This window comes from Bos javanicus, chromosome 5 (assembly GCF_032452875.1).
Source record: "Bos javanicus breed banteng chromosome 5, ARS-OSU_banteng_1.0, whole genome shotgun sequence".
Taxonomy (NCBI): Eukaryota; Metazoa; Chordata; class Mammalia; order Artiodactyla; family Bovidae; genus Bos; species Bos javanicus.
Genome location: NC_083872.1, coordinates 78,738,215 through 78,882,393, shown reverse-complemented (window position 1 = coordinate 78,882,393; position 144,179 = coordinate 78,738,215). Strand labels below are relative to the sequence as shown.

Below are 144,179 nucleotides of genomic sequence, written 5' to 3'. Positions count from 1 at the left end.
TTTTTAGTTCCTCTTCACTTTCTGCCATAAGGGTGGTGTCATCTGCATATCTGAGGTTATTGATATTTCTCCTGGCAATCTTGATTCCAGCTTGTGCTTCATCCAGTCCAGCATTTCTCATGATGTACACTGCATATAAGTTAAATAAGCAGGGTGACAATATGCAGCCTTGATGTACTCCTTTTTCTATTTGGAACCAGTCTGTTGTTCCATGTCCAGTTCCAACTGTAGCTTCCTGACCTGCATACAGATTTCTCAAGAGGCAGGTCAGGTGGTCTGGTATTCCCATCTCTTGAAGAATTTTCCACAGTTTATTGTGATCCACACAGTTAAAGGCTTTGGCATAGTCAATAAAGCAGAAGTAGATGTTTTTCTGGAACTCTCTTGCTTTTTCCATGACCCAGCGCATGTTGGCAATTTGATCTCTGGTTCCTCTGATTTTTCTAAAACCAGCTAGAACATCTGGAAGTTCACGGTTCACGTGTTGCTGTACCCCACGTCTGAGGTCAGGGGTGGCGGCTGAGAGGAGCTACCCCGTGTCCGAGGTCAGGGGCGGCAGCAGAGAGTGCCAGGCTGTGAAAGCGCAGGAGCAGCCAAGAGGAGCTACCCTCAACCTGAGGCCAGGGGCGGCTGCTGGGAGGAGCTACCCCATGTCCAAGGAGTGGTGGCTGAATGGGTGCAGGAGGGCCTAGAGGAGCTACTCCATGTTCAAAGTCAGGAGGGGCAGCAGTGAGGAGATACCCCATCCAAGGTAAGGAGCTGTGGCTATGAAGAGATAACCCACGTCCAAGGTAAGAGAAACCCAAGTAAGATGGTAGGTGTTGCAAGAGGGCATCAGAGGGCAGACACACTGAAAACATGCATAGAAGCAAATGAAAATGAAAACATGAAAAGCCAAAACCTATGGGATTCAGTAAAAGCAGTGCTAAGAGGGAAGTTCATAGCAACACAAGCCTACCTCAAGAATCAAGAGAAACAACAAATAAACAACCTAACTTTACATCTAAAACAACTAGAAACAGAAGAACTCCAAAGTTAGTAGAAGGAAATAAATCATAAAAATCAGAGCAGAAATAAGTGAAAAAGGAATGAAGGAGACTATAGCAAAAATCAACATAACTAAAAGCTGGTTCTTTGAGAAGATAAATAAAATAGGCCAACTGTTAGCCAGACTCATCAAGAAAAAAAGGGAGAAGAATCAATAAAATTAGAAATGAAAATGGAGAAATCACAACAGACAACACAGAAACAAAAAAGATCACAAGAGACTGCTATAAGCAATTATATGCCAATAAAGTGGACAAGTTGGAAGAAATGGACAAATTCTTAGAAAAGTATAGCCTTCCAAAACTGAACCAGGAAGAAATAGAAAATCTTAACAGAGACAGCACAAGCACAGAAATTGAAACCGTAATAAAAAATCTTCCAACAAACAAATGCCCAGGACCAGATGGCTTCACAGGTGAATTCTACCAAAAATTCAGAGAAGAGCTAACACCTTTCCTACTCAAACTCTTTCAGGAAACTGCAGAGGAAGGTAAACTCCCAACTCATTCTGTGAGGCCACCAGCACCCTAATACCAAAACCAGAAAAAGATGCCACAAAAAAAGAAAACTATAGGCCAACATCACTGATGAACATAAGTGCAAAAATCCTCAACAAAATTCTAGCAAAGACTCCAACAACATACTAAAAAGATCATACATCATGACCAAGTGTGCTTTGTTCCAGGGATGCAAGGATTCTTCAATATTCACAAATCAATCAATGTGATGCACAATATTAACAAACTGAAAGATAAAAACCATATGATTATCTCAACAGATGCAGAGAAAGCCTTTGAGAAAATTCAACACCCAGTTACAATCAAAACTCTACAGAAAGCAGGCATAGAAGGAACATACCTCAACATAATTAAAGTGATATATGACAAACCCACAGCAAACATAATCCTTAATGGTGAAAACTTGAAAGCATTTCCTTGAAAATCAGGAACAAGACAAGGGTGCCCACTCTTACCACTACTATTCAAAATAGTTTTTGAATCCCTAGCCAAAGCAATCAGAGAAGAAAAAGATATAAAAGGAATCCAGACTGGAAAAGAAGTAAAACCCTCACTGTTTGCAGATGACATGGTCCTCTACATAGAAAACTCTAAAAACACCACCAGAAAATTACTAGAGCTAATCAACGAATATAGTAAAGATGTGGGATATAAAATTAATACACAGAAATCTCTTGCATTCCTATTCACTAACAATGAGAAAACAGAAAGAGAAATTAAGGAAACAATCACATTCACCTTTGCAACGAAAAGAATAAAATGCCTAGGAATAAATTTACCTAAAGAAACAAAAGAGCTCTATATAGAAAATAATAAATCACTGATGGAAGAAATCAAAGATGACACAATTAGATGAAGAAATATACCATGTTCATGGATTGGAAGAATCAATATAGTGAAAATGAGTAGCAATCTCTAGCAATCTATAGATTCAATGCAATCCCTATCAAGCTACCAATAGTATTTTTCACAGAACTAGAACAAATAATTTCACAATTTGTTTGGAAATACAAAAAACCTCGAATAGCCAAAGCAATTTTGAGAAAGAAGAATGGAACTGGAGGAATCAACCTGCCTGATTTCAGACTATACTACAAAGCTACAGTCATCAAGACAGTATGGCCCTGGCATATAGACAGAAATATAGATCAATGGAACAAAATACAAAGCCCAGAGATAAATCCATGAACCTATAGGCACCTTATCTTTGACAAAGAAGGAAAAAATATACAATGGAGAAAAGACAATTTCTTTAACAAGTGGCGCTGGGAAAACTGGTCAACCACTTGTAAAAGAATGAAACTAGAACACTTTCTAACATCATACACAAAAGTAAACTCAAAATGGATTAAAGATCTAAATGTAAGAGCAGAAACTATATAACTCTTAGAGGAAAACATAGGCAGAACACACTCAGACATAAATCACAGCAAGATCCTCTATGATCCACCTCCCAGAGTAATGGAAATAAAAACAAAAATAAACAAATGGGACCTAATTAAACTTAAAAGCTTTTGCACAATGAAGGAAACTATAAGTAAGGTGAAAAGAACAGAAGCCTACAGAATGGGAGAAAATAATAACAGAGGAAACAACTGACAAAGAATTAATCTCCAAAATACACAAGGAGCTCATGCAGCTCCATACCAGAAAAATAAATGACCCAATCAAAAAGTGGGTTAAAGAACTAAACAGACATTTCTCCAAAGAGGACAAACAGATGGCTAACAAACACATGAAAAGATGCTCAACATCACTCATTATCAGAGAAATGCAAATCAAAACCACAATGAGGTACTATCTCATGCAGTTCAGAATGGCTGCCATCAAAATGTCTATAAACAATATATTCTGGAAAGGATGTGGAGAAAAGGGAACCCTCTTATGCTGTTGGTGGGAATACAAACTAGTACAGCCACTATTGAGAACAGTGTGAAGATTCCTTAAAAAACTGGAAATAGAAGTGCCATATGACACAGCAATCCCATTGCTGGGCATACACACTGAGGAAACCAGAATTGAAAGAGACACATGTACCCCAGTGTTCATTGCAGCACTGTTTACAACAGCTAGGACATGGAAACAACCTAGATGTCCATTGGCAGATGAATGGATAAGAAAGTTTGGTACATATACCCAATGGAATACTACTCAGCTATAAAAAAGGACACTTTTGAGTAAGTTTTAATGAGGTGGATGAAACTGGAGAATATTACACAGAGTGAAGTAAGTCAGAAAGAGAAACACCAATACAGTATGTTAATGCATATATATGGAATTTAGAAAGACAGTAACTATGACCCTATATGCATGACAGTAAAAGAGACTCTGACATAAAGAAGAGACTTTTGGACTCTGTGGGAGAAGGCAAGGGTGGGATGATTTGAGAGAATAGCATTGAAACATGTATTTTGCCATATGTAAAACAGATGACCAGTGCAAATCTGATGCATGAAGCACGGCACACAAAGCCGGTGCTCTGGGACAACCAGAAGGATGTGGTGGGGAGGGAAGATGGAGCGGGGTTCACGATGAGGGGACACATGTACACCCATGGCTGATTCATGTTGATGTATGGTGAAAACCACCACAATATTGTACAGTAATTAGCCTCCAGTTAAAAAAAAAAAAAAGACAGTTGCTCTTTGGAAGAAAAGCTATGACAAATCTAGACAATGTATTCAAAAGCAGATATTTCACTTTGCCAATAAAGGTCCGTATAGTTAAAGCTATGGTTTTTCCAGTAGTCATATGTAGATGTGAGAGTTGGAGCATAAAGAATGCTGAGTACCAAGGAATTGATTCTTTCAAACTGTGGTGGTGGAGAAGACTCTTGAAAGTCCGTTGGACAGCAAGGAGATCAAAAAGTCAATCCTAAAGGAAATCAAACCCTGAATATTCATTGGAAGAACTGGTGCTGAAGCTGAAGCACCAGTATTTTGGCCACCTGATACAAAGAACTGACTCCCTGGAAAACACCCTGATGCTGAGAAACAGTGAGGGCAAAAGGAGAAGAGGCTGGCAGAGGATGAGATGGTGGGATGGCATTGCAAACTCAATGAACATGACCTTGAGCAAACTCTGGGAGACAGTGAAGGACAGGGAGGCCCAGTGTGCTGCAGTTCATGGGGTCACAAAGAGTTGGACAGACTTAACTACTGAACAGCAATAGACACTACAGACAATAATAGTAGAATATATATCCTTCTCAAGTACACATGGAAAGTTCTCCAGGATGGACAGTATGGTGGGTGAAAAATGATATCAGTGAGCCTCAATGATATCAAAAGTATTGAAATCATACAAAGTGTGCTCTCTAATTCCAATGGAATGAAATAAAAATCAGTGACAGATGAATCTTGGGATATTCTGACACCATCCATTTGTAGTTAGCATCAGATTCCACAGGTCCAAGGGCTCAGTCCCATAAGACTGCCCTCACTGCAAACACCAGTCACCGGGACCAAGTCCTCAGGTTACCAACACTTGTCCAACTTGACTACAAAGTCAGAGCTTCCCACAACCCCTTTCTCAGTGTCAGTAAATCACTACAACCCCCAGAACTCAAGAAAGTGATTTACCTTATCGGGATTCCCAGGTGGCTCAGTGGTAAAGAATTTGCCTGCCAATGCAGGAGATGTGCAATCTATCCCTGGGTTGGAAAGTTTCCCTGGAGGAGGAAATGGCACCCCACTTCAGTATTCTTGCCTGAAAAATCCCATGGACAGAGGAGCCCAGTCGCAAATGGTCATACACAACTGAGCACAGCACAGCACTAGTTACAACTGAGGAACAGTCAAATGGAAAAATATATAGTAGAAGGTACTGAGGAGGGAGGGAGGGCAGAGCTTTTATGCCCTCTCTAGGAGTACCACCTTTCCACAATCTTGATGGGTCTTCCAACCCAGAAGTTCTCTGAAACCCCTTCATTTAGGGGCTTTTATGGAGGTTCCATTAGGTAGACAAGATAAATTAAATTATTGGCCATTGGTAATTAGCTCCATCTCGTCTGTCTCTGCTCCCTTGAGTTCTGGGAGTGGAGTTGAACGTTCCAGCCCTCCAGTCATAAGGCTTGTTCCTCTGATGAGCAGCCCTCATCCTGAAGCTGTCTAAATATTTACCAAGAGTCAGTTCATCAACTTAAACTCAGGGTTGGTTGAAAAGGGCTTGTTATGAGTAATAAAAGATGCTCCTATAACAGGAAATTCCAAGGGTTTTAGAAGCTTTTTGCCAGGAACTGGGGACAAAGACCAAATACATATTTTTAAATATGCCACAGGTCTGAGGATCCTAACAGTTAAGAGATGTGGCACATGACTAGAACCGACTGTCATTAATAATTATTCTGGACTGGAATCCTTACTGTACAAAAATGTCTCCAGGGAAAGTCACTCAAGTTTGCAAACTTCCATTTCATCTTGTCAGGTTCTAAAAGCAGGAGCACTGCCAGCGGTACCTGGCTTCATCCTTTCAGACATCTGATAAATTGAGTTAAGAGACAATGTTGTCTCTTGCTCTGAATCTCTTTTGAGTATTAATATAATATTGGGATTCCCTTATTTAATAACTCATTTATTCACTCCTATAGTGCTATTCCTCCTCTCTACTTATACCCAAACTTTTTAAATTTTTTTTATTTTTAAACTTTACATAATTGTATTAGTTTTGCCAAATATCAAAATGAATCTGCCACAGGTATACATGTGTTCCCCATCCTGAACCCTCCTCCCTCCTCCCTCCCCATACCATCCCTCTGGGTCGTCCCACTGCACTAGCCCCAAGCATCCAGTATCGTGCATCGAACCTGGGCTGGCAACTCGTTTCTTACATGATATTTTACATGTTTCAATGTCATTCACCCAAATCTTCCCACCCTCTCCCTCTCCCACAGAGTCCATAAGACTGTTCTATACATCAGTGTCTCTTTTGCTGTCTCGTACACTGGGTTATTGTTACCATCTTTCTAAATTCCATATATATGCGTTAGTATACTGTATTTATGTTTTTCCTTCTGGCTTACTTCACTCTGTATAATAGGCTCCAGTTTCATCCACCTCATTAGAACTGATTCAAATGTATTCTTTTTAATGGCTGAGTAATACTCCATTGTGTATACGTACCATAGCTTTCTTATCCATTCATCTGCTGATGGACATCTAGGTTGCTTCCATGTCCTGGCTATTATAAACAGTGCTGCGATGAACATTGGGGTACACGTGTCTCTTTCCCTTCTGCTTACCTCAGTGTGTATGCCCAGCAGTGGGATTGCTGGATCATAAGGCAGTTCTATTTCCAGTTTTTTAAGGAATCTCCACACTGTTCTCCATAGTGGCTGTACTAGTTTGCATTCCCATCAACAGTGTAAGAGGGTTCCCTTTTCTCCACACCCTCTCCAGCATTTATTATTCGTAGACTTTTGGATCGCAGCCATTCTGGCTGGTGTGAAATGGTACCTCATAGTGGCTTTGATTTGCATTTCTCTGATAATGAGTGATGTTGAGCATCTTTTCATGTGTTTGTTAGCCATCTGTATGTCTTCTTTGGAGAAATGTCTATTTAGTTCTTTGGCCCATTTTTTGATTGGGTCGTTTATTTTTCTGGAGTTGAGCTGTAGGAGTTGCTTGTATATTTTTGAGATTAGTTGTTTGTCATACCCAAACTTTTATACCTTTGGAAGAACATTGGGTTTGGCTACACTGCTGGTTTAGTCTGCAGGCAGCAAAACCAGTCTAGCAGGAACCTCCCTTCAGTGCACCCTGATTCATATAGGAAAGGGTTATAAGATTAGTGAGCTGTTTCTATCACTAGGTAATATAGCTGCCTCACTGTTAACCCAAATTTTGTCAGATAGGGTGAAGGTACAACCTGTACCAGGAACAATGACCAAATATATATATCTTACAATATCACAGTCTTTTATAAGCCTTTAGGAAATCTTCCATAAGATTTCAGAGGATATCTCTGGAATGTGATCCATCCATCCAAACCATATTCCTAGGAAATCTTTTAAAGAAGGAACATTGAAGTGAGCCAAAAACCTTTATGTCCTTTAAACCTCTACATATGGATTTAACTCAGCTTCTTTCTCATGGAATTCTATATGTGTTCTTACTACTCTGTCTCTGTTTTTTGATTGGATAGAAGCCTTCTCTTGTAAAGCAACTGCTCTGACGGTAGTAAAATTTTTTTAGTTCTTATGTTCCCACTTGGAGAAAATCCACCTAATTTGTCTAGTGATGAAGGAACCCAATTCACTGAAATAGTTAAGGAACTCTCTAGGGCTCCGTCACACATAAGCTTTGCTGCCTTATCACCATTAGTTCTCAGAGAAAATTGAATAAATGGTAATTTATGAAACTACCAAAGGAACTCCAATTACTGCAGCCAAAGGCTCTCCTGGACTTTAGGGTCACTCCAAAAAGAACTCATAGACAATCCCCATGTAAGGTACTCACTGAACTCTTCAGTATCTATGGATCTCACCCTTACCCTTGAGGCTGCTCTTGTACAGTCCAATATGGCAAAAGGTGAGGGTGAATGCAGAACTTCCCAGTTTATAAAATGGGTTCAGCAACTTTTCTAAAAGGTAAATCTCTGCATGACCTTCATCCCAGAGAGTTTGGCTTATTGAAAATCATAATAGTGTAAGACTGTCTTGAGCATCACTGGGAGGAAATTTATCAGAAACAGAAGCATCATGAAGGAAACTATTTTCACAAGAGCCTCAGACTATGCAGCAGGTGGCTAGCTGTGGGTAACTTCTACCCAAGACCTGGGAATCAGGATCCAGGTGTACCTAGAGTCAATGACTGCCACACTCTTTGTCTCTTTCTCTACTTTTGCTTGGCTATCTCTTCTCTGTGTGTTAATTTTAAGCTCTTATTGCTAAAATGAAATTCTTAAAGTTTCTTCCCTTGATGTTTATTACTTTGGGAAAATGAGAAGGATGAGCAAAGAGAGTGTTACAGAAACACATTAATATATAATCCTATTTCTCTATAGATTCAGGGGCCAGCAGGTAGGGCTCTTGATGAGGACCCTTTTCCCGTTTCCACACAGCTATCTTCTACCTACATCTTCACATGGTGCTGAGCAGAAAGAACAAGCTCTCTCCTGTCTCTTCTTATAAGGGCACTAATTCCATCATGATTGCCCTATCCATATGACATAATCACCTCCCAAAGGCCCCATCTCTAAATTCCATCACACTGGGGATTATGGTTTCAAATCTGAATTTGGGTGGGGGTGGGGGAGATGTAAATGGGCAGTCCATGACAGTTGACAGTTATTTACCATTTTCTCCTCTGGGCAACCACTCAGTCATAAGGTGACTGGAGTTACAAAGGCAAAAGTCATGGGAATCCTGAATGTCTGTGTTTCACTGAGTCTTCAGGGGCAACATAGATCTAGTGAATTGAACAAGCCAAGATGTAGTAAGACCTAGATATGAGACTCAGTATCCCCATCAACCAAAACGAGGGACTGCAAGACTAGAAAAGAAAGACTAGAAACTTTCCACTGAGAACCTGGCAGGTCTTTGTCCCAAGAGTTCTTCTGCCCAACCTTTGGACACAGGACTTAAATCTGTTCTTTCCCAGCACTGCAGCCAAACTGCAGATTGCTAAAGATATGGTTGCTAATCCTCAAGAATGATTCTTCTCTATTCCCGGAACAATCTGAACTTTGACACACTCTGCTTGCTAAAGTCCCATAAAACATTCTACTCTTTTCCCCTAAATTGACTGCTCCTCTTGAGATTTCTCATGCCAGGTATTCTCAAAAAAAAAAAAAAAAGCTTAGATTCTGCAGTTCACTTTTTCCTCCATAGATAATAATTACAATTTCTCAAATGCCTGGGAGATGCCTACAGTCCTTTCAAAATAATTACCTGAAAGTCTGATTATGGTGAAGATGAAGAAATAGAGTTTATCAAACCCTGAAAGAGCTAATTCAGAAATTAACATGAAACTATCACCAGGAAGAGACCCACACCTACACGAAACTAAACTACTTTCTCTTTTCCCACCACAATCCATTAATCTATGTCCACATCTGTGCTCACTTAACAGAAACTAAGGCAGATGCTGCTGCTGCTAAGTCACTTCAGTCGTGTCCAACTCTGTGTGACCCCATAGACGGCAGCCTACCAGGCTCCTCTGTCCCTGGGATTCTCCAGGCAAAAACACTGGAGTGGGTTGCCATTTCCTTCTGCAATGCATCAAAGTAAAAAGTGAAAGTGGAGTCGCTCAGTCGTGTCTGACTCTTAGCGACCCCATGGACTGCAGCCCACCAGGCTCCTCTGTCTATGGGATTTTCCAGGCAAGAGTACTGGAGTGGAGTGCCAGTGCCTTCTCTGAAAGCAGATGACACATAGCAAAACCACAGAACCAGCTGGAGTCAGAAAGGCCCAAGATGGGCAGAGTCAACTGCCCTGAACCAGTTTCACCTGGCCATGAATACAGTGCCTGCACAGAAGACCCAAAGTGTCTAAAAGTTGCCTTTACCCCTTACCATGCTAGAACCTCTGCCCAAAGGTGGAACTTGTATGTCACTAGGCGCCATTAGTTCTATGCAAAGGAGCCCACCCCTTCATGGATTGCAGTCTTGTCGTGGTGATGGGGCTTGCATAACTCAGTGAAGCCATGAGCCGTGTCATAAGGGCCACCCAAGACAGACAGGTCATGGTGGAGGGTTCTGACAAAAAGTGGTCCACTGGAGGAGGGAATGGCAAATCACTCCAACATTCTTGCTGTGAGATTCCAATGAACCGTATGAAAAGGCAAAAGGATATGACACCAGAAGATGAGTGCCCCCAGGTCAGAAGGTGTCCAATACGCTACTGGGTAAGAGCAGAGGTCAATTACTAATAGGTCCAGAAAGAATAAAGTGACTGGGCCAAAGTGGAAATGACACTCAGATGTGAATGTGTCTGGTGGTGAAAGTAAAGTCTGATGCTGTGAAGAACAATATAACATGAACCTGGAATGTTAGGTCCATGAATCAAGGTAAATTGGCCTTGGTCAAGCAGGAGATGGCAAGAGAGAACATTGACATCTTAGGAATCAGTGAACTAAAATAGAAGGGAATAGGAGAATTTAATTTAAATGACCATTTTATCTCTGTGGGCAAGAATCCTTTAAAAGAAATGGAGTAGCCCTCATGGTCAACAAGAGTCCAGAATGTAGTACCTGGGTGCAATCTAAAAAAATGAGAGAATGATCTTGGTTCGTTTCCAAGGCAAACCATTCAACATCACAGTAATCCAAATCTATGCCCCAACCACTAATGCTAAAGAAGCTGAAGTTGACTGAAGTTCTACGAAGACCTACAATACCTTCTAGAACTAACACCAAAAAAAGATGCCCTTTTCATCCTAGGAAGTCTAGTGATACCCGAAATAATAGGCAAGTTTGGCCATGGAATACAAAATGAAGCAGGGTAAAGGCTAACACAGATTTGTCAAGAGAGCACATTGGTCAGAGCAAATGTCCTTTTCCAACAACACAAGAGACAGCTCTACACATGGACATCATCAGATGGTCAATATCAAAATTAAATTGATTATATTCTTTGCAGCTGAAGGTGGAGAAGCTCTATACAGTCAGTAAAAACAAGATCTGGAGCTGACTCTGACTTAGGCCATGAGCTCCTTATTGCAAAATTCAGGCTTAAAACTGAAGAAAGTAGGAAAAACCACTAGTCCATTCAGATAAGACCTAAATCAAATCTCTTATGATTATATGGGGATGGCGGGGGTGATGAATAGATTCAAAGGATTAGGTCTGATAGAGTGCCTAAGGAACTATAAACAGAATTATAACATTGCACAGGAGGCAGTAACCAGTCATCCCAAAGAAAAAGAAAAGCAAGAAGGCAAAATGGTTGTTTGAGGAGGGCTTACAAAAGATGAAGAAAGAAGAGAAGAGAAAAGCAAGGGAGAAAGGAAGAGATATACCCAACTGAATGCAGAGTTCTAGAGAATAACCAGGAGAGATAAAAAGGCCTTCTTAAATGAACAGTGCTAAAATGGGAAAGACTAGAGATCTCTTCAAGACAATTAGAGATACCAAGGGAACATTTCATGCAAAGATGGGTATGATAAAGGACAGAAGCAGTAAGGACATAAAAGAAGCAGACGAGATTAAGAAGAGGTGGCAAGAATAGAAGAAATATACGAAAAAGGTCTTAATGACCCAGATAACCACGATGGAGTGGTCCCTCACCTAGAGCCCTCACACTCCCTCATCCTGGGGTGTGAAGTCGAGTGGGTCTTAAGAAGTATTACTGCAAACAAAGCTAGTGGAGGTGATGGAATTCCAGCTGAGCCATTTCAAATCCTAAAAGATAATGTTAAACTGCTGCACTCAGTGTGTCAGCAAATTTGGAAAACTCAGCAGTGGCCACAGAACTGGAAATGGTCAGTTTTCATTTCAATCCCAAAGAAAGACAATGCCAAAGAATGGTCAAACTACGGTACAATTGTGCTCACTTCATATTGCTAGCAAGGTAATGCTCAAAATTCTTCATGGTAGGCTTTAGTAGTGTGTGAACTGAGACCTTCAGAAGTACAAATTGAGTTCCAAAAAGGCAGAGGAACCAGAGAGCAAATCACCAACATTTGTTGGATCATAGAGAAAGTAGGGGAATTCCAGAAAAAAACCTGGTTTTGCTTCATTGACTACATGAAAGCTTTTGACTGTATTATTGTTCAGTTGCTCAATCATGTTCAACTCTTAGCGACCCCATGGACTGCAGCATGCCAGACACAACAACAACAAACTGTGGAAAATTCTTAAAGAGATGATAGTACCAGGCCATCTTACCTGTCTCCTGAGAAACCTGTATATTGGTCAAGAAGCAACAGTTAGAACCTTACATGGAACAAATGATTGATTCAAAATTGAGAAAAGAGTACATCAAGTCTGTATATTGTCACCCTGTTTATTTAACTTATATGCAGAGTAAATCATGCAAAATGCTGGGCTGGATGAATCACAAGCTGGAATCAAGATTGCTGGAAGAAATATCAGCAACCTCAGATATACCACTCTAATGGTAGAAAGTGAAGAGGAATTAAAGAGCCTCTTGATGAAGGTGAAAGAGGAGAGTGAAAAAGCTGGCTTAAAGGTGGGGACCTTCAAGATGGCAGAGGAATAGGATGGGGAGAACACCTTCTCCCCTACAAATGTATCAAAATATCACCTGCATGTAGAACAACCCCCAGAGAGTCTACCTCGGAGCCCAAGGGTCTTGGTTCTGCCCCACAGCCCAGAGCCAACTCCTTTGGGGAAGTACAGGACCGCCTCAGACTGTGGTGACCTCCTGCATAACCCAGCTGAGGCAAGCACTCCCCACTACCACAGCGGAATCTGCTGAACCCCTCTCTCCAGCACAACTGAGCAAGTGAGCCTGAATAAGTGGCTCCTTTCACCCCCTCCTGTTTGGGCAGTGAACAGATATTGGAGAGATTTAAAAGCAAAGGTGGGCCCCAAACCAAAGCAGAACACCAGGGTCTATGTGAGCAAAGGAGAAAAGGGGAAATCATCCCAGAAGTTATAGCTGTAGTGGTTTAAATCCCAGAATTTAGCCGGAAACTATGCTTTAGGAGCAATTGTAGACTATGAGAGCAAGTACACACTGGAGCAAGACAAGACCTAAGACTGAGCAGACCCCCACACTGCCCAAAACAGATCCAGAGACCTTCTTAGATATACTAGAAGACTTTCTGAGTAGGCAAATCAACTGGAGCAGGAAATCCTTGGACATTCCTCTGACTATATTCCTGTCACCTTTCAATATATATATTCTCCCCTCCATTTTCCCCCTTTTTATTTTTTTTCCTCATACTGTCCTAATGTCATTCTTCATTACTCCTTTAATTTTTATTTTTTATAACCTACTTTTCCCTCTTTTTTTTTTTTTAAGACCTATTTTAAAAATAAATTCCAAGTTTTCAACTTTTGTTTTAGATGTTTTATTTTTGATTTTGTATCTTTGAGAGTCTAACTTTTTCTACATTTTTGATTTGGCTTTTTTTAATCTTTTGTTTTGGATTTTTTATCTTTGAGAGTCTATTAATATTTTTTGTATCCATTTTCATTTAGGGGTTTAATTATTGGCCTGATTGCTCTCTTTTGACTCTTCTTATCTTTTTCTTCATTTCCCCTCTTTCCTTCTCTTTCCCCTCTTTTCTTCTCTGTGTGAATCTCTTTGGGTGATCTTCGCTATTTTGTCTTCTGCAGTGTGTCCTGTGAAATCTTGATGTTACAGTAAGGGGTTGGGCTTGAATCACAGAGGAGGAAGACTCAACTCCAGGACTTTGGACCACTAAATAACTCCTGACCCCACAGAACATTAATACATGAGAACCCTCCCAAAAGCCTCCTTTCAACACTAAGACAAAGCCCTACTCAAAAGCCAGCAAGCTCCAGTGCTGAATGCCCCACACCAATCCTTCAGCAAAACAGCACAACGTTGCACATTAGCAGACAGGCTGCCCAAAGCCATACGAAACCAATAGACACCCCAAAACACACTACTGGACACAGCACTGCCCTTCAGAGACACAAGATCTAGCTCCATCCACCAGAACGCAGGCACAAATCCCACAAACCAGGAAACTTAAACAAGGCATTGCACTGGTCCAACCCCACCCAGGGGAGGCAGACTCCAAAATTAAGAGGAAATGCAACCTTCCAGCCTGCAGAAAGGAGACCCCAAACACAGTAAATTAAACAAAATGAAAAGCCAGAGAAACATCCAGCTGATGAAGGAGCATGGTAAAAACTCACAAACAAATGAAGAGAAAATAGGCAGTCTACCTGAAAAAGAATCAGAGTAATGATAATAAAGATGACACAGAATCTTGAAAATAAAATGGAGGCATGGATAACTAGACTGTTTAACAAGGACCTTGAAGAATTAAAGAATAAACAATCAATAATGAAAAACACAACAACTGAGATTACAAATACACTGGAAGGAACCAACCATAAAATAACTGAGGTGGAAGAACACGTAAGTGAGCTGGAAGATAGAATGGTGGAAATAACTAAAACAGAATACAAGAAAGAAAAAAAAAAGTAAAGAAAGTAAAAAAAAAAAAAGTAAAGAAAGAAAAAAAAAAAGAGTAAAAAGTAATGATGACAAGCTCAGAGACCTATGAGACAACATTAAATGTAGTAATATTCTAATCATAGGGGTCCTAGAAGAAGAAGACAAAAGGAAAGGCCATGTGAAAATATTTGAGAAGATTATAGTTGAAGAGTTCCCTAAAATGGGAAAGGAAATAGCTACCCAAATCCAGAATGCCCAGAGAGTACCATACAGGAGAAACCCAAGGAGAAACATGCCTAGACACACATTAATCAAACTAACAAAAATTAAACACAAAGAATAAATATTAAAAGCAGCAAGGGAAAAGCAACAAACAACAAATAACATACAAAAGGATCTCCATGAGGCTAACAGCTGATCTTTCAACAGAAACTTTGCAGGTCAGAAGGGAATGGCAGGACATACTTAAAGTGATAAAAGGGAAAAACCTACAACCTTAATTACCCTATCTAGCAAGGATCTCATGAAGGAGAAAAAAGCTTTACAGACAAGCAAAAGACACAGATTGGCTGAATGGTTACAAAAATAAGACCACCTATATACGGTGTCTACAAGAAACTCACCTCAGACCTAGGGACAAATATAAAAGGAAAGTGAGGGGCTGGAAAAAGATATTCCATGCAAATGGAAATCAAATTAAAGCAGGAGTAGCAATACTCTTATCAGATAAAATAGACTTTAAAATAAAGACCATTACAAGAGACAAAGAAGGACATTACATAGTGATCAAGGGATCAATCCAAGAAGATATAGCAATTATAAATATATATACACCCAATATAGGAACACTTCAACACATAAAGCACATGCTAATGCCTATTAAAGGGGAAATTGACAATAACACAATAATAGTGGGAGACTTTAATACCCCACTCACAGCAATGAACAGATCATCCACACTGAAAATTAACAAGAAAACATAGGCTTTAAATGATACATTAGACCAGTTGGACCTGATTGAGATCTACATGGCATTTCATCCAAAAACAATAGATTTCACGTTTTTTTCTCAAGTGCACATGGAACCAGAATAGATCACATCTTGGGCCACAGATTAAGCCTTGGTAAGTTTTTAAAAATTGAAATCATTTCAAGCATCTTCTCTGATCACAATGCTGTAAGATTAGACATCAACTACAGAAAAAAAAACTATAAAAAACACAAAAACATGGAGGCTAAACAACATGCTTCTGAATAACCAACAGATCACTGAATAAATCAAACAGGAAATCAAAATATGTCTAGAAACAAATGACAATGAAAACACGACAATTCAAAACCTATAGGTTGTAGTAAAAGCAATGCTAAGATGGAATTTTATAGCACTGCAAACCTACGTTGAAACAACAGACATCAAATAAACAACCTAAACTTACAACTAAAGCAACTAGAAAAAAAGAACAAAAAACCCCCACCAAAATTAGAATGAATGAAATTGTAAAGATCAGGTTAGAAATAAATGAAAAAGAAAGGAAGGAGGCAATAACAAAGATGAATAAAACTAAAAGTTGATTCTTTGAGAAAATAAACAAAGTTGACAAACTCATCAAAAATAAAAAAAGACTCAGATCAATAAAATTAGAAATGAAAAAGGAAACATACAGCAAACAACACAGAAATACCAAGGATCATGAGAGTACTATGAGCAACTCTATGCCAATAAAATGGGCAATCTGGAAGAAATGGACAGATTCTTAGAAAAGTAAAACCTTCCAAAACTGAACCAGGAAGAAATAGAAAATATGACCGGAACAACCACAACATGGAGATCAAAATTGTAATAAAAAATCTTCCAACAAACAAAAGCCCAAGGTCAGGTGGATTCACAGGCTATTTTTATCAAAGGTTTAGAGAATAGCTAACACCTTTTGTGCTCAAACTCTTCCAGAAAATTGCAGAGGGAGGAAAACTCCTAAACTCATCCTACAAGACCACCATTACCCTGATACCAAACCAGACAAAGATACCACACACACACAAAATTATAGGCCAATATCACTGATGAACACAGATGCAGAAATCCTCAACAAAATTCTAGCAAACAGAATCCAACAACACATTAAAAAGATCATACATCATGATCAAATGGGCTTTATCCCAGGGATGCAAGGATTCTTCAAACACAAGTCAATCAATGTGATACACCATATCAACAAATTGAAAGATAAATACCATATGATCATCTCAATAGATGCAGAGAAAGCTTTTGATAAAATTCAATACCCATTTATTATAAAAACTCTCCAGAGAGTAGGCATAGAAAGAACAGACCTCAACATAATAAAGGCTGTATACAACAAACCCAGGCTTCCCAGGTGGCACTAGTGGTAAAGAACCCACCTGCCAATACAGGAGACATAAGAGATGTGGTTTCGATCCCTGGGTTGGGAAGATGCCCTGGGGGAGGAAATGGCAACCCACTCCAATATTCTTGCCTGGAAAATCCCATGAACAGAGGAACCTGGCAGGCTACAGTCCATAGGATCACAAAGAGTCAGACACAACTGAAGCAACTTAACATGCACAGCACAACGAATCCACAGCTAACATTATTCTCAATGGTGAAAAATTGAAAGCATTTCCTTTAAGAGCAGGAACAAGGCATGGGTGCCCACTCTTGCCACTATCATTCAACATAATTTTGGAAGTCTTAGCCACAGTAATCAGGGAAGAAAAAGAAATAAAAGTAATCCAGATTGGAAAAGAAGAAGTAAAACTCACACTGTTTGCACATGGCGTGTTTCTTTATACAGAAACCCTAAAGATTCCACCAGAAAATTAGTAGTGCTAACCAATGAAAATAGTAGTCACAGGATATAAAATTAATACACAGAACTCCTTTGTATTCCTATACACTAACAATGAAAAATCAGAAGAGAAATTAAGGAAACAATCCCATTCACCATTGCAGCGAAATGAATAAAATACTTAGGAGTAACACACCTAAAGAGACAAAAGACCTGTTTGCAGAAAACTGTAAGATGCTTATGAAAGGAATTAATTAACAGATGGAGAGATATACATTGTTCTTGGATTGGAAGAATCAATATTGTGAAAATGTTTATACTACTCAAAGCAATCTATAGATTCAATGCAATCCCTATCAAACTACCAATGATATTTTTCACAGAAGTAGAACAAATAATTCCACAGTTTGTATGGAAACACAAAAGACCCCGAATAGCCAAAGCAATCTTGAGAAGGAAGAATGGAGCTGGAAGAATCAACCTCCCTGACTTCAGGCTTTACTGTAAAGCTACAGTCATCAAGGCAGTATGGTACTGGCACAAAAATAGAAACATAGAAAAATGGAACAAAATAGAAAGACTGGAGACAAATCCACCCACCTATGGGCAATTTATCTTTGACAAAGTAGGCAAAAATGTACAATGGAAAAAAAGACAGTCTCTTCAAGAAGTGGTGCTGGGAAAACTGGGCAGTTCCAGTTCCAGTTCAGTTGCTCAGTCATGTCCGACTCTTTGCAACCCTATGAATCGCAGCACGCCAGGCCTCCCTGTCCATCACCAACTCCTGGAATTTACTCAAACTCATGTCCATCGAGTCAGTGATGCCATCCAGCCATCTCATCCTCTGTCGTCCCCTTCTCCTCCTGCCCCTAATCCCTCCTAGCATCAGGGTCTTTTCCAATGAGTCAACTCTTCACATGAGGTGGCCAAAGTACTGGAGTTTCAGCTTTAGTGTCAGTCCTTCCAATGAACACCCAGGACTGATCTCCTTCAGAATGGACTGGTTGGATCTCCTTGCAGTCCAAGGGACTCTCAAGAGTCTTCTCCAACACCACAGTTCAAAAGCATCAATTCTTTGGCACTCAGCTTTTTTCACAGTCTAACTCTCACATCCATACATGACTACTGGAAAAACCATAGCCTTGACTAGACGGACCTTTGTTGGCAAAGTAATGTCTCTGCTTTTTAATATGCTATCTAGGTTGGTCATAACCTTCCTTTCAAGGAGTAAGCGTCTTTTAATTTCATGGCAGCAAACACCATATGCAGTGATTTTGGAGCCCAGAAAAATAAAGTCTGACCCTGTTTCCCCATCTATTTCCCATGAAGTGATGGGACCATATGCCATGATCTTCATTTTCTGAATGCTGAGCTTTAAGCCAACTTTTTCACTCTCCTCTTTCACTTTCATCAAGAGTCTCTTTAGTTCCTCTTCACTTTTCTGCCACAAAGGTGGTATCATCTGCATATCTGAGGTTATTGATATTTCTCCCAGCAATCTTGATTCCAGCTTGTGATTCATCCAGCCTAGCATTTTGCATGATGTACTCTGCATATAAGTTAAGTAAGCAGGGTGATGATATATAGCCTTGATGTACTCCTTTCCCAATTTGGAACCAGTCTGTTCCATATCCAGTTCTAAAAGTTGCTTCTTGACCTGCATAGATTTCTCAGGAGGCAGGTCAGGTGGTCTGGTATTCCCATTTGTTTTGATCCACACAGTCACAGTATTTGGCATAGTCAATGAAGAAGAACAGTCACAGTATTTGGCATAGTCAATAAAGAAGAAGTAGATGTTTTTCTGGAATTTTCTTGCCTTTTTTATGGTCCAATGGAAGTTGGCAGTTTGATCTCTGGTTCCTCTGCCTTTTCTAAATCCAACTTGAACATCTGGATGTTCATGGTTCACGTACTGTTGAAGCCTGGCTTGGAGAATTTTGAGCATTACTTTGCTAGCGTGTGAGATGAGTACTATTGTGCAGTAGTTTGACCTTTTTTTGGTATTGCCTTTCTTTGGGATTAGAATGAAAACTGATTTATTCTAGTCTTGTGGCCACTGCTGAGTTTTCCAAATTTGCTGGCATATTGAGTGCAGCACTTTCACAGCATCATCTTTAAGGATTTGAAATAGCTCAGGTGGAATTTCATCACCTCCAGTAGCTTTGTTCATAGGATTGCTTCCTAAGGCCCACTTGACTTCACATTCCAGGATGTCTGGCTCTAGGTGAGTGATCACACCATCGTGGTTTCTTGGGTCATTAAGATCTTTTTCGTATAGTTCTTCTGTGTATTCTTGCCACCTCTTCTTAATACCTTCTTTTCTGTTAGGGCCATACCATTTCTGTCCTTTATTGAGCCCATCTTTGCATGAAATGTTCCCTTGGTATCTCTAATTTTCTTGAAGAGATCTCTAGTTTTTCCCATTCTATTGTTTTCCTCTATTTCTTTGCACTGATCACTGAGGAAGGCTTTCTCATCTCTCCTTGCTATTCTTTGGTACTCTGCATTCAAATGGGTAATCTTTCATTTTCTTTTGCCTCAGCTATTTGTAAGTCCTCCTCAGACAACCATTTTCCTTTTTGCATTTCTTTTTCTTGGGAATGGTTTTGATCACGGCCTCTAGTCCAGTGTTACAAACCTCTGCCCATAGTTCTTCAGGCACTTTATCAGATCTAATCCCTTGAATCTACTTGCCACTCCCACTGTATAATCATAAGGGATTTGATTTAGGTCATACATGAATGATCTAGTGGTTTTCCCTATTTTATTCAATTTAAGTCTGAATTTTGCAATAATTAATGATCTGAGCCACAGTCAGCTCCCAGTCTTGTTTTTGCTGACTGTATAGTGCTTCTCCATCTTCAGCTTCAAAGAATATGATCAATCTGATTTTGGTATTGACCATCTGGTGATGTCCATATGTAGAGTTGTCTCTTGGGTTGTTGGAAGAGGGTGTTTGCTATAACCAGCATGTTCTCTTGGAAAAACTCTGTTAGCTTTTGCCCTGCTTCATTTTATACTCCATGCCAAACTTGCCTGTTACCCTAGATATCCCTAGACTCCTACTTTTGCATTTCAGTCCCCTAGGATGAAAATGACATACTAATACCATACTCAAAAAATCTCAAAATGGACTAAAGATGTAAATGTAAGACCAGGAGCTATAAATGTCTTAGAGGGAAACATAGACAGAACACTCTTTGGCGTAAACCACTAGATCCTCTCTGACCCACCTCCTAAAGTATTGGAAATAATAACAGAAATAAACAAATGGATCTAATTAAACTTAAAAGCTTATGCACAGCAAAGGAAACAATAAATAAGAATAAAAGACAACCTTCAGGGAGAGGACATATGTATACCTATTGCTGATTCATGTTGATGTTTGGCAGAAACCAGCACATACTGTAAAGCAATTATTCTTCAATTAAAAATGAATAAATAAAAAAAGATACAGCCCTCAGAATGGGAGAAAATAATAGCAAAAGAAACAACTGACAACCAATCCCCATAATATACAACCAGTTCGTTCAGGTCAATACCAGAAAAACAAACAACCCTATCAAAAAGTGGGCAGAAGATTTAAGCAGGCATTTCTCCAAGGATGAGACATTTCTCCATACAGATGGCTAATAAACATATGAAACGATACTCAACATCAATCATTATTAGAGAAATGCAAATCAAAACTACAATGAGGTATCATCTCACACTGGGTCAGAATGGCCATCATCAAAAAGTCTACAAACAATAAATGCTGAAGAGAATGTGGAAAAAAGGGAAACCTCTTCCACTGTTGGTGGGAATGCAAACTGATACACCCACTACGGAGAACAGTATGGAGATTCCTTATAAAAAACTAGGAATAAAGCTACCGTAAGAGCCAGAAATCCCACTACTGGGCAAATACTCTGAGGAAATCATAACTGAAAAAGACACATGTACCCTAGTGTTCATTGCAGAACTATTCACAATAGCCAGGACATGGAAGCAACTTAGATGTCCATCGACAGATGAATGGATAAAGAAGTTGTGGTACATATACACAATGGAATATTATTCAGCTATAAAAAGGAATTAAAAAAGGTTCTAACGAACTGGACAAATCTAAAGCCTGTTATACAAAATGAAGTAAGTCAGAAAGAGAAAGACAAATATCATATATTAATGCATATACACAGAACCTAGAAAGATGGTACTGATGAACCTATCTACAGGGCAGCAATAGAGATGCAGACATAGAGAACGGATTTTTGGACACAGTGGGGGAGAGAGAAGGTGGGATTGTTTGAAAGAGTAGCAATGAAACAAATATATTATCATATGTAAATTAGATAGCCAATAGGAATTTGCTGTATGACACAGGGAACCTAAAACTGGTGCTCCAGGACAACCTAGAGGGATGGGCTGGGGAGGGAGTTGTGAGGGAGGTACAACAATACAAACAACAGTGTAGCTGAATCTCAAGAACATTATGCCCAGCAAAAGAAGCCCAGATACAAAAAACTGTGTAATTTCATTTATGTGAAACTCTAAAATAGGTGAAGTTAATCTAGACTTCCCTGGTGGTCCAGTGGTCAAGAATTCACTTGCCAGTGCAGGGAACACAGGTTCGATCCCTGGTCTGGGAAGATTCCACATGCCTCGGGGTGACTAAGCCCACGTGCTGCAACTATTGAGCCCTTGCTCTAGAGCCCACATGACACAACTGCTGAAGCCTGAGAGCTCTAGAGCCCATGCTCTGCTACAAGAGAAGCCATAGTAAAGAGGAGTCCGCACACCACAGCTAGAGAAAAGCCCACCTGCAGCAATGAACACCAGCACAGCCAAAAACCAAACAAAACACTTAAGACAATTGTTGAAGGAACACCCTGACCATCCAGTGGTTAAGATTACATGCTTTCACTGCCAAGGGATGGGGTTCAATCCGTAGTTGGGGAACTAAGATCTCACGAGCCAGGCTTCCCTGGTGGCTCGGTAGTAAAGAATCTGCCTGTGAATGCAGGAGACATGGGTTCAATCTGGGAAGATCCCACATGCCGTGGAGCGACTAAGCCCCTGTGCCACAACAGCTGAGCCTGTGCTCTAGAGTCAGTTCAGTTCAGTTCAGTCGCTCAGTCGTGTCCGACTCTTTGCGACCCCATGAATTGCAGCACACCAGGCCTCCCTGTCCATCACCAACCCCCGGAGTTCACTCAGACTCATGTCCATCGAGTCAGTGATGCCATCCAGCCATCTCATCCTCTGTCGTCCCCTTCTCCTCCTGCCCCCAATCCCTCCCAGCATCAGAGTCCTGCAACTACTGAAGCCCACATGCCCTAGAGCCCATGCTCCACAACAAGAGAAGTTACTGCAATGAGAAGCCAGCGCACCGCAACTCGAGAGTAGCTCATACAGCAACGAAGACTCAGGAAAGCCAAAAACAAATTTAAAAAGTAATGAAAAAAAAAAAAGATTTCACAAGCCACACACCACGGCCAAACAAAAAACAAAACAGTAGAAGTTGGTCGAGTGTGTATGAAAGGTCGTCAAAATGGGGGAAAGCAGTCGGAGTGGAAGTCACGCCAGGAAGGAACAATAGGGCATTGTCAGAGGGCTCCAGTGAAGTGCTGATAACTTCACTTCCTTCTCAAAGGATCACTTTAGCTCTTTTGTTGTTAATAGATCACCGGGAGAAGAGGGCAGAAATCTAGGGGCTGGTTCAGAGACTGTCACAATAATCACCTGACACTGGGTGTACTGGAGGGAAGCACTGCAGGTGGTGAAGAGAGCTCAGAGTCTAGTAAAATTTGAAGGAAAAGCCTACGGATTTCCTGATGGGTTAGTTGTGGAGTGTGTGTGCGTGTGTTTGTGTGAGACAGAGATAGAATCATGAGTGATACCCATTCTTTCATAAATTTTAGGCCTTCACTTTAATCAGCGATAAGTATTTCTGTTGCATCGTACAACTAAACATGTATACCAGTGTCTGGTCAAATTGTGGGTGAGAATCTTGTGTATTATTTTAAAATTTTTACCGTTTTTGCTCGGAGACACCTACATTACCACTAGATGGCACTATGGATTTAGTTGGTTGAGGATTTCACATCTCTGTGGGCCCACAATCTTTTTTTATAACAGACTGGTCTTAAAGGGCCAGATGTCAGGATTTTTAGGCAAGATTCAGTGACAGGTGTTCAACATTTGTCTAGAGGTTGCCCTGGTGGTCCAGTGGTTAAGACTCTGTGCCCCTATTGCAAGGGGTATAGGTTTGATCCCTGATCAAGGAAATAAGATCTCATGCACTGTGAGGTGCAGCCAAAAAAATAAAATTAAATAAATAAAAGCTTGCCAAGTGACCAACTGAAGACTGCAAATGCAGATAAGGAACTGAGAAAAGGAAGCCTAAAAAAGACATGGTGCTATAGACTTTTTGCAAGGGCAGTTTGAGGGAGAAAAGAGGAAGCCAAAGCTCTAGAAAATCCAAAACCTCAAACTTAATTTAAAGTCTGGCAAGAAACACATCACACTTTCCTAAGTACAATTTATCTGTTGTTCATATCTCAAGGCTGATTGAAGTAAATATTTTATTAGAAATATATTTACAAGCATTTACCTGATGGTCCAGTGGTTAAGAATCTACCTGCCAATGCAGGGGACACAGGTTTGATCCCTGGTCAGGGAAGATCCCACGCTGGGGAGTAACTAAATACTGAGCCTGCACTCAAGAGCCTGTGCTCCGCAACAAGAGAAGCCACAGCAATGAGAAGTCCGTGCATTGCAAACCCCACCTCACAACAACTAGAGAAAGCCCACGCACGGCAACAAAGACCCAGTGCAGCCAACACTAAGTAAATACATAAAATAATTTTAAAATAGCTATATTTACAAATTTATTTAGAATCAGTATTTATAAACATCTGCCAATTGTGTTATATTTATAAATAAATTGTCTAAAAAAGGTTATTTTTCTCTCATAATTCCAGATAATTCCACTAGCTTTATTGAACTATTCTTCCAGCACTGAGGAAAAACATAGATTAAAAAATGCCTATTTTAAATGTGCCCAAATTATGAAAGATCAGAAAAATAATGCAACAATTTGGATGCTGAGACACTGTTAGTCTTTGAGGAAATGCAAATTAAAACCATGATGAACTAGCACTTCATGCCTCCTAGGATGTCTATAATCAGAAAGAAAGAAGTGTAGATGAGGATGTGGAATGTGTTGAGAAGCCAGAGCTTGTGTACTGAGTTAAGTATATATAGAGGGCTTCCCTGTTGGCCCAGTAATAAAGAATCTGGTGCCAATATAGGAAACACAGGTTCTATCCCTGGTCCAGGAAGATTTCACATGCTACAGAGCAACTGGGTCTGTGCAACACAATTATTAAGCGTGTACACTGTTGCCTGGGAGCCACAACTACTGAGCCTGTTTGCCCTAGAGCCTGTGCTCTGCAATAAGAGAAGCCACCACTGTGAGAAGCCTGTGCACCAAAACTAGAGAATAGTGCCCACTTGCAGCAGATAGAGAAAAGTCCATACAGCAACAAAGACCAAGTGCAGCTAAAAGTAAATTATATGTATATATAAGAATGGGCTTCTATGGTGGCTCAGTCAGTAAAGAATCCACCTGCAATGCAGGAGACCTAGGCTTGATCCCTGGGTTGGGAAGATCCCCTGGAGGAGCGCATGGCAACCCACTGCAGTATTCTTGCCTGGAGAATCCCCATGGACAGAGGAGCCTGGTGGGCTGCAGTCCATTGGGTCACAAAGAGTTGGACATGACTGAGTGACTAAGCACACATGCACATATATAAGAATATGTAAATTATGACCTGAATAATGAAGGGGCAAAAGTCACTCAGGGTCAGTATGTAGCTCCCTCAGCAAATAAGCTCCCAGTTTGGGGAACTGAAGCCCATGGGTCATGTTAAGTGAAGATGCAGTTTCAGTATACCCACACAAAGGAAGTAGAATCACAAGATTTATTATTACTTCCAGATCCCAGAAGCAAGGCGGGTACGTTGAGCTGTGGAAAAGGAGAGCTAGGTAAGTAGGAAGTGGAGAGCAGGGTAGCAAGCACCTGTTACTCCAGGTGGTTGGGCAGAGGTTGCTAACTTTAATCAGGCTTTCCTCTAAGTTGTTATTTTAAAAGGTGCCCTGCAGAAAGCAAAGCAGGAACTTACTGTGGGTATCATCAACTCAAGTTTTTTCTAAATGTTCAGACTCTTGGTGTGAGTGGTGTTTTCATTTTGTAAAACGAATAGGTAGCAACATTTTGGCCACCTGATGTGAAGAGTTGACTCATTTGAAAAGACCCCGATGCTTGGAAAGATTGAAGGCGAGAGGAGAAGGGGATGACAGAGGATGAGATGGTTGGATGGCATCACTGACTCAATGGACATGAGTTTGAGTAAACTCCGGGAATTGGTGATGGACAGGGAGGCCTGGAATGCTGCAGTCATGGGGTTGCAAAGAGTTGGATATGACTGAGCGACTGAACTGAACTGAAGCAACCCAGAAAAACGAAATTATTTTTCTCATCTCTTTGAAAGACCAGGGTTTTCATTCGCTGATGATTGAAATGTAAAATGACAACCCTTTTGGAAGAGGTTTGCAGTTAATCACACCACCGTGTGACTTAGCCATTTCACTCCTAAGTATTTGCCCAATGAAAAAAAGAGCATATGTCTATAAAAGACTTGGGGCTCTGAAGGTGATGCTAGTGGTAAAGAACCCAGCTGCCAGTGCAGGAGATATAAGAGACACAAGTTTGATCCCTGGGTCAGGAAGATCCCCTGGAGAAGGAAATGGCAACCTACTCCAGTATTCTCGCCTGGAGAATCCCATGGATTCTATGGGGTTGCATGAAGTCAGACATGACTGAAGCGACTGAGCACATACAAAGACTAGTGCACAAGAGTTTGCAGCAGTTTTGTTTGTAATAGTAAATAAACAAAATCCCCCAGATTGTTCATCAACAGATAAATGAATAAACACATATTATACATACATACTGGCTTTTCCAGTAGTCATGTAGGATGTGAGAGTTGGACCATAAAGAATGCTGAGCACTGAAGTATTGATGCTTTGAATTGTGCTGGAGAAGACTCTTGAGAATTCCTTGAACTCAGTCAATCTTAAAGGAAATCAACCCTGAATCTTCATCAGAAGGATGGATGCTGAAGCTGAATCTCCAATACTTTGGCCACCTGATGGGAATAACTGACTCATTGGAAAAGACCCTGATGCTGGGAAAGATTGAGGGCAGGAGAATAAGGGGGAGACAGAGGATGAGATGGTTGAATGGCATCACCAACTCAATGGACATGAGTCTGAGCAAACTCTGGGAGATAGTCAAGGACAGGGAAGCTAAGTGTGCTGTAGTCCGTGGGGTTGAAAAGAGTTGAATACAACTTAGCAACTGAACAACACAGCAACAACAATATATACATGCAATAGAAAATTACTTTGCAATGAAAAGGAATGAATAACTGATGCATGAAATAGCATAGATGAATCTCAAAATAATTATGATGAGTGAAAAAAAAAGACCAAAAAAAAGAGTACATACTGTAAAACTGCATTTACATAAATATCTAGAAAATGCAAACTATACTGACAGAAAGCAGATCAGAGGCTACTGAGGATGGAGAGGATGTACGGAAGGGCAAGAGGGAGGGATAACAGAGGGCACTGAAGATGTTCAGTCTCTTGATTTTGGGGACAATTTCATACCAAGACATTAAAGTGTACACTTGAAATTTGTGAAATTTATTGTATGTCAATTCTACCTCAAAAAAGCTGTTAAAAATAAAATTTGGAAATGAGATACTGATATGTAATATTTGCTAATTTCCTTCTTTATTTGGTTTTTCTTTCACTTAACTGAATTTATTGAATGTCTTAACTGTGGCAGAAGATAAAAGAGGAATGAAATGGTCTTCCTCTAAGTCCAGTAGAGGAGCCAGACAATGACAGTTTGCATGGTATTCTTGCTGGATATGCCCATAGGAAGCTAATGAAATGTCAAGATCAGTGTGTGTGTTGGGAATGGTTTCTGAGGGCTTTAACTCTGAGCTGCATTCTGAAAAATGAGGAGGTGGTTAGGGACAGTGAGGAGGGGATGTATGTGTGGTAGGCCCGGTAACTTTGTTGGAAGCAAGGCATGAAGTGAGAGGACAAGGGCTTGTTACAAGAAAACAAAGTGTAGGAGAGAAAGGGTTTTCTAAAGGCAAGATGGGTAAGCAGGGACTGGTTACCAAGAGGTTAGGAAGCTGTGATCAGGAATTTGGCTCTGATATTGACTGCTTGGGAAGTCAGACAGGATTTCAAGCAGGGAAGAATGAGATCAAATAGCATGGTGATTAAGAGCCCAGGTCAAGCTGATAAAGAAAAAAATGACATCTTGCCCTTGGATTGTCTATCATTATGGTTAAGCATAGCTAGCTTAACCATGGTGGCTCTGACGGTAGAGAATCTGCCTGCAATGAGGGAGGCCTGGGTTCGATCCCTGGGTTGGGAATATCCCCTGGAGAAGGGAATGGCAACCCACTTTAGTATCTTTCCTGGAGAATCCCATGGACAGAGGAGCCTGGTGGGGTGCAGTCCATGGGGTCACAAAGTCGGACACCACTGAGTGACTAAGCACACGCACGCACATGGTTAAGCAAGCATATTTAATTGGTCTCCAAGTCCTGCCAATGGCTTTTGCTGAGTCACACTCAAATGTGTCCATTCTTCCCATGCCTTCATTAATTCTTCTTTGGGTTACCACCAGGTTCTTCAACTGATGTCTCCTTCAGTCCAACCTCTCTCTTTGATACCCACAGTTTAAAACTGTTTTCTAAAACTCAAATTTGATCCCGTCGCTCTTCACTGAAAACCCAGTCTTCATCTTCCAGTCTTGTTTCTTATTAATACCAACACTAACTCCATAGTTTCAATAATGATAATCACACTGTTCAGATATGTCAGCAACTGTGCCAAGCACTTTATTTTCTATCTCATTAAATCCTCAATACATTGTTATTATCATCATTATTTTACAGATGAGAAAACTGATACTTAGTGTAGGGGAGGTAAAGCTTTTCTTTACCTTCTTATGTTCACTGTCTGGGATTTGTAAGTTAAACTCACAAAAGACAGATTAACAGGAGGAAAAAAAAACCCAAGTTTATATATGCAACACATACCATACACACAGGAGAATTCAGTGATGACTAGCTCATAGGGAGTGGTTAAATTTTTGTGTTTATATATCTAACTCAGTTGGTGTTGATGAAAAATTAATAGTAAATCTAAAGAAGAAATAGAGGGTTTTTTTTTTTCCCCTAGCCAACCTGAAGGCTATAACACTAGAGACAGTCAGATAACTCTGCAGACTGTTCCCCTTGGTTAGAAGTCAAAAGCACATTTATATATTTTTGAGACAAAGGATCATTCATCAAACTGGTACACTGACATTTTACAGTTCAGCAGAGACATGAAGTCCAGACCTACATGTAGGAAGGGAGCAGCAGGTCACCATGACCCCTTACAGGATTAGGAAAGGAATGTTATCTTCTAAGGAGTCACATTGCTGGCGTCAGAAGAAGGGAAAAACGAACTTTATGGTTGAGCAGACATTTCTGTGTTTGAGGAGGTCTGGTTAATGTATAATGAAGAAGCACATTGCAGATTAGGGAGAGCCCTGTCCAGGAGGGCATGTGTTACGCTTAAATTTTCTTGTCCTGCCTTAAAAAACATACATTTTATTCCATCATAGGTGATAGGGAAAGAGAGCTTATAGGAATGACATTTTGGAAAGATAAGTGGTTTACTAGGAGAATAGATAAGAGATATGATAATCTTGAGACAATGTCTGTTTGGGTGTGATGTCCACTTTTCAAGTCCAAGAAGATTAAGGGTGTTTTCAAGGAGGGCTTTTATGACAATTGAGTTCTTTGGGGAGAGTCTGCTTTAGGCAGATAAGAGATTTCAGAAACTCAAATCTCTTTCACTCAAAACAATTCCTGTGCTACAGTGGCATATCCTGATCCCCATTCATTAGGAAGGTTTAATAATGTGCCCAAGGTCACACAGCTAATAAGTATACTTAAATAACTTGTTCAAAAAAAACTTTAAAGACAAATTTGAGTATGAGATTTATTTTTTTTAACTTGCAAGAGTGTCCAGTTATTAGGGAATTGGAACATGTACAGAGATGTAGGCAGATATTTAAAGGCAAAAATCACAAGGTCAGATAGATAGCTCAGTTGTTACCAAACAATTGACAGGTCTGCTTGGTTGCATTTGGGTCAGTTTTGATAAAAGAGAGACAATTCTTTCTCTCAATTAAAAAGAACACAAGGGACTTCCCTGGCTGTCCTGTGGTTAAGACTCCAGGCTTCCACTGCAGGGAGCACAGGTTCAATCCCTTATCAAGGAACTAAGATTTTTGCCCTGTGACAAAAATAAATAAATAAAAATAAAAAATCAACAGCAAACAATAGAAAAGAAAGTCCAGGTTTGCTTCTCAGGGCTTACAGTCTGTTTCTCTTGGCTTATCTGCTTAGCTTATCTTGTAGGAATCCTTTTTTTTTGGACTATGGAATGAAAGTTTCAGAAAAAAACATTTAAATTGCACAATAGTGAATGGGATATAAAAGGCAGAATTGCAGAGAAACCAGTTGCAGGAATTCAGGCAAGCAATCATAAGGCAGATCTAAGGGCAAGGCAAGAGGAATGGAAAGAAGATCAATTTGAAAACTGTCTCTATGATAGAATACATTAGCTGGTTAAACACTAAAGTCCTGAGACAAACCGATCTGGTTTTTTTTTTTTTTTTTTTTTGCCACACCGTGTGGCATGTGGGATCTTAGTTTTCTGACAAGGGATCATGCCCCCTGCATTGGGATAATGAGAGTCTTAACCACTGGATTGCCAGGGAAGTCCCTAGATCTTGAATATCTATTAGGAATTATTACTAACAATAGAATCAGTGAGCGTTAATTGAAATGACAAGTTACAATTAAAGAAACAAAAAAGATTGTACGTGTATGAAAATTATTATAATCAGGACATATTATGATTTAATCTCAGCTGAATGTGTCATTAAGGATTTCTGCTGTGTCTATTTGGCTCACCACCCTATGCCCAGTACCTAGAAGTGTGATGGGCACAAAGCAGATGCTCCACGGCTTCAGAGCGTATTTTTTAGAAATCAGTATTTGACATTCCCTTATTTTCCAAGCGAGGTCAGGGCACCCTCTGGTTTCACACTTCTGTCCCTTTAAGAAGCCCGGGTGAAGGGAGAGAGCGCTGCCGGGAAGGAAGGCGGAGCAGGAGGTCGGGGCAGGGGCGGGGCCAGGGGTGCTGTAGCAGGCGACGCCGGGAATTCTGGATCCCGAGAGCAGTTGTAAAGAAAGCGCCAAAAGAGGCGCAAAGGCAAAGTGACTGACTTGCCCTATGCTTTGCTCCCCAGGGTGGTGTTAGCACAGACAGGTAAGGAGAAAAGGAAGACTGTGCCTGCCCCTTTAAGGCTGACTCCCTTCCTCCTCGGAGGAAAATAAGGTGCTAACGCTTTTGGAGCTTGCAAAAGCTCCAAACCTGTCTTGCTGCTACCTGGGGAGCTGGCCAAGCACGCCGCGTCCGAGGGCACTAAGGCTGTCACCAAGTATACCAGCTCCAAGTAAATATAATATGCCTAGCCGCTGTTAACGGAGAAGGCAATGGCACCCCACTCCAGTACTCTTGCCTGGAAAATCCCATGGACGGAGGGCCTGGTGGGATGTAGTCCATGGGGTCGCTAAGAGTCGGACACGACTGAGCGACTTCACTCACTTTCACTTTCTTACTAATTAATCCAAATACCCAGTGTTCCCCCCTTACTCACATATTCATAACAGATGCTTCATTGGTGCTTGGCGTGGGAGGGGGCGGCATCGGTTTGGATGACACTATGTCCAAAATAGTCTCCTATTTGCTCTGCTTTCTTTTTAAACCTTAGACTCAAGGGCTGACCCAATCCTTCCTACGCAATGAGTCCAATGAGGTCAGGCTGTTAAGAGAGCCTGTGATTACAAGGGCATAAATGTGGGCTGACACCCACTTAAAATCTATCCCGAGTTCACAGACTAGTGGCCTGACAGGCATTTTGACCCTCCTTCTGTGTTGACATTTTAATTAATTCCTGCGTTTAAAAGTGGGAATTTTTTTTTTTTTTTTTCGGGTGGGGACTTGCAGCAGATGGGATCTTAGTTCCAGGAGCAGGGATTGTGCTCCCTTCATTGGGAGTCTTAGCCACTGGACTGCCGGGGAAGTCTGTGGATTATTTTGAAAAATGAAAAGATCTGGCCATATGTCCCAGGACAGGCTGCAGCTTGCTGGCTCCGTTGGACTGTTTTGAAACACCTTCTAGTTTGCCACAGCCTCTCTGTTATCAGCAACCAGCCTGCATCACTCATTTATCACCAGTCTGGCTCCAGGTAGGCATTTGAGTTTGGGGCCCCTACCCTTGGACAGCAAGATCAAACCAGTCAATCCTGAAGGAAATCAAACCTGAATATTCATTGGAAGGACTCATGCTGATGCTGAAGCTGAAGTTTCAGTACTTTGGCCACCTGATGGGGAGAGCTGACTTACTGGAAAAAACCCTGATGCTGGGAAAGATTGAGGGCAGGAGGAGAAGGGGGTGACAGAGGATGAGATGGTTGGATGGCATCACTGACTCAAGGGTCATGAATTTGAGCAAACTGTGGAGGACAGGGAAGCCTGGAAGTGCTGCAGTTCATGGTGTTGCAAGAGTCGGACTTGACTTAGCAACTGAACAACTCTAAATATTTGGGTGAATTTAAGACTATTTAAAATATTTATGCAGAACAGGCCAAAGGTTCCAAACAACTTGGTGTATAATTTGTGTTTAAACTTCTCTTCCTCATTCCTACTTATTCTTAATCAAAATGTCTTTCTATTAAGTTCAGGTTTGGTGAAAATGACTCATCAGAGGTATTTACAGAAAGTGATTTGATATTCTTTTATTACAATTAAATCCATAGTATTTTTTGTTTGTTTTAGGAAAAAACAATCTTAATTACATTGATGTTTTATGCTAGGGCTATTTATTTTTGGTTGGGCTGGGTCTTTGTTGCAGTGGGCAGACTTCTCTAGCTGTGGTGCACGGACTGTAGAGCATGAGGACTCAGTAGTTGTGACAAGCAGTCTTAGTCCCAGACCAGGGATTGAATCTGTTGCATTGAAAGGTGGATTCTTAACCACTGGACCACCAGGAAAGTCCCCATATGCTAGGCTTATCTTTATTGACCAGTCAGTATAATTTATACATCTCTAACCACAGTTACAGTTTGATAATCTGCATAACTCTTGGCTAGACTCCATAAAGGCAAGAACTGTGTTTGCCCTGATGACCTGCTCTATTCCATCACTAGAATCTAAGTTTCCTGAAGATAGGGGCTTTTGTTTATTTTGTTCACGGTTATCAAGAACAGTGTCTGCTTAAAGGAAAATGACTTATTAAATGAATGAAAGAATGTTAAGGGTATACCTTATTTTATCTAATAGGAATGTTCTGAGGATTCTATCAAAACCAAATGCTTATATATTTGGTTTTCTAAATTATTAAAAGGATTCTGTTGTTCATAAAGAATGAAAAGGCATGTTTTAAAAGATTGGATTTTCCTAAATTAACACAAAAAAACTTTCATCTAAAGTGAACTTGCACTTGTGCATCATCTGCTACAGAGGTACACTAATATTTTCTTACTATGTGATAGGATTTGGAAATGTTAGAGTTTTCATTATTATTATGTTTTTAGAGGTCTAGTGACTCCAGCTGAGATCAGTTTGGCAACCAAACTCTTTCCCCAGGAGAAGGAGCTCTTATCAAGAGCAACACCAGCATACCTGTGCTTTGGGACCAGACTGATGGCTTTGAGCCCAGGGTGGAGAGTGTTTGCATCATTTCCCATGAACCGCTATGTTGTCCTCTGGAAGGCTGTGAGAAGCAGTGGCTTCCCCTTGTTTCCCTGGGGTCACTGCCCCTGGAGAGGAACTGGAAGCCTTTTGGACCCTAAGATGAAAGCTTTCCTGGAAGAGAACACTGAAGTCACCAGCAGTGGCAGCCTCACCCCTGAAATCCGGTTGCGGCTTTTGACCCCCAGATGCAAGTTCTGGTGGGAGAGAGCTGACTTGTGGCCCCTCAGGGATCCTTACTGGGCAATCTACTGGCCAGGGGGCCAAGCCCTGTCTAGGTATGTATGGCCTTAAGTGAAGCGGGAACCTTTACGGCTCCTCACCACCTCTCTTTTCTGTCCCTTCCAACTCCACATTCTCCCTGTTCCTCAAAAAAAAAAAAAAAAAAACAAAACCCCAAATTCTTTTATTAGAGTTTAGGAACAGTTCTGGGTTGCTTTGTTGCATGGTTTTCCCTTCTATTCCAAGCTTACCAAGGTGTTTCCCCATATATAGTTCTCTCCCCAAGAGAAATCCTAGGTCAGCTGTCAAGACCCTAGGTAACTGGTAATGATCCAGAAATCTCACACTGTTCTCAGGTTCATGGTTTGTGATGCCCATGAAGATCCTTGGTGGAACTTAAAGCCCCCCACTCCTCCTGGTTTAATTCTGTAAATGTTGCTCCTCCACCACTGCCTTTTCCCAAGCACCCAAAGAATGAGGGATATGAGTGATTGGGACAGCACTCCGGTGGACTTGAATCTGCATTTTTAAGGTTCCCCCTTTCAACTCCCCATACTGCAAAGGTCTTCTTTAGGACATTTTCTCACATATACACACAATGCTTTTTATTAAAACAGTCGCTGAAACAAATGCAAGAACTTTCAGCATTTTAATCTAGTCTTTGCTCTTAGATTGGTAAATGATTTAATTTTTTAATGCCTTGATGTTTCAAGGAACATCAAGGAAATGTATAAGGAACTTCTCTTTCACAGGAATGGTATGGTCTAGCAGAACTCAGATTGTATTCAGTTTTTTAAATTTATTTATTTGCCCACGCTATGTGGCGTGTGGGGTCTTAGTTCCCTGACCAGGAATTGAACCTGCATCCCCTGTACTGGAAGCATGGAGTTTTAACCACTGGACTGCCAGGGAAGTCCAGTTTGTATATAGTTTTAAATGCAAAATGAATAAATGCAAACATAGAGTTTTTTGGAAAATCCTGAGTTCTGGAAAACTTTCCAGGTGGTATCAATTCCAATTTTCTGGTTGTTGTGTTGCCAAATTTTCCTATATTTACTTGTATCATTTAAAAAAATAAGTGATATCTTTGCAAGTGATACCTATGCAAATTGTGTGTCAACTCCAAATATAAGGGCAATCAGGTTCCTTAAGAGACTGAATCAGAGGTCACAAATTGGTGATCCACAGATGTGTTTTCTGTTTTAAAAAAATGGATATGTTTTTGTAAACTTGTTTTACTTATAAACTTTTAAACAATCAGTTGCTATCATTTAAAACTTGAAGCATGTAAAAATTTACTTCAATTGAAAAATAAGAATCTCTGGGGAGTTACTTGGCACTTTCACTGCCTGGTCCAACTTCAATCCCTATTCAGGGAACTAAGATCCTGCAAGCCAAAACACATGGCCAAAAAAAAAAAAAAAGAAAAGAAAAGAAAAGATCTCTGCTAACATCAGATTCAAATCTCTGCTAACACCTAATTTCTGTTGTGGCAACTGTTACCTCCAGATGGGTAACAGCTGTCCCTTTAGATGGGGCACTACACCCCTGCCTTGCCATTGTTCCTTAGTCTTTTTTTGGATCGCAGGATCTCAGGGATAGGCCCTTGGCAGTGAAAATGTGGAGTCCTAACCACTGGACCACCAGGGAATTTCCTCTGCTCTTTATTTTTCCAGTAGTGAGGTCAGGTGTCAGTTGACATTTATCATTTCACTGTTTGCCCATTCGTCTTCACTTGTTTGGTAACTGCTTAGCCCAGGTCCACATTCTTTGGTTGAACTGGACTTTGATGGTACCTTTCCAGAGAGGTCATTTTTATATAGTTTAAGCTGTAGGTAAAACCACTTTCTGATGAACAATGAAAAGGAGACAGTGAATTTTGGATCTAGCTTACTGAGTCCTGATTATAACAGTATTTTGTCAGTCTGTATTTTTGGTGGTTGGTGGTTTCTGGTTCATAGTAAATGCTCAATACTTTAAAAAGTTGACTTTAAAAGCATGATTAGTCAGTTGTATGGAACTGCTCTTCGCACTTGGTAAAGTAACAGACCAAAATGACTAGGTCCTCTCTCTGCCATCTCTGCCCAGCTCTTAAAACTGACATTTTTTTCTCACTCTATTCAGGCCAAACTTGCCAATGTTGGACTGAATTCTTCTGCTAAGGTTCACTATTTCCTTGTCCAATCAATCCAAAGAAAAAATATTGGACACCTCTTACTGGCCTCCCATCTGTCTTAGATTATATTTTCCCTTTTCTAATTTAGGTATCTTTTGGATAATCCTGATGTTGTCAGAGGAAAATCTGTGTTAGATATTGGGAGTGGATGTGGAGCTACAGCCATTGCTGCTAAGATGAGTGGAGCCTTAAGGATCTTGGCCAATGACATAGACCCTAGTAAGTGTCATATTTTTGAATATTTTGAGCTCATCTTTTTTTTTTTCCTCCAGGATAAATATCTACAGTTGCTCCAACACCATAAGCCATTTCCATGTTGTATTTCATAATCTAATATGGTGAACTCAGTGGGACATTGTCTGTGGAAACCCTGTAAGGCCTGAGTTAATGGTGCATTTTTGACAGGAGGACTTGTATTTGTGTCTGGCAGATATCCCAAAGTGATACCAACCTGGGAACAGTTACTGTTGGTCATCTCTGGGCTAGGGATTTCCTGAAATATGTAGGTAGTGTTTATTTGACCAAAACCCAAGTGAAGATAGACCTGGGCATTTGAGGGAGATTTTATTCCATTCGAACCCAAGTTGAGACAGGTAAGTGTTAATTTTACCTGATTTTCTCTAGTCTTCCCTTTCATTGAGGATCTAGCCCTTGAGAAGCCTTATATATAGGACTCTCAGTTCCAAGTTGTCATCCTGCTCAAACATAAGCCTTGTTTTCCTGTCTCTTATACAGCCATGACAGACCAAAAGTCTTCATTGTTGTCCAACTCTTTGTGACTCAATGGACTGCAGCCCGCCAGGCTCCCCTGTCCTTCATTGTCTCCCAGAGTTTGCTCAAAGTTATGGCCGTTGAGTCGGTGATGCTGTCTAACCATCTCATCCTCTGCTGCCCCTTCTCCTTTTGCCTTCAATCTTTCCCAGCACCAGGGTCTTTTCCAATGAGTTGGCTCTTCCTATCAGGTGGCCAAAATATTGGGGCTTCACCATCAGTACTTCCAATGAATATGCAGGGTTGATTTCCTTTAGGATGGACTGGTTTGATCTCCTTGCAGTCCAAGGGACTCTCAAGATTCTTCTCCAACACCACAGTTCAAAATCATCAATTCTTCAGTGCTCAGCCTTCTTTAAAGTCCAACTCTCAAATCCATACATGACTACTGGAAAAACCATACCTTTGACTATATGGACCTTTGTTGCTTTGTGATGTCTCTGCTTTTTAATACACTGTCTAGGTTTGTTATAGCTTTCCTTCCAAGGAGTAAGCATTTTTAAAAATTTCATGGCTGCAGTCTCCATCAGCAGTGACCTTGGAGCCCAGGAAAATAAAACCTGTCACTGCTTCCACTTTTCACCCTCTGTTTGACATGAAGTGATGGGACCAGATGCTATGATCTTTTCTGAATGTTGAGTTTTAAGCCAGTATTTTTAACTGTCTTCTTTCATCCTTATCAGGAGGCTTTTCAGTTCTTCTTTACTTTCTGCCATTAGAGTGGTCAGTCAGTCAGTTCAGTTGCTCAGTCATGTCCGACTCTTTGCAACCCCATGAATCACAGCACGCCAGGCCTCCCTGTCCATCACCAACTCCCAGAGTTTAGTCAAACTCATGTCCATCGAGTTGGTGATGCCATCTAGCCATCTCATCTAGCCATCTCATCCTGTCGTCACCTTCTCCTCCTGCCCCCACCTTCTCCTCCTGCCCCCAGTGCCTCCCAGCATCAGAGTCTTTTCCAGTGAGTCAACTCTTTGCATCAGGTGGCCAAAGTATTGGAGTTTCAGCTTTAGCATCAGTCCTTCCAATGAACACCCAGGACTGATCTCCTTTAGGATGGACTGGTTGGATCTCCTTGCAGTCCAAGGGACTCTTATGAGTCTTCTCCAACACCACAGTTTGAAAGCATCAATTCTGCGGTGCTCAGCTTTCTTCATGGTCCAACTCTCACATCCATACATGGAGAAGAACCATAGCCTTGACTAGACAGACCTTTGTTGGCAAAGTAATGTCTCTGCTTTTTAATATGCTATCTAGGTTGGTCATAACTTTCCTTCCAAAGAGTAAGCGTCTTTTAATTTCATGGCTGCAATCACCATCTGCAGTGATTCTGGAGCCCAAAAAAATAAAGTCTGACCCTGTTTCCACTGTTTCCCCATCTATTTCCCATGAAGTGATGGGACCAGACGCCATGATCTTCATTTTCTGAACGTTGAGCTTTAAGCCAACTTTTTCACTCTCATCTTTCACTTTCATCAAGAGACTTTTTAGTTCCTCTTCACTTTCTGCCATAAGGGTGGTGTCATCTGCATATCTGGTTATTGATATTTCTCCCGGCAATCTTGATTCCAGCTTGTGCTTCTTCCAGCCCAGCGTTTCTCATGATGTACTCTGCATATAAGTTAAATAAGCAGGGTGACAATATATAGCCTTGACTTACTCCTTTTCCTATTTGGAATCAGTCTGTTGTTCCGTGTCCAGTTCTAACTGTTGCTTCCTGGCCTGCATATAGGTTTCTTAAGAGGCAGGTCAGGTGGTCTGGTATTCCCATCTCTTTCAGAATTTTCCATAGTTTATTGTGATGCACACAGTCAAAGGCTTTGGCATAGTCAATAAAGTAGAAATAGATGTTTCCCTGGAACTCTCTTGCTTTTTCCATGATCCAGCAGATGTTGGCAATTGATCTCTGGTTCCTCTGCCTTTTCTAAAACCAGCTTGAACATCTGAAAGTTCATGGTTGACGTATTGCTGAAGCCTGGCTTGGAGAATTTTGAGCATTACTTTACTAGCATGTGAGATGAGTGCAATTGTGCGGTAATTTGAGCATTCTTTGGCATTGCTTTTCTTTGGGATTGGAATGAAAACTGACCTTTTCCAGTCCTGTGGCCACTGCTGAGTTTCCAAATTTGCTGGCATATTGAGTGCAGCACTTTAACAGCCTCATCTTTCAGGATTTTAAATAGCTCAACTGGAATTCCATCACCTCCACTAGCTTTGTTCTGAGGTTATTGATATTTCCCCCAGTAATCTTGATTCCAGCTTGTGCTTCATCCAGCCCAGCATTTCACAAGATGTACCCTGCATAGAAGTTACATAAGCAAGGTGATAATATACAGCTTTGGTGTACTCCTTTCCCAATTTTGAACCAGTCCATTGTTCCATGTCCAGTTGTAACTACTGCTTCTTGACCCACATACAGGTTTCTCAGGAGACAGGGAAGATGGTTTGGTATTCCCATTTCTTTAAGAATTTTCCATAGTTTGTTGTGATCCACAGAGTTTAAAGCTTTAGCATAGCCAATAAAGCAGAAGTAAATGTTTTCCTGGAATTCCCTTGCTTTCTCTGTGACCCAACGGATGTTGGAAATTTGATCTCTAATTGCCCTGCCTTTTCGAAATCCAGCTTGTACATCTAGAAGTTTTCCATTCAGTGACTGCTGAAGCCTAGCTTGAAGGATTTTGAACATAATCTTATTAGCATGTGAAATGAGTGCAATTTTACAGTAGTTTGAACGTTCTTTGACATTGCCCTTCTTTGGGATTGGAATGAAAACTGACCTTTTCCAGTCCTGAGACCACTGCTGAGTTTTTTAAATTTGCTGACACATTGAATGCAGCACTTTAACAGCATTATCTTTTAGGATTTGAAATAGCTCAGCTGGAATTGTATCACCTCCACTAGCTTTGTTTATAGTGATGTTTCCTAAGGCCCACTTGACTTCACACTCTAAGATGTCTGGCTCTAGGTGAGTGACCACACCATTGTCATTATTCGAGTCATTTGGACCTTTATTGTATAGTTCTTTGGTGTATTCTTGCCACCTCTTCTTAATCTCTTCAGCTTTTGTTAGGTCCTTACCATTTCTGTCCTTTATCATGCCGATCCTTGCATGAAATGTTCCCTTAATGTCTCAAATTTTTTGAGATCTCCAGTCTTTCTATTCTGTTGTTTCCCTCTATTTGCATTGTTCATTTAAGAAGACTTTCCTATCTCTCTTGGCTATTCTCTGGAACTCTGTGTTCAGTTGGGTTTATCATTCCCTTTCTCCCTTGCCTTTTGCTTCTCTTCTTTCCTCAACCTTTTGTAAGACCTTCTCAGACAACCACTTTGCTTTCTTGCATTTCTTTTGCTTTTGGTCACTTCCTCCTGTACAATGTTTCAAACTTCTGTCTGTAGTTCTTCAGGCACTCTGTCTACCAGATCTAATCTCTTGAATCTATTCATCACCTCCACTATATAATTATAAGGGATTTGACTTAGGTCATACCTGAATGACCCAGTGGTTTTCCCTACTTTTTCAATTTAAGCTTGAATTTTGCAATAAGGAGCTCATGGTCTGAGCCACAGTCAGATTCAGGTCTTGATTTTGCTGACTGTATAGAGCTTCTCAGTCTTCAGCTGCAAAGAATATAATCAATCTGATTTTGGTATTGGTGATGATGATGATGATTTGGTGATATCCATGTGTAGAGTTGTCTCTTGTGTTGTTGGAAAAGGGTGTTTGTTATGACCAGTGTGTTCTCTTGACAAAACTCTGTTAGCCTCTGCCTTGCTTCATTTTGTAGTCCAAGGCCATACTTGCCTGTTACTCCAGGTATTTCTTGACTTCTAGTTTTACATTTCACCCCACTAGGTTGACAAGGACATCTTTTTTTGATGTTAGTTCTAAATGGTCTTGTTGAGATAAGCAAATATTCCTTAAAACCTCTCCTTTTCCAGGTGTGTGGTATTGTTTGGTTTTCAGAATAGTCATATATTTGAGCATTATAGGAAATAGCCTATAGTTTACGCTTCTTTACCTAAAAAAAACAGCTTTCAACAGAAAAGAGAAAAAAAAACCTATTGGATATTCTCTAAAATTATTTAATCAGTAGGAAATGAAAATAACCTAGCATATACCGATTCACCATGTCCTTTTTTTAAAGTTGCAGGAATGGCTATTACACTAAATTGTGAGTTGAACCAACTGAATCCTTTTCCCATTTTAATCAAAAACATTTTGGATTTGGAACAAGATAAGTGGGACATTGTTGTCCTTGGAGATATGTTTTATGATGAAGACCTTGCAGACAGTCTGCTTCAATGGCTGAAGAACTGCTTTGAGACCCACAGAACTCAAGTACTGATTGGTGACCCTGGGCGACCCCAATTCACTGGACATAGCATTCAGCATCAACTGCACAAAGTAGCAGAATATTCACTTCCAGAGCCTACAAGGCAGGATAACAATGGACTGACAATAAGCACGGTGTGGCAGTTTCAGCCTTGAGCTGTTGAAGTTCCTCCAATAGGGGATATAGCTATGTTTGGGTTTAACCTGAAAAGACTGTCTGGTTCAATTTGTGTTAAATGGTAAATCTTGCTTCGAAATATGAGGTTAAAATTTTGTCAGCCTTTGTCATATAACTTGTTCTACAGTAAGCCAAATGCAAAAATCTCTATCTGTATTTTTTTTTTCCTAGTTTTACTGCTGTGCTTAGTTGTTCTGTCATGTTGAACTCTTTGCAATCCATGGACTGTAGCCCACCAGGCTCTTCTGTCCGTAGGGATTCTCCAGGCAAGAATACTGGAACGGGTTGCCATGCCCTCATCCTGCTATAGGAATATAATTATACAAGGCAGTCAGAAAACGAAGATCATAGCATCCGGGCACATCACTTCATGGCAAATAGATGGGGAAACAGTGGAAACAGTGTCAGACTTTATTTTTCTGGGCTCCAAAATCACTGCAGATGGTGACTGCAGCCATGAAATTAAAAGACGCTTACTCCTTGGAAGGAAAGTTATGACCAACCTAGATAGCATATTCAAAAGCAGAGACACTACTTTGCCAACAAAGGCCCGTCTGATCAAGGCTATGGTTTTTCCTGTGGTCATGTATGGATGTGAGAGTTGGACTGTGAAGAAGGCTGAGCGCTGAAGAATTGATGCTTTTGAACTGTGGTGTTGGAGAAGACTCTTGAGAATCCCTTGGACTGCAAGGAAACCCAACCAGTCCATTCTGAAGGAGATCAGCCCTGGGATTTCTTTGGAAGGAATGATGCTGAAGCTGAAACTCCAATACTTTGGCCACCTCATGCGAAGAGTTGACTCATTGGAAAAGACTCTGATGTTGGGAGGGACTTGGGGCAGGAGGAGAAGGGGACGACAGAGGATGAGATGGCTGGATGGCATCACTGACTCGATGGACATGAGTCTCAGTGAACTCTGGGAGTTGGTGATGGACAGGGAGGCCTGGCGTGCTGCGATTCATGGGGTCGCAAAGAGTCGGACACGGCTGAGCGACTGATCTGATCTGATCTGATCTGATCCAATAGTAACCACATGTAATTTAAGTAGCAGAGAGGAATTCAATTTTTTAAAGTTTTTTGGAATGAGATGTTTTAGCAGAGTCGGTTTCTATAGTTGAGAACAACTGCAGTGTATCTTTGAATTAAAATAAAAAATACAGAAGAATATTATATTAAAAAAAATTACCTGTAAATATCAGAGATGCAGTTAGTATGGTACCGAGTACATGGGCTTTAGAGTGTGACCACTCTGTCACTTTCTAGTTGGCATTTTGGGTGAGTTAAGCTTTCTGAGATTTCATTTCTTAATTTATAACATGTTAATAGTAATAAATTTGTACTGTACTTCAAAAGGTTATTGTATTAAATGAAAGTATAAAGTGCCTAGTATAGGTTAATACATAATAGGGCATCAATTAAGAAACATAGATAAAAATAAAGAGTTTAGAAGGTTTGTAACATTGTACAAGAGACAGTGATCAAAACCATCCCCAAGAAAAAGAAATGCAAAAAGGCAAAATGGTTGTCTGAGGATGTCTGACAAATACCTGAGAAAAGAAGAGAATCAAAAGGCAAAGGAGAAAAGGAAATATATACCCATTTGAAAGCAGAGTTCCAAAGAATAGCAAGGAGATATTAGAAAGCCTTCCTAAGTGAATAGTGTAAAGTAATAGAAGAAAACAATAGAATGGGAAAGACTAGAGATCTCTTCAAGAAAATTAGAGATACCAAGGGAACACTTCATGCAAAGATGGGCACAATAAAGGACAGAAACAGTATGGACCTAACAGGAGGAGAAAATATTAAGAAGAGGTGGCAAGAATACACAGAAAGTGAAAGTGAAGTCGCTCAGTTGTGTCCGACTCTTTGCGACCCCATGGACTGTAGCCTACCAGGCATCTCAGTCCATGGGGTTTTCCAGGCAAGAGTACTGGAGTGGGTTGCCATTGCCTTCTCCAGGGGATCTTCCCAACCTAGGGATCAAACCTGGGTCTCCTGCATTGTAGGCAGATGCTTTACCCTCTGAGCCACCAGGGAAACCCCAGAAGAATACACAGAAGAACTATACAAAAAAGATCTTCATGACCCAGATAACTACTATGGTGTAGTTATAGGCATCAACAGTATGTGAACCAAGAACTTCCAGATGTACAAGCTGGATTTAGAAAAGACAGAGGAACCAGAGATCAAATTGCCAACATTTACCTACAGCCAGACATCCTGGAGTGTGAAGTCAAATGGGCCTTAGGAAGCATTACTATGAATAAAGCTAGTGGAGGTGATGAAATTCCAGCTGAGCTATTTGAAATCTTAAAAGATGGTGCTGTTAAAGTGCTACACTCAAATTTAGAAAATTTGCTGCCAGCAAATTTAGAACACTCAGCAGTGGCCAGAGGACTGGAAAAGATTTGTTTTCAATCCAATCCCAAAGAAGGGCAATGCCAAAGAATGTTCAGACTACCGCACAATTGTACTCATTTCACATGTTAGTAAGCTAATGCTCAAATTCCTCCAAGCTTGGCTGGAAGAAGCACAAGCTGGAATCAAGATTGCCAGGAGAAATATCAATAACCTCAGATATGCAGATGACACCACCCTTATGGCAGAAAGTGAAGAGGAACTAAAAAGCCTTTTGATGAAAGTGAGAGGAGAGTGAAAAAGTTGGCTTAAAGCTCAACATTCAGAAAATGAAGATCATGGCATCTGGTCCCATCACTTCATGGCAAATAGATGGGGAAACAGTGGAAACAGGGTCAGACTTTGTTTTTTTGGGCTCCAAAATCACTGCAGATGGTGACTGCAGCCATGAAATTAAAAGACGCTTACTCCTTGGAAGGAAAATTACGACCAACCTAGATAGCATATTCAAAAGCAGAGACATTACTTTGTCAACAAAGGTCCGTCTAGTCAAGGCTATGGTTTTTCCAGTGGTCATGTATGGATGTGAGAGTGGGACTGTGAAGAAAGCTGAGCGCCGAAGAATTGATGCTTTTGAACTGTGATGTTGGAGAAGACTCTTGAGAGTCCCTTGGACTGCAAGGAGATCCAATCAGTCCATTCTAAAGGAGATCAGTCCTGGGTGTTCATTGGAAGGACTGATGCTGAAGCTGAAACTCCAATACTTTGGCCACCTCATGCGAAGAGTTGACTCATTGGAAAAGACTCTGATGCTGGGAGGGATTGGGGGCAGGAGGAGAAGGGGACGACAGAGGATGAGATGGCTGGATGGCATTACCGACTCGATGGACATGAGTTTTGGTGAACTCCAGGAGCTGGTGATGGACAGGGACGCCTGGCGTGCTGCAGTTCACAGGGTCGCAAAGAGTCGGACATGACTGAGGGACTGAACTGAACTGAGGCATCAATGGTATGTGAACCAAGAACTTCCAGATATACAAGCTGGATTTAGAAAAGACAGAGGAACTAGAGATCAAATTGCCAACATCCACTGAGTAATAGAAAAAGCAAGAGAATTCAAGAAAACCATCTGCTTCTGCTTTATTGACTATGCTAAAGCCTTTGTGTGTATCACAACAAACTGGAAAATTCTTCAAGAGATAGGAATACCAGATCACCTTACCTGCCTCCTGAGAAACCTGTATACAGGTCAAAAAAAGCAAGTTACAACCAGACATGGAGCAATGGACTGGTTAAAAATTGGGAAAGGAGTACCCCAAAGCTGTATATTATCACCTTGCTTATTTTAACTTCTATGCAGGGTACATCATGGGAAATGCTGGGCTGGAAGAATCAGAAGCCGGAATCAAGATTTCTGGGAGAAATATCAATAACCTCAGATATGCAGATGACACCACCCTAATGGCAGAAAGCAAAGAGGAAATAAAGAGCCTCTTGATGAAAGTGTAAGAGGAGAGTGACAAAAACTGCCTTAAAACTCAACATTCAAAAATGAATATCATGGAATCTGGTCCCATCACGTCATGGCAAATAGATGGAGAAACAAAGGAAACAGTGACAGACTTTATTTTCTTGGGCTCCAAAATCACTGCGGATGATGACTGCAGCCATGAAGTTAAAAGACAGTTGCTCCTGGAAGAAAAGTTATGACCAACCTAGACAGCATATTCAAAAGCAGAGACATTATTCTGTCGACAAAGGTCCGTGTAGTCAAAGCTATGGCTTTTCCAGTAGTAATGTACAGATGTTTTGAGAGTTGGAGCATAAAGAAGGCTGAGCGCCGAAGAACTGATGCTTTCGAGTTGTGGTGTTGGAGAAGACACTTGAGAGCCTCTTGGACTGCAAGCAGATCAAACCAGTCAATCCTAAAGAAATCAACCCTGAATATTCATTGGAAGGGCTGATACTGAAGCTGAAGCTCCAATATTTTGGTCACCTGGTGGGAAGATGTGAGTCATTAGAAAAGACCACGATGCTGGGAAAGATTGAGGGCAGGAGGAGAAGGGGACGACAGAGAGTAAGATGGTTGGATAGCATCACTGACTCAATGGACGTGAGCTTGAGCAAGCTCTGGGAATTGGTGAAGGACAGGGTAGGCTAATGTACTGCAGTTCATGGGGTCTCAAAAAGAGTCGGACAGGACTGAGTGACTCAACAACAACAACATACTCAGTACTGTGATACCTTATGATGCATTTTTATGGTTTATTAAGGTCATTTCCTGGAAAAGGAAATGGCAACCCACTCCAGTATTCTTGCCTGGAGAATCCCATGGACGGAGGAGCTCAGTGGGCTACAGTCCACGGGGTCGCAAAGAGTCGGACACGACTGAGCGACTTCATTTCAAGATCAGTAACAGTTTGTTATACCACAAATATCCCAAGTTGTCAGGATCTTATATATCAATAAGAATGTTAGGACATAAACGAGAAGCAATGTGAAGGATTATATGTACAGTATACCACTATTTATGAAAAAAAAAAAAAAGATGTGTATGTACCTACATATGAATGTATGTGTAAAGCATATATATTTATTTGCAGTAGACATATGTCTTCGGAAAGGTAAGTTAAGAAACTGGTCAGAATGGTTGTGTTCTGAAAGGGTACCAGATGGCTGATGGATGAGGGTGGGAGGGAGACCTAGTTTTTACTTTTGGGTCTTGTAATTTTGTACTGATTTTTTGTACTATATTTCCTGTTCTTCAATTTAAAACAAAACATGACCACAATACATATTACAAGTGAAGTATAAAATGCAACTCTGTATACATGTGGGGGTTAGGGTGCTGACAATCGCCAACCACCCTCTTAGAATTGAAAATCTACATATAACTTTACATTACAAATCCAAGTTTCTGCATCCGAGGATGGACTGCATAATACTGAAGTATTTATTGAAGACCAACCAAACAAAAACACATAAAGTGTAGTTCACACCCATGTTGTTCAAGGGTCAACTGTACTCTTGTTCTTACATACTACTTAGGAATTCGTTATGACACTTGCATTATATGCTTTCTAATAATACACACATGCCAATGGGATTAGGATACCAGGGAGATGTGATCATAGTTACAGTCATTCAACAGAAATGTAGAGAAAGCAGTTAGGAGAAAGTTGTTGCTTAGATAGGAAAACAGGATCATTACATGGGAGTTTTGGAGCTGAGGTCAACAGAGGATCTTCTGATTCCTGAATTTAGAAGTCAGAGATTATTATAACCCAATAAATCAATTCTTGTATCCAATTTCCATTGATCTACTGGGGGTCAATTATAAACTCAAAAGTTTGATTCCGCATTGGTAAACATTAATGGAAATTATAGGCTACAGTGGTATTGGATGGTATTTGAGGAGAAAGAGTTTTGTTGACATATTCTTGGAAAATTCAGGATATTCTGCTGGGTAATGTCTTTCTCGGCAGGATAAGAAGGAGAAAATTAAAGGGAATTATACTCTGGAGCACTGTTTGACATTGACTTGAAGAGGCCAAGAGTAGGTTTAATTTTAAATATCTACAACCCTGTTTCTGTTATCTTCTCTTAATTATTTATGAGGTGGGTACAAGAAGGTGTTTGAGATATTCAAATATTACTTAAAATATTTAAAATCTCCCATATATATATAACAGTGATCCTTGAAATGACTTAATAGCTAACAAACAGGTTGTATTAAGACTGTTCACATATGCACTTCCCTGGTGGTGCAGTTGTTGAGAATCTGAGAGTCAATTCCTAGGTAGGTTGATAAGAAGTCCAGGGTCCCCGAGAAGAAGATAGGAGTCTGGAGTTGTCAAGGAGGATAAAGGACAAATGTTTTTTCTTTAAATCAAGACCTGATGATTGCACAACAAAACAACTCATCTTGCTCAAGCATATGTTTTTCCTTAAACTCTGTACCACGACTATATAACAACAATGTATCCTGCTCAAGGACATATTTCTCCTTCCTAAGAACCTTCTGAATAATCCTTAGAAGAAATGTAGTAGCCTCATAGTCAATAAAAGAGTCCGAAATGCAGTACTTAGTTGCAATCTCAAAAATGATAGAATTATCTCTGTTTGTTTCCAAGGCAAACCATTCAGTATCACGGTTATTAAAGTCTATGCCCTGACCAGTAATATTGAAGAAGCTGAAGCTGAACGGTTCTATGAAGACCTACAAGACCTTCTAGAACTAACACCCCCCAAAGATGTCCTTTTCATCATAGGGGACTGGAATGCAAAAGCAGGAAGTCAAGAAACACCTGGAGTAACAGGCAAATTTGGCCTTGGAGTACAGAATGAAGCAGGGCAAAGGCTAATAGAGTCTTGCCAAGAGAATGCACTGGTCATAGCAAACACCCTCTTCCAACAACACAAAAGAAGACTCTACACATGGACATCACCAGATGGTCAATACCAAAATCAGATTGATTATATTCTTTGCATCCAATGATGGAGACGCTCCATATAGTCGGCAAAAACAAGACCAGGAGCTGACTGTGGCTCAGATCATGAACTCCTTATTGCCAAATTCAGACTTAAATTGAAGAAAGTGGGGAAAACCACTAGAACATTCAGGTATGACCTAAATCAAATCCCTTATGATTATACAGTGGAAGTGAGAAATAGATTTAAGGGATTAGATTTGACTGTGCCTGATGAACTATGGACGGAGGTTCGTGACACTGTACAGGAGACAGTGATCAAGATCATCCCCAAGAAAAAGAAATGCAAGAAAGCAAAATGGCTGTCTGAGGAAGCCTTATAAATAGCTGTGAAATAAAGAGAAGTGAAAAACAAAGGAGGAAAGGAAAGATATACCCATTTGAATGCAGAGTTCAAAAGAATAGCAAGGAGAGATAAGAAGGCCTTCCTCAGTGATCAGTGCAAAGAAATAGAGGAAAACAGTAGAATGGGAAAGACTGGAGATCTCTTCAAGAAAATTAGAGATACCAAGGGGACATTTCATGCAAAGATGGGCTCGATAAAGGACAGAAATGGTATGAACCTAACAGAACCAGAAGGTATTAAGAAGAGGTGGCAAGAATACACAGAAGAACTATACAAAAGAGATCTTCACAACCCAGATAATCACAATGGTATGATCACTCACCTAGAGCCAGATATCCTGGAATGCAAAGTCAAGTGGGCCTTAGGAAGCATCACTACAAACAAAGCTAGTGGAGGTGATGGAATTCCAGTTGAGCTATTTCAAATCCTAAAGGATGATGCTGTGAACATGCTGAACTCAACATGCCAGCAAATTTGGGAAACTCAGCAGTGGCCACAGGACTGGAAAAGGTCAGTTTTCATTCCAATCCTAAAGAAAGGCAATGCCAAAGAATGCTCAAACTACCACACAATTGTACTCATCTCACACGCTAGTCAAATAATGCCCAAAATTCTCCAAGCCAGGCTTCAACAGTATGTAAACCATGAACTTTCAGATGTTCAAGCTGGTTTTAGAAAAGGCAGAGGAACCAGAGATCAAATTGCCAACATCCGCTGGGTCATGGAAAAAGCAAGAGAGTTCTAGAAAAACATCTACTTCTGCTTTATTGACTATGCCAAAGCCTTTGACTGTGTGGATCACAATAAACTGTGGAAAATTCTTCAAGAGATGGGAATACTAGACCACCTGGCCTGCCTCTTGAGAAACCTGTATGCAGGTCAGGAAGCAACAGTTAGAACTGGACATGGAAAAACAGACTGGTTCCAAATAGGAAAAGGAGTATGTCAAGGCTGTATATTGTCACCCTGCTTATTTAACTTATATGCATCATGAGAAACACTGGGCTGGAAGAAGCACAAGCTGGAGTCAAGACTGCCGGGAGAAATATCAATAACCTCAGATATGCAGATGACACCACCCTTATGGCAGAAAGTGAAGAAGAACTAAAAAGCCTCTTGATGAAAGTGAAAGAGGAGAGTGAAAAAGTTGGCTTAAAGCTCAAAATTCAGAAAACTAAGATCATGGCATCCGTCCCATCACCTCATGGCAAATAGATGGGGAAACATTGGAAACAGTGGCTAACTTTATTTTTGGGGCTCCAAAATCACTGCAGATGGTGATTGCAGCCATGAAATTAAAAGATGCTTACACCTTGGATGGAAAGTTATGACCAACCTAGACAGCATATTAAAAAACCGAGACATTACTTTGTCAACAAAGGTCCATCTAGTCAAGGCTGTGATTTTTCCAGTGGTCCTGTATGGATGTGAGAGTTGGGACTATAAAGATAGCTGAGCGCCAAAGAATTGATGCTTTTGAACTGTGGTGTTGGAGAAGACTCTTGACAGTCCCTTGGACTGCAAGGAGATCCAACCAATCTATCCTAAAGGAGATCAGTCCTGGGTATTCATTGGAAGGACTGATGTTGAAGCTGAAACTCCAGTAGTTGCACCACCTGATGCGAGAGCCGACTCATTTGAAAAGACCTTGATGCTGGGAAAGATTGAGGGCACTGACTCAATGGACATGAGTTTGGGTAAACTCAGGCACTGGTGATGGACAGGGAGGCCTGGTGTGCTGCACTTCATGGGGTTGCAAAGAGTCGGACATGACTGAGTAACTGAACAGAAGTGTCATCTGAAAATGTAAATTATGGGACTGGATCTAGTAAGATCTTTGTAACCTTGAGACATTCTTTTGATTTATTGTTATACCCAATTAAAATATATAGCTCCCTTGCTAAGACTAGCAAGTGGGGTGCTATCCGTTCCCCTTGTGATGTCTATGTTAGAAGATTTCTTTGTCCCCTCTTATACTTTAATAAAACTGTGCTACACAAAAGCTCTTGAGTGATCAAGCCTAGTCCCTGGTCCCGAAGCTAAATCTTCTTCAGAGATCTTGCCAATGCAGGAGAAACTGTTTCGATCCCTGCTCTGGGAAGAACGCATATGCCGCAGAGCAACTAAATTTGTGTGATGCAACAATAAGCCTGCGCTCTAGAGTGCACTTGCTGCAACTACTGAAGCTCAAGTGACTAGAGCCTGTGCTCTGCAACATAGTAGCATGAACACTCTATCAGAGTCTCCCGCACTCAGCACAACTAGAGAAAAGCCTGCATGCAGCAACAAAGGCCCACCCCAGCCAAAACCTTAAATAAATAAATCTTTTAACAAATAGATTGTTCATATTTAAACATTTAAAGACATTATTGATATAGCTGGATTAATTTCTACCATCCTTATAGCTGTTTCCTATTCCTTGCCGTTTTTCTTTTTTGTGTTCTACTTTTTCTTCCTTATTTTATCTTTTTTTGTGGGGTTGGGGTGGGGGTGGGGCTGCATTGCAAGTCTTGTGGGATCTTAGTTCCTGGGCCAGGAATAGAACCCAGGCTCCACTCCAGTACTCTTGCCTGGAAAATCCCATGGACGGAGGAGCCTGGTAGGCTGCAGTCCATGGGGTTGCTAGGAGTCAGACACGACTGAGTGACTTCACTTTCACTTTTCACTTTCATGCATTGGAGAAGGAAATGGCAACCCACTCCAGTGTTCTTGTCTGGAGAATCCCAGGAACGGGGGAGCCTGGTGGGCTGCCGTCTCTGGGGTCGCACAGAGTCAGACACGACTGAAGCGACTTAGCAGCAGCAGCAGCTTGTCAGTGAAAGTGCAGGGTCTTTAGCCACTGGACCACTGGGGAATTCTCCTTTATCTTTTTTTGTTTTTTGGCTGTGCTGGGTCTTTGTTGCTGCTTAGGCTTTCTCTAGCTGTGGTGTGTGGGCTCCTCACTGCCATGACTTCTCTTCTTGTGGAGCATGGGCTCAAGGGTGCATCAGCTTCCATAGTTGCGGCTCTTAGACTCCTGAGCACAGACTCAATAGTCGAGGCGCACTGGCTTAGCTGCTCCACGGCATGTGAGATCTTCCCAGACCAGAGATCAAGCTCGTGTCTCCTGCATTGGCAGGTGGATTCTTTACCATTGAGCCAGCAGGGAAGCCCCCTTTTCTGGTAATTGAGCATTTTATATGGTTTCATCTCCCCTCCCTTAGGATGTCAATCATATTTATTAAAATTTATTTTACCGGTTGCCCTAGAGTTTGCAGTGTACATCTACAACTAACACAACTTTACTTTCAAACAATGCTGTACTGCTTCATGATTTTCAGTTTGTTCAGCTTTTATCTTGTGGGAGTGATGACTTCCAATCTCTGTACATGTCACAGACCAGAAACTTGAAGTATGGGTATTACTTTTATTTATTTTCTTGTCTATTTATTCAACAAATATTTGGGTGCTTATTAGATACCAGACACTGTTCTAGGTACTGGAGATACAGCAGTGAAAAAAGAGAAATAATGTCTGTCTTCATGAAGCTTATATACTAGGGTGGGCAGATAGATAATAAATAAAAAATAAGATGTCAGATGGTAAAAGATGGATAGGGGAAAAACAGAGTTCAGAATGACAGGTAAGGGTGAAGTTATAGGTAGGATAGGGATGGGAGACCAGACTTTTAAGCAGGGTGCTGAAAAATAGCTGATATAACCAGTAATATAAAAAAGATCAAGCCACAAGCTGCTTTAGGATGATAGTCCTTTATAGACCTTAAAAATCTGACACTTTAGATCTTGAAACTAGTTTCTTCAAAAGGGGAAAAAGGTAGTGACTTGGTTAGGTGTTCAATATTAAATCTTACTGAATTTGTCTTTAGAGAAATTTCACAGCTGGAACAGGCCTTACCCATTTTATACATACATGCATGTGTACCACCTTTGCAGTGGCAATACACTATACTGTACACTATACACTTTAAACATAGCACATTTATAAAGTAGTTAATAGTAAGGAGAAGAAGTAGAGTTGAATATGTAAACCTGTCCCTCTACGTATGTCCAAGTAATCTACCATACCATACTTTCCCTGTTATTCACTGTATCACAGTTTAAATAGGAAGTCTTTAAGAAGGTCCCACTGACAAAGGCTTTTGGCATAGGGAATATGGTGAATTTGGGGGTAGTTTAAACATGGTATGTTTTAGAGAATTTTGTGATTATAGATAGTAATATATTGCATTTGAAAACTAAGATCTCTGCTGTTTATTTTACAATGTGAAACCAGTAGAGCTTCAGGATACAACCTCTGTGATGCTATTTCATATTGACTCATTCTTACACATTCTTGAATGCAGTTTTTAAGGAAGAAAGTTTGTAGATGAATAGCATGTATTGGGGGAAAGTAGCCATAAAAACCAATGAAATAAGTGGCCGGGCAAAGGCCTCAGTATCACTCATATGCTAAATGGCTAAGGTATGATATCTGAGATTATGATATTAAACTATTACATTTCTTTGTTTCATTGAAATAATAATTTCTGTGAAGAATATACAGGCATGATATTCAGCTTTGCTTTTTGGCCAGTGGACATTTAAATACTTTGGAAGGCAGTAGCCAGAAAACAGCTAGGAAGGTAACTATGCTTTTAGAAATAACTTAGAATTCTCCTGTTTATCCACAGTGATAAATATCTCTTATAGCAGCTCAAATATCTAGTTAGGAGAAGGAAATTCCCAGGGGAAACAGGTAACTTAAAACGTTCTTATTTAAGAAGAAAACAGTACCCTTCCCCAATATATCAGAGGGCATGCTATAACTGCCATTTCAAGAACACTCACTCATCAGCAAACTTATATATAGAAATAAAAGCACTATTAAAATGTTTAAAAGCCAGGTTATCTTCAAAGCATAAATCATACTATTGGAAAGCCAATCTCTGAGACCATTGTTTCCAGGGCAAGTAGTATGAAGATTATAGATCTGATAAGCTTCAGTGAGCATCAATACACAGTCCACGTCACTTGCTTTAGTTTGTTCGGGCCTACTAATTGCTCCAAGACTTCTCGTGAATGATCTACAAAAGAAAACAATAACAATATGTTAATACACAGTAATCAGCGATATTGAATGTATCCTCATGTATAAACTGGGGATGATGACTGTTATACATCATAGGGTTAAAAGACTGAGATGATATACAAAGCATAGTATAAACTAAAAATACGTTTAATTAATGGTAGCCATCACTATTATTGGACTTCCCTGCTGGTAGTTCAGATGGTAAAGAATATGGCTGCAATGTAGGAGACCTGGGTTTGATCCCTGGGCTGGGAAGATCTCCTAGAGGAGGGCATGGCAATCCACTCCAGTATTCTTGCCTGAAATATTCCATGGACAGAGAAGCCTGGTGGGTTATAGTCCGTGGGGTTGCAAAGAGTTGGACATGACTGAAAGACTAACACAGCTGCAGTAAACATAGTAATACTTTGAAAAAAAACAGGCATTTCTTGTTTTCTCAGTAATCTCATCTTTTTTTTTTTTTTTGGTTGTGCTGGGTCTTCATTGTTGCTCAGAGGCTTTCTCTCATTGTGGTGAATGGGGGGTACTCTTCTTTGCAGTGAGGGAGCTTCTCCTTGTGGCAGCTTCTCTTGTATAGCACGGGCTCTAGGCACAAGGCCTCACAGGGTCTCGAGCATGGGCTCAGTAGTTGTGGTACATGGGCTTAGTTGCTCTGCAGCATCTGGGATCTTCCCTAACCAGGATTTGAACCATGTCCCCTGCTTTGGCAGCTGGATTCCTATCCACTAGACCACCACGGAAGTCCTGTAATTTTATCTTAATTACATCAAACAGACAGTAACAGGGTTAAACTTTCTCAGGGTCCTGCCAGGAATTAGATGACACACTAAAGTAGCATGTTTGAACAGTGGTTAATGAAGTGACTGTTTACAAAGGAGTGATTAAAGAAAGCCAGCAGGTATGGTAAAACACCTTGGGAAGCTGCAACATGCTGAAAGAAGTCAGGGGAGAGAGTAGTTACTAGAACAGGACAACTTAACCAATTGTTGAACATGTTCCATGTCATATACTTACAAAACATGATTTTAAATAGATAACTATTACATGAATTCCTTGTAATTTAACCAATGTATATGACTAGACATTTAGATGGTTTTCAGTTATTCACAATATATAGGAGTGATTTTAATATGGTTTATGTTTACAAAGTCAGTTTTATAATATCTTCTAATGTAAAAATACTGCTAAAATTTTATTACTTTAAAAATTATTTCAAGATAAATGCTGGAGAGGATGTGGAGAAAAGGAACCCTCTTACACTGCTGGTGGGAATGCAAACTAGTACAGCCACTATGGAGAATTGTGTGGAGATTCCTTAAAAAACTGGAAATAGAACTGCCATACGACCCAGCAATCCCACAGCTGGGCGTACACAATGAGGAAATCAGAATTGAAAGAGACACGTTGGGATCTCCCCAAGAGAACATTGGGGTCAATGTTCATCACACTACTGTTTACAATAGCTAGGACATGGAGGCAATCTAGATGTCTACTGGCAGACGAATGGATAAGAAAGCTGTGGTATATATACAACAATGGAATATTACTCAGCTATTAAAAAGAATGCATTTGAATCAGTTCTAATGAGATGGATGAAACTGGAGCCTATTATACAATGAAGTAAGTCAGAAAGGAAAACACCAATATAGTATATTAACACGTATATATGGACTTTAGAAAGATGGTAATGATGACCCTATAGGCGAGACAGCAAAAGATACACCAATGTAAAGAACAAACTTTTGGACTCTGTGGGAGAAGGCAAGGGTGTGATAATTTGAGAGAATAGCATTGAAACATGTATATTACCATATGTGAAATAGATGACCAGTCCAAGTTCGATGCATGTAACAGGCCACTGAAAGCCAGTGCACTGGGACAACCTTGAGGGATGGGATGGGGAGGAAGGTGGGAGAGGGGTTCAGGATGGGGGACACAAGTACACCCATGGCTGATTTCATGTCAATATATGGCAAAAACCACTATAATATTGTAAAGTAGTCAGCCTCCAATTTAATTAATTTAAAAAAAATTCAGGAGTTTCAGCTATAAAAAGGAACGAATTTGGTCGGTTCTAGTGAGGTCGATGAACTTAGAGTCTGTAAGTAAGTCAGACAAATATCGTGTATTATCACATATATATGGAATCTAGAAAAATGATACTGATGAACCTATTTGCAGGGGAGCAATAGAGACACAGACATAGAGAATAGACTTGTGGACACAGCGGGGGAAGGAGAAGGTGGGACAAATTGAGAGAGTAGCATTGAAACATACATTGCCATAGCCAGTGGGAATTTGCTGTATGACATAGGTAGCTCAAGCAGTGCTCTGTGACAACCCAGAGGAGTGGGATAGGGTGGGAGGTGTGAGGGAGGTTAAAGAGGGAGGGGACATATGTAAACCTATGGCTGGTTGACTGGATGTTTGGCAGAAACCAACAAAACATTGTAAAGCAATTAACAATCTATGTTGTATGTATAACATATCTCTAACCTAGTCTTAGTGGTTCTCAGACTTAAAGAGACTATGCTAAACCCTTTGACTGTGTGGATCACAGCAAGCTGTGGAAAATTCTTAAAGACATGGGAATACCAGACCACCTTACTTGCCTCCTGGGAAACCTGTATGTGGGTCAAGAAGCACCAGTTAGAACCAGACATGGACTGGTTCAAAATTGGTAAAGGAGTACGTCAAGGCTGTATACTGTCACCATGTTTATTTAATTTATATGCAGAGTACACCATGCGGAATGCTGGGCTGGATGAAGCACAAGCTGGAATCAAGACTGCAGAGAGAAGTATCAATAACCTCAGATATGCAGATGACACCACCCTAATGGCAGAAAGCGAAGAGGAACTAAAGAGCCTCTTGATGAAGGTGAAAGAGGAGAGTGAAAAAGCTGGTTTGAAACTTAACATTGAAAAAACTAAGACCATGGTATCTGGTCCCATAACTTCAGGGCAAACAGAAGGGGGAAAAATGTAAACAGTGGCTGACTTTATTTTTGGGGGGCTCCAAAATCACTGCAGAAAGTGACTACAGCCATGAAATGAAAAGACACTTGCTCCTTGAAAGAAAAGCTATGACAAACCTAGACAGCATATTAAAAAGCAGAGACATCACTTTGCCAACAAAGGTCCGTATAGTCAAAGCTATGGTTTTTCCAGTAGTCATATTTGGATCATAAAGAAGAAGGCTGAGTGCCAAAGAATTGATATTTTTGAACTATGGTGTTGGAGAAGACTCTTGAGAATCTCTTGGACTGCAAGGAGATCAAACCAGTCCATCCTAAAGGAAAGGAACCCTGAATACTCATTGGAAGGACACATGCTGAAGCTGAAGCTCCCAATACTTTGGTCATTTGATGCAAAGAGCCAACTCACTGGAAAAGACCTTGATGCTGGGAAAGATTGAGGGCAGGAGGAGAAGGGGGCAACAGAGGATGAGATGGTTAGATGGCATCACTGACACAATGGACATGAGTTTGAGTAAATTCTGGGAGATAGTGAAGGACAGGGAAGACTGGCGTGCTGCAGTCCATGGGGTCGCTGAATCAGACATGACTAACCAACAGCAATAAGAAAGAAAAAAAAGAGGGCCCAACATATGTTTACTAGATTTTATTTTAAGTAAAACAAAAATAAGTCAAACATTAAGATTTAGTATAAGAAAGAGAACCATAGAGTGTCTGGAAACAAGAAATTATAGTTGTGAAATCAAGGTTTACATTGGCAGCTAATTTTGTTAAGTGCCCAAAAATACAACAAATGGGGTTTTCATTGTTTTAAAAGTGTCATTAATTATTACACAGGAAGTCTATTATTACAGGAAATTTAGATTAATGGCAGATTTCAAATAGGTTGAAAGTAAAAGGATGGATAAAGACAGCAACTACAACAAAACTACGTATAGAAGTTTATACCCCATCTATGAGAGGGAGGAACACTTTCTAGTTTATTTTATGAGGACAGTATTACCTTTACACAAAAGCCAGACAAAGACATTACACGCACAGGGAAAAAGAACAACAGGTCAATGTTTTTTATGAATATATATTCAAAGATCCTCAATAAGACAAGAGCGAACCAAATCTAGCAATAGAGAAAAAGGATTTATCTTAGGAATGTAAGGTTAGCTTAACATTTGGGAATTAATTAATGTAGTACACTATTTTCCCCTTCATGGACAGTCTTGTTGTGGTGACAGGACACATTAATTGTCACATTAAAAAACTTATTATAATGGCAAATTCGTAAAGACAGAAGATAGAACAGACGTTGCCAGAGGCTGGGGGAAAGGATAATGGGGAGTTATTGTTTAAAGGGCAAAGAGTTTCTATTTCGGATGAGGAAAAATTTCTGGGGATAGTTAATGGTGATGGCTGCACAATGATGTGAATGTACTTAAATCCACTGAATTGTACCCTAAAACTGGTTAAAATAGTAAGTTTTATGTATATTTGCCAATATCTATTTTTTTTAACAATTCTGAAAGTAAGATTCATCTTATTAATAATTGATATGTGAAGAGGAACTCAAAAGCCTCTTGATGAAAGTGAAAGTGGAGAGTGAAAAAGTTGGCTTAAAGCTCAACATTCAGAAAACGAAGATCATGGCATCCGGTCCCATAACTTCATGGGAAATATATGGGGAAACAGTGGAAACAGTGTCAGTCTTTATTTTTCTGGGCTCCAAAATCACTGCAGATGGTGACTGCAGCCATGAAATTAAAAGACGCTTACTCCTTGGAAGGAAAGTTATGACCAACCTAGTAATGTCAAAAGCAGAGACATTACTTTGCCAACAAAGTTCCGTCTAGTCAAGGCTATGGTTTTTCCCGTGGTCATGTATGGATGTGAGAGTTGGACTGTGAAGAAAGCTGAGCACCGAAGAATTGATGCTTTTGAACTGTGGTGTTGGAGAAGACTCTTGAGAGTCCCTTGGACTACAAGGAGATCCAACCAGTCCATTCTAAAGGAGATCAGCCCTGGGATTTCTTTGGAAGGTATGATGCTAAAGCTGAAACTCCAGTACTTTGGCCACCTCATGCGAAGAGTTGACTCATTGGAAAAGACTCTGATGCTGGGAGGGATTGGGAGCAGGAGGAGAAGGGGACGACAAAGGATGAGATGGCTGGATGGCATCACCGACTCGATAGACGTGAGTCTGAGTGAACTCCGGGAGTTGGTGATGGACAGGGAGGCCTGGCGTGCTGCGATTCATGGGGTCACAAAGAGTCGGACATGACTGAGCGACTGAACTGAACTGAACTGAGACTGATGGCAGTAGTTTTCTTTTCTATTGAAAAGTTGATATTATGTTGGTGTACATATTATTATAATTAATAATATCTTAAAGGAAACTTGAATATATTGAAAATTAATGAAAACTGAGGTGAAAACATCATATATTTTACATTGGACAAGGCATTCTATCATATGAATTGGCAAGGTGACAGACAATGAACCCCTTCATGGATCACAGCCTTGTTGTGGGGCAGATCAGATCAGTTGCACAGTCGTGTCTGACTCTTTGTGACCCCATGAATCACAGCACGCCAGGCCTTCCTGTCCATTACCAACTACCGGAGTTCACTCAGACTCACGTCTATCGAGTCGGTGATGCCATCCAGCCATCTCATCCTCTGTCATACCTTCCCTCTTGCCCCCAATCCCTCCCAGCATCAGAGTCTTTTCCAATGAGTCAACTCTTCGCATGAGGTGGCCAAAGTACTGGAGTTTCAGCTTTAGTATCATTCCTTCCAAAGAAATCCCAGGGCTGATCTCCTTTAGAATGGACTGGTTGGATCTCCTTGTAGTCCAAGGGACTCTCAAGAGTCTTCTCCAACACCACAGTTCAAAAGCATCAATTCTTCGGTGCTCAGCTTTCTTCACAGTCCAACTCTCACATCCATACATGACCACAGGAAAAACCATAGCCTTGACTAGACAGACCTTTGTTGGCAAAGTAATGTCTCTGCTTTTGACATTACTAGGTTGGTCATAACTTTCCTTCCAAGGAGTAAGCGTCTTTTAATTTCATGGCTGCAGTCACCATCTGCAGTGATTTTGGAGCCCAGAAAAATAAAGACTGACACTGTTTCCACTGTTTCCCCATATATTTCCCATGAAGTTATGGGACCGGATGCCATGATCTTCGTTTTCTGAATGTTGAGCTTTAAGCCAACTTTTTCACTCTCCACTTTCACTTTCATCAAGAGGCTTTTGAGTTCCTCTTCACTTTCTGCCATAAGGGTGGTATCATCTGCATATCTGAGGTTACTGATATTTCTCCCGGCAATCTTGATTCTAGCTTGTGTTTCTTCCAGTCCAGCGTTTCTCATGATGTACTCTGCATATAAGTTAAATAAACAGGGTGACAATATACAGCCTTGACATATTTATTTGGAACCAGTCTGTTGTTCCATGTCCAGTTCTAACTGTTGCTTCCTGACCTGCATACAGATTTCTCAAGAGGCAGATCACGTGGTCTGGTATTCCCATCTCTTGAAGAATTTTCCACAGTTTATTGTGATCCACACAGTCAAAGGCTTTGGTATAGTCAATAAAGCAGAAATAGATGTTTTTCTGGAACTCTCTTGCTTTTTCCATGATCCAGAGGATGTTGGCAATTTGATCTCTGGTTCCTCTGCCTTTTCTAAAACCAGCTTGAACATCTCAAAGTTCACGGTTCACATATTGCTGAAGCCTGGCTTGGAGAATTTTGAGCATTACTTTACTAGCGTGTGAGATGAGTGCAATTGTGCAGTAGTTTGAGCATTCTTTGGCATTGCCTTTCTTTGGGATTGGAATGAAAACTGACCTTTTCCCGTCCTGTGGCCACTGCTGAGTTTTCCAAATTTGCTGGCATATTGAGTGCAGCACTTTCACAGCATCATCTTCCAGGATTTGGAATAGCTCAACTGGAATTCTATCACCTCCACTAGCTTTGTTCATAGTGATGCTTTCTAAGGCCCACTTGACTTCACATTCCAGGATGTTTGGCTCTAGGTCAGTGATCACACCATCGTGATTATCTGGGTCATGAAGATCTTTTTTGTAGAGTTCTTCTGTGTATTCTTGCCATCTCTTCTTAATATCTTCTGCTTCTCTTAGGTCCATACCATTTCTGTCCTTTATCGAGCCCCTCTTTGCAGGAAATGTTCCTTTGGTATCTCTGATTTTCTTGAAGAGATCTCTAGTCTTTCCCATTCTGTTGTTTCCCTCTATTTCTTTGCATTGATTGCTGAAGAAGGCTTTCTTATCTCTTCTTGCTATTCTTTGGAACTCTGCATTCAGATGTTTATAACTTTTTCTCCTTTGCTGTTCACTTCTCTTCTTTTCACAGCTATTTGTAAGGCCTCCCCAGACAGTCATTTTGCTTTTTTGCATTTCTTTTCCATGGGGATGGTCTTGATTCCTGTCTCCTGTACAATGTCACAAACCTCATTCCATAGTTCATCAGGCACTCTATCTATCAGATCTAGGCCCTTAAATCTGTTTCTGACTTCCACTGTATAATCATAAGGGTTTGATTTAGGTCATACCTGAATGCTTTAGTGGTTTTCCCTACTGTCTTCAATTTAAGTCTGAATTTGGCAATAAGGAGTTCATGATCTGAGCCACAGTCAGCTCCTGGTCTTGTTTTTGCTGACTGTATAGAGCTTCTCCATCTTTGGCTGCAAAGAATATAATCAATCTGATTTTGGTATTGACCATCTGGTGATGTCCATGTATAGAGTCTTCTCTTTGTGTTTTTGGAAGAGGGTGTTTCTTATGACCAGTGCATTTTCTTGGCAAAACTCTATTAGTCTTTGCCCTGCTTCATTCCGTATTCCAAGGCCAAATTTGCCTGTTACTCCAGGTGTTTCTTGATTTCCTACTTTTGCATTCCAGTCCCCTATAATGAAAAGGACGTCTTTTTTGGGTGTTAGTTCTAAAAGGTCTTGTAGGTCTTCATAGAACCGTTCAACTTCAGCTTCTTCAGTGTTACTGTTTGGGGCATAGACTTGGATTACCATAATATTGAATGGTTTGCCTTGGAAACGAACAGAGGTCATTCTGTCGTTTTTGAGATTGCATCCAAGTACTGCATTTCAGAAACTTTTGTTGACTATGATGGCTACTCCATTTCTTCTGAGGGATTCCTGCCTGCAGTAGTAGATATAATGGTCATCTGAGTTAAATTCACCCATTCCAGTCCATTTGAGTTTGCTGATTCCTAATGTCGACATTCACTCTTGCCATCTCTTGTTTGACCACTTCCAATTTGCCTTGATTCATGGACCTAACATTCCAGGTTCCTATGCAATATTGCTCTTTACAGCATCGGACCTTGCTTCTATTACCAGACACATCCACAGCTGGGTATGCTTTTTGCTTTAGCTCCATCCCTTTATTCTTTCTGGAGTTATTTCTCCACTGATCTCCAGTAGCATATTGGGCACCTACTGACCTGGGGAGTTTGTCTTTCAGTATCCTATCATTTTGCCTTTTCATACTGTTCATGGGGTTCTCAAGGCAAGAATACTGAAGTGGTTTGCCATTCCCTTCTCCAGTGGACCACATTCTGTCAGATCTCTCCACCATGAGCCGCCCATCTTGGGCTGCCCCACGGGCATGGCTTAGTTTCAATGAGTTAGACAAGTCTGTGGTCCTAGTGTGATTAGATTGACTAGTTTTCTCTGAGTATGGTTTCAGTGTGTCTGCCCTCTGATGCCCTCTTGCAACACCTACCATCTTACTTGGGCAGGGGCTTGCATAAGTCATTCAATCTGTGAGCCATGCCATGCAGGGCCAACCAACATATGGGTCTAACTGAAGAGTTCTGACAAAATGTGGTCCACAGGAGGAGGAGTTGGCAACCCACTCCAATATTCTTGCTTGGAGAACCCAATGGACAGTATGAAAAGGCAAAAAGATATGACACCAGAAGATGAGCCCCCCCCAGGTAGGAAGGTGTCCAATATGCTATTGGGGAAGAGTGGAGGGCAATTATGAATAGCTCCAGAAAGAATGAAGCGGCTGGGTCAAAGGGAGAACAACACTCACCTGTGGAGGTATCTGGTGGTGAAAGTAAAGTCTGACGATATAAAAAACAATGCTGCATAAGAACCTGGAATGTAAGGTCCATGAATCAAGGTAAATTAGATGTGGACAAGAAGGAGATGGCAAGAGTGAACATTGACATCTTAGGAATCAGTGAACTAAAATGGATGGGAATGGGCAAATTTAATTCAGATAACTATAATGTCTACTACTGTGGGCAAGACTCCCTTAGAAGAAGTGGAGTAGCTCTCACAGTCAATAAAAGAGTCCACAATGCAGTACCTGGGTGCATCCTCAAAAATGATAGAAAGATCTTGGTTCATTTCCAAGGCAAACCATTCAATATCAGAGTAATCCAAGTCTATGCCCAAACACTGATGCTGAAGAAACTGAAGTTGACCGGTTCTATGAAGACCTACAACACCTTCTAGAGCTAACACCAAAAAAGATGTCCTTTTCATCCTTGGGGATTGAAATACAAAAGTAGGAAGTCAAGAGATACCTGGAGTAACAGGCAAGTTTGGCTTTGGAGTACAAAATGAAGCAGGATAGAAGCTAACAGAGTTTGCCAAGAAAACACTGATCATAGCAAACACCCTTTTCCAACAACACAAGAGATGACTCTATACATGGACATCACCAGGTGGTCAATACTGAAATCAAATTGATTACGTTCTTTGAAGCCACAGATGGAGAAGCTCTATATAGTCAGTAAAAACAAGACCTGGAGCTGATTGTGGCTCATATCATGAGCTCCTTATTGAAAACTTCATGCTTAAATTGAAGAAAGTAGGGAAAACCACTAGGCAATTCAGGTATGACCCAAATCAAATCCCTTATACAGTGATGTGACAGATAGATTCAAGGGGTTAGATCTGATAGACAGAGTGCCTGAAGAACTATGGACAGAAGTTTGTAACACTGAACCGGAGGCAGTGACCAAAACCATCTCAAAGGAAAAGAAATCCAAAAAAGCAAAGTGGTTGTTTGAGGAGGCTTTACAAATAGCTGAGGAAAGAAGAGAAGTGAAAGGTAAGGAAGAAAAGGGAAAATATACCCAACTGAATGCAGAGTTCCAGAGAATAGCGAGGAAGAATTAAGAAGGCCTTCTTAAATGAATAATGCAAAGAAATAGAGGAAAATAATAGAACGAGAAAGACTAGAGATCTCTTCAAGAAAATTGGAGATATCAAGGGAATATTTCATGCAAGTATGGGCATGAAAAGGACAGAAATGGTAAGGACCTAACAGAAGAAGAAGAGATTAAGAAGAGGTGGCAAGAATACACAGAAGAACCGTACAAGAAAGGTCTTAAAGACCCAGATAACCACAATGGTGTGGGCACCCAGCTAGAGCCAGACATTCTGGAGTGTGAAATCAAGTGGGCATTAGGAAGCATTGGAAGTCTCACCCATGGAGCAGATGTGCTGCCTGGGACCCTTTCCCAGTTGGGACTCCAGATGTGCTGTGGCACGGGACTTTCCAGTTTAAGTCCGGATGTTGGTCAAAACCCAATTTGGTGATGTACTCTCTGCTCTTTTTATTTCTCTTTTATTTTAATGTTATTCTATTGAAAGTAAGGTAGATAGTTCTCTAATAAATATCTATTATTTATCTGTCTATAATAAGTGGCTTATTTTGTTAACAAATCCTTTGAACCTCAGATGAAAGTGAAAACTTTCCACAAAACATTAATTGGTGCTGTGAGCAGGATCTGTGAGACAAAATGCCACTCAGAAAAGAAAGAGATTAAGGTTGATGAAGTTGATGAAGTTTTTATTCCTAGATGGGAAGATTCACCCTATTGCTCGTTAGCTAGTGAATGGAATGTATTCACTGGATTATGTGAGAATTGGAACCTTAAATTAAAGCAGGCAAAACTTTTAGAGGGCTTCTCTGGTAGCTCAACTGGTAAAGAATCCACCTGCAATGCAGGAAACCCTGGTTTGATTCCTGGGTTGGGACAATTGGCCAGAGAAGGGATAGGCTACCTACTCCAGTATTCTTGGGCTTCCCTGTGGCTCAGCTGATAAAAAAATCCAAAAATCCACCTGCAATGCAGGAAACCTGCCTTCAATCCCTGGGTTGGGAAGATTCCCCAGAGAAGGGAAAGGCTGCCCACTCCAGTATTCTGGCCTGGAGAATCCCATGGACTGTATAGTCCACGGGGTTGCAAAGAGTTAGACACAACTGAGCAACTTTCACTAGGAATCATTACTGTTAATATGAACAAAGATAGTGAAAGTGATGGAATTCCAGCTGAACTATTTAAAATCCTAAAAGATGATGCTGTTAAAGCACCGCACTCAATATGTCAGCAAGTTTGGAAAAATTAGCAGGGGCCAGAGAAATTGGAACAGGTCAGTTTTCATTCCAATATCAAAGAAGGGCAATGCCAAAGAATGTTCAAACTACCACACAATTGCACTCATTTCACATCCTAGCAAGGTTATGCTCAAAATCTGTCAAGCTAGGCTTCAGCAGTACATGGACTGAGAATTGTTAGATATACAAACTGGGTTTAGAAAAGGCAGAGGAACCAGAGATCAAATTGGCAACATTCGTTGGATCATGGAGAAAACAAGGGAATTCCAGAAAAGACATCTACTTCTGCTTCATTGACTATGCTAAAGTCTTTGGTTGTGTGGATCACAACAAACTGTGGAAAATTCTCAAAGACACTGGAATACCAACTCACCTTACCTGCCTCCTGTGAAACCTGTATGAGTCAAGAAGCCACAGTTAGAACTGACATCGAATAATTGACTGGTTAAAAATTGGGAAAGTGGTATGCCAAAGTTGTATATTGTCTCCTTGCTTATTTAACTTCTATGCAAAGTACCTCATGTAAAATGCTGGAATCAAGCTTGCTGGGGGAAATATCAATAACCTCAGATATGCAGATGATACCACTTTAATGTCAGAAAATGAAGAATAACTATGGTGCCTCTTGAACATGAAAGAGAAGAGTGAAAAAGCTGGCTTGAAACTCAACATTGAAAAAAACTAAGATCATGGCATCACTTCATAGCAAATAGAAGGGGAAAAGTGGAAGAAGTGGCAGATTTTACTTTCTCAGGCTCCAAAATCATTGTGGACGGTGACTGCAGCCATGACATTAAAAGACACTTGCTCCATGGAAGGAAAGCGATGACAAACCTAGACAGCACATGAAAAACCAGAGACATCACTGCCAACAAAGGTCCATATAGTCAAAGCTATGGTTTTTCCAGGAGTCATGTATGGATGTGAGAGGTGGACTATAAAGAAGGCTGATCACCAAAGAATTGATGCTTTCAAACTGTGGTGCTGGAGAAGACTCTTGAGAGTCTCTTGGACTGCAAGGAGATCAAACCAGTCATTCTTGAAGAAAATCAACCTTGAATTGGAAGGACTGATGCTGAAGCTAAAGCTCCAATACTTTGGCCACCTGATGGGAAGAGCCAACTCACTAGAAAAGACCCTGATTCTGGGAAAGACTGAGGGCAGGAGAAGAAGAGGATGACAGAGGATGAGATGGTTGGATGGCATCACCAACTCAATGGACATGAATCTGAGCAAACTCTGGGAGACAGTGAAAGACAGGGAGGCCTGACATGCTACAGCCCATGGGGTTGCAAAGAGTTGGATATGACTGAGTGACTGAAAAACAACATGTATGGTTGTGAGAGTTGGACCATAAAGAGAGCTGATTGCCGAAGATTCGCTGCTTTCAAATTGTGGTGCTAGAAAAGACTCCTGAGAGTCCCTTGGACAGCAAGAGAGATCAAACCAGTCAATCCTACAGGAAATCAATCCTGAATATTCATTGGAAGGATTGAGGCTGAAGCCAAAGCTCCAATACTCTGGCCACATGATAGGAGGAGCTGACCCAGTGGAAAAGATCCTGATGCTGGGAAAGATTGAGGGCGGGAGGAAAAGGGGATGACAGAGGACCAGATGGTTTGATGGCATCACCAACTCAATGGACATGAATTTGAGTAAACTCCGGGAGATAGTGAAGGACAGGGAATTTGGTGTGCTGCAGTCCATGGCATGGCAAAGAGTTGGACATGACTTAGCAACTGAAGAACAATGACTGTATTGGGCTGACCTGGATAACTCAGGATCATCTTCCTATTGTAAGGTCAGTATATTTGTAGGTTCTAACCATTATAACATGGATGTATTTGGGTGGGGGCATTATTTTGCTTATGGCTATACCATGTTAATAGAATAAAGGATAAAAATGACATAATCATTTCAAAAGACTCAGAAAAGACATTTGATAAAGTCCAACATTCATGATAAAAACATTTAGCATACTAGAAACAGAAAGGAACTTCTTCAACCTGATAAAGGGCATCTATGAAAAAGCTGCCACTAACGTCATCCTTCCTGGTGAGAGACTAACTACTTTCCCCCTAAGATCAGGAACAAATACAAGGATTTCTGCTTTTGCCATTTCTATACTACAGTACACTGGAGGTTCTAACTATGGAAATTAGGGAAGAAAAAGAAAAATCATTCATGTTGGAAAGGAAAAAGTAAAACTTTTTAAAATTGTAGTTAAATAATACAGTTTATAGAATTTTCTAAGGAATCTACTAAAAATTAGAATAAATCAGTTCAGAAACATTGCAGTGCATAAGATCAATATACAAAAATAAATTTATTTCTAAACAATGAGCAATCCAAAAATTGCAAGTAGTTCTTTGTCCCTTTCATGTTTGCCCATTTCTGCTCCCCTCTAATTATAAAAGAACTAATTGAAATGAAATCAGTAAGCAATTGAAATGAATACCTGACTTATGCTCTCCTGAGTGCACATTGTGCCTTATCTAACCTGTTGATTCTTTTCCTGGATAAAAAAGAAGTCAGAGTAAAGAATTAAGTAGTTTAAAAAATGACTGGTTCTTTAACCCCAGAAGTCCCCTTAGCAATCCTGCAGGCAGATCATGCTGGCAAGGTTTTCTTCTCTCTGAAGAAAGAGTCAGCCAGTCTGCACTCTATGGAGAATGATGTAAAACCCATCCCCCTACCTTGATGTGTCACTAAGATTCTTTCTCCCATCTTTCCCTTTAAAAACTATCATTGCTGAGCAGAATCCTTGGAGTTGGTCTCTAGACATGAGTCCACCATCTTCCTAGATTGCCACCTTTTTGCTTTCTTTCTTCTTCTCCTTCATTCAGTTCAGTTGCTCAGTCTTGTCCAACTCTGCAATCCCATGAACTGCAGCACGCCAGGCCTCCCTGTCCATCACCAACTCCCAGAGTCCACTCAAACCTATGTCCATTGAGTCGGTGATGTCATCCAACCATCTCATCCTCTGTCGTCCCCTTCTCCTCCTGCCCTCAATCTTTCCCAGCATCAGGTTCTTTTCAAATAAGTCGGCTCTTCGCATCAGGTGGCCAAAGTATTGGAGTTTCAGCTTCAACATCACTCCTTCCAATGAAAACCCAGGACTGATCTCCTTTAGGATGGACTGGTTGGATCTCCTTGCACTCCAAGGGACTCTCAAGAGTCTTCTCTAACACCACAGTGCAAAAGCATCAATTTTTCGGCGCTCAGCTTTCTTTATAGTCCAACTCTCACATCCATACATGACCACTGGAAAAACCATAGCCTTGACTAGACAGACCTTTTGCAAAGTAATATCTCTGCTTTTTAATATGCCATCTAGGTTGGTCATAACTTTTCTTCCAAGGAGTAAGCGTCTTTTAGTTTCATGGCTGAAACCACCATCTGCAGTGATTTTGGAGCCCAGAAAAATAAAGTCAGCCACTGTTTCCACTGTTTCCCCATCTATTTGCCATGAAGTGATGGGACCAGATGCCATGATCTTCGTTTTCTGAATGTTGAGCTTTAAGCCAACTTTTTCACTCTCCTCTTTCACTCTCATCAAGAGACTCTTTAGTTCTTCTTCACATGTGGTCCACTGGAGAAGGGAATGACAAACCACTTCAGTATTCTTGCCTTGAGAACCCCATCAACAGTATGAAAAGGCAAAAAGATAGGATACTGAAAGATGAACTCCCCAGGTCGGTAGGTGCCCAATATGCTACTGGAGATCAGTGGAGAAGTAACTTCAGAAAGAATAAAGGGATGAAGTGAAAGCAAAAAACAACACCCAGTTGTGGATGGGACTGGTGATAGAAGTAAGGTTCGATGCTGTAAAGAGCAGTATTGCATAGGAACCTGGAATGTTAGGTCCATGAATCAAGGCAAATTGGAAGTGGTCAAACAGGAGATGACAAGAGTGAACATCAACATTCTAGAATCAGTGAACTAAGATGGACTGGAATGGGTGAATTTAACTCAGATGACCATTTTATCTACTACTGTGGGCATGAATCCCTTAGAAGAAATGGAGTAGCCATCACAGTCCACAAAAGAGTCTGAAATGCAGTACTTGGATGCAATCTCAAAAACGACAGAATGATCTCTGTTCGTTTCTAAGGCAAACCATTCAATATTATGGTAATCCAAGTCTATGCCCGGACCAGTAACTCTGAAGAAGCTGAAGTTGAACAGTTCTATGAAGACCTACAAGACCTTCTAGAACTAACACCCCCAAAAGACGTCCTTTTCATTATAGGGGACTGGAATGCAAAAGTAGGAAGTTAAGAAACACCTGGAATAACAGGCAAGTTTGGTCTTAGAGTACAGAATGAAGCAGGGCAAAGGCTAATAGAGTTCTGCCAAGAGAACGCACTGGTCGTAGCAAACACCCTCTTCCAACAACAAAAGAGAAGACTCTCCTTCATTATTATTATATTATTTTGGCCATACCAGGCGGCTTGCAGGATCTTAGTTATCCCACCAGGGATCAAACCCAGGCCCTTGGCAGTGAAAGCATGGAGTCCTAACCTCTGGAATGCCAGGGAATTCCTCCAAGCTTTCTGATTAAAGCACTTTCTTTTCTAATGACACTTGCCTCCTGAGTTACTGGCATGTGAGAGGCAAGCGGCCAAACCTGGGTTTGGTTACAAAATGAAATTAAGAAAATAATTTCATTTATATTACCATCAAAAAGAATACTTAGGAATAAGTTTAACAAAATAAGTGAAAACTTATACTTAGCTCAGCGCCAAAGAATTGATGCTTTTGAACTGTGGTGTTGGAGAAGACTCTTGAGAGTCCCTTGGACTGCAAGGAGATCCAACCAGTCCATTTTAAAGGAGATCAGTCCTGGGTGTTCTTTGGAAGGACTGATGCTAAAGCTGAAACTCCAATACTTTGGCCACCTCATGCAAAGAGCTGACTCATTGGAAAAGACTCTGATGCTGGGAGGGATTGGGGACAGGAGGAGAAGGGGACGACAGAGGATGAGATGGCTGGATGGCATCACTGACTCGAAGGACATGAGTTTGAGTGAACTCTTGGAGTTGGTGATGGACCGGGAGGCCTGGCGTGCTCCAATTCATGGGGTTGCAAAGAGTCGGACATGACTAAGTGACTGAACTGAGCTGATATTCTGAAAACTACAAAAGACTGTTGATAGAAATGAAAGTAGGTCTAATAAATGTGAAGATGTCCATTTATTCAAAGATCAGAATAAATGATTCATGTATCATTATCCATTTTTTCATAGATCAGAAGAGTTTTCGTTAAGATGGCAGTACTCCCCAAACTGATCTACAGATTCAATGCCATCCTTAGCAAAATGCCACCTAATTTTTAAAAAAGAAATTGACAAAACAATCCTAGTATTTACACAGGAATTTAAAGGAATCAGAACAGTCAATACGGTTTTGAAAAAGAACAAAATGGGAAACATATACTTCCTGATATACTTTCGTTGGTGTTTCTAAGACTATTTTGGCATATTTACTAATTATGAATTTATTGTCAAATATATGTAAATATTTAACTTCTGATTATATATTTCTGTCATTCTTCTGTAGGAATCTACTATTACACACATATATATATAGAAAAACACTTTTCCCTCTAGCTCTGAGTATACAGTGTATATTAATGTAATTACAAATTTTGATGCTAGAGGGCAGTTGCCTAATTGTGTCTGACTCTTTGCAACCCCATGGACTATAGCATGCCAGGCCTCCCTGTCCCTCACCATCTCTTGGAGTCTGCCCAAGTTCATGTCCATTGCATTGCTTATGCCATCCAGCCATCTCATCCTCTGATGCCCTCATCTCTTTCTGCCCTTAATCTTTTCCAGTGTTACATTACTCAGTCTATTCAGGCAGCTTTTCCTCATAAATATATAGAGTACTCAGGGCAGTGAGTTAATAGTAGGAATATTTGATGCCTGTAAGTTTCTTATGCTATAGGGAGAAACTGTGGCGTCTCTAAGTATTTCATGATCTCTTGCCAGAGTATTTTGTAGAAACTGTGGAAGAGGAAAAAAATTCTTTACCCTTCTGAGCTCTTGGCTGAGATCCCCTTGTAACCAAAGATGAATTAACAAAAGAAAAACAAACAGAAGTTTATCAACAAGAATACTTCATGTATATATGGGAGATAAATCAAGAAAAATGAGTAAACTCCTTGAGATGGCCCAAGTTACCACTATTTTCAGCAAAAGACAATTGAGAGATGTTGGGATTGTTGGGAAACTGGTTATGGAAAGTTACCAGTAAAAGTACAATTAACAGGGTAATGAAACCAAACTCTGCCAGGCCCTCCTAGGTACAAGTCCCTCCTTGTCTCCCACTTCTTATTTATAGAAAAACTTTGTGTCTATTAGGCCTTCCCTGAGTTCCAAAGAATAGACTTAAACAGTTAATGATTAGAGAAATAGAAAATGCAGAAACAAAGAAAGCAATCAAGCAAGAAAAGTAATAATAGCTTGAACAATAGAGTCACAGGACTCCTAGTTCCTCCTGAAGGGATACAGATAACAATCTGATACATATCTTTGAGTTTTTCTGCAGAAACTAACACCCCTTTCACCAAGTGGAAGATATTGACTACATGATGACCACCAGCATTCTGGCTGATCCCAGACTGGCTGAAACCAGGAGATTGATGATTGAGATTCCCAAAACATCAACCTGCTATTTCACCACCAACCAATCAGAAAAACATGCATGAGTTGATCATGCACCCTGCGACCCTCATCACTTACGTTGCCTTTAATATACCCTTGGCTGAAAGCTATCAGGGAGTTCTTGCCTTTTGAGAATCAGCTGTCCATGCTGCTTGCTTGGCACCCTGCACCTTCCCTCACTACAACCTGGTGTCAGGATTGGCTTTGCAGCACATGGGGTGAAGAGACCCGATTTCAGTTTGGTAACAGTAAGATTCACTATGAAGATTTAAAGTGCCTTATCCACTGAATATGATTCTGATTTAGAGTCACCCCTCTCTTCTCACTTTTACTCTCCTCTTGGTACAGAGAGGGAGACAAGGAGGGAGACATTTTACAAATGAAGATTTTCTTTAAAAATGTAAACTCTCTTCACAAAAGGATAACTTCTCTTTTCAGAGCTCCTCCAGTGTCTGCTGATTCTCAGGAAAAATGGCTTAAAATAATCCTTATGCCAAAGAGGCATATTTGGGGTGGCTTATTCTGCTACTTGGGCTTCTCTGGTGGCTCAGTGTAAAGAACACACCTGCCAATGCAGGAGACCTGGGTTCGATCTGGGTTCGATCAGACCTGGGTCTGAAAGATCCCCCAGAGAAGAAAATGGCAACCCACTGCAGCATTCTTGCTGGGAAATCCCATGGATAGAGGAGCCTGGCAGTCAGACTTGACTAAGCAACTAAATAACAACAATTCTGCTACTCAACAAAACCAGACTCAGGACTGAAAAAGACTCTAAAGGTCATTTATACCAAATCACATTACTGATGCTTGATGTCACTCTCCTACTTCCTTCCCTCTCTACTAGTAGTTAAGCCACTTGACACCAAAGGCTTAGGAAATTGCTCTATTGGAAAAAGAAGTAGAGATTGTGGATTAGGTGATTTAGGTTTTTTACTTCCAGTTCTATTAGTACCTATTTCTAATATTTGGGACAAGCCACCTAAATTCACTAAACTGTGTAGACGACTTCTGAGGAATCTTTTACTTTACTATCTTTTAAAAAATCTATGACTAATGTAGATGGAGACCACTTTTTGCAAGAGATTCACTATGGTAGCTGTTGAAGCCCCAAGAAAAAGAAGAAACTATGGGAATATAAATTAACAAACTAAGTTTTTCAAATTATCAAGGGGAATGTAATTAACACATTTTAATAAAATACACAGGTAAATAAGTGAGGCTGTGCACATTTTTTCTAATACGCCATTACAGTGTGTGGCATAAAGAAGTTCTGTCATGCTGGATTAGTAATAGATGACTAAAGAATGATGAAGAAACAGAATAATATAGGATATAGAAAATGAAATACATGAAATTTAAAAAGTGTCCTTGAAGCAAGGAATCAGCTTTAATTATAGGACACTCTGAAACAAACCACTTGGCTCCATGTGGTAAATCTTGACATATTTATTATCCAGAAATCTAAAGAACTTGCTTGTAAAGTAATCAAGCTGAAACAAATCCTCAGATATCACTAAAGTTTGAATCAAGTCAACCAAAAGTGGCAGATTTCCTGTTGGGTTTTCCTGCCTTTCAATATAAACATAGGATGTTTGTGCTAATTGCTTTATTGCCCTTCTAAAATCTAAGCCTAGATGGCTGTGAATACTGTGAAACATGTTTAGATAAGGTTAGAAATAGAAATGCATGTCCAATTAAGGAGATTAACAAAACTGTGTGAGTTGATATTACTGAAAATCATAGCAGACATAATTGAATTGAAAATAATACATTTTAAAATTATTTTCCTGTTTTCCATAATGTCTATGATTTACAGTATTTTAAACAGCAGCTTTTTTGTCTTTTCTGCAGATATAAAATCAGAGTGCTTCTAATAGTTTCAATACCTAATTTATAATGTATAGTTTTCCTTACAGTCTGATTGTAATGTTAAGAAATTTTATAAAAACTTAGAAACACGGAGGAGAAGATAAACTTATTAATTCAGGGAATCAGATGAATAACTGCCAATTTGGGGGTCAGGTTGCTTTGAGGATAACATAATACTAGAATTGCACAAACATATGTATATACACACATTCTTTTTTTAAAGTGGACAATTTTTAAAGTCTTTATTGAATTTGTTACAATATTGCTTCTGTTGCATGTTTTAGTTTTTTGTCCTAGAAGCATGTGGGATCTTAGCTCCCTGAGGAGGAGGAGGAGGTTTAGTCCCTAGTTCAGTTCAATTCAGTTCAGTTCAGTCGCTCAGTCGTGTCCGACTCTTTGAGACCCCATGAATCTCAGCACGCCAGGCCTCCCTGTCCATCACCAACTCCCGGAGTTCACTCAGACTCATGTCCATTGAGTCAGTGATGCCATCCAGCCATCTCATCCTCTGTCGTTGCCTTCTCCTCCTGCCCCCGAATCCCTCCCAGCATCAGAGTCTTTTCCAATGAGTCAACTCTTTGCATGAGGTGGCCAAAGTACTGGAGTTTCAGCTTTAGCATCATTCCTTCTAAAGAAATCCCAGGGCTGATCTCCTTCAGAATGGACTGGTTGGATCTCCTTGCAGTCCAAGGGACTCTCAAGAGTCTTCTCCAACACCACAGTTGTGTCCAACTCTTGCGACCCCATGGACTGTAGCCTGCCAGGCTCCTCTGTCTATGGGATTCTCCAGGCAAGAATACTGGACTGTGTTGCCATTTCCTTCTCCAGGGGATCTTCCTGGCCCAGGAATTGAACCTAGGTCTCCTGCATTGCAGGCAGATTCTTTACCAACTGAGCTACACGGAAACCCTCACCAGGGATCAAACCCACACCCCCCTGCATTGGAAGGTGAAGTCTTAACCACTGGACTGCCAGGGAAGTCCTGTACATACCTTCTTTTTACAGAATATAAATCATATTGTTTTATCTACTCAGATGTGACAAATCACATGAATATAAAAGAGGGAGGATATAAAGTGTTAGGATAGGAAAGAAGAAAGAACTTTCATTTATCAGGTTAAAAAAAAAGCATTTGTCTTCTGTGGAGAAAAAAGAAATTAATAAACGTAAGGTGAATATATTAACTCACTTTATTTTTATTGAACTGTGGGGTTGGAGAAGACTCTTGAGAGTCCCTTGGACTGCAAGGAGATCCAACCAGTCCATCCTAAAGGAAATCTGTCCTGAATATTCATTGGAGAGACTGATGCTGAAGCTGAAACTCCAATATTTTGGCTACCTGATGTGAAGAAGTGACTCACTAGAAAAGACCCTGATGCTGGGAAAGGTTGAAGGAGGGAGAAGAAGGGGATGACAGAGGATGAGATGGTTGGATGGCATCACCAACTCAATGGACATGAGTTTGAGTCAACTCTGGGTGTTGGTTATGGACAGGGAGGCCTGGTGTGCTGCAGTCCATGGGGTCAAAAAGAGTTGGACACAATGAGTGACTGAACTGATTTATTTTTATTCAATGATGGTAGCAAATTTCTAGGAATCAGCAAACTAAAATGGACTGGAATGGGTGGATTTAACTCAGATGACCATTATATCTACTACTGTGGGCAAGAATCCCTCAGAAGAAATGGAGTAGCCATCATGGTCAACAAAAGAGTCCAAAATGCAGTACTTGGATGCAATCTCAAAAACGACAGAATGATCTCTGTTCATTTCCAAAGCAAACCATTCAATACCACAGTAATCCAAGTCTATGCCCCAACCAGTAACACTGAAGAAGCTGAAGTTGAACGGTTCTATGAAGACTTACAAGACCTTTTAGAACTAACACCCAAAAAAGACATCCTTTTCATTATAGGGGACTGGAATGCAAAAGTAGGAAGTCAAGAAACACCTGGAGTAACAAGCAAATTTGGCCTTGGAATATGGAATGAAGCAGGGCAAAGACTAATAGAGTTTTGCCAAGAAAATGCATTGGTCATAGCAAACACCCTCTTCCAAAAACACAAGAGAAGACTCTACACATGGACATCACCAGATGGTCAACACTGAAATCAGATTGATTATATTCTTTGCAGCCAAAGATGGAGAAGCTCTATACAGTCAGCAAAAACAAGACCAGGAGCTGACTGTGGCTCAGACCATGAACCCCTTATTGCCAAATTCAGACTTAAATTGAAGAAAGTAGGGAAAATCACTACAGCATTCAGGTATGACCTAAATCAAATCCCTTATGATTATACAGTGGAAGTGAGAAACAGACTTAAGGGCCTAGATCTGATTGATACAGTGCCTGATGAACTATGGAGGGAGGTTCGTGACATTGTACAGGAGATAGGGATCAAGACCATCCCCATGGAAAAGAAATGCAGAAAAGCAAAATGGCTGTCTGGGGAGGCCTTACAAATAGCACTGAACAGAAGAGAAATGAAAAGCAAAGGAGAAAAGGAAAGATATAAGCATCTGAATGCAGAGTTCCAAAGCATAGCAAGAAGAGATAAGAAAGCCTTCTTCAGCGATCAATGCAAATAAATAGAGGAAAACAACAGAATGGGAAAGACTAGAGATCTCTTCAAGAAAATGAGAGGTACCAAGGGAACATTTCATACAAAGATGGGCTTGATAAAGGACAGAAATGGTATGGACCTAACACAAGCAGAGATATTAAGAAGAGGTGGAAGGAATACACAGAAGAACTGTACAAAAAAGATCTTCACAACCAAGATAGTCACGATGGTGTGATCACTCACCTCGAGCCAGACATCCTGGAATGTGAAGTCAAGTGGGCCTTATTAAGCATCACTACGAACAAAGCTAGTGGAGGTGATAGAATTCCAGTGGAGCTATTCCAAATCCTGGAAGATGATGCTGTGAAAGTGCTGCACTCAATATGCCAGCAAATTTGGAAAACTCAGCAGTGGCCACAGGACTGGAAAAGGTCAGTTTTCATTCCAATCCCAAAGAAAGGCAATGCCAAAGAATGCTCAAACTACCGCACAATTGCACTCATCTCACACGCTAGTAAAGTAATGCTCAAAATTCTCCAAGCCAGGCTTCAGCAAAACGTGAACCGTGAACGTCCAGATGTTCAAGCTGGTTTTAGAAAAGGCAGAGGAACCAGAGATCAAATTGCCAACATCCGCTGGATCATGGAAAAAGCAAGAGAGTTCCAGAAAAACATCTATTTCTGCTTTACTGACTATGCCAAAGCCTTTGACTGTGTGGATCACAATAAACTGTGGAAAACTCTGAAAGAGATGGGAATAGCAGACCACCTGACCTGCCTCTTGAGAAACCTATATGCAGGTCAGGAAGCAACAGTTAGAACTGGACATGGAACAGCAGACTGGTTCCAAATAGGAAAAGGAGTACATCAAGGCTGTATATTGTCACCCTGTTTATTTAACTTATATGCAGAGTACCTCATGAGAAACGCTGGGGTGGAAGAAGCACAAGCTGGGATCAAGATTGCCAGGAGAAATATCAATAACCTCAGATATGCAGATGACACCACCCTTATGGCAGAAAGTGAAGAGGAATAAAAAGCCTCTTGATGAAAGTGAAAGTAGAGAGTGAAAAAGTTGGCTTAAAGCTCAACATTCAGAAAACGAAGATCATGGCATCCGGTCCCATCACTTCATGGCAAATAGATGAAGAAACAGTGGAAAACAGTGTCAGACTTTATTTTTCTGGGCTCCAAAATCACTGCAGATGGTGACTGCAGCCATGAAATTAAAAGATGCTTACTCCTTGGAAGGAAAGTTATGACCAACCTAGATAGCTTATTCAAAAGCAGAGACATTACTTTTCCAACAAAGTTCCATCTAGTCAAGGCTATGGTTTTCCAGTGGTCATGTACAGATGTGAGAGTTGGACTGTGAAGAAGGCTGAGCACCAAAGAATTGATGCTTTTGAACTGTGGTGTTGGAGAAGACTCTTGAGAGTCCCTTGGACTGCAAGAACCAACCAGTCCATTCTAAAGGAGATCAGTCCTGGGTGTTCATTGGAAGAACTGACACTAAAGCTGAAACTCCAGTACTTTGGCCACCTCATGCGAAGAGTTGACTCATTGGAAAAGACTCTGATGCTGGGCAGGATTTGGGGGGCAGGAGGAGAAGGGGACGACAGAGGATGAGATGGCTGGATGGCATCACTGACTCGATGGACATGAGTCTAGGTGATGGGAGTTGGTGATGGACAGGGAGGCCTGGCGTGCTGCAATTCATGGGGTTGCAAAGAGTCGGACATGACTGAGTGACTGAACTGAACTGAACTGATGGTAGAAAAAATTTACAATGGTGCAGTGCTGACAGGAAAGAGTGAAGAGTAGAGACGATCTGGGTAGTTGAAAAACTTCAGCTTTTTTCTCTTTAAGAACCTAATGATAAAAAGCATTGTATAGGAACCCCTGTATTATTATCAGATCACCCAATTTTATGACTGACAGTTATATATAAGGGAAAGTTGAGGTCTATAAAGTTAAGTTATTCAGTGTTTTGGAGAGAAGAGAGTTCTAGAAAAACATCTACTTCTGCTTTATTGATTATGCCAAAGCCTTTTACTGTGTGGATCATCACAAACTGGAAAATTCTTAAAGAGATGGGAATACCAGACCACCTGACCTGCCTCTTGAGAAATTTGTATGCAGGTCAGGAAGCAACAGTTAGAACTGGACATCGAACAGCAGACTGGTTCCAAATAGGAAAAGGAGTACGTCAAGGCTGTATATTGTCATCCTGTATATTTAACTTATATGCAGAGTACATCATGAGAAATGCTGGGCTGGATGAAGCACAAGCTGGAATCAAGACTTTTGGGAGAAATATCAGTAACCTTAGATATGCAGATGACACCACCCTTATGGCAGAAAGCGAAGAACTAAAGAGCTTCTTGATGAAAGTGAAAGAGGAGAGTGAAAAAGTTGGCTTAAAGCTCAACATTCAGAAAACGAAGATCATGGCATCTGGTCCCATCACTTCATGGCAAATAGATGGGGAAACAGTGGAAACAGTGGCTGACTTTATTTTTTTGGGCTCCAAAATCACTGCAGATGGTGATTGCAGCCATAAAACTAAAAGACGCTTACTCCTTGGAAGGAAAGTTATGACCAACCTAGATGGCATATTAAAAAGCAGAGACATTACTTTGTCAACAAAGGTCCATCTAGTCAAGGTTATGGTTTTTCCTGTGGTCATGTATGGATGTGAGAGTTGGACTATAAAGAAAGCTGAGCGCTGAAGAATTGATGCTTTTGAACTGTGGTATTGGAGAAGACTCTTCAGAGTCTCTTAGACTGCAAGCAGATCCAACCAATCCATCCCAAAGGAAATCAGTTATGACTATTCATTGGAAGGACTGATGTTGAAGCTGAAATTCCAATACTTTGGCCACCTTATGCAAAGAACTTATTCATTGGAAAAGACCGTGATGCTGGGAAAGATTGAGGGCAGAAGGAGAAGGGGACAACAGAGGATGAGATGGTTGGATCGCATCACCGACTCAATGGACATGAGTTTGAGTCAAGTCCAGGAGTCGGTGATGGACAGGGAGGCCTGGCGTGCTGCAGTCCATGGGATTGCAATGAGTTGGGACACGACTGAGCGACTGAACTCAACTGAACTGAGGAGACCAATGTTGACTTAAAAAAAATGCATAATGTGAGAGTTATGAGATAAATTTTATTTGGGGGCAAAATGAGGACTGCAGCCCAGGAGACACTACCTCAGAGAAACTGCTCCAAAGATGTAGCGGGAAAGGTCAGGATATATGTGATTTTGGGGAAGGGACAGTATATGCAATCAAGCACACATTTTCCCAGAAAGTTGCCTCAAGCCTCGTGAAGCTTTCTGCTGGTCACAAGAAACAATCGTCTCCATGAAAGATTTTAGTGCTTTTCTACAGATGAGGAGATACAAGAATTGGGTGTATAAAATCAGCTCCTGAAAATATCTAACTATCTGAAGACCTGATCTACGTTTCCCCCTCCCCACCAGCACAGAATGCCTCATTTCTCCACCCTGAACTCCTTTCAGCGGGAGTTGAAGGTCAGCAGCTACAGCAGCACAAGATTGAATCCTTGTAGAGGTAGATGGCAGGCTCCCACAGCAAGTGCCTATGTGTGGCTGACACAGAGGATTGGTGCTCATTTCACTTCTTCTTGAGATTTTTGTTTAATATTAGCACCATTATTAAAAACTCTGTCACAAGGGGCAAGTACTGTTTCAGTTTCTCACTTTCCTATTTGGGGAAAGCAAGGATTAAAACACACACACACACACACACACAAATTATCCTGTGTTAAAAAAATTTGACAAATGCTTGTTTGGGGAGCAAAACTTTGTAGCCATCCCAAAGTGTCGGGCATCAGGATTATTTCGAGCTGAAAACAATCAAGGCCCAAAAGACTCAAGAAGAAATTTTGCCCTTTCCCCTTACTGCCTAAAGGAAGTATAGATAAGTCCTCCTACCCCTATCAGAGATTATCTACAAAGAATGTGGGCTAGGTATGGCGGGGGAAACTCAGTGAGGGGCCTAGAATTCAGAGAACCTTTATGTTCCATTGTCTCTGCATGGCCCAACAAATACTTGTCTACCAAGCATTTGCTTTTTTTATCTCCATGTGAATTGCCTTCATCTCTTTTGAAGTTCCAAACCCCTACCCCTGCATGTCCTCTTTAGCTGCTGAAGATGTTTCAGACACTTTGGCTAGTTACTCAGTTCTCTTGGGTCTCTCCCATGTATGTAAATTCGGATTTTCTCCTCTTTACCTGCCTCCTGTCAATTTAATTCTTAGATAAGCCAGAAGAATCTAAAAGGGTAGGGGAAGATTTCTAACTCCTTGACACTCAGATAAAAAAAGTTTCTTAGCATAGTATTTCTTAGAGCCTTTGAAAAATGAATATTCATTATAGTGATATATTTTCTAAACTTTTTGAACATATAAACATATTTTATGTTGCATACCTTGAGCAAGGGATTGTGTGGCAGGACAAGAAAAAAGATCTGACCACAAGGTCGCAGTAGCATACAAGGAGATTTATTTGGGCAGGGCTTTGCTAGGTTTGCAGGGAAGGGGGTTCCCATACAACAGAACTTCCAAAGGAGTGTGTGTATGAGTCTCAAAAAGGAAGTAAGGTAAGGGAACTCCCAGGAAACTGAGGAGGGAGGTTATTTGTCATCCCTTTCTAGGCCACATTAGAGTTGGTAAATTCAGTGTTTGAGTCATTATATGGATAGGAAAAGTGTGGGATTAAGCTTTCCTTGTGTCTATAGTCAGGGGCTTCCCCGGTGGTGTAGCAGTAAAGAATCTGCCTACAATTCAGGAGAACTGGGTTTGATCCCTGGGTCAAGAAGATCTCCTGGAGAAGGAAACAGCAACTCACTCCAGTAATCTATATCCAGTATCATATAATCATACCAGATAGGCATTCCTCTTTAATTTACCAGCTGATAATATATCTTTGGTTTCCAGTGATCTCAGTAATTATATAATTTATCTCAAAACTGTCTTTTTGCTTTAAAAATCAGACTAATCACTGCAACATATTTTCAATTCATATTCATTAGTCATTTCTATATTAATACAGGCACATTTAAGCATTTTAATATTGGTCTTGTACTCAAATTTTCAGTTTTTGGTTGTACCTTCTAAATATTTCATTACCTATAAGGTCTTTGATAATTGTTTTAAGCAGTTTGCCTAGGAGAAGCTTTTCTGGTTGACTGTGTATAGTCTGTTTTCACTTCTATTAAAAGTAGAGACAAAATGCCAAATTAACTATTTCCAAATTGTAACCAGAAAGATGATCAAGGTAAAGTTAACAAAAGTTGAGTTTATAATGTGTTAGGTAGTCAAGCTGATCTGAGACAAATACAACAGAACATTAAACCAGAATTATTCCAGTAAGGTTCTAGGGGACACTGTGGCTGCATGGGCCGGAGGTATCAGCTACTTTCTCATTCCAAAATGAGATACCAGACCACTTGTACATGACTTGTAAATGCTTGGCTGAAAACTGATTTTGGAATCTTTGGTGCCTTATCCATTCAAAGATATAAAAGTGTAAAAATGGGAAGTGATGGAAAATTGGAAATTAAAGAAAGGATTTCTTTGAAGACAGTTGTGATTTGAGTTCTAGAAAGAGGGCTGCAGGTGCTTGCTCTTCCCTTCAAGCCTAGTGAGAGAGGGCTCCAAGGGGATCAGTTGGAGAATCTGATATGTCCCTTGGAGCTTGGGGAACACAATACACATCACAAACAGTACACATCAGACCTAAGAAAACTAAAAAGCAGGCTCTGTTAAGAGTCCATGTGGCCAAAGAGAGGACTGAAGCGGGGAAATATCTGCACTCTCACCATCTAAAGTATTGTGTTCCCTGTGGACAGATGTGGGCTAGCATGGGTTGCCTTGTATTTTGCTCATGAAAGGCAACCTAGATAGTCGAGGCAACCTCAACAGAAAGAAAATGAAGGTACGTTGCTAAAGGAATGAGGGCAGAGGAAGAAAACGCTTGCTACTAGCCAGGAGACACATTTGCTTGAATCAAGAGAACTGTAGATAGGAGATATACGCAGTGAGGAGGGGAGTGGCAGAAAGTGGACTCTGAGAAGCTCAACAGTGCCCCGCTTTTGTGAGAGTATGGATCAGGATCGGCTCACCCACTGAGCCCATGGTGCTGCCACTAGATCACAGCGGTAGTGCTCAAGGAAGACTTTTCTTTCCCTTACCTGCCCTCCTGCTCATTGCAGTCCGACCCTGCACTAACACTGCTGAGATCAGAAACCATGGTGGGTGAGTTAGGAAAGGAAGAGGAGAATCAGGAGGGAAAACAGGGAAACTAACAATGTTCCCTTAACACAGCAGCCTTTCCACCTACAGCAAACCTGAGCTAACTGGAGAAGTAAAAAGCTTTAATTTGAACTCGTTTGGAGTATTACATGAGAATGATAAGAAAAGTCAGTGGCACATGTTTGAGATTTTCACTTGGGTTTGGGAAAAATTAACTCCTGTAGAGCAAATTTGTAATTAATATAGTGAGAGGAAAATGGAGTCACTTTATGAATACCACTTTCTTGTTCAGTGCATTGATTAAACATACACATACCTCACTGAGTAGATTTACACACTTTTAGTTGGTATTCTGAGAAGACCTATTACCAAAAATGGCTGCAATTACATTTCACATATTGTGGACTCTTCCACCTTACAATAATGTCCTTCTTGTTAAAATATAATTTTCTGCTTTGTTTGATGATTAGAGAGCTTCTGCCTGCCTTCTCACAACCCTCAGAATAGTGTTCACATTAACTGATTCCCTGTACTCAGTCACATGAATTTTTCTGATTCTAAATTATTTTCTTAAAATTATGATTATTAATTTTTAATAGGTAAAATCATTCACATGGTACAAAATTCAAAAGGACAAAAGGATATATGGTGAAGGCTTTTTCCCACTCTTGTCTCTCCACAACCTTCCCCAGAGGTACCCACTGGTAATAGTTTCCAACTAAAGTTTTGGCGTTAGTGTTCTGAAAAATGTCTACCTAAAATAAGATTTTAGTCTTCATTACAGATGTCTTTGATAACCAAATATAACCCATTACAGGCTTAGTTTAGATTGGCAGTTCAAACAGAAAACGTGGAAGTTGTCAAAAGGACAGTAACTATTAAACTATAATTAGGAAAATAAGCTGGAAGGGCAGGGCATTAAGTACTGACTTACAAATGAGAACCAGGTTATATTGTGGTAGGGGACCCATGTGTAGGAATAATGTGAAAGAGGTGTCATGGCTCTTACGCAAGCCAAAGGCTGTGACTAATTAAGTGAAGTACCACATCAGCCAAATGATTCTGAATCTCAATGGCTACATCTTGGTGTGATTACAGTTAACAGGTCATTTAGCATACTTGATAGATGTAATATTATAAACGACTACACAAAGCATCATGTTTAATATCATGACCACTACTACTGCCACCATCGTCCTTATCATCACAGTTAGCATTTATTGGGCCTTGGCCATCACCACCATCACCATCATTATCATGATTAACATTTACTGAGCCCTCAGTATGTGCTAGGCACCAAAAAATGTGTTGTTGTGATCAAGTTTATAAGGTAGGTACTGTCATTATACTCACCTTCAGATGAGGAAACTGAATAATGAAATGGGTTAAGTAATTTACTCAAGGTTACACAGTTATTAAAAGATGAAACCAAGATTTGAACCCAAGCAGCCTCATACTTACCCTGGTGGATCAGATGGTATAAAGTATCTGCCTGCAATGTAGGGCACCTGGGTTCAATCCCTGGGTTGGGAAGATCCCCTGAAGAAGGAGGGGCTTCCCTGGTGGCTCAGTAGTTAAGAATTCACCTGCAATGCACGGACTTCAGGAGACATGGGTTCAATCCCTGGGTTGGGAAGATCCCCTGGGGGAGGACATGGCAACCCACTCCAGTATTCTTGCCTGGAGAATTCCACAGACAGAGGGGCCTGGCGGGCTACAGTCCATGGGGTCGCAAAGAGTCAGACATGATTGCTCAACTAACACACACACACACAGCCTTATACTAACCTGTTATTAGAGGGCATCCATGGAAGAGTAATATACATATCTGAGGACAGCAAGTAAGGACAGCTTCTACAGCCTCGTCAGTCAGATTCACACAATGCCCCATATGAATCTCCTGTTTAAAAATAAAGAAAGTATAATCAAAAGAAAAAACGGGACAATAAGAACAGTGTGAAATGCTTGGGAAATACTGTACTCTGATAACAAAACCCCCAATACCTACTTGCAAGAGAAACTCTATAGGAAGGACCAGTGAAAGACTATAGTAATTTGGAAGGTATAGCAGCTTTAAAAGTTAAATGCCCAACCACTTTATAAGGCAATTTGGCAGTATCAGTATCCTCCAGAAGCCAGCAATTAATTCCAACTGCTATATAGACACCCACTATATAGAGAGAAATGCTTGTACATGTGTGTAAGGAAACAACTTATAAATATGTCAACTGAAATATTACTTGTAATAGCAAATAAATGGAGATTGGGTAAGTAAATGGTGGTTCATTAATATATTGTAATAAGATAAAACAGTTACAAACAAAAATATTTACTTGTATTAATAGACATAAATCTTAAACATAATGTTAGTTCAGACACTTTAGAAAACAGTGTTGTAGCATTTTATAAAGCTAAACATGTGCTTACTGTATGACACAGCAATTCCATTCTAGTTATTACCCCCCAAAATGAAACCATATGTCTACATAAAGACGTATGCAAATGTCCACAGCAGTATTTATAATAGTCTAAAATTGGAACAACCTGAAAGGTGAATATATGAGCAAGCTGTGTTATACCCAGACTATGGAATACTACTCAGCCAAAAAAGGGGATGAAATATTAACATGTTTAACAACATGGATGAATATCAAAAATATTATGTCAAATGAAAGAAGTAAAGAAAACAGTAAAAAAACAAAAGATGATATACTGCATGATTTCATTCATATAAAATATTATAGAAAAAGCAAAACTATATTGATAAATGAGTGGTTGCTTGGGGGAAGGCCACAGCAGAGCACTGACTGAAAAGACATGAGAGAAAACCTCTTGGGGCGATGGAAATATTCTATACTTAATTGTAGTGGTTATAAGATTGTAAAACAATTACCAACATTCATCAAATTGTACGCTTAAAATAGGTGAATTTTATTGTATGTAAATAAAACTCCAATAAAGCTTGAAAAAATTTTTAAAACATGATTTTGAATAAAAAAATCAAATTGTAAAACAACACATATGATATGAAACTATTATGCACTATTTAAAAACACATGACTCATTTGAAAAGACCCTGATGCTGGAAAAGATTGAAGGCAGGAGGAGAAGGGGATGAGATGGTTGGATGGCATCACTGACTCAATGGACATGAGTTTAACTCCAGGAGTTGGTGATGGACAGGGAGGCCCAGCATGCTGCAGTCCATGGGGTCGCAAAAGTCAGACATGACTGAGTGACTGAACTGAACTGAAAAACACATAATATAATATCTTGTTTATGAACATATCACAATGAAGGCAGTGGAGAAGGGGACGACAGAGAATGAGATGGTTGGATGGTATCACCGACTCAATGGACACGAGTTTGAGTAAACTCCAGGAGTTAGTGATGACAGGGAGGCCTGGCATGCTGCAGTCCATGGGGTCGCAAAGAGCTGGACACGACTGGGCGACTGAACTGATCACAAATGATGAAGCACAAGCTGAAATCAAGATTGCCGGGAGAAATATCAATAACCTCAGATATGCAGATGACACCACCTTTAGGGCAGAAAACAAAGAGGAACTAAAAAGCCTCATGATGAAGGTAAAAGAGGAGAGTTAAAAAGCTGGCTTAAAACTCAACATTCAAAAAAGAAGATCATGGCATCTGGTTCCATCACTTCATGGCAAGTAGATGGGGAAACAATGGAAAAAGTGAGAGACTTTATTTTCTTGGGCTCCCAAATCACTGCAGATGGTGACTGCAGCCACAAAATTAAAGGACACTTGCTCTTTGGAAGAAAAACTATGCCAAAACAGTATATTAAAGACCAGATACATTACTTTGCCAACAAAGGTCTGTATAGTCAAAGCTATGGTTTTTCCAGGAGTCACGTATGGATGTGAGAGTTGGAGCATAAAGAAGGCTGAATGCCAAAGAATTGATGCTTTTGAACTATGGTGTTGGAGAAGACTCTTGAGAGTCCCTTGGACTGCAAGGAGATCAAACCAGTTGATTCTAAAAGTAATCAGTCCTGAATATTCATTAGAAGGACTGATGTTGAAGCTGAAGCTCCAATAGTTTGGCCACCAGATGTGACGAGATGACTCGTTCTAGGTAAGACCCTGATGCTGGGAAAGATTGAGGGCAGGAGGAGAAGGGGACAATAGAGGATGAGATAGTTGGATGGCATCACTGACTCAATGGACATGAGTTTGATCAAGCTCTGGGAGATGGTGAAGGACAGGGAAGCCTGGCGTGCTGCAGTCCATGGGACTGCAGAGTCAGACATAACTGAGTGACTGAACAACAACAGTCACAGATATACACACACATACGTAGAAAGACAGATGAAATAGTCAAACATGGAAGGAAAGATACACAGGCATCTTCAGAAGAGCGGTTACCTCTGATGGAAGAAGGGGAATAAATGAGGGAGGGAGCTTTAGATATCACATTTAATAATTAAAAAAAAAATAACTTGCTGGAATAAATGCAGACAATGTTAAAATTCACGTTGTGGTTGGCTCACAGGTCTCTGTTATAAAAATTTCTATACATTTTCATATATTTGAAATATTTTCTATCTTTTATTTAATGTTCTAATTTGAAATACTTTCTCATTGCTAGTGAGAATGTACAAGGGTACAGTTGCTATGGAAACAGTATGGCAGTTCCTCAAAAAATTATATATAGAATTAGAATATTATCTAGCTATTTCACTTCTAGGGATATACTCCAAAGAACTGCATGCAGGGATGTAAATAGATGTCTATACAGCTATGTTCATAATAGAGACATTCACAGAAGGCAAAAGGTAGAACGATATCAGTGGATGAATGGTTTTTAAAAATGTCACTATAATGGTAAATTCATAAAGACAGAAGATAGAACAGAGGTTGTCAGAGGTTGGGGGAAAGGATAATGGGGAGTTATGGTTTAAAGGGTAAAGAGTTTCTATTTGGGATGAGGAAAACATTCTGGAGATAGTTAATGGTGATGGCTGCACAATGATGTGAATGTACTTAAATCCACTGAATTGTACCCTAAAAATGGTTAATAGTAAATTTTATGTATATTTGCCAACATCAAAAACTTTTTAACAATTCTGAAAGTAAGATTCAGCTAATAATTGATATGTATACTTATGGTAGTAGTTTTTCTTTTCTATTGAAAAGTTGGTATTATGTTGGTGTATATATTATTATAATTAATCATGTCTTAAAGGAAAGTTGAATATATTGAAAATTCTTGAACACTGAGGAGAAAGCATCATATTCTACATGGGAAAGGTATCCTATGATATGAATTGGCAAGGTGATAGACAATGAACCCTTTCATGGATCACAGCCTTGTTGTGGGGCAGGGGCTTGCATAACTCATTGAATCTATGAGCCATGCCATGCAGGGCCACCCAAGACAAATGGGTCATACTGAAGAGTTCTGACAAAATGTGGTCCACAGGAGGAGGGGTTGGCAATCGACTCTAATATTCTTGTCTGGAGAACCTGATGGACAGTATGAAAAGGTAAAAAGATATGATACCAGAAGATGAGCCCCGCCAGGTAGGAAGGTGTCCAATATGCTACTGGGGAAGAGTGGAGGGCAATTATGAATAGCTCCAGAATGAAGCAGCTGGGTCAAAGGGAGAATAACACTCACCTGTGGAGGTATCTGGTGGTGAAAGTAAAGTCTGATGATGTAAAAAACAATGTTGCATAAGAACCTGGAATCATAAGGTCCATGAATCAAGGTAAATTAGATGTGGACAAGAAGGAGATGGCAAGAGTGAACACTGACATCTTAGGAATCAGTGAACTAAAATGGATGGGAATGGGCAAATTTAATTCAGATAACTATAATGTCTACTAGGCAATGGCACCCCACTCCAGTACTCTTGCCTGGAAAATCCCATGGACAGAGGAGCCTGGTGGGTTGCAGTCCATGGGGTCGCTAAGAGTCGGACACGACTGAGCGACTTCACTTTCACTTTTCACTTTCATGCATTGGAGAAGGAAATGGCAACCCACTCCAGTGTTCTTGCCTGGAGAATCCCGGGGACAGGGGAGCCTGGTGGGCTGCCGTCTCTGGGGTGGCACAGAGTCGGACACGACTGAAGCGACTTAGCAGCAGCAGCAGCAACTGTGGGCAAGACTCCCTTAGAAGAAGTGGAGTAGCTTCACAGTCAGTAAAAGAGTCCACAATGCAGTACTTGGGTGCATCCTCAAAAATGACAGAAGGATCTTGGTTTATTTCCAAGGCAAACCATTCAACATCAGAGTAATCCAAGTCTATGCCCAAACACTGATGCTGAAGAAACTGAAGCTGACTGATTTTATGAAGACCTAGAACACCTTCTAGAACTAACACCAAAAAAGATGTCCTTTTCATCCTTGGGGATTGGAATATAAAAGTAGATAAGTCAAGAGATTCCAGGAATAACAGGCAGGTTTGGCCTTGGTGTACCAAATAAAGCAGGGCAAAGGTTAGCAGAGTTTTGTCAAGAGAACACACTGGTCATAGCAAACACCCTTTTCCAAAAACACAAGAGATGACTCTACACATGGACATAACCAGATGGTCAATACCAAAGTCAGATTGATTATATTCTTTAAGCTGAGGATGGAGAAGCTCTATACCTAGAGCCAGAGCTGAGTGTGGCTCAGATCATGAGCTCCTTATTGCAAAATTCAGGCTTAAATGGAAGGAAATGGAGAAATCCACTAGGCCACTCAGGTATGACCTAAATAAAATCCCTTATGGTTATACAGTAGAGGTGATGAATAGATTCAAGAGATTAGATCTGATAGAGAGAGTGCCTCAAGAACTATGGACATTTATATGAGATTATTATTATATGAGGTTTATAACATTGTACAGGAGGCAGTGAACAAAATCCATGCCAAAGAAAAAGAAATGCAAGAAGGCAAAGTGGTTATTTGAAGAGGTTTTACAAATAGCTGAGGATACAAGAGAAACAAAAGGCAAGGGAGAAGGGGAAAGATACACGCACTGGATGCAGAGTTCCAGAGAATAGCAGAGATAAGAAAGCTTTCTTAAATGAACAATGCAAAGAAACGGAGGAAAACAATAGAATGAGAAAGACTAGAGATCTCTTCAAGAAAATGGGAGATATCAAGGGAACATTTCATGCAAGGATGGGCAAGATAAAGGACAGAAATGGTAAGGATGTAACAAAAGCAGAAGGTATTAAGAAGAGGTGCAAAAATACACAGAACTATACAAGAAAGGCCTTAATGACCCAGATAACAATGATGGTGTGGTCACTCACCTAGTGTTGGACATCCTGGAGTGAGAAGTCAATGGGGCTTTAGGAAGCATATTATGAACAAAGCAAGTTGAAGTGATGGAATTCTAGCTGAGCTATTTCAAATTCTAAAAGATGATGCTGTGAAAGTGCTGCACTCAGTATGCCAGCAAATTTGGAAAACTCAGTAGTGACCACAGGCCTTGAAAAGTTCAGTTTTCATTTCAATCCCACAGAAGGGCAATGCTAAAGAATATTCCAACTACCATACAATTGCACTCATTTCACATACTATCAAGGTAGTGTTCAAAATTCTTCAAGCTAGGCTTCAGCAGTACGTGAACAAAGAAACTTTAGATGTACAGGCTGGATTTAGAAAAGGCAGAGGAACCAGAGATCAAATTGGCAACATTCTTTGGATCATGGAGAAAGCAAGTTTCAAAAAACATCTGCTTATGCCTCATCAACTATGCTAAAGCCTTTGACTGTGTGGATCACAACAAACTGTGGAAAATTATTAGAGATGAGAGTAGCAGATCGCCCTACCTGTCTCCTGAGAAACCTATATGCAGGTCAGAAACAACAATTAGAAATGGACATGGAATAATGGGTTGGTTCAAAATTAGGAAAGGAGTACAACAAGGCTGTATATTGTCACCTTGCTTATTTTACTTATATGCAGAGTACATCATGCAAAGTGCCAGGCTGGATGAAGCACAAGCTGGAATACAAGACTGCTGGGAGAAATATCAACAACTTCAGATATGTAGTTGATACCACTCTAATGGCAGAAAGTGAAGAGGAACTGAAGAGCCTCTTGATGAAGGTGAAAGAGGAGAGTGAAAAAGCTGCCTTGAAACTCAACATTCAAAAAACACAAGATCATGGCATCTGGTGCCATAACTTAATGGCAAAAAGTGGAGGCAGTGACAGGAGGCAAAAAGTGGAAGAAGTGACAGGTTATATTTTCTTGGGCTCCAAAATCACTGTGAATGGTGACTGCACGCATGTAATGAAAAGATGCTTGCTGCCTGGAAGGAAAGCGATGACAAACCTAGATAGTGTATTAAAAAGCAGAGACTTCACTTTGCTGACAAAGGTTCTTATAGTCAAAGCTATGGTTTTTCCAGTAGTCATGTACAGATGTGAGAGTTTTTTAAAAGGTCCTAAATTCACATTTGGAGAAGGCAATGGCACCCCACTCCAGTACTCTTGCCTGGAAAATCCCATGGACGGAGGAGCCTGGTAGGCTGCAGTCCATGGGGTCACGAAGAGTCAGACACGACTGAGTGACTTCATTTTCACTTTTCACTTTCATGCGCTGGAGAAGGAAATGGCAACCCACTCCAGTATTTTTGCCTGGAGAATCCCAGGGACAGAGGAGCCTGGCGGGCTGCCGTCGCTGGTAGCCTACGTCTATGTGTGACTCTATTCCGTCGCAGAGTTGGACACGACTGAAGCGACTTAGCACCAGCAGCAGCAAATTCACATTGCTATGTTGTTTCCCATGAAGTTTATGTTGTGAATTTGAAATTTTTGCTAGGACCTGTATTTGCCAGAATTGAATATTTTCTTTTTTTAAATGCCTTAATATACTTTAAATGAAACCTGAGCTGAACACTGTTCCCTCCATCTGTTGTTCTCATTGTATGTTATTGTTGTTCAGTCGCTAAGTTGTGTCCAACACTTTGCGACCCCATTCTGTAGCACCCCAGGCTTCTCTGTCCTCATAAGAAAGGCTGAGTGCTGAAGAACTGATGCTTTCAAACTGTGGTGTTGGAGAAGACTCACGACAGTCCCTTGAACTGCAAGATCAAACCAATCGTTCCTAAAGGAAATCAACCCTGAATATTCTTTGGAAGGACAAATGCTGAAGCTGAAGCTCCAATACTTTGGCCAGCTGATACGAAGAGTTGACTCATTGCAAAAGACTCTGGTGCTGGGGAAGATTGAAGGCAAAAGGAGAAGGGGGTAGCAGAGGACAAGCTGGTTAGATAGTATCACCAACCCAATGCACATGAATTTGAACAAACTGTAGGGGATGGTGGAGGACAGAGGAGCCTGCTGTGCTATGGTATGGGGTCACAAACAGTGGGACATGACTTAAGAGACTGAAGAACAACAATAGGTTGTTGTTGTTGTTCCACTTGTGTTGTTTTAGGGACTTAATTATAGTAAAGGAAGAAAAGGTGATATGTCCCAACACATGATTATTTCCAATAGATAAAAGCTGTGTATAAGCTGAAGTACCAACATCAGAAAATCAATTAAGGAAAAGTGATACATAACATGGACAGATTTTATTCTCTGATATTACAGTGCCTAGAACTTAGCAGATACCCAATAAATATTTGTTTAGTAAATGAATAATTCTTTCACAGCAAATTAAATTTTAACCATGAAGATTGTGGAAAACTATAAAATGACTGATATAAAGTTTAAAATATGACAACGTTTATTGAGGTACTACTGTGTGACTGGAACTGTAGTTAAACCTAGGTATAGAATGATGACTGAGTGAAGAACAAAATGATCCACTCTCATTGAGAACTCAGACCAATAAAGATTTCAGAGTCAATACTGACATTCAATTAATGCTGTGTGTATGTGAAAGGTGCTCAGTCATGTCCAACTGTTTGCGACCCCATGGGCTGTAGACTGCCAGGCTCCTCTGTCCGTGGAATTCTCCAGGAAAGAATACTGGACTGGGTAGCCGTTTCCTTCGCCAGGGGATCTTCCCAACCCAGGGATCAAACCCAGGTCTCCCACATTGCAGGCAGATTCTTTACCATCTGAGCCACCAGGGAAGCCCATAAATGCTGTAACATATGTTTTTACTAAATGGCAATCTTTAGGAGAGGTTCTTAGACTTTTAATCAAATTTATTTTCAAATTATAAACTATTTAGCAACCTTGATTTAACTTCCCAGAAAATCAAAGTGAAAGTCACTCAGTCATGTTCAACTCTTTGAGACCCCACGGACTATGCAGTCTATGGAATTCTCCAGGCCAGAATGCTGGAGTGGGTAATCTTTTCCTTCTCCAGGGGATCTTCCTAACCCAGGGATCGAACCCAGGTCTCCTGCATTGCAGGTGGATTCTTAACCAGCTGAGCCACAAGAGAAGCCCAAGAATACTGGAGTGGGTAGCCTATCGCTTCTCCAGTGGATCTTCCTGATCCAGGAATTGAACCTAGGTCTCCTACATTGCAGGTGGATTCTTTACCAACTGAGCTATGAGGGAAGCCCCTAATTTCCGGGAACTGAACAAATTAAAAGCAATAGGTTAAAAATGGGGTATCTGAAAAATGTAGGTATATATATTACCCAAAAGAGAAGAATCAGTTAAAAAAAATGAAGATGTTTGCATTTCAATTTGTCAGAAATTGTGGTCACAAAGATGCAATGAGTCAAATGTTAAAATATGTTCCTTTGTTTAAGGAAGGAATTAAGTTCTAACAAATTTTAGAAAGATTTTCATTAAAATATTTTGATACTTACAGAAATAAGCTTTGGAAAACTGAAAAAATGACAAATTCAATAACATTACAATGACCAATGCACTGGTTATTGGATTTTTTCCTCAGTCTGCCTAGGTACTCTTTATTTTATAAAGCTGAAGTAAATGTGTAGGTATATTCCCTACCACTGCACAACAACTAATTTCCTGGTGGTTTTATTAGGACGTGATAAACTAGGTTAAATGTTTGAGAGCTTTGATAAAATTGATGGTGATTATAGGATAATGTAAAAATAAAATAATCTAATGAATATAAGGCAGTAGCATGGAGGATAGTATATTAAGTACTCAACAAATGTTTCTATTTAAAACAGTAGAAGTCTTGACAGTTTATTGCCCCATTTGGAATTTGGAACTTCATTTAAAAAAAAATAAATTTCTTAATGAAAAGATTCATTAAAATATATATGCTATTTTATATATACAAACACACATATATATACATATAAGCAGGATGAAGATATATAAACATCACAAAAAAAATTCTTTGGGCAATAAATCAAGCAGAAATATTCTGGCAAAAACATGGCACCACCATTCTAATAGTGGTTACTAACATGTATAATTCATTTATGGGCTGCTTACTTCCAGAAAGGATTTGATGTGACTTTTTGTTGAAAAGCACAGCTTTTAATTAAGAGTAAAAACAAACTAAAACACTGTAAACTGGGAAAGGAAAAAAAATCAAAATCTTGGGACAAAAGACTTCTTAATATTTAGAAACAGGTTATAGCTGCCACATCTGTCATTGAATACAAAGGAGGAACACTAATTTAAGATCTTTTTAAACAGCTGCAAAATGTGGCTTCTGGGGGAGGAAAAACCTCTATCCGCTTATATTTGTCTTTGGAAGCCTTTAAATTAAACTGACAATAAGATTAACAAGAGGAAAGGCAAAATTTATTCACAAGCTCAAAGGTCGTGGTTCAAAGAAATGGCTAGAATTTAGTTTATATATCATCTTAATAGGGGAAGAGGAGGGGGAGAATGGATACTTAACAGTCATACAAATGACTTTTAGGGAAGACAAAATGGACCTTTAGGAAAATAGATGGGAGTTATGATAATCTTGTGACAATGCCTGTTTAATGCAATTTCTCATCTGAAAATCTTTCTTAAAAAGAATTTGAGGCATTTTAATTATTTTAGAAGTGTCTGCTTTTAGGCAAAGAGTGGGGATGGGAGGCGGTTCAGACGAAGTCTTTGTTTTTAACCTCTGTTGTTTCTTAGACATCTTCAGCTCAAAATAATCTTTATGCCACAGTGGTATATTCTGGATGCCTTCATAGATTCAGAAAAAGATGATCAAGAGAGAATAAATATGATGTCAAGAAAAAGACACTGGCAAGAGCATAAGTAGTCCTGGTAAAAACATCAGTCAGACATGAAAATTCTAAAGGATGTCATTTTACATTGATAAATTTTCATTATCTTTATCCATAATAAGACTATCCTTAAATGTATTAGAAGTTAAAACCTCTGGAAAATAAGCATATTTATTGGAAGTAAAATGGGTTTTTTATAGAGCATACTTCATCTCCTAACTTTACCAGTTTTTTTTCACTCTGGAATAAAGAGGCGGAAGGGAAAAAAGTCCTTGGAAATACCTAACTGAGAATAAGGCACTGGTTGTCTTCTAGGTTTAATAAAGAATTTCTGAGGATAATATAAATTCAATTATCATCATCTTTATAGATATTTTTAAATTACCTCTAACTTCTTGGCACAAGGTCCACTAACAAGCGCAACCACACCATGGTCAGATACCTAAGCAAAGGGAAAAAGAACACAGCACATAAATGGAGATGATGGAAGCATATTTTTCCAAAAATTATTATTTAGATATTGTTTTATTTCCTCCCATTTAGCAAACATGTGTTTTAGCCACCACATACCTTCTACCCTTACTTAAAACAATTGAGGGGAGGGTGCCAAATTATATTGCAATTATTTAACTATCAAAATATGAAGTTAATAATTTCAGCAACAACAAAAAAATTGTGTCTGATGAGTTATGGAAATATACTGGGCAAATAAATACATACAGTCTCTACATTTCAAGTTTTATTTCACTTACCTGAGTAGCTGAAAAATCAACACACTGCAAAAATGCGCAGTTTTCTCCTAATGCCTGCAAGGACACATCAGTAATACCTAAGCAGCCTCCTAAATCAATGATCTTTAACAGCCGGCAATTGAGTGCAAGAGCAAGGACTCCTTCATCAGTGAGATTGCAGCATCTTTTCAAAGAAGCTTCATGCAGGTAAGAACAAGATGAAGCCACAGCTTTTATTCCTGAGGGAAGATATAATTCCATATCAATGAGCTATAGATGTTTATCTATGAGAAATGTGACTGATTTTTATTTTAGTAATCACCAGTACTGATACATCCAATTAGCCTTTTCCAAAGCAGTTCATATGGGGAATATACTATTTTTCTAGTGATGCTGTCATTATTTAAAACTCTTTTAGAATGTTTCAAGAATTCTCTATACAATCTGTAGTATAGTCTTCAGAATAGCTGCAATTAATGACATGCCTTTTTATGATTAGATTTGCTTTTAAGAAATGACCAAATATCATTCAGAACCAAATTAGGTAATTAAATAGTAATGATTCTCCTTTTTGTTAAAAGTTTTAAAGTAATAAAGTTAATTTTCTTGTAGACTCTGAAAAAAAAAAATCAAAAGTTAAATGCCACAAATGTCTTAAGTAATAGCTTTCATGCTTATCCTTAGAAATCATACCCATGTTTCTGTGTTTTCCCCTCCCTCTTTGATTCTACCCTTTCCTACCACCATGCTCCTTCTCTGTTAGCCTGGACGAATCTTAAATTTTGCCGAGGGTCAAGAAAAGAGAGGCCCTTAAATCCAATTAAACTGATGTAAAAGCACTTTGGTGACAGGTATGTGATGATGTGCCATATAAATAAAAAGAGTACTGAAGGAATCCTGGGCCCTTCAGCCATGGACAAACATTATAGCACTGTTAAAAGACACCTTTACGGGCAAAATACACAAAATGGAAGATGGTAAATTCGTGTGTAGGTCATTTTTATTGTTTACTATGTCTTAAGAAAGAACTCTTACTTTATTCATTAGTGTTCAGCATGAAAGTTCTTTTTAGAGAGTCAGTATTTGTGTAAACATTTTAAAACTTATGCTTCCTTGCAGTATTATGAATATCCTAACTTGCTAACCAAGCTAATTGTAAAATAGAGCCAACTACCTACAAAATTTTCCAGAAACCTAGGTAGCCAAATAACTCCCTCTTTCTTATATTGAAAAGAGTAAAAATTTTATATTTTTAAAAAATGGTAAAAATCCATTAATTCATGTAACAGTCACACTGATACATGCAGTCTGCCTGGTTATAAAACACTGTAACTGGACAAGGTCAGTACCAAACCCAGTTTCAGCTTCCTGCCACTCAGAAGGTCAAATCTCAAGAGACAAGTGTTGGTGGAAAACTTCAAGTTGCTTTAGTCAGGAAGGGGGCAAACTGGGGAGATGGTAGACTGACATCCTCAAGAGCATCTCCAAGTTGCCAGTTGGGAGATAAAGCTTCTAAAGCTTATGTGAGGGAGGGGGCTGCAAGGTACACAAGCAGTTCATACACAGTTCTCAGATTGGTTGGCATCAAGGTAAAGTTTCAAACATCACCAGTCTTCTGGTTTCAACTGGTCTGGGAGTTACATGCTTGCAGTCAGCAGTTTTCATCTGGTCTGCTTCCTGTGAAAACAACTTAGGAGTGTGTGTTAGACCTTTATATCTTTCAGAGAACTTGGTGATTTTGCTATGTGACTGGTTTATAGTCTAAATTGTTTCAGCTTCCCTGCCAATGTCCTTGAAGTTGGTATCTGGAATTAAGCAAGCAAGATTAGTTCTTTCTTAGTCAATTAGTCATTGTCTAAAACAGTTTTGAGGCATGCTTAGGTCAGCAGGAGTGGAAAATAAATGTTTCAAGTTTTGTGCAGCTCAAAATGGGGCAGTTCTGGCTACAAAACTATGTGTTATACAGGCTGATAGGAGAGAACCTAGTAAATATTTGCTTATGATTTAACTTTCTGTTGTAATATTACAACAAAAAAGTCTTAACAAAGTTATGAACTGGTCATTTCTTGTTTCACTATACTAGGCAAAATATTTAAAATATTTATCTAGCCATGTTTATTTTAAATATGTTTAAAATTTAAATAGTGACAATGTATTTCCTAACTTTCAGCACTGATTATAAGCAAGAATTCTAATTAGGATTCTCTAGCTTATTTTGAATATTTTTATTGATAAATATAGTTTCTATTTCTTTGACACCTTCATACTGTTCATGGGGTTCTTAGAACTGACTCATTGGAAAAGACCCTGATGCTGGGAAAGATTGAAGGCGGGAAGAGAAGGGGATGACAGAGGATGAGATGGTTGGACAGCATCACCAACTCAATGGACATGAGTTTGAGCAAGCTCTGGGAGTTGGTGATGGACAGAGAAGCCTGGCGTGCTGTAGTCCATGGGGTAGCAAAGAGCTGGACACAACTGAGCGACTGAACTGACTGACTGACATCTTCATACTTTTAATATCTTTTAATATCTTCATATCTTTTAATATATCTTCCCCCTTCTCTGCTCCAAAACTATGGTGAATAGTTTCTACCAATTCATTCAGTGTTAATAAACATACCTTTTGAAGTTATGGAAATTCTGTTTTCTTTTGAGGAATTTAAATTTAATTTCTTCAGTTTTCTGCAGTTACATAGGTGCAGGAGAGCAGTATCTGAAATATCACAGCTTCGTAGATCTAGAGTTTGGACTTCAGGATGTAAAATCTATAATATATACATTATTTTGAAAAATTAAAATTTCCTATAAACATAAATATTTATTCCATATTTAGTGTTTTGATGACCATAACAGAGAAATGGCTATAGCAAAGAATACAGAAATGCATTTGTGTGAAGACAGATACAAAAAGTAGAAAAAACCAAGTCTAATTCCAACTGAGGGTGCAGCTTATAGTGTCCCCAAAGTCTTGCTGGGACACAGAGCTCTACTGAGACAGCTGGTACAGAATAAGAACCCATTAGATATGGAAGCAGAACCAAGGTAGTGGGGTGCTTATCCTCTTCCAGTAGTTTCTGACTATCATGAGAGATTCTAGCTATGTGCCTCTTTGTTCAGCAGGTACAAGTCTTTAATCTCTGTAGGCAGTGAGTGATGATAGTTGCAAACCCATTTTACAATTAAGAGAACTGAGGTTCAGTGTCAGAAAGAGTGGCAAAGCTGGTATTTTTATTCAGGCCAGAAGCTTTACTATACATTCTCCCTTACAGAATTGTTAATTTTAGCTTAATTAGGGAAAGGGCTTCCTGGGAAGCTCAGTTGGTAAAGAATCTGCCTATAATGTGGGAGACCTGGGTTCAATTCCTGGATATGAAAGATCGCCTGGAGAAGGGCATGGCAACCCACTCAGTATTCTTGCCTGGAGAATCCCACGGACAGAGGAGTCTAGTGGGCTACAGTCCATGGAGTCGCAAAGAGTCAGACACGACTGAGCAACTAACATATATATAGGGAAAGGGAGTAAGTATAAGTTAGATGGAGTGAGGTAGCCAGAAGAAGAATGAAAAGAGTTTAGAAGAATGATTTTTAACTGATTGTTATCCTTGAATGGATAAAAGCAATCTAGTAGGCTATGAACAACATTTTTTAATTGAAATAAGACATACTAGAATAAAATAGAAAATATCCAAGTGTACTATACACTGTACTTTTACACATAGGTATGGTTTGTGTCCTAGAGTCACAATGTAACATTCATATTTCTTCTTGTGGGTCTTTTTTTTTTTTTGCCATTTGTTTTTTCACTCTGCATTTTAATTTTTTCTAGATTTACTAAGGTATACTTAACCCAAAAGTTTAACATTTCTTGAAAATATGCAGTTCATGGATATTGGTACCATGAAGACAAGGGGAATAACTGAAGGAACAGTGGGAGAAGATTTTTAATTTTTATTTTATTTGTTTTTTGGCTGCTCAGCACGTGGGATCTTAGTTCCCCAACCAGGAATGAAATCTGCACCCCCTGCATCGGAAGCGTTGAGTCTTAACCTCTGACCCCCAGGGAAGTCAATGGGAGATTATTTTAGAAGCTATTACACAGGACATTATGGTTATCTGGAGAAAAAAATAACTTTAGTATATTCTAAAATTACTCGTCCTAATATAAAACATTGTTCCAAAAATCTGAAACCATAGCTGACCAGTAAAATATAATAAGCTTGCTTTACAGTTATATATTTTCTTACCTCACTTATGTTTGAATCTGTTATCTGCCCCTGCACGCTCATAATTTTGATGAGTCTATCTTTTATGTTGGGTGGCAAAGGCTTAATGTCTGTGATATATCTAGAAATATTCTTCATGAAGCACCAAAGGCATCTGAAATACAAATACAATACAGTAAATTACACTATACAGGTATTGACTTCTAATATTTGTTTAATGCATTTGTTAGCACTTAGTTCGTAGAAAAAATGGGTGCACATTTTATATGAATATTTACAACTTAAGCTTGGTAAGATTCAAAAGCCTCAGTTATGAACAAGTTGCCCTTTTCCTCTACAACTTTTTCTCAGCATCCATCACTTACTAAAATGCATTCTGAATGACAAAGAATTTTTCTTAAGTCAGTCTCTCCAATTCCTAAGACATATAGTTACTACCAAGCTTTTAGTCACATACATTCCTAAGTAAACATTAAACTAGGGCCTATTAATTGACAAATTTTATGTGTTAATCCAACAAACTCGCTTTCACTATTTTTCTTAAAAATTGTACAGGTATAAGAACCAAGAAAGAACTGTAACCACAAAGATTCCACAAATAGTACAAATCACAGAGATAATAAACTTAGTGCCAGTATTATATATTACAGAGTTATCAAGGCAGGCAACAACCAAGACCCATACAACCAACATATTTCATATTGATATGTGGCCTGAAATCCCAACTATCTGAGATACTTGTATGTTAAATAAATACAAATCTTTCTTAGTTTCTGCCTACAAATACTTTCACATATACACACTTGAATTTTTTTAGTGCAGTCTTTTTCTTTTTCTTTTCTTCTTTTGGTTGCCTCTGCCTTTCTTTCTCCATTAGTTTAGTTCCTCATGCTATTCCTTGTATATTCTTATTTTTCCTGTGCTTGTACACACACACACATTCACTCACACATGTATCTATGTTCTCACACATACTTTTACAAGTTAGGGTGGGGGTGGGGAGAGATCACTGTTTCTTAGAATGGCATCAGTGTATACTCACTTTTCTACAAGCTCTTTCATTTAATAATAATTCTTTAAAGCATCAAGTATAGTTTTAATTCTCCTTTAGTGGCTAAATATTGTATTTCATAGTGTGGATGACTTAGTCATCCCCTATTGAGGAGCATTCCACTGTTTCTAGGATATAACATATGTTGTCAGATTATTTTCTTCATATTTCCATCGGAAGTGTTGGAGAGTTCCTTTTCCTCTACATCGCTAAGCAACAGATGTTATTGTTCATTTTATTTATTTTTCCATTTATTTTCATTATGTCCATTTCCCAATCTCGTCCCCCAGCTCTAGGAAATCATTCTTATGTCTAATATGTATCCTTTTGTTGTATGTATCCTTTTAACATGATTGTTCTATGGATGTATTTCTAATTTATGCGTGTGGTATTTGTCATAGATTTGTTTAGTTTTTCACTGAGCACGATTTTTACCATCTGCTTACTCTTAAATGTTGACAGATCTCATGGGTGAAAACTAGTATCTCATTACTAATTTAATTCTTATTTCTCTAATTTCTAGTAAATTTAACATCTTTTCATAAAGTTGCTGGCTATCTAGATAGTCTTTCCTCAAAATAATCTATTCATATCTTCTATCTATTTTGCTTTTTACTTAAATCTATGAGCTATTTTTGTGGTCAAATACATAACTAATTTTGTATGTGCTCTATAAATATTCAGAAAATGTATATTTTCTATCTGAGAGTTGTAATGTTCTCTTTCTGTGTTTTATATATGCGTGTCTAAATATCTCTCTCTGTGTATGTACATGTATGTGCATATAAATATATAATGTGTGTTAGTGTTAATCTCTCAGTCATGTCCAACACTTTGCAACCCCATGGACCGTAGCCTACCAGACTCTCATGTCCATGGGATTTTTCAGGCAAGAATACATTTCCTTCTCCAAGGGATCTTCCCAATCCATGGATTGAACCCAGGCCTCTAGCATTGCAGACAGGTTCTTTATCATCTGAGCCACTGTGTATGTGATTATTCATTGATTAGTATCTTTTAATTCTTCTATGTTCTTATTCTTTCTACTAAATCTGTAGAATTCTTAGTTTGCAATACTTGTATTTTAAAAAAAATAGTTATTTATTTGGCTGTGCTGGGTCTTAGTTGCATCATGTGGGATCTTAGTTCCTTGACCAGGGATGGAAGCCATGCTGCTTGCAGTGAGAACGTGGAGTCTTAACCACTGGACCACAGGGAAGTCCCTTACCTCTCATTTTTTACTTAAAAACTCTCTTGTAATAGATTTTTGTAACTGTCAAGAGTCGTGCAGAATCTGAGAGTTGATCCTACTTACCAGTTTATGAGTTAGCTTTATTATCATTTTATGAATGCTGGCAGAAGAATGCTGGGTCAGTGAAAAATGACTTTATTACTCAGGATAAGAGCAGTAGCCAGGGATCTTCCCTGGTGGTCCAGTGGTTAAGAATCTGCCTGCCAATGCAGGGGACTGGGGTTCGAACCCTGGTCTAGGAATTAAGAACTGACATGCTGCTGAGCAACTTAACCCCATACTTCACAACCATGAGCCTGTGCATCCTAGAGCCTGTGCTCCATAACAAGAGAAGCCACAGCAATGAGCAGAGTAGCCCCTGGTCGCTGCTACTAGCCCATGGGCAGCAACAAAGACCCAGCTCAGTCAAAAATAAATAAATTAAAAAAAAGAAAAAGAGTAGTAGCTGAAGCTTCATGTTTGTGTTGGTTATCCATGTCCCAGGTCCGACAGTATAATGTAGGAAGGTCGGTCCAGATAGATGTTTACTCATGTAGTGGGTTGTACAAGACAGAAACACTGAGCTTGAGGGGGTTCACCATTTTTATAGCAACCAGAAGCAAGACTGCTCTTTTTGGAAGGAGAAAAATACTTCATCTCTCAAGGCTGTTTACTACAAATGCAACCTTGAGAAATGGCCTAGGTAATCAAGGCCCTGCATTCTTGGTATACCCAGCAAGAATGTGCAGGTCCATGGTATTGCCTCTTCCAACAATCCACCCCAGTAAGTTCTTGGCTTAATTCAAATATTCATGGAAGTATGCCACTCTTATCAGCTACTTTAATTTGACCAACAGAGGCTAAAACCTAACCTGTTCAATTTGTCTCTTAAAGCACTTAATTAAAGCTACTATCAATAGCCAACTCATTGGAAAAGACCCTGATCCAAGGAAATATTGAAAGCAAAGGAGAAAGGGGTGGCAGAGGATGAGGTAGTTAGATAGCATCACTGACTCAATGGACATGAAACTGAGCAAACTGTCGGAGACAGTGAAGGACAGAGGAGCCTGGTGTGCTACAGACCATAGGGTCACAAAGAGTTGGATATATGACTTAGTGAGTGAACAACTATCAATGTCGTGGTCTTTATAGACTGGGACCTGGGGACTGGAGATGACGAAAAGAGGGATGCAGGGGACCCAAGTCTCGAGTGAAACAAGGGTGCTTTATTTGTGGCAGAGTGTGCTTATATATCCCTATACAAGGAAGCTTTAGGCAGCAAAAATAAAGTTGAGCAAAAACAGAACCAGGTGAATAACAATCGTCACAGGGCCAAAAGACAATCCATATCTGAGTAATAGGGACATGACTGAATAGTTTACATTAAAGTAAAAGGTCACTGAAGGGAATCCATGTATGTGCTCTGCCTCATGACCTCAGACCTAAGAACTGTGTGCAGCTCTGTTCATTCCTGTTTTCCAGGAACTCATAAGGAACAGAGGGCCCTTGAGAAACAGCACACAAAGGAAGAAAACAACATGTTGGATTCCTTAAAGTTGAATGTCCCCTGACATATCAGTAGTACTCCAAGTAGCAGGATAAGGTCGACCTGCAGTAACGACCTCAAAAGTAAGGTCGTTTTGAGGGCTGGGCCTCAGATTCAGCTAACTGTGAAAAAGTGTGGAGTGGGGGAAGGGAACCAGTAGGTGTTCATTTCAACACACAGGATGTGGTCAAAGTCCAGTCTATCACCTCTTACGAAAGATACAAGGGAATTTAGGTGGTTATTTCAATGACTACATTTTTCTTTCTTAGGACTTTTAATTTTTTTTAATTTATCTGTTATTTTATCTATATTCATCTGTTAAGAATAACTGTTCCTTTGTTTTTGAACATTTCCAATATATTTGTTTTAAAATATCTTTCAAGTTATTCTACTGTCCGAAGTTAATAAAGTGTCAATTGTCCTATTTTCTGTTGAGTCTCTCTCATGCTATTTTGTTCTTTAGGTACTTTGTAAATTTTGACTGTTAACACTTCTTTGGCAGAAGTAGTTTTGCGTGAGAATCCTGTGTTCTTTGTGTTGTGAAAGCAAACCTCATGGTGAAAGTCTGAGTTTTCCTCCTCTTTAAGGACACTGTCTTTGTCTGGTTGAATTGCAATAACAAAATGCCATAGATTGGATAGATTTGCTAAACAAAAGAACTTTAATTTTCACAGTTCTGGATGCTAGAAGTCTAAGATCAAAGTGCCAGCATGGTTGAGTTAGGGCTCTCTTCCTGATCCACAGCTGGCACCTTCTCTATGTGTCCTCTTATGGTAGAAGGGGCTAGGGATTTCTCTGGAGCTTCTTTGTAAAGACACTAATCCAATTTGTAAGATTTTTGAAATGGAGCAGGACCCTATTGTCCTTATCCGTACCCCATGTCCTCTGTCTGCCTTCTGTCTGTGGAAAACTATAGTCAAAGAGAAAGCTTAATCAGAGAAGTGAGAAATGTGGAAAACAAAGAAAAACAGTCAAAAGAGACCAAATAATAATGTAGGCATTAAGCATAGTCAAGGACTTTTAGTTCTTTCTCAAGGGCTACAGATAATATTCTGAGCCATATCCTGTGAACTGTCTTATAGATATTAAAACATGGGGGTGAATAAGTTAACTACATAGTGACCAGACTGTACCCATGACATGAGCTGTCACAATTCCTAGAACTGGCCTCAAAGAAATGGTAACAAATGGATTTTGGAACTGAAAATTAACTGTACCTAAAACAACCAATTAAAACCAATTAAAAGACGCTTGCTCCCTGGAAGAAAAGCTATGACAAACCTGCTGCTGCTGCTGCTAAGTCGCTTCAGTTGTGTTTGACTCTGTGCAACCCCATAGACGGCAGCCCACCAGGCTCCCCCGTCCCTGGGATTCTCCAGGCAAGAACACTGGAGTGGGTTGCCATTTCCTTCTCCAATGCATGAAAGTGAAAAGTGAAAGAGAAGTCGCTCAGTTGTGTCCGACTCTTAGCGACCCCATGGACTGCAGCCTACCAGGCTCCTCGGTCCATGGGATTTTCCAGGCAAGAGTACTGGAGTGGGGTGCCATTGCCTTCTCTGATGACAAACCTAGACAACATATTAAAAAACAGAGATATTACTTTGCCAACTAAGGTCCATATAGTCAAAGCTATGGTTTTTTCAGGAGTCATGTATGGATGTGAGAATTGGACCATAAAGAAAGCTGAGTGCCAAAGAATTGACGCTTTTGAACTATGGTGTTGGAGAAGACTCTTGAGAGTCCCTTGGACTATAAGGAGATCCAACCAGTTTGTCCAAAAGGAAACTAGTCCTGAATATTCATTGGAAGGACTGATGCTGAGGCTGAAACTCCAGTACTTTGACCACCTGATGTAAAGAACTGACTCACCAGATAAGACCCTGATGCTGGGAAAGATTGAAGGCAGGAGGAGAAGGGGACGACAGAGGATGAGATGATTAGATGGCATCACCAACTCAATGGACATGAATTTGAACAAGCTTCGGGAGTTGGTGATCGACAGAGAAGCCTGGCATGCTGCAGTCCATGGGGTCACAAAGAGTCAGACGTGACTGAGCAACTGGACTGAACTGAACTGAAAACAACCAAGATGACACTGGTCAGACCACTAATGACCAATTTGAGGATGACTGTCAGAGATTACTTCTGTTTCTCCATGTAGCAACCCCACTCCCGGCTCTCTGCTTGTTGGGATGGGGAGTTGGCCTTTGGGCATATGTTCACCCTCCCTACCAGTTGCTGGCATCTGAAATAAAGCAAACATTCCTTTCCACCAACCCGGCCTGTTTACTGGATTTTGGGCGGTGAGCAGCCAGACCCCACACTTTTCAGTAACAGCTCCACCCTCATGAGTTAAACACCTCCCAAAGGCTCCAGTTACTAAAGGCATCACCTTTAGGGGTAGGATTGCAACATATGATACAAAAACATTTAGACCATAATAGGGCCTTATGAATATTCACAAATTCCAAAGCATAGTTAAATGGTATTTTTTCATCTGAGGAAAAAATACACTTGTACATAATAAAGGCATGAGACCCTAGGTTTTAAACAGGAATTCTAGTTTTGACTGGGATTTTATATCCTTGCCATCGATGTGGGCTGCTCCTGGAAGAGTGTGACTTGAAGTAAGGTGACTGCAGAGTCAGCAGAGGTAGATCCTGAAGGTGGGTAGAAAGTCCTTCCTTGAAGGGTGATCTGGGTAGCACATCTCCATGGATATTACTGTCATTTTTTAAGTGATTCATATTTAATAGACTGCAAGTAATAAGACTTATTGGAAAAGACTGATGCTGGGAGGGATTGGGGGCAGGAGGAGAAGGGGACAACAGAGGATGAGATGGCTGGATGGCATCACTGACTTGATAGACGTGAGTTTGAGTGAACTCCAGGAGTTGGTGATGGACAGGGAGGCCTGGCGTGCTGCGATTCATGGGGTCGCAAAGAGTCGGACACGACTGAGCGACTGAACTGAACTGAACTGAAGGAATAAGAAGGGTGACAAGTTTAGACACTCTCAGCTCTCATTCTCTTCAACTCTGTTATGATGTTGAAATCAGATGCTCTACCATTAACAGAAATTTATGTCATTTATTCTAAAAGTTAAACGCTTAGCAAAAAAGGATCATTTGGGGAGTAACTGCTTTATTAAGATATAACTGACATAACAGTGGTTTTAGTGAATCTACAGAGTTGTGCATCCATCATCAGTATCTAATTCCAGAAGATTTTCAATACACTAAAAATAATTTTATACCCATTAGCAGTCACGTCTCTATCCCCGCCACGTTCTATAGCCCAGGGAACTATCAGACGCTCCAGAGAAATCTCAAGCCCTTCTACATGTGAGGACACATAGAGACAGGGTGCCATATTCTGTCTCTCTGCTGCTGCTGCTCCTGCTAAGTCGCTTCAGTCATGTCCGACTCTGTGCAACCCCATACGGCAGCCCACCAGGCTCCCCCTTCCCTGGGATTCTCCAGGCAAGAACACTGGAGTAGGTTGCCATTTCCTTCTCCAATGCATGAAAGTGAAGCCACTCAGTCGTGTCTGACTCTTTGCGACCCTAAGGACTGCAGCCTACCAAGCTCCTCCATCCATGGGATTTTCCAGGCAAGAGTACTGGAGTGGGGTGCCATTGCCTTCTAGATTAGCCTATTCTGCACTTTTCATATAAATGGAATTATAAAGTATGTGATAATTTATTACTGGCTTCCTTCACGTAACATTTTCAAGTTTATCTAGTAGTAACATGTATCAGCACTTCATTCATTTTTACTGCCAAATAATATTCCATCATATGGATGTACCATATTTTGTTTATCTATGCATCAGTTTATTGATACTTGAGTTGTTTCTATTTTTGGGCTATTATGGATAATCCTGCTACAAATGTTCATATATGAGTTTTTGGGTAGACATATGTTTTCATTTATTTTGGGGACATATCTAAGAGCTCACTTGCTGGGTCACATAAAACTGCTGAGTCATACAGTAACTCTAAGTATAAACATTTGAGGAATTGCCAAACTATTTTTACAAAGTGGCTACAACATTTTATATTCCTACCAGCAGTGTATGAGGGTTCCAATTTCTCAACATCCTTTCCAATATTTGATATTATCTGTCTTTTATTATTGCCATCCTAGTGGCTATGATGTAATAATAGCTCATTATGGTTTTGACTTACATTTCACTGCTAGTTAATGACGTTGAGCATCTCTGCATGTGCTTGTCAGCCATCTGTATATCTCCTTTAACTGTCTATTTAGATCCTCTTCCCACTTTTAAGTTGGGTTTTGCTGTTTATAGGATTCTTAGTTGAGGTTTTTCTTTCAGCACTTTAAACATGTTATCCCATTGTTTTCTGCTTTCATTGTTTCTGAAGAGGAGTTCATTGTTAATCTTATTAAGGTTCTCTTATACATGAGTAATTTTTCTCTTACTGCTTTCAGGATTTTCTTTTGGCCTCAACATTTTTACTATGATATTTTTGTTTTGTTTTTGGCCATGTCATGCAGCTTGCAGGATCTTAGTTCCCTGATCAGGGATTGAACCTGGGCCCTCAGTAGTAAGAGTGTGGAGTCCTAACTATAGGACAACCAGGGAATTCTCCTGATGTGTATGTTTATATTTCTTTGTATTTATCCTAAAAATTCATTCAGTTAATTTCAATTCACTGAGTTCCTTGGATGTGTAGATTAATATTTCTCATTAAATCTGGCTTTTAGCTATTATTTCTTCAAGAATCTATTTTCTTCTCTTTCTCTCTTTTTGTTTTCATGTTCCTATCACATGTATATTGACATGCTTATCCCGTAATCCTCTGAGGTTCTGCCCTATTTCCTTATCCTATTTACCTTCCATTCTTCAGATTGCATACTATTATTTATCTTCAAGTTCATAACTCTTTCTTCTGCCAGTTCAAATCTACTGCTGAGTCCCTCGAGTGATTTTTAAATTTCAGTTATTGTAATTTTTCAATTCCAGAATTTCCATTTGGTTCTTTTTTATATATAATTTATATTTCTTCATTAATAGTCTCTATTGTATCTCTAAAGTAATAGCCTCTATGGTGCCAAGATAGGCACAATAAAGGAGAGAAATGTATGGAACAACAGAAGCAGAAGCAATTAAGAAGACGTGGCAAGAATACACAGAACTATACAAAAAAGATCTTAATTATGTGGATAACCATGATGGTGTGATAACTCACCTAGAGCCAGATATCCTGGAGTGTGAAGTCAAGTGGGCCTTAGGAAGCATCACTACAAACAAAGCCAGTGGAGGTGATGGAATTTCAGCTGACCTATTTCATATCCTAAAAGATGATGTTGTGAAAGTGTTGCACTCAATATGCCAGCAAATTTGGAAAACTCAGCAGTGGCCACAGGACTGGAATAGGTCAGTTTTCATTACAATCCCAAAGAAGGGCAATGCCAAAGAATGTCCACAGCCTTTGACTGTGTGGATCACAACAAACTGTGGAAAATTCTTAAAGAGATAGGAATGCCAGACCACCTTACCTGCCTCCTGCAAAACCTGTATGCAAATCAAGAAGCAACAGTTAGAACCAGATAGAACAACAGACTGGTTCAAAATTGTGAAAGGGATATGTCAAGGCTGTATATTGTCACCCTGTTTATTTAACTTATATGCAGAGTACATCATGTGAAATGCTGGGCCAGATGAAGCACAAGCTAGAATCAAGATTTCAGGGGAAAATATCAATAACCTCAGATATTGATATTATCTGTTACATGCAGAGGACAACACTCTTATGGCAGAAGGTGAAGAGGAATTAAAGAGCTTCTTGATGAAGGTGAAAGAGGAGAGTGAAAAAGCTGGCTTAAAACGTAGCATTTATAAACAAAGATCATGGTATCCAGTCCCATCACTTCATGGCAATGGATGGGGAAACAATGGGAACAGTGACAGACTTTATTTTCTTGGGCTCCAAAATCACTGTGGATGGTGACTGCAGCCATGAAATTAAAAGACGCCTGCTCCTTGGAAGAAAAGCAATGACAAATCCAGACAGCATATTAAAAAGCAGAGACATTACTTTGCCAACAAAGGTCTGTATAGTTAAAGCTATGGTTTTTCCAGTAGTCATGTATGGATGTGAGAGCTGGACAATAAAAAAGGCTGAGTGCCAAAGAATTGATGCCTTTGAACTGTGGGGCTGGAGAAGATTCTTGAGAGTCCCTTGAACTGCAAGGGGATCAAACCAGTCAATCCTAAAGGAAATCAATCCTGAATGTACATTGAAAGGAGTGATGCTGAAGCAGAAGCTCCCATACTCTGGCCACCTGAGGCAAAGAGCTGATTCATTGGAAAAGCCCCTGATGCTGGGAAAGATTGAAGGCAGGAAGAGAAGGGGACAACAGAGATGGTTGGATGGCATCACTGATGCAATGGACATTTATTTGAGGAAACTCCAGGAGATGGTGAAGGACAGGGAAGCCTGGTATGCTGAGGTCCATGGGGTGCCAAAGAGTCAGATACCACTGATCAACTGAACGACGATGATGATTTTATCTATATCATGAGACTTTGTCATCATACCTTTAATTCTTTTTCCATTTTTTTAAAATTGAGGTGAAATTCACATAATATAAAATTAACCTTTTAAAGTGTAAAATTCTTTGGCATTTTGTATATTCATGTTGTGTAAACACTACTTCTATCCACTTATAAAATTGTTTCATTAGCCCAAAAGAAAATTTACATTTACTAAGGAGGCAGTTTCCATTCCTCTCTTTCCCCAGTACCAGGAAACCATCAACGTGCTTCTTTTGCTATGGAATTTTCTATTTCAGGTATTTCATATAAATTTATTCATATAAATGTGAACTTTTATGTCTGGTTTCTTCCATTTAGCATAATGTTTCTCAGGTTCATCCACATTGTAGCATGTATCAGTACTTCATTCCTTTTAATGGCTGAATGATATTTCATTGTATGGATATACCACATTTTGTGTATTGATTCATTGGTGATGGACATATTGGTTGTTTCCACCTTTGGATTGCTGTGATTAGTGTTACTATGAGTATTTGTGTAGAAATATTTGAGTACTCAATTTCAATTATGTTGGTTATATATCTAAGAGTAAATTTGTGAGTAAAAATGGTAATTCTATGTTTAACTTTTTGACAAACTGCCAAACTACTTTTACCCTTACTTCTGTAAGTATGGCATAATTTAGTTCTTTGAACATATTTATAGTAGTTTCTTTAAGACTTTGCTAAGTCCAACATCTGAGTCCTCTTAAAGGTCACCATTGTCCTGGGCCTTCCCCTTAGGTCCAGGGGTCAGAAAACTATGACCTATGGGCCAAATCTGGCCTGTTACCTGCTTTTATAAATAAAGTTTTCTTAGAACACAGCCATGTCTATTCATTTATGTGTTGTTTATGGCTGCTTTCACACTATAATGACGGAGCTGAGACTGTATTTCTTGAAAGGCTGAAAATCGCCAATACCTACCTTAGATAATGTAATACTACTAAGATTAAGCCATATGTTTTTACTGACTTTTGGACTATTGCCAACTGCTTAGTCACTTGGTCTGCAATTTGGAAGACTACAGATGGGCAGATTAAAGATATTCCTCTTTAGGACTGTGAACTATAGAACAAATTATAGCTGATATATATATGGCAATGGCTCATTCTCTAATGGAATGGGCTGGGATGACACTATTAATTATGCCCTACCCAGATCCCCGTCATTTCTACTGGAAATTCATCATTATGCTGAACGTAGTGACACATCCACCATCATAGCTTAGGAAAGTAAGGATTACATGTGCCTGATGTTAAAACTACCATTACATGCCAGCCTTGTGCCTCCTTTCCAAAGTTAACCTGTTTGTCTCCAAGTGAAATAGGCCCTCTAACTCCTGACAAGCTGATTATATTGAGCCTTTGACCACTTGTCTTGGCATCTCCACTGATGCCTCTTGTTGATATCTTTTCAGTTTATGGTGTCAATGTTCCAATCTGATCAACCAACTCCAGCCACAATGACCATAACATAAAATGTATTATGTTTTTGGCCTTTTAGACCATATTCAGTCAGACTGTGTGATATCTTTTAATGCAAAGGTCCACTCAATACTGGACCAAAAGTCAAGGTATTTGATGGACACTTCATATCCCTTATCATCCTTGAGCTGTTGGTTTCAGTAAGAGATAAATGGAGTTTTTAAAAAAGCCAACTGGAGAGATTTCTAACTCTACCTGCTTCACCTTCTCCTGGTCCATACATCTTAATGAGGTAGTTTGGTCACTAAATGCGAGCATCCACTGAAAGAGTTCACATCTTCTTGGCCACCTTCTAGACAAAGATCAGGATGAAAGGGGTTATCTTGACCTATTTTGAAATTTTAGAATTCTACTTTTTACAGGCTGTTTGGTGGGGCTAATGGTGGCTTCTGGGAGGGGTCACAATGATGAGTACTTCTCAGAACTGCTGCTTCCAATGTTTTTGTCCTCACAATTGGCCAGAGCCTCCCCTTGCCTCTGCAGGAGAGCCTCTAATACTAGCAGCTAGATGCAGAACACTAAGGTCCTTAATGATAGTACAGTTACAAGATGTGAGATGCCTGGGACCCTAAATTACCATGTGGAGGAAAGCCATCAGCCAACTAAGACTATCCACACTGGGTATTTACATGAATGAGAAATAAGCATATTGTGTGTGACATTGCTGAACCCTTGGAGTTTACTGGTTATAAATAACAGCCAGTATTACCTTAACTAACATTTATTCAGATCAGAGGAATAGAATTTTGCTCTGACATTTCCTGAACATGATGCATTTTTCTTTTCTCTAACAGTCACCCCAAGCCAGCCTGGTTGGTACACCTGAATGGCAACCTGCCCAAAAAGAAGCTTATGGAATTCGAACTTAATCTGGTTTTAGTCACTTGGTTTCTCCTATCAGACTGAACTGATACTAGATCAGTCACTAGAGTCTAGAACTAGATCAGCAAACTATAACCCGTGGGTTGAGCCTGATCTTTTGCTTGTTTTTGTAAATAAAGTTTTACTGAATCATAGCCATGACAGTCTATTATATATTATCTATGGTTGCTTTTGGAGAAGGCAACGGCACCCAACTCCAGTACTCTTGCCTGGAAAATCCCATGGATGGAGGAGCCTAGTAGGCTGCAGTCCATGGGGTCGCTAAGAGTTGGACACGACTGAGCGACTTCACTTTCACTTTTCACTTTCATGCACTGGAGAAGGAAATGGCAACCCACTCCAGTGTTCTTGCCTGGAGAATCCCGGGGACAGGGGAGCCCGGTGGGCTGCCGTCTGTGGGATCGCACAGAGTCGGACACGACTTAAGTGACTTAGCAGCTTAGCATGGTTGCTTTTGCTCTACAAAAGCTCTCCTACAGAGCTGAAAATATTTCTCTTTGGCCGTTTATAGGAAAAGCTTGCCAACCTCTGTCCTATGAAAATAATGACCATTTATTCAACCAAATGGTTGAATAAACTGCTCACTAAGTCTCCCTGCGGTAGCCCATGCCCATCATGGTGGGAAATATAATGGATCTCTATAACTTTTGTAAAAATACTCTTATCCCTTCTGCACTTGACCTCTGCTGAGTAGATGATTGGAAAAAAGTGATAGCAGGTATACTGGTAAGGGGCACACCAATTTTGTGATCATAAGGATAGCAATAACTCCAGAACCTGGGAAAGGAACGATTTAGATTCTGGGAAGTACTTAAGGAAGGGGAGAAATTCATGTCCCATTCATCCTCTAGCGAGAAGGCAATGGCAGCCACTTCAGTCCTCTTGCCTGGAGAATCCCATGGATGGAGGAGCCTGGTAGGCTGTAGTCCATGGGGTAGCTGAGGGTCGGACACAACTGAGTGACTTCACTTTGACTTCACTTTCATGCATTGGAGAAGGAAATGGCAACCCACTCCAGTGTTCTTGCCTGGAGAATCCCAGGGATGGGGGAGCCTGGTGGCTGCTGTATAAGGGGTCGCACAGAGTCGCACATGACTGAAGCGACTTAGCAGCAGCAGCAGCAGCATCCTCTAGACTGAGCACTGCACCTTGGCAAAACAATTAATATGGTCCACCTGGGGCAAGAAGTAGCTGCAGCTGACAATCTGACCTACTGCTAGATTTCTCATCATTGTGTTTGTGCTATGATTACAGAAAAGTTCATGTGAATATGGAAGACCCTGAACTATTCTGCTTTGCCTAGCCTCTCTTTATAAGGGTATGAAAATATGGACCAACACAATCTTGTTTCAACATGACAGATATAAACAGGTTTCCCCTGATGTTCAAGTGATCTTGGGCTATTTTATGTGTAACAATCAAGGCTGCAAGTACTCAGAGATGTCTTCTCATGTGATAAAAACAAAACAATGTCATAGTGATCGAAATCAAGTTTAAAAGTAAATCCAAACTAGAGTGTCTCTTTGTTTTATGTTTCTATGTACAGAATAGGCCATGGAATATCTCTCAGTTGGATTTCTTTTTTGGCCCATCTATTGTTCCTGTCATTACTGATAACAGCACCAAAAATTAACAGGAAAACTTGAATGTCCTTGTGCAGGTCATAATGGAGACTGTCCTGGGCTTATGCTATGTCTTGGTTGTCTGAAATAAGACCTACTGGTCTCCCCTGTGATTAATTCCAGTTGCTTGAGTCTGGGACTCTGGAGGCATAGTTGAAGTCAATATTGCTGGTTGGCTTCATCCTCCTTTTGAGAGCAATATTAATAGCCTTAGTTGATTTCTATATGCCATAAATTAAATACATTTGGTTCTAGCCTCTGCCAATTAATCAGCGTGGTAAAGAACTGTCATGCTCATGTAATAATTTGTCAGATGCCAAGGTGGTAGGGCAAAAAGGTGAAATGCTGGGAAAGGCACTACCCTGTGAGTTTTTCAAGGCCCTGCCTGTTTTGCTGAGAATGACAAGAAAACAAAACCTTGATACTGTATCTGGGCCTCTTTCAGGGTTCTCTTTGCAATGAGCAACCTGTGGGATAAAGTCATGTCTCCCTCCAGGACAAAGAGGTTATTACTGCTTGTTATAAAATGCAGAATTTCCAAAATTCAGAGCTTCTCTCCTGTAACACAACCCATCCTTTGGGTAGGCATCTGTCTTGGCCTTCTGTGTTGCTGCTGTGTGTCTTGGAGGTCAAGGGGAAAGTGACATAAGCATGCTAAGGCTTATGATGTTTGTTGTGTAATGAATAATAAAGTTCTTGGTATCTCTCACCCAAGACCCATATCTTCCACCAACATTCATGAAACAAGACCAAGCTAAAAACATTAGTTTGAAGAAGAGAAAAATCAAATTCCATCATCACTCCTCTTATATTTTCCTTTACACACAATTCATCTATATTTTTAATTTTTTCCACAATAGTACTCTTTTTCTTCCCCATGTCTTTCTCTTGGTCTTTTTCATTTTGTTTTTGTCTCTTCTCTGAACTCAGGCTGTGCCATGCGTTCCACATGGTAAATGGTTTGCTTTTTCTGTTCCAGTTCCCTCCAGCAGCACTAGCAGAGATCTGGGACAGAAACAAATGAAATATTTCTTAAAATGCTGCTATGAGAACTATTAAATGGCTCACAAAGACCATCCAAAAAGTCTGTCAAACAGAGCAAGTTTATTAAATTAACTGCAGGGCTTCCCTGGTGGCTCAGAGGTTAAAGCATCTGCCTCTAATGCGGGAGACCTGGGTTCGATCCCTAGATTGGGAAGATCCCTTGGAGAAGGAAATGGCAACCCACTCCAGTATTCTTGCCTGGAGAATCCCATGGACGGAGGAGCCTGGTAACTGCAGTGAGGGTTTAACAGGGTTTTGATAATGTTTCAATAGGAGAAAGCTAACAGGGAAAAGCTATCAAATTGGGGTCTCTTGCATTGCAGGCAGATTCTTCATCAACTAAGCTATCAGGGAAGCTGATAACAACTAAGCTCAGGGAAAGCTAGAGAAGAGTACATTCAGGATTTGGGGATGTAAGCTTGAGTGGTTTAAGAAGGTTCTCCCCATCCCAGATAGGGAATGGGATAGGATTAAGCAAAATTTGTGACATAACAGTTTAACACTGATGGACATGGGGTCTTAAAGCAAAACCTTCTGAAAAATCTATCCTAATAAACATAATGTTTGCCCTACCAATCAAAATGTTTATCCTCATAACCAAATGTTTATTTAAGCTGATGGCAAAAATTTCCTGGAGCAAAAAGCTATATTGACATAAATAATTTTAGTTCTTAATCCCAAAGGTTAACACAGGTGATCTCAATTGTCAAGACAAAAATAAAAAGCGGTCAGCTAAAACTTAGTAAATCTGCAAAAGCTGTAAAAAGTGGGGTGGGGTGAGAGATGAGAGGAGAGACAGATTTCTCATCCAATAAATTGCCCTAAGCTTTATAGTTAAAAGAAACACTTTAATATTTAGCCAATCAGTTATATGGTGAATTAATCTAACAAAGAAATGACTGCAGGCAAAATGCCTGCTTTTAATGTACATGCTGCATAAAATTTGGCTTTTGGCCTCCTTTTCTTCTCTCTGTATCCTCTTCCTTAAACTTAACCATGGCTTCACCGACCATCTATAAGGAGTTTATTCTTACTCTTAGACTTAATCCTTGATATCTCTTTCAGGTTAAAACATATTTTTTCAAAGAAGACACACAGATGGCCAACCAATATATGAAAAGATGCTCAACATCAATAATCATCAAGGAAATGCAAATCAAAATCACGAGATATCACCTCATACCTGCCAGAATGGCTATATCAAAAAGACAAGAAATAACAAGTATTGGAGAGGATGTGGAGAAGTGGGAAGCCTTGTGCACTGTTAGTGGGAATGTAAATTGATGCAGGCACTGTAGAAAAGAGTATAGAAGTTCCTCAAAAAATTAAAAATAGAACTACCATATGATCCAGGAAGGAATTCCACTTTTGGGTATTTATGCAAAGAAATATTTATTTATGCAAAGACTGCAAGGAGATAAAACCAGTCAATCCTAAAGGAAATCAACCTGAATATTCGCTGGAAGGACTGATGCTGAGGCTGAAGCTCCAATACTTTGGCCACCTGATGAGAAGAACTAACTCATTGGAAAAGACCCTGATGCTGGGAAAGACTGAAATCAGGAGGAGAAGGGGATGACAGAGGATGAGATGGTTGGATGGCATCACTGACTCGACAGACATGAGTTTAAGCAAGCTCTGGGAGTTGGTGATGGGCAGGGAAGCCTGGTGTGCTGCAGTCCATGGGGTCACAAAGAGTCGAACACGACTGAGTGACTGAACTGAACTGATGCAAAGAAAATGAAAATAATAATTTGAAAAGGTATCTGCACTACCATGTTCATTGCAACTTTATTTACAATATGAAGATATGGAAATAACCTAAGTGTCCATCAATGAATAAATGTATAAAGAAATATGTGGCATATATACAATAGAATATCACTCGGCCATAAAAAAGAATTATATCTTGCCATTTGCAGCAATATGGATAGACCTAGAGAGCATTATGGTAAGTGAGATGTCAGACAGAGAAAGCCAGATACCATATGACTTCTCTTATTTGTGGAGTATAAAAACAAAACAAAACAGAAAACCCCCAAAAAATTCATAGATGCAGAAAACAGACTGGCGGTTCTTGGAGGTGGAGGCTGGGGGTAGGGGTTGGGGAGAAATAGCTGAACTGTTTGGCTTTCTTTAGTTTAAGTAAATTGAATTAAAAATTTTAAAAATTATATTTCTAACTGCCTATGTGTTATTTCAACTGGATGTTCTGATTAATTTTCCTGATAAGACACTTCTCCATAATTATCTAATGATATCACAATATTCCTGGTCAACAAAGTTAAAAACTTTAGAGTAATTTTTAACTTCTATCTTTCTTTGTTATCTTTATTCAAAACTGTTCACTATCTCATAGCCAGAGGCAGTGCTATTAAAATGCTGGCCCAGTGAAGAGATTATGAACTTACGCAAGGACGTAAACCAAGCAGTTTACATCATGGAGAAGTCCCATTCCTCTGGACTAAACAGCGCATTTAGTAACAGTTGACTGCTATTCTGGATCAAGTTCCTTACCTTGTTAGAAGGTAACAAAAACCAAGGGAACTCCAGAAATAGCTTGCTGAACAACTAGTCTGAACATATTTTAACCCCAAAAGGTTAGAAAATATTATCCGAAAATATGGGCCTTAACATGGGAAACAATACTCCAATATGACAATGAAGGTCATGTAGTCAGTCTTTTTGTTTTAATTCAAAGTTTTGGATGATTTTTCTTCATATGTTCTCTTTTCATCTTTTTTCACTAAGCACTATGTTTTCAAGTTCCATCCAAGTGAACACATACACATCTATTCTTTACTCTCCTAGCAACTGCATACTACTCCATGGCACCTCTCCCAGTGATGGACATTCCAATTCTCTTTTACCAGAATGAATTTTGCAATGACCATCATCACATATGTCTCTCAGTTTGGGCTCTTTCTACCCCTTTCCAAAATTTTAAAACAGTTTCCTGTCCCCTTATTCTTAGCTACTCCCTAATTTGACTCTCTCTCTGCTCCCAGCATAGTTCCAAAACCTTCAATAACTTCCCATTGCTACATAAATTAAACACTCATTTCATTCTCATGGCCAACATTCTGCTCCTAATTACCTGGTTTTATGTCTTACTATTCCACTATTGTATTTTCCAGCCAGACAGAAATACTACATTCTGTCTTCTCACATATTTCTAACTTCCCTGTTTGTCAGACTTTGTTCTTTTTACTTCCTCTTGAATGTACTTCCATTTGTTAATCCCTCTTTTTGTCATTACTCCACCTATATTATAGTTATTTATATACTTGTGCTAGTCCCATAAGACTATACCTCTTTCATGCTAGTTATTTCCAACTATCATTGGCATAGTGGTTAATATGCCACATGTGTTTTTAAATGTATGCTTAACTGAATCTGTTGCTATTCAGTCATTCAGTTGTCTCTGATTCTTTGCAACCCCATGGACTGCAGCACGCCAGGCTTCCCTCTCCTTCACTATCTCCACTGAATACTTAGGGTTGATTTCCTTTAGGAGTGACTGGTTTGATGACCTTGTCAAAGGCACTCTCAAGGGTCTTCCCCAGCACCACAGTTCTAAAGCATCAATTCTCTGGTGCTCAGCCTTCTTTATGGTCCAACTCTCACATCCATATATGAATATGGGAAAAGAAAGTACAGTCTGTCACTGCTTCCACTGTTTTCCCATCTATCTGCCATGAAGTAACGTGACTGGGGGCTTCCCTGGTGGCTCAGTAGTAAATAATCCACTTGCAATGCAGGAGCTGCAAGAGATGTGAGTTCGATCCTTGGCTGGGTTCGATCCCCTGGAGGAGGGTACAGCAACCTACTCCAGTATTCTTGCCTGGAGAATCTGGTGGACAAAAGACCCTGATAGGCTACAGTCCATAGGGTCACAAAGAGTCAGACATGAAGTGACTTAGCTGTATGCACAATGGGACTGGATACCATGATCTTAGTTTTTTGAATGTTGAGTTTTAAGCCACCTTTTTTACTCTCCTCTTTCACCTTCATCAAGAGATTCTTTAGTTCTTCACTTTCTGCCATTAGAGTGGTGTCACCTGCATATCTGAGGTTATTGATATTTCTTCCTGCAATTGTGATTCCAGCTGGTGTTTCATCCAGCTTGGCATTTCAATGATGTACTCTCCACATCAGTTAAATGAGCACAGTGACTACAGCCTTGACATACTCATTTGCCAATTTTGAAACAGTCTGTTGTTCCATGTCCAGTTCTAGCTGTTGCTTCTTGTCCTGCATACAAGTTTCTTGGAGGCAGGTAAGGCGGTCTGGTATTTCTATCTCTTTAAGAATTTTCCACAGTTTGTTGTGATCCACAAAGTCAAAGGTTTTGGTGTAGTCAGTGAAGCAGAAGTAAATGTTTTTCTGGAACACTCTTGCTTTTTCTATGATCCAACAGATGTTTTGCAATTTGATCTCTGCTTCCTCTGCCTTTTCTAAATATAACTTGTATATCTGAAGTTCTCAGTTCACATGCTGTTGAAGCCTAGTTTGAAGGATTTTGAGCATTACCTTGCTAGCATGTGAAATGAGCGTTAATTGTGCATAGTTTGAACATTTTTTGGCATCACCTTTCTTTGAGATTGGAATGAAAACTGACCTATTCCAGTCCTGTGGTGACTGATTTTTTCTCAAATTTGCTGACATATTGACAGCAGCACTTTCACAGCATCGTCTTTTAGGAATTGAAATATCTCAGCTGGAATTCCATCATCCTCACTAGCTTTGTTTGTAGTAATGCTTCCTAAAGCCCACTTGACTTCATACTCCAGGATGTTTGGCTGTAGGTAGTGACCACACCATTGTGGTTATCCATGTCATTAAGACCTTTTTTGTATAGTTCTTCTATGTATTCTTGCACTTCTTCTTAATCTTTTCTGCTTCTGTGAGGTCACTGCTGTTTCTCTCCTTTATTGTCCCCATCTTTGCATGAAAGGTTCCCTTGGTATCTCTGATTTTCTTGAAGAGATCTCTAGTCTTTCCCATTCTAGTGATTTCCTCTATTTCTTTGCATTCACTGTTCACTTAAGAACGCTTTCTTATCTATCCTTGCTATTCTCTGGAACTCTGCATTCAGTTGGGTATGTCTCCCTTTTTCCTTTGCCTTTCACTTCTCTTCTTTTCTCAGCTACTTCTAAGGCCTCCTCAGACAACCACTTTGCCTTCTTGCATTTCTTTTTTGGTGGGGGGTGGTTCTGGTAGCCACCTCTTGTACAATGTTAGGAACCCCCATCCATTGTTCTTCAGGCACCCTGTCTATCAGATCTAATCCCTTGAATCTGTTAGTCACTTCCACTGTATAATCTTAAGGGATTTATTTAGGTCATACCTGAATGGTCTAGTGGTTTTCCCTACTTTCTTCAATTTAAGTCTGAATTTTGCAATAACGAGTTCATGATCTGATCCATAGTCAGCTCCTGGTCTTGTTTTTGCTAACTGTATATAGCTTCTCCATCTTTGACTACAAAAAATATAATCAATCTGATTTTGGTATTGATCATCTGGTGACCATCTACACATTGGCCATGTGTAGAGTCATCTCTTGTGTTGTTGGAAGAGGGTGCTTATCTGAATACTCCTAAAAATAAGAAACGATGGGTACAAAGAGATGGAAGACTTGAATCTGCCCACAGAGGTTCAGAGGATCAGTTGCATGGAAACTTCAAGGAACCTCAGAATAGAGTTCAGAACTGAGAGATAGGAATTAAGCCACATCTTAGGAGAAAAAGGTCAGGCTTTAGGTAACAAAGCCCTTGTTACACTGCTTTCCATGGTAGGTATGAAATAAGATTAATACCTAATATAAATGAATACTTACTATGTGCCAACCACTATTTCATGGAATTTACATGTACTGGCTTTTAATCTTCATAGCAGTTCAATAAGGCAGGTAATATTACCATGATTTTTCATTTACAGATGAGAAAACTGAAATTCAGACAAGTTATATCATTTGCATAAGACTGTATTACTAGTAAATGTTAAATGTATAGAACCCAGGTAGTCTGTTTTCCTAACTTCTACTCTTAACCTACTATGTCTTTCAGTTCAGTTCAGTTCAGTCAATAAGTTGTATCCAACTATTAACTATTATTAACTATTAATGACCCCGTAGACTGCAGGCTTCCCCATCCTTCACCAACTCCTGGAGCTTGCTCAAACTCACGTCCATCGAGTCGGTGATGCCATCCAATCATCTCATCCTCTCTCGTCCTGCCTTTAATCTTTCTGAGCATCAGGGTACTTTCCAGTGAAGGCTCATTGTTCTTTGCATCAAGTGGCCAAAGTACTGGAGCTTCAGCTTCAGCATCAGTCCTTCCAATGAATATTCAGGCCTGATTTCCTTTAGGATTGACTGGTTTGATCTCTTTGTTGTCCAAGGGACTCTCAAGAGTCTTCTCCAACACCACAGTTTAAAAGCATCAATTCTTTGGCGCTCAGCTTTCTTTACAGTCCACCTTTCACATCCATACATGACTACTGGAAAAATCATAGTTTAGAGTACACTGACCTTTGTCAGTAAAGGAATGTCTCCACTTTTTAATATGCTGTCTAGGTTGGTCATAGCTTTTCTTCCAAGGAGCAAGTGTCTTTTCATTTCATGGCTGCAATCACCATCTGCAGTGATTTTGGAGCCCAAGACAAAAAAGTCTGTCATTGTTTCATTGTTTCCCTATCTATTAGCCATAAAGTGATAGGACCAGATGCCATGATCTTAGTTTTCTGAATGTTGAGTTTTAAGCCAGCTTTTTCACTCTCCTCTTTCACTTTCATCAAAAGGCTTTTAAGTTCCTCTTCGCTTTCTGCCATAAGGGTTATATTATCTGCATATCTGAGGTTATTGATATTTCTCCCAACAATCCTGATTTTAGCTTGTGTTTCATCCAGTCCAGCATTTCACGTGATACACTCTGCACAGAAGTTAAATAAGCAAAGCAAAAATATACAGCCTTGATGTACTCCTTTCCCAACTGAAAACAGTCTAATTGTTGCTTCTTAACCTGCATACAGATTTCTCAGGAGGCAGATAAGGTGGTCTGATATTCCTATCACTTGAAGAATTTTCCACAGTTTGCTGTGATCCACACAGTCAAAGGCTTTAGTGCAGTCAATGAAGCAGAAGTAGATGTTCTAGAATTCTCTTGCTTTTTCTATGATGCAATAGATGTTGGCAATTTGCTCTCTGGTTCCTCTGACTTTCCTAAATCCAGCTTGAACATCTGGAAGTTCTCAGTTCACATACTGCTGAAGCCTAGCATGGAGAATTTCGAGCATTACTTAGCTAATGTGTGAGATGAGTGCAATTGTGCAGTAGTTTGAACATTCTTTGGCATTGCCTTCCTTTGGGATTAGAATGAAAACTGACCTTTTCCAGTCCTATGGCCATTGCTGAGTTATCCATATTTGCTTGCATATTAAGTACAGCACTTTCACAGCATCATCTTTTAGGATTTGAAATAGTTCAGTTGGAATTTCATCACCTCCACTAGCTTTGTTCGTAGTAATGCTTCCTAAGGCCCTCTTGACTTTGCACTCCAGGATGTCTGGCTCTAGGTTAGCGACCACACCATCGTGGTTATCTGGGTCATGAAGATCTTTTTTTGTATAGTTCTTCTGTGTATTTTTGCCACTTCTTTTTAATATGTTCTGCTTCTGTTAAGTCCTTGCTCTTTCTCTCCTTTATTGAGCCCATCTTTGCATGAAATATTCCCTTGGTATCTCTAATTTTCTTGAAGAGATCTCTAGTCTTTCTCATTCTATTGTTTTCCTCTATTTCTTCGTATTGATCACTTAAGAAGGCTTTCTTAATCTCCTTGCTATTCTTTGAAATTCTGTATTCAGATGGATATACCTTTCCTCTTATTCTTTGTCTTTCGATTCTCTTCTTTTCCCAGCTATTTGTAAGGCCTTCTCAGACAACCATTTTGCCTTTTTTGCATTTCTTTTTCTTAGGGATAATTTTGATCATAGCCTCTGGTACAAGGTTACAAACCTCCGTCCATAGTTCTTTAGGCACTCTATCTACCAGATCTAATCTCTTGAATCTATTTGCCGCTTCCACATATAATTATAAGTGTATAAACTGGGCATTGTTTTCACTTTGCCTCAGCCTCTTCATTCTTTCTGGAGCTATTTCTCCACTCTTCTCCAGTAGAATATTGGGCACCTACTGACCTGGGGAGCTCGTCTTTCCATGTCATATCTTTTTGCCTTTTCATACTGTTCATGGGGTTCTCAAGGCAAGAATACTGAAGTAATTTGCCATTCCCTTCTCCAGTGGACCACGTCTTGTCAGAATTCTCCCCCATGACCCATCCATCTTGGGTGGCCCTACACATCATGGCTCAGTTTCACTGAGTTAGACAGGACTATGATCCAAGTGATCAGTTTGGTTAGTTTTCTGTAATTGTGGTTTCCATTCTGTCTGCCCTCTGAAGGATAAAGATAAGAGGCTTGTGAAGCTTCCTGATGGGAGGGCCTGGCTGTGGGGGAATGTAGGTCTTGCTCTGATGGGCTATGCTCAATAAATCTTTAATCCAATTTTCTGTTGATGGGTGGGGCTGTGTTTCCTCCCTGTAGTTTGGTCTTAGGCCAAACTATGGTATGGGGATGGTGACCTTCAAAAGGGCTTACGCCAGGACTGTTGTCTTTAGTCCATGGGGTAATTTACTCCTTACCCCATGGCCAGCCACTGTCAATCCATGTCTCCCCCAGAGACTCCTGGACACTCACAGGCAAGTTTGGTTCAGTCTCTATTTGGGTCACTGCTCCTTTCTTCTGGGTCCTGGTGCACACTAGGTTTTGTTTGTGTCCTCCAAGAGTGTTGCCCCAGTCCTGTGGAAGTTCTGTAATCATATCCCGCTGGCCTTCAAAGTCAAATTCCCTGGGGGTTCTCAGTCCCTTTACTGGATCCCCAGGTTGGGAAATTTGTGGCCCTAGAACTTTTTCAACAGTGTGAGAAATTCTTTGGTATAACTGTTCTCCTGTTTGTGGGTTATCTGCTCAGTGGTTCTATGGTGGGGCTCACATGCCACCCCTCCCAGGTCTGCTGCAGCCAGAGACCCTGTCCTCGCAGCAGGCCACTGCTGATCCATGCCCCCACAGGAGACAAACACTCAAAGGCAGATCTGGCTCAGTCTTTTGTGGGGTCGCTGGGTCCTCGTGCGAATAATGTTTTGTTTGAGCCCTCTGAGCTCTCTGGTGGGTATGGGGTTTGATTCAAAACATGATTTCTCCCCTCCTACTGTCTTGTTGGGACTTCTCCTTTGCCCTTGGACATGCGCTATCTTTTTTTGTTAGGATCCAACATTCTCCTGTCAATGGTTGTTCAGCTATTGGTTGCAACTTTGGAGTTCTCATAGGAGAAGATGAGTGCACGTCCTTTTACTCCGCCATCTTTCTGGTAACTTTTGCTTATCAAGTTCTTTGCTTTCCTTGAATTTGACTGTAGCTGTTTTGACTTGTGGATTTATTTGTACTGGTTTTGTCTTACTCCTGGCTTGTTTTCACTTTCATGAAGCCTGAGGCTGATGCCATGGACGAAGGCTGAGGCGTTGGTGGGTGGAGGAGACCTCTGCTGCCTCCATGGGCCTTGGGAAACCTCTGAAGTGTCCCAAGAACCCTTTGATGTGCCATGGCTGCTCGGCTTTCTCAGATGCCGAACCACTCTGTCTTTACTGACAGAAAAGATATTCTGTTCAGATGAAGTATAAAAACTATGCCAAAAACTAAACCAAGATACTTTATTCAGGACTCTATGCAAGTCTGAGTCTGCATAAAGGAGAATCAATAGATTTTTCTTTTATGAAAAGTGACTGTGGACTGAGGGCCAGAAGTTTATAAGATATAACATAAATGTCAAATCTTACTCTTTTAGAAGGCATTTGGTAGATTAAAGCAATTGTTCTTCTCAGTCTTAACTTTTTTTGTGGCAATATTAATAGACTGAAAGCTCCTGGAGATAAACAATTTCCTTTATAACTGCAATTTCCAGCACAATTTCTGGTGCGAAATAATTAATAACAATAACTAGCATTTAGTAGTATATATTACTTGCTGCTGCTACTGCTGCTTAAGTTGCTTCAGTCGTGTCCGACTCTGTGCAACCCCATAGATGGCAGCCCACTGGGCTCCCCCGTCCCTGGGATTCTCCAGGCAAGAACAATGGAGTGGATTGCCATTTCCTTCTCCAATGCATGAAAGTGAAAAGTGAAAGTGAAGTCACTCAGTTGTGTCCGACTCTTAGTGACCCCATGGACTGCAGCCTACCAGGCTCCTCTGCCCATGGGATTTTCCAGGCAAGTGTACTGGAGTGGGGTGCCATCGCCTTCTCCGATATATTACTTGCTAGTGTTAAAATAAAATGGAAATTAAGCTTGAAAATCATCCAAGAAAACAAAACCAGTTAGGCTATATAAGTGAAACTCTAGATTATTTCATGAACTTAAGCAAAAGTTAACTTAGACTATTTCTTATATATGCTTCTGATAACAATAGGCAAAACTTAAATCATCTTCCAAAATAGTATAAGATAAACATTTTTAACCAAATTCCTGTCATCTGTAAACTTCCACTGTAATAGACCATCATTGTAAATGTTCAATGACTTCCTCATTCTCACTTTATAAACCATCCTTTAACTACATAACTCTGAACTTCTAACCACTTTCAGTTTGAAGTCTCTGTTCATGAGTAGCTTCTTCCTCATTCAAAAAAATATTCATAACAAACAAATCTCTCTTTATTTTCTTTTGACAGTTTTTGGTGTCAGAAGTGGGACCTATAGACAACCCCTGATTAGTCAAGAGCCTGGTGAGTAAACAAGTGCCAGTACTAATAGAGTTCACTGTGCTCACTATTTTCTCACTGACCATGGAGTTTCATGGTAAATCTTTCTTGGATCCAAGCATCACTCCCTTTTGTGTTGAGCTCTCCAATTTTACTAAGAACTGTTACTTAAACTTTTTGTAAGTACCCAACTCTATTCAAAAAGTAGGGGGTTGGGTGGAGTAATCCCCTGGTTTCAGAACAGCTGTTCAAAAACAGGACCCCTCAGAGTTAAGATGTCCTAGAGAATCTATGGTGAAGATGGGTTCTACCTGGTCCAAATCACAGGCCAAGATCTTGACACTTTTTGAAAAAATGGGTGAACTTTATGAAGGATAACTGGATTTGCAGTAGCCACTTTGGGGAATCTTTAATTTAGATATGATAGTCCACCTTATTTACACCCTTAAAAAAAGAATATCCCAAACTTCTCAGAGACAATGGTAGGCAAAAACTTCTAAAAGACAAAATGACACCAAAAATATCTTCCCTAAAAGAATTCTTATAGCACACAGACAGAAAAATTTTGGTAAAACAAACTCTGGCCATAAGCAGGTAACCTTAATTTATTCCATCTGTCAGAAACAATTTGGATTCAGCTATTTTATTTTTTTTTAAGCTTTATATTATTGTACCTGACGCATGGCTAAATTTTTAAAATGAAAGTTATATGATCTCTGTGTCTATTTATGCATATAGATACATGTATACACAAATTCATGTATGTTATGTGAAAATTTTTAAAGAGCTCTATTTAATCTACTTAAAGGAAAATAAGCATTTACATAAATTATAGAGACTGACCCACATGTTTTTCAAGTTTGTATTATCTGGAATAAACTTTTCTAAATAAAAGCCAACTTAAATGTGTCGGTTTAATAAAACAGGTTTGTCCTCAGGGTTGTCAATATTAAATATAATGTAAATACACAACCATTTCTACCCAGGTTTAATAGTCAAAGAAGTTTGTGCTATTTCTATGCTACAAAATTTGTCAGAAAGAAAAACAATATAAGATGATTATTAGCTGTTTAATGTTTAAGGCCAAGCATATTTATTAAAAACAAGTAGATTAAATAGATGTAAGATAAAAGTTTATACTAAGTTAAATTAAATGATGGATATTCAGTACCTGTCATAGCTTTTCTAGACTGCTTCTAAATATGATAATATACTGAAACATTAATTTTTACCTACTTTTGGCTTTTTAATTTTTACAATTGTTTATTTTTAAAAAAATATTTATTATTATTATTTTATTTTTAGTTATGTTGGTCTTAGTTGCAATACTTGGGATCTTGCTTGTGGCACAACGGCTCTTCATTGCAGTGTGAGGGCTTCTCTCTAGTTGTGGTGTGCGGGCTCAATAGTTGTGGCGTGCAGGATTAATTGCCCTGCAGCATGTAGAATCTTAGTTTTCCAACCAGGGATTGAACTCAAGTCCCCTGAATTGGGAGGCAGATTCTTAACCAGTGGACAACTGGAGAAGTCCCTACTGAGATTGAGTAATAAACACGCCTCTTGCAGATTAAAAACATTACACTATAGAAAATATGAACAGGCCAGTTATGAATTTGAATTAAACTGAATCAGTAATTTAAAAATCTCCCAACAAACAAAACTGCAGGACCAGATGGCTTTATAAGTGAATTCTACCAAAAATTTAGGAAAAAAGTTAACACCTGTTCCAAATAAATCCAAAAAAATTGCAGACCAAGGAACACTTCCAAACTCATTCTGTGAGTGAATATCATCAATCTGATACCCAAACCAGACAAAAATATCACAAAAAAGAAAATTACAGGCCAACATCACTGATGAACATAAATGTGAAAATCCTCATCAAACTATTAGCAAGCTGAATTCAATAGTACATTAAAAGAGTCATCAGGGATGGGATGAATCAGTCTCATCCTTGAATAGTTCAATATCCACAAAGAAATCAATGTGTTATACCACATTAACATATTGTAGAAAAATATCATCCTCTCAATAAATGTAGAAAAACTTTTGACAAAATTTAACATCTAGTTATGGTAAAAACTCTCAACAAAGTTGGTATAGAAGTAATGTACCATAACATAATAAAGGCCATATATGACAAGCCCACATCTAACATCATATTCAACAGTGAAAAGTTGAAGGCATTTCTTTTAAGATAAGGAACAAGACAAGGATACCACTCTTACCAAGTCTATTCAACGTAGTATTATAAGTCCGAGCCACAGCAATCACAAAAGAAAAAGAAATAAAAGGAATCGACATAAGAAAGGAAGAATTAAAACCATCACTGTTTGCAGATGACATGATACTACACATAGAAAATCCCAAAGCCACCAATCTAAAAAACCATATTTGATCAGTGAATTCAGTAAACTTGCAAGATACAATGTACAGAAATCTGTTGCATTTCTGTATATTAACAATGAACTATCAGACAGAGGAATTAAAAAAAAAAACACTCCCATGTTCAACTACATCAAAAAGAATAAAATACCTAGGAATAAACATAACTAAGGAGGTAAAAGATCTGTACTTAGAAAACTATAAAGCACTGATGAAAGAAATTGAGGATGATACAAATAGATGAAAAGATACACTGTGTTCATGAACTGAAAGAATCAGTATTGTTGCAATGATCATACTACTCAAGGCCATCTACAGATTCTATGCAATTCCTATCAAAACACCACTGGCATTTTTCAGAGAACTAGAAAAAATAATCTGATAATCTGTATGGAAACACAAAAGACCCCTCAACAGCCAAAACAATCTTGAGTAAGAAGGACACAGATGGAAGTATCATGCTTCCTGATTTCACACTGTACTACAAAGCTACAGAAATCAAAACAGTATTGTACTGGCACAAAAACAGACACATTAGGTTAAATGAAGCAGAACAGAAAGTCCAGAAATACACATTTTGTATATTCTTGACACAGGGTCAAGAATATACAATGAGGAAAAGACTGTCTCTTCAATAAGCATTGCTGGGAAAATTGAACAGTTACATTTAAAGAAATAAAAGTAGAACATTTTCTCATACCATATATAAAAATAAACTCAAACTGGGTTAAAGACTTCAACGAAAGGCCTGAAACCATTAAAAATCCTAGACTAAAACATAGGTAGTTAAGCTCTCTGACATTGGTCCTACCAATACTTGTAGGGTTATTTCTCCTCAGGCAAGGGAAACAAAAGCAAACATAAACAAATGAGACTAAATTAAACTAAAAAGGTTTTGCAGAGTGAAGGAAATTATCAACAAAACAAAAGGCCACCTAGTGAATTTAAAGATATTTGCAAACAATATTTCTGATAAGGGTTTAATATCCAAAATATACAAAGAATTCATACATCTCAACATTAAAAAACAAACAACTTAAAAAATGAGCAGAGGACTGGAATAGATACATTTCCAAAGAAGACACACATATGGCCAAGAGGCACCTGAAGAGATGATCATTTCACTCATCATCAAGGAAATACGAATCAAAACCACGAGATATCAACTCACACCTGTTAGAATGGACATTATCAAAAAAAGAAGTAACAAGTGCTGATAAGGATGTGAAGAAAAGGGAAGCTATGTGCACTGTTGGTGAGGATGTAAATTGGTGCAGCCACTATAGAAAACAGTATGGAGATTCCTCAAAATAGAACCACCATATGATCCAGCAATGCCACTCCTAAGTATTTATCTTTAGAAAACAAAAACTAATTAAAAAAGATAAATACTACACTACGTTCAATGCAGCATTACTTATAATAAAGATATGGATGCAACCTAAGCACCCACCAAGAGCTGAATGGATAAAAATGTGATATATATTGCAAAATGGAATATTACTCAGCCATTAAAAAGAATGAAATATAGCCATTTGCGACAATATGAATGGGCCTAGAAGGCATGATGGTTAAGTGAGATAAGTCAGACAAAGACAAATACTATGTAATTTCACTTATATGTGAAATCTAAAAAACAAAACTGAACATAACAAAACAGATATAGCTATAGATTTAGAGAACAAATAGATGGCTGCCAGAGGGGAGGGGATGGGGTGAGGAAAAAATAGATGAGGGGGATTAAGAGGTACAAACTTCTGGTTGAAAAATAAATGAGTCATGGGTATGAAATACACAGTGTATAGAATATAATCAATAACTATAAATATCTTTATATGGTGAGATATTATAACTAGATTTATTGCAGTTATTACTTTGAAATGTGTAGAAATACTGAATCACTATTTTGTGTAACAGGAACTAATATAGTGTTGTAGGACAATTATGGAGAAGGCAATGGCACCCCACTCCAGTACTTCTGCCTGGAAAATCCCATGAATGGAGGAGCCTGGTGGGCTGCAGCTCATGGGGTCGCTAAGAGTCGGATACGACTGAGTGACTTCACTTTCACTTTCCACTTTCACGCATTGGAGAAGGAAATGGCAACCCACTCCAGTGTTCTTGCCTGGAGAATCCCAGGGACGGGGAGCCTGGTGGGCTGCCGTCTATGGGGTCGCACAGAGTCAGACACGACTGAAGTGACTTAGCAGCAGCAGCAGCAGGACAATTATACTTTTAAAACAAAAAACAAATTTATAGAAAGATATCAGATTTGTAATTACCAGAAGCAGGGGGAATTGGATGAAGGCATTAATCTTTAAGTTATAGGACTTATAGTTATAGGACAAATAGGTGCTAGGGATGGAATGCACAACACAGCAAATACAATTAACACTGTATGTCACATATAAAAGTTGTTATGAGAATAATTCCTAAGAGTTCTCATCATGAGAAAAATCTTTTTTCTCTGTTCTATTTTGTATCTATATAAGATGACAGATGTTCACTGAACTTACTGTATATGTCAGTCAAGTCATTATGCAATATATTTCAAACTTATACAGTGCTGCATGTCAATTATTTCTCAATGAAACTGTGAGAAAAAGTTGTACTGTAAAAAAACATGTCTCTAAAAATATGTTTTGTAATTATGTATTCATGAATTTGCTAATCTACTACAGGATGCTGCTATATGACAGATAGTTCAACAACTGCATGCTTCTGAGTTTCCACTGGAAAATAAATGTTAATAAAAGTTAAATTTAATAATCAATATATAAAAATAAACACTAGAAACAAAAATGAAAGAAAACAACTTTGTATACAAGGTATGAGAAATGGGATGTATTTCTATACGAAAGTGAAAGTCTATCAGTTGTGTCCAATTCTTTGAGACCCCACTGGTGGTGGCCTGCCAGGCTCCTCTGTCCATGGAATTCTCCAGGCCAGAAAACTGGAGTGGGTAGCTGCTTCCTTCTCCAGGGGATCTTCCTGACCAAGGAATCAAACTCAGGTCACCTGCCCTGCAGGCGGAATCTTTGCCAATGGAGCCACCAGGGAAGCCCCAAAATACTGGAGTGGGTAGCCTATCCCTTCTCCAGGGGATCTTTCTGACCCAGGAATTGAACTGGGGTCTCCCCATCACAGGTGGATTCTTTACCAACTGAGCTATCTGGGAAGAATAGGCAGGAATATAGGTTGTGTTTCTGTTATGGAAAGAAAGGGAGTAATTTTATACAGTAACTTGGTAAAGTAAAATTACTGATTACTCCAAAATCAGAAAAAGGACTAATACAAAGTCTAAATGAATATAGAAAGTTTCTTGTTTATAAATTTCATGTTGAAAGGTGAAATTTAGCTAAACTTAAATAGATTTATTTATAAGAGTTTTAAAAATGAGCTCAGTAATAAACTGATACAAATTGGAGGTTCCCCGTCCCCCGTGTTAAAAAGTTTCTTAGATTACTGATCTGTTCTTAATGTTATAAAAGGTTTTACTTTACCTTTTGTGTAATCTATCTAGAAACTAAAGATTCTGTGTCTTAGCAAAATAATTTCCTATGCTTCATATTATCTTTATCAGGTCTGTAATTAGTTAGGAAAACTGAACCTTTGCGACAAGAGGTAAGGCTTTTTGGTTTTATTAAAAAAAATTATTTACTTACACTAATTTTTGTCTGAATTTTCATACTGTTCATGGGGTTCATGGGGTTCTCTAAAGAACCTCTTGATGAAAATAAAAGAGGAGAGTGAAAAACTTGGCTTAAAACTCAACATTCAAAAAACTAAGATCATGGCATCTGGTCCCATCACTTCATGGCAAGTAGATGGGGAAACACTGGAAACAGTGACAGATTTTATTTTCTTGGGTTCCAAAATCACTGCAGATGATGACTGCAGCCATAAAATTAAAAGACACTTGCTCCTTGGAAGAAAAGCTATGACCAACCTAGACAGCACAATCAAAAGCAGAGACATTACTTTGCCGCCGACAAAGGTCCGTCTATTCAAGCTATGGTTTTTCCAGTAGTCATGTATGGGATGTGAGAGTTGGACCATGAAGAAGGCTGAGCACAGAAGAATTGATGCTTTTGAACTGTGGTGTTGGAGAAGACTCTTGAGAATCCCTTGGACTGCAAGGAGATCAAACAAGTCAATCCTAAAGGAAACCAATACTGATTATTCATTGTAAGAACTGATGCTGAAGCTGAAGCTCCAATACTTTGGCCACCTGATGCAAAGAGCCAACTCACTGGAAAAGACCCTGATGCTGGGAAAGATTGAAGGTGGGAGGAGAAGGGGACAACAGAGGATGAGATGGTTGGATGGCATCACCGACTCGATGGACAAGAGTTTGAGCAAGTTCCGGGAATTGCTGATGGACAGGGAAGCCTGGTGTGCTACAGTCCATGGGTTGCAAACAGTTGGACACAACTGAGTAATTGAACAACAGCAAAATGTTATTAATATGTGTTCCAGAAATCACATGAAATTCTTAGAAATCTGACACATCCTAGTATAATGTTATCAGTCATCTTAAAATATTGTATGTCATAGAAATAACTGAATTTATCTGACAATTTTATCATTTTTTTAAATAGGGAACTCTCATCAGATCTTTAACCATGGCTATTTTTAACTCTTTTGTCATTCACAGAGGGTTACTGTTCTACTCTTAATTCTTCTCATAAAGCATTTACAATCAACTATAGGCTGGAACAACAGAATGGTTCCAAATGGGAAAAGGAGTATGTCAAGGCTGTATATTGTCACCCTGCTTATTTAACTTATATGCAGAGTACATCATGAGAAACGCTGGGCTGGATGAAGCACAAGCTGGAATCAAGATTGCCAAGAGAAATATCAATAACCTCAGATATGCAGATGACACCACCCTTATGGCAGAAAGTGAAGAGGAACTAAAAAGCCTCTTGATGAAGGTGAAAGAGGAGAGTGAAAAAGTTGGCTTAAAGCTCAACATTCAGTAAACTAAGATCATGGCATCTGGTCCCATCACTTCATGGCAGATAGATGGGGAAACAGTGGAAACAGTGTCAGACTTTATCTTTTTGGGCTCCAAAATCACTGCAGATGGTGACTGCAGCCATGAAATTAAAAGATGTTTACTCCTTGGAAGGAAAGTTATGACCAACCTAGATAGCATATTCAAAAGCAGAGACATTTCTTTGCCAACAAAAGTTCGTCTAGTCAAGGCTATGGTTTTTCCTGTGGTCATGTATGGATATGAGGGTTGGACTGTGAAGAAAGCTTAGCGCTGAAGCTGAAGCTCCAATACTTTGGCCACCTGATGCAAAGAGCCAACTCATTGGAAAAGACCCTGATGCTGGGAAAGATTGAAGGTGGGAGGAGAAGGGGACGACAGAGAATGAGATGGCTGGATGGCATCACCGACTCGATGGACATGAGTTTGGGTAAACTGTGGGAGTTGGTGGTGGACGGGGAGGCCTGGCGTGCTGCAGTTCATGGGGTCGCAAAGAGTCAGATGCGAATGAACTGAACTGATACGCCAGAATGCTTTGTCTTTGTGTAGATTCACAGAAAGGACCCTGACAAGTACTCTAGAATATAGCTTTCTGATAATTTTAAGATCACACCAGTAAACTAAGAATTTCTAGAACTCTAATGGAGAAACTGCTTAATTCATAAAACTGGTAACCCAAGATTAGGGAAAATAAAGATTAATTCCAAGAGCCCAAATGAACTGATGAAAATAACTAACTTTTATGACTTTTCTTGAAACATTGTTGGTTCTTTAATGCTTGTTTTCCAGATTTAAAATCTTTTTTTCCCTCTCCTTCTAAGTTATCTAAATCTACAACAATTTGGTATACTTTTGTAAACAAAAATGAAACATTTTTTTCTCCTTATCTGATTCCTTCAGAATTAAAACAAATTTTAAAAACCATGTTATTGACTATTCCTATTTTCATGGCAATAGATATTTGCATAAATTCAATTAGAATTTGTTTTCCCTGTAATAGGACATAACTGCTAAGTACTTGGCTTGGCTTCTTCGCATAAAGAGGCTTTTAAAGATGTAACCTGAGTTTCCTTGTTAAGTGAGTTTTAAGTATCTAAAGTTGACTTAAAAAAAAATATATATATATATATATTTGTTTGTTTGTTTGTTTTTGGCTGTGATGGGTCTTAGTTGTCGTACAAGGGATCTTTTGTTGGCACGAGGGATCTTTTGTTGCCACACAGGCTCCAGAGATAGCGGGCTCCAAAGTTGTGGTACATAGGGGCTTATTTGCCCTAGGGCCTGTGGGATCTTAGTTCCTGACCAGGGATCGGATTTGGGTCCACAGTATTGGAAGGTGGATTCTTAACCACTGGACCACCAGAGAAATCCCTAAAGTTGACTCTATAGAGTCAATAAAGGACCTTGAATATTACCAAAGCTTTGATTGGAATATCATATTTGAGAATGCACATAAAATCTATTCTTGCTGTACTTATATAAATAACAAGTCAAGTTTAAAGAGACTAGACTTATTTTACAAATTACTTACTATGATTATCTTTGGTAAAAATGACTATAGAGAGAAAAATTATGTTTAAACAGAAAACTTTGACATACCCATAATCAAATTCTAGTCCTGCTTATTTTCTTGGGTTTTTGTTTCTAACTGTAAACTGGACTGGATCCTGAACTCTTATGGTTTTCTCTAACATCTGGCTACAACTCTTCAAACTAATATTTTCAATTTTCTCCCACCCTTCTGACTTGAAATTAAAACTAAAACTGTTCTTTTCCTCAAACACTACAAGATAAAGCTATAGGTCTTGATATAGACTTCAGAGAATTCACCACAATGGATCATGTATAGACAAAAAATCAACCTTCATACTTACTTCTTCTATGTAGGCCACTCAGACCTCAGCAGAACACCTGATGACATCATCACTGACATTCAAACTGCAAACCAGGAAAATCTATCAGTTTAAAACTGCCATCTTCATTCCACCATCTAAAAATCTAAGCTCAGCTCCAAAAATTTTCTTGACTGGCTGCTCTCTAGACTCAGTAACAGCATTTATACTTTGTTCCAACTAATCTTTAATCTTTGCCTTTCTTTTGTTTCCACAGTAATACTTATTAAATAACTGATTGCTTATACCATATAGAAGATTACTTACATGGAAGCTTACCTATCACACCATCTCCTAAAATAAGGCATCTTCATGTTAATCCCATCCAAAGTAACCATGACATAGTTCAGTACTATAAGACACTAATATAATACTGAAAGGCTTATTTCCACCAGGTCCATAAAGCTTTCTGTGGTCTGCTTCTAAAACAAGACAATGCCTCATATATTAAAACCTAGAGACTCAGTTTATTGGAAAAGACACCAACAAAAAACTGCACTTAAATCTCACTAGGAGAGACTTTATCCTCTGAAAAACTATAATCACAGTAAGAATCTAGAAATTCTTTAGCCAGAGTTATTTTAGACAACTGCATAGCCTTAGACACCCTAACTACCCAAGATGGAGGTGCATGTACTATTGTAAGAGAGCAAGATGAGCACAGCCCTTAGCAGGCAGCCATTGCTGTGCCTCACTACTCTGTACTCTGTTACTAGGCAACAGGTCTTGCTCAGTCATTGCTCAGTGCCCCAATAGGCCCTGCCCACAAGTAACTGTCAATGAAGGGCCGTTAGGGAAGTGATTTACCCAAGGGTCATTGGTGTGGTGGTCATTAGGTGGAAAGTGAAGTAAGAGGCAGATTTAGGCCTTCTCCTGGAGGCCCTCCAGCTCACTCAGCCTTGGGCCAGCAGGTGAGCTGGAGCGCCCAGGTAACACACTAAGAACTGTGTTCTTCTATAGGGCTCCAGAGCCCTTACTAAGGCCCTCCACTAGCCTTGGTCCAGGCCTTGAACCTGGTCTCCCCATCTGGGTGGTTTGAGGAGACTGAGGGCCAGTTGGGTTGAGTGCCTGGCTCCCTCAGAGATGACATCTGGGCAGGATGTGGGAACCTGGCCCTGAGAGATCTGCCAACTGAGATCTGCCTCCTATTAGCCAGAACTGGGCTCTTGGAGGGTGAAAGTTGTGCTTTGGGACCTTGCCCTTTCTTGTCAAGACACAGAATAACATTCATTTGGTAGAGATTTACAGGAATGTTGTTACCTGATCACGACCTGACCTCAAGAGCAAAGGATTTTACACAAGAAGTTTGTAACAACTAACCACGCCACTCCCTCACCTTTTACTTTTAAAGGAGCTTGCTGAAAGCTTTCAGTAACTTTGGGGTTCTTAGAGCATGAACCACCCATCTCCTTGTATGAATCTGTAATAAATCTCTGTTTCAAACTCTAATGTTTTATTATTGATGCGCCTCACTGGGCACACGGACTTGTGATTCGTTAACAGCATAACTGGTTAAAAAAAAAAGTTTCTATGTTAATATACCAAAAAGATCTGAAAGACTAGATGCCAATCTTTCATCAAAATAGGCAACACTTCTGAAATATAAGTTCAATCCCTGGATCAGGAAGATCTCCTGAAAAAGGATATGCCAACCCACTCCAGTATTCTTGTCTGGAGAATCCCATGTACAGTGGACCCTGGCAGGCTATAGTCCATAGGTTCGCAGAGAGTCAGACATGACTTAGGTGACTTAACACACACACACTTCTCTTGATTATTTAGTTGGAAATCTCTGCTTTGGAGAATCCTTTTCAATACTTGGCTATTATTCTCCTGATAGTCATCATCTTAGCCTCCTTAATGCATTGTATCCTCTCTAGAGTTCTAAATGTCTTCAGTGGCTACTCACACATCAAATGTTATGCATTAGTGTTAGACAACTGGAAGAACACAAAGATTCTACTGCCAGTATCCACGGTGACTATGCAACTACCAGTAAGGGCAATTACAAAACCATCCATCCCAATGCCTACATTGAAGGAGTAGTGAGAGTAACACTATATTGGTTCACTCTCAGCTTGCTGAGAGAATGACTGAAAGTTGGGGATTTTTTTAAATAAAATAAATCGAGACCAGGCTTGAAAAATCCCTCAGGGTGACCAAACTAGTTAAGTCACATAAGCAAAACCAAATCTAGTTTATATCATGAACATAAGTGAAACTTATTTCTTATAAATGCCTCTGACAATCAACTTAAATCATCTTCTTAAAATAGCCTAATCACTTTTAACCAATCTCCTACCATCTGTAAACTCCTAATGTCATAAACCATTGCAAAGGTTAAAGAACTTCCTTATGCTCACTTTATAAGCCATCCTATAATGACATGCTTATAAAATATTCATATCAAGTTAAGCTCTCTGAAATTTCTTTTAATACTAGGCAGTTACAGGCCATAGCGTTACAGGGAGGAGTAAATTTAACATACTTAGAAGACTGCCTAGTATTAAAAGAAATTTCAGAGAGCTTAACTTGATACGAATATTTTACAGGCATAGAAAATCCCCACGGACAGAGGAGCCTGGCTGGCTACAGTCCATGTGGTCGTAGAGTCAGACACGACTGAGCGACTAAGCACATAACGCCATGAGATAGGTAACTGTTATTATACTAACTTTGTAAGGTTAAGCTACTCTCCATAGTCATACAGCTGGAGAATGGTAGACCCGGGAGCTGAACCCAGCAAGCGCAATCAGGGATTTAAGCGCTGTGTCAAAGAATCAATAATTATCCCCATTACAGTAACTGGGTGTAACTCTGCTGAAGGCTTTTGAGAGCCCCGTCCAGTGTTTTGTTTTATTTTACTAAGGCTTTTAGCTCCTGCCAGAGACAGGCCACTGCCAGGAATCGCCTGGGCGAGGAGCTGTCAAGGCTGAGTTCGGACACCTATCGGGGGACAGAGGGGCAAGCCTGCCGGGCAGCCCACTTGGCACGATTTTTCTCAGCCAGGATAGGAAAAATCACGGACCCAGGAGCAGAAACAGCCTGTGGACCTCCTCGATGGGAGGCAGGAAGGGGGCGGGGATGGGTGCCGTGATGGGTGGCGGGCGCGGGCTGTGCCGGGGCGGGGCGAGAGGAAGGCGGGCCGGGGCGAACTCACAGATCCAGCAGCTGACTGACCCGCTGGGGGCTGGGCATCGCGGCCGCCCTTCGGAGCTTCTTCCGCGGTCCCGAGGCCGCGGAGATTCAGCCAGAGACCGTCTGTCAACTCCCGCCTCCAGCGCAACGCGTAGTCCCTCGTGACGTCACCCGCCTCTTCCGGTGACCAGGCGCCGGCGCTCTCGCCACTACAGAGGGAGAGCGTAGCCCCCTCGGGGCGGAACCCTGGATGCTGCGTCCGAGAGACAGTGTGATAAACTAGAGGGAAATCTTGGGCTCTGAGAAGGACTGCGTGAGCTGTCGTTCTGCAGTCCCGCCGGCGCGGCTCCGGCGGTTTCCCTCGTGGGCTAGCCAGGTGCCGGACCTCTTCTAGTACCTCCTGGAACCTCGCGGCTCTGCGCGTGGCCGCTGTTACTACAGGGGTGCATTTCATGCTGGGCCCAGCGTTAGTGGATGCACACCGGAGACCCTCTTAGATACAGAAACCATGACCGTCAAAGGGCGTGTTTTAGAGGACTGGAGAGTGACGTTTATCGAGCACTTCCTGTAAGAAAGTGAGCACTAAACTACCTGTTTTCAATTAGTAACCATATTTTGGTCTTCCCTGATGGTACCGTGGATAAGAATCAGCCTGCCAATGCAGAGGGCATGGGTTTAATCCTTGGTCGGGGAGGATTCCACAGGCGTCAGAGTAACTAAGCCCGTGAGCCGCAACTACTGAAGCCTATTTTACTAGAGCCTGTGCTCCAGAAGAAGAGAAGCCACTACAAGGAAGAGTAGCCTCCTACCCTCTACTGCAACTAGTGAAAGCCTGCGTGCAGCAACAAAGACCCAGCATAACCAAAAATAATAAAAAGTTAACCATATTCTTTTAATCCTGCGAAATCGGAATTTGTTGTTGTTAGTCAAGTTGTGTCCAACTCTTTGCGACCCCATGGACTGCAGCACGCCAGGCTTTCCTGTCCTTTACCATCTCCCAGAGCTTGCTCAAACTCATGTCCATTGAATCGGTGATGCCATCCAATCATCTCATCCTCTCTCGCCCCCTTCTTCTCCTGCCTTTTATCTTTCCCAGCATCAAGGTCTTTTCCAATGAGTTGGCTCTTTGCATGAGGCGGCCAAAGTATTGGAGCTTCAGCTCAGCATCAGTCCTTCCAATGAATAATCAGGATTGATTTCCTTTAGGATTGACTGGTTTGATCTGCTGCTGTCCAAAGGACTCTCAAGAGTCTTTCCGGACACCACAGGTCGAAAGCATCAGCCTCAGTACTCAGCCTTCTTTACGGTCCAACTCTCACATCCATACATGACTACTGGAAAAACCATAGCTTTGACTGTACGGACACTTGTGGGCAAAGTGATGTCTTTGCTTATTAATACATTGTCTAGGTACGTCATTAGAGAAGGAAATGGCAACCCACTCCAGTGTTCTTGCCTGGAGAAGCCCATGGACGGAGAAGCCTGGTAGGTTGCAGTCCATGGGGTCGCACAGAGCCAGACACGACTGAAGCGACTTAGCAGCAGCAGCAGCAGCAGGTATGTCATAACTTTTCTTCCAAGGAGCAAGTGTCTTTTCATTTCACGGCTGCCGTCACCATCCACAGTGATTTTGGAGCCCAAGAGAAATTAAACCAGTCAATCCTAAAGGAAATCAGTCCTTAACATTCATTGAAAGGACTGATGCTGAAGCTGAAACTCTAATATTTTGGCCACCTGAAGCAAAGAGCCAACTCATTGGAAAAGGCCTTGATGCTGGGAAAGATAAAAGGCAGGAGGAGAAGTGTGCAACAGAGGATGAAATGGTTGGAAGGCGTCACCAACTTGATGGACATGAATTTGAGCAAGCTCTGGGAGTTGGTGATGGACAGGGAAGCCTGGCGTGCTGCAGTCCATGGGGTCGCAAAGAGTCAGATGTGACTGAGCTGCTGAACTGAACTAAACTGTTTCCATTTTTTTCCCCATCTATTTGCCATAAAGTGATGGGGCCGGATGCCGTGATCTTAGTTTTTTGAATGCTGAGTTTAAGCCAGCTTTTTCACTCTCCACTTTCACCTTCATTAAGAGTCTCTTTAGTTCCTCTTCCTTTTCTTCCATAAGGGTGGTGTCATTTCCATATCTGAGATTGTTGATATTTCTCCATGCAAGTTTGATTCCAGCTTGTGGTTCATCCAGCCAGGCATTTCGCATGGTGTACTCTGCGTATAAGTTAAATAAGCAGGATGACAATATACAGCTTTGACATACTTCTTTCCCAATTTTGAACCAGTTGTTGTTCCATGTCCAGTTCTATCTATTGATTCTTGACCTGCATACAGGTTTCTCAGGAGACAGGTAAGGTGGTCTGATATTCCCATCTCTTTAAGAGTTTTCCACAGTTTGATGTGATCCACAGAGTTAAAGGCTTTAGCATAGTTAGTGAAGCAGAAGGGGATGTTTTCTTGGAAATCTCTTGCTTTTTCTATGATCCAACAGATGTTGGCAATTTGATCTCTGATTCCTCTGCCTTTTCTCAATCTAACTTGTACATCTGGAAGTTCTTGGTTCACATACTGTTGAAGCCTGGCTTGAAGGATTTTGAGCATGATCTTGCTAGCATTTGAAATGAGTGCAATTGTATAGTAGTTTGTACATTTTTGGCATTGCCCTTCTTTGGGATTGAAATGAAAACTGACCTTTTCCAGTCCTGTGGCCATTGCTCAGTTTTCCAAATTTGCTGGCATATTGAATGAAGCACTTTCACAGCATCATATTTTAGGATTTGAAATAGCTCAACTGGAATTCTATCACCTCTACTAGCTTTGTTTGTAGTGATGCTTCTTAAGGCCCACTTGACTTTGAACCCCAGGATATCTGGCTCTAGCTGAGTCATCACACCATCATGGTTATCTGCATCACTAAGATCTTTTTTGTATAGTTCTTTGTATTCTTGCCATCTCTTCTTAATATGTTCTGCTTCTGTTAGCGTTTCTGTCCTTTATTGTGCCCATCTTTGTGGAAATGTTCCCTTGGTAATTGGAATTATTTAGCTTTGTTTTACAGATGAGAACACTACATGACTACAAAAAGCTCAGTAAGAATTTCATCATAGAGGGGGCTTGTATTCAAATCAGAAAGAATTCTAAAGAAGGGGAAACTTTCACCTGGTGGAATTCTCTCTACTTGGTTATACTGCAGAGTACTTGCTACTTTTCAATTCTTTGTAAATTAATTTGTCATTTATATGTCTTCCTTTTGCAGACTTTTGAAAGTTGGAAGACAGTATTGTTCATTTCTTCAAGATGCTGCTTATTCAATCACCACACTTTTACCAGTGCTGAAGGAGGGCAAGAATTGTGCTGGGTGCTGAGGATTCAGTGGTGAACACTTGAACCAGACAAATAAAGGGCAATCGAAATAACTGTTAAATGCTAAAATGGAGTTAGTTCTATTGAAACACCATGGAGGGGTGGAGAGGAGAGCAGATCAGAGAGAAAAACATAGTCTGTTAGGGACTGCAAATAGTTTGGGGTTGCTACAATGGAGAGTGGTGAGAGGCAAGTATAAAAGAAGAAATAGGCAAATTTTTTCTATGAAGAGTAACATACTAATAGTATACATATTTTCGTTTTTGTGGGACATTCTTTGTCACTGAATTGAACTGGGCTCTTGCTCATCTTACCTGAAGCCAAGCCAATCTACCCACAGTGGACTGTGGTGAGAGAAAGTACAAGGCTCCAAGCAAGGGAAACAGGCAACTGATTTGCCAAACATCAGAATTTCCCTCATGGCTTTCAGGCAAGAGTTCTTAAAGACAACCCTGAGGGTGAGGGTGGGCTTCCCAGGTGGCTCAGTGATAAAGAATCTGCCGGCCAATGCCAAAGACATGAATTTGATCCCTGGGTTAAGGAGATCCCCTAGAGAAGGAAATGGCAACCCATCCCATTATTCTTGCCTGGGAAATCCCATGGACAGAGTAGCCTAGTGGGCTACAGTTCATGGGGTCGCAAAGAGTCAAACACAACTTGGCAACTAAACAACAATAAAGGATGAGGGCAGCAGGTGTGTAATCAGCTTGAGGACATTTTTTCTCATTGGTCAGTGGTGAGGTAACAGGATGACTGATGTTTGCTGCTGCTGCTGCTAAGTCGCTTCAGTCATGTCCGACTCTGTGCAACCCCAGAGACAGCAGCCCACCAGGCTCCCCCGTCCCTGGGATTCTCAAGGCAAGAATACTGGAGTGGGTTGCCATTTCCTTCTCCAATGCATGAAAGTGAAAAGTGAAAGTGAAAGTGAAGTTTCTCAGTCATGCCCGACTCTTCGAGACCCCATGGACTGCAGCCTACCAGGCTCCTCCATCCATGGGATTTGCCAGGCAAGAGTACTGGAATGGGTTGCCATTGCCTTCTCCAGACTGATGTTTGGGGAATCTTAATTATCAGCCTTCTGGCTTCTGCCCATTGTAGGGGAGGGATTGATTTTACTTTATTTAAACAACATTATAGGACTCTGTGGGAGAGGGAGAAGATGGGAAGATTTGGGAGGATGACATTGAAACATGTAAAATATCACGTAAGAAACGAGTTGCCAGTCCAGGTTCGATGCACGATACTGGATGCTTGGGGCTAGTGCACTGGGACGACCCAGAGGGATGGTATGGGGAGGGAGGAGGGAGGAGGGTTCAGGATGGGGAACACATGTATACCTGTGGCGGATTCATTTTGATATTTGGCAAAACTAATACAATTATGTAAAGTTTAAAAATAAAATTAAAAAAAATAAATAAACAACATTATAATGTTATTTATTTGACCTTGTGAGTTATAAAACTTCTTAGACCCCGTGGCATTGGCCAGACCTCCAGGGACTCAAGAGTTCCCAGACTACTCCCTTTCTTATGTAAAATGCCTTCTGACTTGCTGAGCTTGCAGGCAGGCACAGAATCCCAGCAGTGTCCAGACAGGTCAGAGGCCTGCTCTCCTACTTCTGAAGCCTGAACACGACTTCCTCCATTTTAATTTCCTAACAGTCAGCCTCAAGATTGTTTAGGCTGTAGAGCACAAGAATAAAGCAAAATAAAATGAGCAGTCTTCTTAATTCTATAAATCAAATATTAATAGCAGTTCTAGATAGTCAATAGAAACAAAGTGATCAAAGAAACATGTATGGGTTAAACAATGCAGAAAACAATTTTTGAGCAGTAGGGGATTTAGTAAAGAAAAAAATCCCATGAACAAGAAGTTTGTACATCAACTCCTACATCTATTAACTTATTTGCAGAAATAGTAGTAATAACAGTAATAAGAGAATCAAGGTACAATTATGTTTATCTATGAAATTTTGTGACTCTTTGATTCCTTGCAAAATCTTACTTAAGGGGAAGCTAATATTGGGAACAGAAAGAGTAGGGAATAACATTTGAGTCCACAATACTGGAATTCTCATGGGGGAGTAAGAGAAAATAAATAGGTGATACCCTTCCAATATAAGGGCTTCCCTGGTAGCTGAGATGGTAAAGAATCCACCTGCAATGCAGGAGACCTGGATTTGATCCCTGACTCAAGAAGATTCCCTGGAGAAGGGATTGGCTACCCACTCCAGTATTCTTACCTGAGAAATCTCAGACAGAGGAGTGTGGAGGGCTATAGTCCATGGGGGTCATGAAGAGTTGAACATGACTGAGCGACTAACACTTTCACACTACTATCACTTCCAATATAAATGATCAATATGTGTTAGGCATCTGAGAAAAGGGGTTCCTAAAATGACACAATGATCATTGTTCATTTCCAAGACAAACCATTCAATATCACAGTAATCCAAGTCTATGCCCCAACCAGTAATGCTGAAGAAGCTGAAGTTGAAACTAAGTCTATGAAGACCTCCAAGACCTTTTAGAACTAGCATCCAAAAAAGATGTCCTTTTTATTATAGGGGACTGGAATGCAAAAGTAGGAAGTCAAGAAACACCTGGAGTAACAGGCAAATTTGGCCTTGGAATACAGGATGAAGCAGGGCAAAGGCTAATAGAGTTTTGCCAAGAGAACACACTGGTCATAGCAAACATCCTCTTCCAACAACACAAGAGAAGACTACACATGGACATCACCAGATGGTCAACACCGAAATCAGATTGATTATATTCTTTGCAGCCAAAGATGGAGACGCTCTATACAGTCAACAAAAACAAGACCGGGAGTTGACTGTGGCTCAGATCATGAACTCCTTATTGCCAAATTCAGACTTAAATCGAAGATAATAGGGAAAACCACTAGACCATTCAGGTATGACCTAAATCAAATCCCTTATGATTATACAGTAGAAGTGAGAAATAGATTTAAGGGCCTAGATCTGATAGAGTGCCTGATGAACTATGGACTGAGGTTCATGGCATTG

At 40.0% G+C, this 144,179-nt stretch overlaps 2 protein-coding genes across 11 annotated transcripts; one reads left to right on the top strand and one right to left on the bottom strand.

The window, feature by feature from the left end:
• The first annotated feature begins 30,713 nt into the window (after positions 1-30,713).
• On the top strand, positions 30,714-49,942 carry ETFBKMT (electron transfer flavoprotein subunit beta lysine methyltransferase). Of its 7 annotated transcripts, none has more exons than XM_061417460.1 (5): positions 30,714-30,895; positions 31,761-31,878; positions 33,278-33,660; positions 35,869-35,999; positions 47,554-49,942. In XM_061417460.1, exons 3-5 carry the CDS (start codon positions 33,335-33,337, stop codon positions 47,916-47,918), a joined length of 822 nt encoding a protein of 273 aa, XP_061273444.1. In that variant the 5' UTR covers positions 30,714-30,895; positions 31,761-31,878; positions 33,278-33,334; the 3' UTR covers positions 47,919-49,942. The 7 variants fall into 7 exon arrangements, with proteins under 7 accessions (XP_061273444.1, XP_061273446.1, XP_061273441.1 ...); XM_061417462.1 differs by having other exon boundaries at positions 33,226-33,660; XM_061417457.1 differs by having other exon boundaries at positions 31,761-33,153.
• A 1,706-nt stretch (positions 49,943-51,648) lies between these two features.
• AMN1 (antagonist of mitotic exit network 1 homolog) lies at positions 51,649-138,178 on the bottom strand. Of its 4 annotated transcripts, XM_061417468.1 has the most exons (8): positions 137,809-137,899; positions 134,631-134,694; positions 99,156-99,288; positions 97,532-97,676; positions 94,930-95,147; positions 94,563-94,619; positions 83,870-83,981; positions 51,649-53,318 (listed from the first exon to the last, which is right to left on the bottom strand). In XM_061417468.1, the coding sequence occupies exons 3-8, from the start codon at positions 99,270-99,272 to the stop codon at positions 53,245-53,247; spliced, it is 723 nt and encodes a 240-aa protein (XP_061273452.1). In that variant the 5' UTR covers positions 99,273-99,288; positions 134,631-134,694; positions 137,809-137,899; the 3' UTR covers positions 51,649-53,244. The 4 variants fall into 4 exon arrangements, with proteins under 4 accessions (XP_061273452.1, XP_061273449.1, XP_061273451.1 ...); XM_061417465.1 differs by lacking the exon at positions 134,631-134,694 and having other exon boundaries at positions 137,809-138,178; XM_061417467.1 differs by lacking the exon at positions 134,631-134,694 and having other exon boundaries at positions 137,829-137,916.
• Between the last annotated feature and the right edge of the window lie 6,001 nt (positions 138,179-144,179).

What these genes read in the sequence shown, in the direction of transcription:
- AMN1 (XM_061417465.1), bottom strand. Translation starts at nt 137,846, where the DNA reads ATGCCCAGCCCCCAGCGGGTCAGTCAGCTGCTGGATCT. An exon ending in AATTTCCATAACTTCAAAAG is followed by an intron (nt 95,148 to 97,531) that starts GTATGTTTATTA and finishes ATCTTCCCTCAG; the next exon opens with GAATAAAAGCTGTGGCTTCA. An exon ending in TGGATGCCCTCTAATAACAG is followed by an intron (nt 53,319 to 83,869) that starts GTTAGTATAAGG and finishes TTTCTTTTGTAG; the next exon opens with ATCATTCACGAGAAGTCTTG.
- ETFBKMT (XM_061417459.1), top strand. Translation starts at nt 33,335, where the DNA reads ATGGCTTTGAGCCCAGGGTGGAGAGTGTTTGCATCATTTCCCATGAAC. An exon ending in GGGGGCCAAGCCCTGTCTAG is followed by an intron (nt 33,661 to 35,868) that starts GTATGTATGGCC and finishes TTTCTAATTTAG; the next exon opens with GTATCTTTTGGATAATCCTG. An exon ending in GGCCAATGACATAGACCCTA is followed by an intron (nt 36,000 to 47,553) that starts GTAAGTGTCATA and finishes TTTGTTTCCAAG; the next exon opens with GCAAACCATTCAGTATCACG.